At 34.1% G+C, this 121,896-nt stretch overlaps 1 protein-coding gene across 5 annotated transcripts; it reads right to left on the bottom strand.

The window, feature by feature from the left end:
• Window positions 1–246: 246 nt before the first annotated feature.
• Window positions 247–76,025, bottom strand: LOC143244477 (ETS homologous factor-like). 5 transcript variants are annotated; one of them, XR_013025106.1, is made up of 11 exons: window positions 75,716–76,025; window positions 25,697–25,753; window positions 24,363–24,432; window positions 20,966–21,131; window positions 17,645–17,911; window positions 16,881–17,021; window positions 15,537–15,638; window positions 10,985–11,065; window positions 10,452–10,647; window positions 6,218–6,564; window positions 247–3,335 (listed from the first exon to the last, which is right to left on the bottom strand). XR_013025106.1 is itself a non-coding variant. In XM_076489214.1 (10 exons), the coding sequence occupies exons 1-10, from the start codon at window positions 75,808–75,810 to the stop codon at window positions 3,233–3,235; spliced, it is 1,278 nt and encodes a 425-aa protein (XP_076345329.1). In that variant the 5' UTR covers window positions 75,811–76,022; the 3' UTR covers window positions 247–3,232. The 5 variants fall into 5 exon arrangements, 4 of the variants coding, with proteins under 4 accessions (XP_076345329.1, XP_076345353.1, XP_076345339.1 ...); XM_076489214.1 differs by lacking the exon at window positions 6,218–6,564 and having other exon boundaries at window positions 75,716–76,022; XM_076489238.1 differs by lacking the exons at window positions 6,218–6,564; window positions 15,537–15,638 and having other exon boundaries at window positions 75,716–76,024.
• Between the last annotated feature and the right edge of the window lie 45,871 nt (window positions 76,026–121,896).

Below are 121,896 nucleotides of genomic sequence, written 5' to 3'. Positions count from 1 at the left end.
CGAACTTAATAAACCTGACTTTTAATTTTGTTAGCATGTTTCTTAATGGATAGTTTTTTTTTCTTATCTGAAGGTGTTACCAATTCTAGAAGGTTTGTATTTCAAAAATAGAAGAAAGCCAACGAACCTTATGACGTATTTTGATTTGATCGATTATTTCTTCACATACAATTTAGTACACATATTAATACCCTTTCTGTTAAAAAAAATTACCATTCCAAAATTTGTGTGTGTCGATGATATGATAAAAAAAAAACATTTATTTATTGGCATGTTTTGGGTTTCGTATACTCTGATAACTAGTGCGTAAATATACCAAAATGGACAGTTCATCATCTGCTCCTATTTTCATAACAAATCGAATTACCGAATTGATTTGTTGAGACGATCTTTGAAAGTTTACACATCTGTTCAAGATCCAGGATGTTCACGAGATGTTGAGGTTACTTTCTATTATTCAAAATTATTCAAACATAACTGCATCACTACTGGATAAAAGAAAATTCCCTTCCTGTCAACATTCGTCTTGAAGATCCATTAAAGCTATGATGGTTTAAGTCCGAACTGACATCCTTTGACAGATTTCAACAACAAATTCATTCTGTTATCTTCTTGCAATTTCTTATCACTTTACTAATCTCATCTAAAGGAATCTCGTCACCTACATATCGTACGTGTCCAATGTCACAAAAGAAAAGTAGATTTTCTTAAAATATTAACCAATGTTGTTTTCACGTAAAGGAAAACCCACTTCGAAACACCAACTGAAGTTTTTAAAGATTTCCAGCTTCTGTGCGCTGTGTTCTGTGACAAGTGTGTTTACTGTTCACACGTTTACTGTGTTCTGTGATAAGTGTGTTTACTGTTCACACGTTTACTGTTTTCTGTGATAAGTGTGTTTACTGTTCACACGTTTACTGTGTTCTGTGATAAGTGTGTTTATTGTTCACACGTTTACTGTGTTCTGTGATAAGTGTGATTACTGTTCACACGTTTACTGTTTTCTGTGATAAGTGTGTTTACTGTTCACACGTTTACTGTTTTCTGTGATAAGTGTGTTTACTGTTCACACGTTTACTGTTTTCTGTGATAAGTGTGTTTACTGTTCACACGTTTACTGTCTTCTGTGATAAGTGTGTTTATTGTTCACACGTTTACTGTGTTCTGTGATAAGTGTGATTACTGTTCACACGTTTACTGTTTTCTGTGATAAGTGTGTTTACTGTTCACATGTTTACTGTCTTCTGTGATAAGTGTGTTTACTGTTCACACGTTTACTGTTTTCTGTGATAAGTGTGTTTACTGTTCACACGTTTACTGTCTTCTGTGATAAGTGTGTTTACTGTTCACACGTTTACTGTGTTCTGTGATAAGTGTGATTACTGTTCACACGTTTACTGTTTTCTGTGATAAGTGTGTTTACTGTTCACACGTTTACTGTTTTCTGTGATAAGTGTGTTTACTGTTCACACGTTTACTGTTTTCTGTGATAAGTGTGTTTACTGTTCACATGTTTACTGTCTTCTGTGATAAGTGTGTTTACTGTTCACACGTTTACTGTCTTCTGTGATAAGTGTGTTTACTGTTCACACGTTTACTGTGTTCTGTGATAAGTGTGTTTACTGTTCACACGTTTACTGTCTTCTGTGATAAGTGTGTTTACTGTTCACACGTTTACTGTCTTCTGTGATAAGTGTGTTTACTGTTCACACGTTTACTGTGTTCTGTGATAAGTGTGTTTACTGTTCACACGTTTACTGTGTTCTGTGATAAGTGTGTTTACTGTTCACACGTTTACTGTGTTCTGTGATAAGTGTGTTTACTGTTCACACGTTTACTGTGTTCTGTGATAAGTGTGTTTACTGTTCACACGTTTACTGTGTTCTGTGATAAGTGTGTTTACTGTTCACACGTTTACTGTCTTCTGTGATAAGTGTGTTTACTGTTCACACGTTTACTGTGTTCTGTGATAAGTGTGTTTACTGTTCACACGTTTACTGTCTTCTGTGATAAGTGTGTTTACTGTTCACACGTTTACTGTCTTCTGTGATAAGTGTGTTTACTGTTCACACGTTTACTGTGTTCTGTGATAAGTGTGTTTACTGTTCACACGTTTACTGTGTTCTGTGATAAGTGTGTTTACTGTTCACACGTTTACTGTCTTCTGTGATAAGTGTGTTTACTGTTCACACGTTTACTGTGTTCTGTGATAAGTGTGTTTACTGTTCACACGTTTACTGTCTTCTGTGATAAGTGTGTTTACTGTTCACACGTTTACTGTGTTCTGTGATAAGTGTGTTTACTGTTCACACGTTTACTGTGTTCTGTGATAAGTGTGTTTACTGTTCACACGTTTACTCCAATCGTCGTAGCAATACTCTTGAATATTTCAGAATGTCAGGTTAAAGTGTTGAAAACTATAGTTCTTTCTCTTAAACCGTTTTGTGGCCACATGTGGACTGGGTGACCGAGAATGTTTTTTTTTATAATCAGAATACAGGATTAGTACTTAAATATGAAAATTAAAAAAACAGTTTTATTTCAATAATATTCTCTTGATAATGTTGACTGTATTCATTAAGGAATATAAACGTCAGTCTCTGTCAACAACTAACAATACTTATATATTTTTTTTATTGAAACAATTGTTTCAATATAGAATATGAAACACCAAAATAACATAAGTACAATTTGTTCTAACAACTCCCGAAACCGAATATACAGTACATTTTATAAAAGTAATATATCTAAATAATATTTTTTTATCAAAAACAATTCAAGATCTTTTCTAAATATATACATAACAATATATCTGTACAAGGAATACACCCTATCTCCTATAATAGCTTCCAACATAATATAGAAATATTTCACTTCACGTTCCTGATTTGTGTTTCTCATAATCATTAATGTCATCGATTTCTGTCAACGTTTTCTATCGATGCAAAGCTTTTCACAACAAGTCATGTTTAGTGTTAAGCTTACAATAATTTCTGAGTGATAGACCGAGCTTGTTTTGACAGATTTTTTAGAAGCGTTTAAACGAAAAGCGTTACTCCAATTTCTGAACACATCTTCCAAAATATCATTCGATGTTGAGTCAAAATACTTCACTTATCGATTAGATTGCAGTCGACGTTAGAAAACGGTTCGCTATGAATAAATAAGCGACATTTACCTTATGAAAAGAACGTTTTCCATGATTCAAGTACATCGGATAATTTGTACTTTACTAGTGCTGGATCTGCGGTCTCCAGCCGGTAGCGTTAGGTCCAAATTTGTACACCAGACGGCGCCCAAACACAGGAAGCAGAACTTGACTCTTGTAGTAGTACCTGTTGCGTAAACAATTTAAATTAATATTTAATATTAATATTTAACTAATTACCATATTAGAATTACTAAACAAAGTTCAGGTTATAAACTGGTTGAAATAAGTATTTTGAACATATTGCTGTCTGGAACGTATCTGATACCCTCACCACACTTCTTTCTTAGCATCACACAATGTTAAAACAACATCCTATACTATCTTCAAAACAGTTCTCTCGTCAGTAATGGCGTGCGCTTCGTAATCTGAGGGTCGCGGGTTCGCGCCCGAGAAGCGCCAAACATGCTCGCCCTCCCAGACGTGGGGGCGTTATAATGTGACGGTCAATCCCACTATTCGTTGGTAAAAGAGTAGCCCAAGAGTTGGCGGTGGGTGGTGATGACTAGCTGCCTTCCCTCTAGTCTTACACTACTAAATTAGGGACGGCTAGCACAGATAGCCCTCGAGTAGCTTTGTGCGAAATTCAAAAACAAAAAAAAATCAAATTAATCAAGTGTGTGAACATTTGCTGGTGTTATAATCGACTGAAACCCACGTGGACGGTTTGAATCAAACACGAGCAAGTAACGCGAGTAAGACAGCAGTGAATAAAAACAGAATTATAACTACATATGTTTTTAAAGTTTTGATCAATGAACATCTTTCCCTGGACCTCGCCAGTAGTTATTAAAACATAATGAAAATATATCTTAATTTCGTACTTGTTGCCGAAACACAAATAAAGTTATTTATTACATAAACAATTGAATCTTTTAGACTTACTCACGTTTCTTTATGTGTACACTCTACTTTTAATAAAATATTTACAATATCTTTAGATTTCAGTTTCGTAACGTTGCATCTTTTAATACAAAAGGTGGCATAACCTTTCGCGTGGGTTGTGCGTTTTTTTATAGCAAAGCCACATCGGGCTGTCTGCTGAGCCCACCGAGGGGAATCGAACCCCTGAGTTTAACGTTGTAAATTCGAAGACCTATCGCTGTACTAGCGGGGGGCAAACGTAATAAGGACGGATGGTGTGGTTTTTACAGCAAAGCCACATGGGATTATCTGCTGAGTCCACCAAAGGGAATCAAACCCCCTGATTTTAGCGTTGTAACGTAGGTTTACCGATGACCAATGTACCAGTAGGGAACAACCTTTTGCATCTAATAATATATATATATTTGTATACAATAGTAAATTATTTCTTTCGAATCATCGACAGCTGCACAGCTTGTGTTTAGTCATTCATTATAACAACTGCTTTCATGAGATTATAATAAAAACAAAACAAAACATGTTCTAGACAATATTTACATACATTAGTTATACTTTTACATGTCAGTGCACCGTTTGTAAACACCACCAAAAGTCCATGGTATATTTTTTTACTCATCACTATAATTCGTGGCATTAATTTCGTATAAAGTAATTTTTTTTTGCTATTATGAACATGCTTGTAAAATTATTTACAATCATTATTGTTCAGAGCAACTAATGCTTAATCTTAAAGTTGTTTGAAAATCCAATTTTCAAATATTTAAACAAAACTGAAACTTAAACTACATTAAACAGAGGACTGATGTTACGGAAGCTGTTTTAGAACACCATTTGAAGTTTTCTGAATTCAGTGACAGTTTGAAATCAGGTTTGTATCTGAACGACAGCATATAAACACTCCCTTATCTCAGAATAGATTAATAATATATCTTGTAAAGTGTTGTTTTTCGAAAACAAAGAATAACCACTTCCATGAGGTATAAATAAGGATCCAATATTGGCATGATACAATGAGTTCTTCCGTTCGTATGTCAAAAAAATCACGAAGATAAGCGATTGTACATTTCAGATCTTGTGTCCTGGTTTACAAACAAATGGTTCAATGAGAGTTGTTATACTTTATGTGAGGCTGTTTATTTGTTTAGAACAAAGATACACAATCGACTAATTGTACTGTACCTATCACGGGTATAGAAACCCGGTTTTCAGCGTTACAAGCTTTCAGACTTACCGCTGCTTCATTGATATGTTTCTGTAGGCCACAAGGTCTATTAATGTTTGTTATGTACTGTGGGTTGTTCCATCTTAGGTTTTATGAACATTTGGGAAACATAAAAGCACAAGTGATCAAATTAGCAAATTATAACTTAAGACTTCTTGTACTGACGATCCCAGACATCAAGCCATTAACGACTTTTTCATACAGAAAATTCTTTTAAAATGTCTACGTTTATCTAATGCACTTCGTCGTATCCAGGGCACACTTATAAGCTGAAAGAACAGAATGGATATATATATATATATATTTATATAGCACCACATATTACTTGTTAAAGATATTTACTTAAAATAGCATAACGTAATCCTTCTGCTTGAATGTTAGGCAAACCAAACCATAGCAGGAAACACGTATCGATTTAACGAGGCAATTAAATCATATAAAAAATTAACATTAAGGGAAAATAGCATTCTAAATTCAACATAGCTGTCACTGTAGTACTAAAAAAACAACGAAAGTGGATATTAGATAAATAACAATTCAATATTCTTGACAACCTAATCACTTTATGAGATTATATGTATATCGAGTGTTTTATTTCTTCATTTACTAACATTGTTGAAGTGAGGCAACAATGATCGGTATTCCATGTACTGGTTTCAACACAAGTATTGCCATGTTTTTGTTTGTTTGGTTTTTCACCGCAAGCACAATATACTTTCCACAATTTATTAGAAATTCTAGCATTGTGAACTTTCCTTGTAGTATGCTTGGCTCCTGACCTAAAACTTATGTCTCAAGACAAAGCTTGAAAGCATATTGTTTGATTAAATAAATAAGGAAACATCTAATAAAAATGTTTCTTAAGAAAGGAAATGTAATTTTACCTATAACTAGCTCCTTACATTTAATCTCTGTATAAATTGCTCTATAGTGACAAGGGCCAGAAGTCAAGGTTTCAGAATTGACATGGCAAATGGGCCACCTTTTGAGAAACAGATCTTTAGAGCTTACACAGATCAGGTAGATAAAACACGGTTCATTAACCAATCTATGTATGATAGTTATCCCAAGGCGATCATGTCTCATTGATTAATTTGATAGTTTATTAGCACCACCACCATAAGTGCCACCAGATCATGCACAAAGACCATCAACACCCTGAAGATCGAGGTCCAAACTGGTAAAAAAGTCTCTTAGGAAGACCTATTTCTTTGGAACTGGAACCAGAATATCAAGATTGCAGAAGATCCTAAGTGTAATACAGAAAGAGTAAGAGTTAATGACATTTGTTTAAAGAAAAAGAATACAAAGGTTAGCTTTCAAAGGCATAATAACAAACATTACTAAAGTTTTCTCAGTTATAAGTATTACCAGATATAAATCTATTGTTACCTTTTTCGATAAACATCCTATTAATAAGTAGCTCAAAAAGAGATAGATCTCGCAAATTAAAGAAAGATCATACAGTTTTGTATTCATCCTGCTAATAAATCAATATGTGACTACTAAAAAATAATGCATTTTATTAAATAAACAAACACGAAACAAAGGTTACAACAGAATCACCGTTAGTACATAGTAAATTTACCCTTTGCAGTATTTAACGAGGATTCACCGTTACTCATTGTATTTATAAGATATTAACTGTTAACCGAGAGGGAAGGGGGTCATCCCACACCTGGAGTAGAATTTGGATGAAGGTACCCCTGGAGATTATTGTTTATTGTGAAAGCTTTCACAGGTGTTATAATTTATCCCGTTTGTTATGATAATTCATTAGAAAATTAAAAATTAGTGTTAGACAATTTTTAGCTATGATATTGTATATATATATATATACATCGATAACAATGCATTGAATACACTGTAAAATAATTATAAAACTTCAATAACCGTGACATTATATAATACATTATATACAAATAACCATATGAGCACAAAACTACGTTACACATGAAAGTGCATCAGTGAAAATGCTATTTTTTTGGTGAAGACTCAACACAATCAACAAAAACATGACTGAGGACTTCTTCGAAAGATGAGATAGGTTTGGAAGGAGCCACAAGGATTTTCTGGTTAGATTTTCTGACCAGTTGACAGATGTTGCAAGTTTTATAAAACTGAGAAGCATCTTGACTAATTTTTGGCCAAACATATGTCTCATAATCTTGTCACATGTCTTGTTGACTCCTAAATGACCTCCCATGAGAAGTTCATGAGCAACTTTCAATATTTCAGAACGATATGCTTTGGGAACAACTATTTGGTAAACTACAACACAATCCTATGAATCTGGTACATTTGGTGGTCACAATTTTCTCGTAAAGAAACCATTCTTGAAAAAATAATCATGTGGAACTTTCTCTAGTCCATCTTTACAGAACGGGTATTTAAATAGTGAAGAGATCTGAAGGTTCTTCTCTTGCACAGCGATCAGTTTACTTCTAGCAAATGGAACTGTACCAGGTGAACCAAATCCCTCATGTCCACAATTGTCACTCACTGAAGAATTGTCTTTTTCAAAATGTTGGATATATTTATCAATTTGATTTTCATTAAACGGTGATATCTTTATATATCGACTGAGTTGTCATTTTGCTTTGATCATTTAGAGTTGAGTCTAATTTCCATTTCTTTCAGTCTAATTTCTTTCTTGGCTCCGATACGAACGTGTTCAGCATCGAAAGGTTTACCTTCTCTTTCAGCTTCCATACAGACTTGCAGTTGCTTTTTCTCGGCTTCGATACAAGTTCTTTTTGTCTTCTTTTTTTCGGCTTCGATACGGAATTGCTCTTTCTCAGCTTTGATATAGGATTGTTTAAGCTTGATTTGTTTGAGTTTTAACTGGACTTAAACTTATCTTTATCACTCAACTCTGATTGACTGGTGCTTCCTCAGACAACAAATCATCATCCACTATTGTTTCAAAAATACGTTTCAGTTCATTTTTCTCACTGATTTCTTAGTCTATAATTCTAAAACTTTATCAATTTCAAGCAATTCACCTCTGTTATACCTTTTTAATTGTTTAAGGGAGGGTGATATAAAAATGTTTGGTAATCAGACACGATCAAATCTTGTTGTCACTAATAAATATAAGTTGAATTGTGCTTGCAATTTTAATTTGGGTTGATTTTTTTTTTCTGATTGAGATCTCAGATACGAGCGTCAAATTTATTATATTACGTATTATACTTTATCCCGGACGAGTCTCTAGTTTATGACGTTACGTATTACAATTTCAAATTGCCAGAAATTTTAATATTAAATTTGAAGTTAATCGAATGTTGATATATATCAAATTTATGATATTTGCCAACAAGGCGGATACACAAAATTTTCTTTCTTAACACAAATATATTTTCATATGCAAACAATAATATAATTTTTAATAACAGCTATTATAAATAATGATTTACATACAAAAGTTTTAAAGCTTACAAACAATACTGAGTCTTCTATCTCTTCCGGAACCGAATATTTTATCAATGGCACAAGATGAGCGAATTAATTCCATGTTAATACACAGGTTACAACCTCAACTGACGGGAAGCTAGCTAACTTCTTTAGACATGGGCCCTGCATGGCCAAATGGTTAGGTCGCTTGATTGGTAATCTGAGGGTCACGGGTTAGAATACCCGTCACACCAAACATGCTCACCCTTCAGGGCCTCGTAGAAATACTAACGTCCAAAGTTAGTTCACTAAAGTTAAACGGGTTGTAATGTTTGAAATCAATAAACGTTCGTTGTCAGATATCTGTATTTTTCCTATTACTAAGCGCTTATCACAGTTATAGTTTCCGAGAATTTTAGTACACTAACTGTATAAAACCAAAAATACATTTTGTTTTGTGTTTCTAAATTTCGCGCAAAGCTATACGAGGGCTATCTGCGCTAGCTATCTCTCATTTATCAGTGTAAGACTAGAGGAAAGGCAGCTAGTCATCACCACCCTCTGCCAACTCTTGGACTAGTCTTTTACCAACGAATAGTGGGATTAACCGTCATATTATAACACCCATACGACTGAATATGCGAGTGTGTTTGGTGTGACGGGGATTTGAACCTGCGATTCTCAGATTGCGAGTCGAACGCCCTAACCACCTGGCTATGCGGGTCCAACAATATATAAAACTGTACCTCGCGTAGCGTTAATTACCTTTTACAACCTTTAAGGCGAGGTCCTCGAAAGTTCAGTTGGCAACAATATTTGAAAACGCTCTAGTGCTTTACATATACTGTTGATTCTTATATTCGAGAATCTTCTACAAATTAAGGTAATATGCGGGACTTTTACAATACACATCTAACAATATAAGGTATATGTATTTTCGAATACATATTAAAGTAAAACAAACAAAAGTATTAAAATAAATATATAATAGTAAATCCGATACATAGAAATAAATCAAAAATTGACCACATGTCTTCAACATTGCTCATATTCAGGAATTGGTTTGGCCACTGAGGGATGGTAATGCCCTGACCTTCGAGCCATTATTTCATGCCAGATAAATAGCCATTCTTTAAGTTGATTTATTTATTTATTGGAATTAACACAAAATTACATAATGGGTTATCTGTGCTCTGTCCACCATGTGGAGGCCAGGCATGGCCAGGTGGTTAAGGCGCTCTGCTCGTAATCTGAAGATCACAAGTTCGAATTCCTGTCACACCAAACATGCTCTCCCTTTCAACCGTAGAGGCGTTATAATGTTACGGTCAATCCCACTATTCATTGGTAAAAGAGTAACCCAAGAGTTGTTGGTGGGTGCTGATGACTAGCTGCAGTCTCTCTAATCTTACACTGCTAAATTAGTGACAACTATCGTAGATAGCCCTAGTGTAGCTTTGCGCGAAATTCAAAACAAACAAACGAACCAATCCACCACGGGCATCGAAACCCAGTTTGTAGCGGTGTGAGGAAATAGGTTCATTCCTCGTGTTTTCCCACAGTCACCTCGAATTATTTACATTTCTATACAGTTTGTATTTGCAGTTTTAAAAAATCGTAAGGCTTTGTGTAGTTTGATTTATCAGAGAAAAACTACATATTAACATCGTCAGTTGAGTCACAAGTCATTTTAAACAACACTAAACTATCTATTAAACACTACAATAAAACCATTCCTACCTCATAGCTCTGCTCAGTTTTTCGTAAGTCATGCTGGTATTCTGTTTGCGTTCACCCCACAATTTGGCGACTTTGTCTGATTGTACAAACTTGAAAATTCCTTCTTCCTGCCGCTCCCATCGTATGTAACTAGGATTATACGCTGGATTCAGTAACAAATCCCGAATAAACTCCCAAAGTTTTCCGTGTCCTTTTCCTTGAACGAAGAATATACTCAAGTTTAAATATATACATATTAAAAGGATTCATATATTCTTAGAAATTACTAGAATTTTTTCATCGTCAGTGAGTGAGGAGTCACAGTACATGTTAATAAATATAACTTGTTTCTCCTTAGGTAATTAATTATATAGGTAAAAATATTTCTAAAGTAAAATTAGGTGAGACTTTATTTAGTAATCATGGTGTGAAGGATTGTTCTAAGGTAAGTGTAAAATGGTAAGTAAACTTGAAAAACGAAAACTGAAGGTTTAAAAGCACGGGGTAATGAAATAGCTATCGATAAAAAATACGAAATATATTGTTTTTCTTACCTTGCCTATTCCTGGACTTAGCATCTTTCTTTGGTGGCCTGCCTCTTTTACCTGATCCAACCTTTTTTGTTACCAACGAAACTAAAGGAAAAATTTATATATATATATTATCGAAACTTTGGTTGTTCGTTTGGTTAATGGTTTTTGTAACATCTGCTAACGTTCAACAATATACAATTTCCTGTATCACTTTGTTTACATTGATCACAGATATTATACAGACATCAACCAAAATAATAAACCTATATATAACTGTGTAATTCATAACACGATGCTTAACTCGTAGTAATAAAAATAGCTCATGTGCTTCATTTAATAAAATGTTTCAGTTTCGGTTAATTGAAAACAAATATATGTTAATTACAAATTTATTATTACTTATTCAACAAAAAACTATATGTTTCATTGAGCAAACGTTACATATCTGTAATGTCCTGAGGAGGAAGACGTTTCTATCTCTATGATCAAGTATATTTGAATACTCTCTCGAACATGAAACTCCAATGATGCAAAACACATAAAGGTCACCTATAAAGTTTTTTATTCTTACGGCAGCGGTGACGTTAGAGAAACAAATATAATGATCGTATTAAAACCTCTGGAGAACATAAGTATTCCACAAGGCTTCAACAAGCAATGAATGAAAAGTAAAACAAATAAGTATAATGTAGGGATGGTATTGCCAAAAAACACAGAAATAATTCAGGTATGAATACCTAAAACTATACAAAATCGTTATATAATTAGTGAATACCTAAAACTATACAAAAATCGTTATATAATTAGTGAATACCTAAAACTATACAAAAATCGTTATATAATTAGTGAATACCTAAAACTATACAAAAGTCGTTATATAATTAGTGAATACCTAAAACTATACAAAAGTCGTTATATAATTAGTGAATACCTAAAACTATACAAAAATCGTTATATAATTAGTGAATACCTAAAACTATACAAAAGTCGTTATATAATTAGTGAATACCTAAAACTATACAAAAATCGTTATATAATTAGTGAATACCTAAAACTATACAAAATCGTTATATAATTAGTGAATACCTAAAACTATACAAAAATCGTTATATAATTAGTGAATACCTAAAACTATACAAAAGTCGTTATATAATTAGTGAATACCTAAAACTATACAAAAGTCGTTATATAATTAGTGAATACCTAAAACCATACAAAAGTCGTTATATAATTAGTGAATACCTAAAACTATACAAAATCGTTATATAATTAGTGAATACCTAAAACTATACAAAAATCGTTATATAATTAGTGAATACCTAAAACTATACAAAAATCGTTATATAATTAGTGAATACCTAAAACTATACAAAAATCGTTATATAATTAGTGAATACCTAAAACTATACAAAAATCGTTATATAATTAGTGAATACCTAAAACTATACAAAAGTCGTTATATAATTAGTGAATACCTAAAACTATACAAAAGTCGTTATATAATTAGTGAATACCTAAAACTATACAAAAATCGTTATATAATTAGTGAATACCTAAAACTATACAAAAATCGTTATATAATTAGTGAATACCTAAAACTATACAAAAATCGTTATATAATTAGTGAATACCTAAAACTATACAAAAATCGTTATATAATTAGTGAATACCTAAAACTATACAAAAATCGTTATATAATTAGTGAATACCTAAAACTATACAAAAATCGTTATATAATTAGTGAATACCTAAAACTATACAAAAATCGTTATATAATTAGTGAATACCTAAAACTATACAAAAGTCGTTATATAATTAGTGAATACCTAAAACTATACAAAAATCGTTATATAATTAGTGAATACCTAAAACTATACAAAAATCGTTATATAATTAGTGAATACCTAAAACTATACAAAAATCGTTATATAATTAGTGAATACCTAAAACTATACAAAAATCGTTATATAATTAGTGAATACCTAAAACTATACAAAAATCGTTATATAGTTAGTGAATACCTAAAACTATACAAAAATCGTTATATAATTAGTGAATACCTAAAACTATACAAAAATCGTTATATAATTAGTGAATACCTAAAACTATACAAAAATATAATTAGTGAATACCTAAAACTATACAAAAGTCGTTATATAATCAGTGAATACCTAAAACTATACAAAAATCGTTATATAATTAGTGAATACCTAAAACTATACAAAAATCGTTATATAGTTAGTGAATACCTAAAACTATACAAAAATCGTTATATAATTAGTGAATACCTAAAACTATACAAAAATCGTTATATAATTAGCAAAATCTTTCAACGAAAAACTTTCATCTACAACTTTATGTTGAAATCATTTCATGTGCGTGAATTCATGTTTGGATAAAAGCACTTTAAGTGATTAATGCTGTGAAGTCTAATAATAACTAATTATCATAAACTTGTAACATTGTTTGTCTCCCTTTCTTTTCGTAAGACAAACAGTTTCTCTAAAGGCTGAAGCTGTAACCCAGCTTGATAAGTTGTCTTGTTGGATATCATGTATTGATGTCAGCGAAACGTAACACTGCTTCTGTACTCTCCAAGTTAAAATACAACATTTTGGTATATAAGTCATTGCAAGAACTCCAAGTATTAGTGAGCTAACCCTACTGGCACTAGAATAACCAGCAGTACCTTTGGCCATTACGCCATCCACCAGTTCTCTACCTTAGCGACCTCTTTTGGCTAAACTGAAGGTCTTAATAGCCTTTGAACAAAACGTAAGTTAAGTGTTTGTAAAAATATTTTAGATTGTCATAAGAGAGATTTGAGACAATGATAAGTAATACATAATATACAACGGTTATTTTTTTTTCCCGACCCATCTTAAATACTAAACACTACCGTGTTTGGTGATAATGTGTCTCAGACGAACACACCTACCAAACTGAATTTAATAGAGACAGAGAATCATTAACAATGAGTAAAACAAATTACCTGTTTTCATGCATCTTATTATATTCCATTATTAAAGTTAATTTCATTAGCAATTTGATTAAAATATAAAATACGTAATGTCTTCATTTCTATTTTTTTTCATTTATCTATAGTAGTTTAATAACTGTGAGAATGTTTCTACATAGTGAATATAGCGTACAGGTTTATAACTGATATGAATTCCCCGAGCTGTCGGAATTTTATTGAGATATTTGGTTTACGGCAAAATACATTGGTAACTGTAAGGGTACCCAACTGATAAATCAGAGTATTCTAATAATTGTTAGTTTTAATTTATGGCATTTCATATCCACAGTTATAAATGGTGTAAGAAAGTAGCTGTGTTGTTTACTAGGTGACGTTTCGATGTGATCGATGCATTTAGATAGATTTCATCAAACGTTATTGATAATATTAAGTTCACACTAACCCTCAGTCCGGGACACATTTTAACTCGGAAAAAAAATCAAACAATTCTTAATATCACAAACATTCGAAATTTTTCCTCTCCACCCCCAAACAATACAGTCACGATATTTACGGCAAAAAACAAAAAGCCGATCGTCTCAAACACCATACAAATGTCATCCATGACAAACTCAAACGAGAGCCCTGCAGTATTCTCCGAGAGGGGAACAAAATACACTTCAACCATAGTCCCCACCGTGCTTTGTTATTGTTAAGACTTCAACATAGAGCCTGAAATGTCGTCTATATTAAAAACACAATAGACGAATAAAGTATTATGAATTTGAAACCGAAATATAAACTGTGTAAAATTTTGAAATATGGATACATTAATATTTATGAAAGCTAAATATATACAAAAACGGTGTATTTTTTAATAACTTGTTCTCATAAATGTATAAACTTTTAAGGAATATTACATTTATTTTGACATAAGGATATTATATTGTTCGTCTATAGTGGTATTTTTATTCATTTACGTTTTAGCAAGAACAGACGCGACACACAAAAGCCGTTGCACGTCGAGACAGTCAGTTCTGGTCAGTAAGTTGTATTAATAATAATAAATTATAGTTCTTATACGTTTTCCGTCAGTAAACGAATGTGAACCTTGTGGAACTCTGCAAAAGAAATAAGCACAACATAACCATAGAAAACACCAACATATTAAATTGGAACACAAATACAAACAAACGGAAAATAAAGAAGCCTTACTTATACAAGAACTCAAACCAAATCTAAACCAATACAAAGAACACCTTTATACCTATATTAATTAATAACCTAACATCTAACTGCAACACCCCCTACAATCTCATACCCGTTTACACTCTCGTCCCTAAGACATGCACCCGGCAACAGTCAGTTGCAAACTCTGTTTATTAACCTGATGATGACGTAAGAATTTCGAAACGTTGTATTGTACTTCATTGTAATCAAAGTTTTAATACCCATACCAGCCGTTTTTAGGATACACGTTGTGGAACTAATGTAAAAACGATAGGTCTTTAGTCCAGTTTTGCACACTACTACCTTTTGATTTGCTACATCATTTTCAGTTTTGTTTTGTTTTTATTGTTCTGACTCGCGCTAATCTAAATCACTAGAACCTACCTGGTTTATGGACGGAGTTAATGGACGGTATAAAGTGAACAGAACTACCCTGATTCTCACTCAAACCACTAGTGGCGCTACTAGTACTCTCGGGATCGGAATCTATTGTAATCGATAAAAAAAAAACACAATTTCAAGCATTATACTAAAGACAATCCTCTGACTCACAATATACAGGGTAAAAAGCTATTATTTTTTATATTCAAAGGAGTTATTATAGCGTTTAGAAACGCTCACAAATGTTCAATGTAAACCACTTTCTCTATTGAATAAAATAAATTGTAGAATTTGCAGCAAGTAGGAAAAACCAGTCTGAAAACTTTCCTCATCAGCTTGGAAAGAGGTGTATGACGGATATTGTCTACAAGACCTGAGGTGATAATCTCTACTGAACCACATGTGTACCTTACATTATTCCCATTCTCTACTATTAATTACTAAAATGGTTCAGTAATTTATGGACAGCCTGTATATCTGTTATTCAAGGTATAGTGAACGTAAAACTAAATAACTGTAATCATCACACTTTGTTTCTCCTTAGCTGTTATTCAAGGTATAGTGAACGTAAAACTATATAACTGTAATCATCACACTTTGTTTCTCCTTAGCTGTTATTCAAGGTATAGTGAACGTAAAACTAAATAACTGTAATCATCACACTTTGTTTCTCCTTATCTGTTATTCAAGGTATAGTGAACGTAAAACTAAATAACTGTAATCATCACACTTTGTTTCTCCTTAGCTGTTATTCAAGGTATAGTGAACGTAAAACTAAATAACTGTAATCATCACACTTTGTTTCTCCTTAGCTGTTATTCAAGGTATAGTGAACGTAAAACTAAATAACTGTAATCATCACACTTTGTTTCTCCTTATCTGTTATTCAAGGTATAGTGAACGTAAAACTAAATAACTGTAATCATCACACTTTGTTTCTCCTTAGCTGTTATTCAAGGTATAGTGAACGTAAAACTAAATAACTGTAATCATCACACTTTGTTTCTCCTTAGCTGTTATTCAAGGTATAGTGAACGTAAAACTAAATAACTGTAATCATCACACTTTGTTTCTCCTTAGCTGTTATTCAAGGTATAGTGAACGTAAAACTAAATAACTGTAATTATCACACTTTGTTTCTCCTCAGCAGTACAGTTTGAAGAATCTAATTGTTATCAGTTGGTAACTGTAAACAGAATTCAAATATAGAATGTATATAAATATCATTTTAATTTCATATTATATGTGTATATATATAGTACTTTTAATGCTCTACTGGACAAATAAGAATCCTACTGTGCTATAAATACTTAGGTGTTATAAAAGTGCTAAATTAAGTATACGTACCTGTGCCTGAATATGGACTTCTACCTGGAACGTTGTTGTTCAAAATGTGTTGCCAATATCCCGACCTTTGGCCTGTCCAGGAAGGCACCTGATGCTGAGTTTGGTCAAATGACTCCAGGGACATTGTATTATCTTGCCATTCTAAAATAGCATGAACAGTAAAATACATTTTAATACAAAACTTTTGTTTTTTTTTAATTTTAAATATTACTGCTATATTCCATAATTCACTTTTAGTTATATATATATTCAGTGTAAAAATAAAATTATAGGTCAGTTATCGCCATGCAGAACAACACATTTTATATATTACAATATTAGTAATTTTCTGAAAGTTTAAATGTCATTATGACATTTTTATATAAGTAATTATATACAATGTTACAAAGACATTAACATATTCATCACACTTTAAGCGGATCGTTACAATAACAGAACATCTAAATATCACTAAAGAGCACAGTTATGCACATTGCTTAAAGTTAATTACGTATATCATGCGATCTAACGACAAGTTTAGAAAGTAACAAACAGGCTTAGGTAGATTTAAGGTTGAGAGCCCCTTGAAAACAAATGTTAATTTTAAGTCGTGGAATTGTCTGCGTTGTAAGAACTATTTATTTAGACAGTAACTGCGATAATTCTTATTCTGATTAAATTTGTTGTACAGGCTTTAATTGTTTACCGCTTATCTTCCGTTTTAATATTTCATTTCAAATATTTTTAAATGTTTTAAGTGGATCGCTGTTAAGCAGTACACTTACCAACATGGTGGTAATGAATGTATAACTGTAAGTACTCGTATATCCTTTCGCCATATTGAGAATCTAACTGCAGGAAATCGTAATTACTCATTTTTGTTATGTCCTTCCCACAAAGGGTGGAAAAAGCCGGTATGTTTACTGCTATAGCTTCCACTTTGTTTTCGGCAGCCCACCAATGAACCCATTCGATGACGTCAGATTGATTCCAGTCATTCACGGGTTTATTTTTGAAAGACGTCTCTGCCATGATGTCCTCCAGAACTAGATCTGATGAAAGTTAAAATCTTTCAGACCAGAAGTGAAAAGTAAAAGAGATTAATACGCAGGATAACTAAAACTTTGTGAATTTCATTAAATACGTCAGGAACGATTATTTACTTAGACAGCGAACTTAATTAGTAAAAAATAATATTTATAACATATTTATCGAGAAAAACCTATTTCATATAGATATACTACTAGTGAATCTTTTCAATGTTTAAGCGAGTGCAAATCTTCATCTAATACTTTCAACGTGTGTTAAGCCTACTTTGATGTGTTGATGTACCATAACATCTTGTTGTTTGATTTGTACGGAAGCATTTTCTTGACCTAAATTATGTTGTCATGTTGTAAGATTTTTTCAGAGGCACGAACGTTTGAGTAAACATTGTAATTATTATTTATTTATCGTAATAATCAATGTTGAAATCATTATTAAAATTTCGATGATTAATATTGTTTTTGAAACTGCTCTTACACAAAGTTTTAATGTTTTAAGGTTTTTTTCAGAAGAAAAAGTAATCGTTATAACTGTCACTACGAAAATTATTTATTTGGCTACATCAAGAAAGTGAATGTTATAAAGATTAGAAAAGGACGTTCCATGAGAACAGCCATTTTGATAAAGAAAAATCAGTTGTGATGGCCGTTTGTAGCTAATAGAAAGTGTAGCGTTTGACTTTCCTTGTACATAGATCATATCATACTAGAGTTTTTTAACTAACTAATTTGTGAACATAAGCATTCTCGAGTTGAAGATCTATTGATTATCTCCAAGTGATAAGACATATAATGCGCACTAAAGTGTCTCTGACAGCAAACAATTTACTACAAGTTGTAGTGTGAAATTACTTTTGTGTTTAGTATATTGAACATAAAGATAAAAATTACTATTTCATGTTTCTTTATGTCGATATCAATAAAAAATAAAAATTTGTTTGTCTATCCGTTGTCTAAGTACTTCTGGGCGCCAAGTCAGTTTCAACCAAACAATGTGGCATAACAGTTTGGAACAAGGGGTATGTTAAATGTATTCATTTCACAACCATTCAACTTTCCATCATTGTTGTTTTTGATTACTTATTATATTTGACGTAAATGAATGTTGACTACGTTCGTAGATAGGTCACGTCCTTACACACAAAACAAATTTGTTAAATTTTCTACAACACATCAAACACAAAGTGTAAGGGGGGAAGGCCATATAAACGTCTTATATCTTTCTTTATGTATTTTAGCTTCATCTATAATTTTAGTGCAGTGTTTTACCGATATATTTTCTGTAATGATACCATTGTTCTATTACATTATTGATCATAAATTAAACACTGTAAACCGACGAAACAACTGAGAGAAGTCTGATGTTCAAAATATGAAATCTGAGGTGAGCCTAATTTTCGAAATATGGTAAGAACAAAAAATCTGACGATCAGATTCAATTATAAAATTATTAATATCTCATGCATATTTCATAGCATGCACATTAAATATATATATATATATACATATACATACGGGTCAACTAAACAATGATTTCTGGTCACTACATGTGACCACAGTGGTCAGTAAAATTTCTTGAAAAGGAAACACGAACTCTAAAGTCACATTGAAAATAACTATAAAATTCTAGTTTCGTGCTTTCAACAATTACTATGATCTTTCTTCGTAACGAAAGCAGCTCTGTCTCTAGAGGGCACTAGAGTTTTATTTTTTTTGTTCTCAGGACGTTTCACCAGATTTTTTTCACACTTTAATAGTGTCTTTCACTCTCACGAGGAACTTTCTTGTTGTTATTCACAACTATAAAATATTGTCATTAGGTTCAAGTTTCGACAGAAATATGTTTCACAAATAGTTAGGTAAGCTACCTTAAAATTCCTGTTTGAAATCTACTTAAAGTTAATCTCTGTTTACTACGGGTATCGAAACCCGATTTCTAGCGTTTTAAGCCCGCAAAAATGCCTCTGTATCACTGGAAGCCGTTTTTTTTTAAAGCCAAAACCTGTACAGTTAAGATGTTATCCATGAGATACGGCATGACAGCTTATTGAATGTGACTTTTAACCTTTGAGTTTTCTAACGTTTTATCAACATTAAACAAAAATAAAAGCCATCAATGTTCCATTTTTCAACTAGCAAACTTTATACCTTACCTTATTAGCCTAAAAGAAACGGCTTTAGCAGCAGTTGCAGTATCGTCATAGATATAAAATTAGAGAATAACTAATTTAATAACTAACTTTTACTATATCCACACCTCTGTTAAAGACTTATGGATATTTCCCATGTACTGAGGACTAGTGGGTATCATACATTCACATACCGAAACCTGATAAGCAAGTGCGATACGTATACCAAAAGCCAGTAAATATTATACATGTATATGAGATAGTATGTATTATTGCGTGTTTGTTTTTGAATTTTCGGCACAAATCTACACAAGACCTATCTGCGCTACCCGCCCCTAATTTAAAAGTAGAATACTAGAGAGAAGGTAACGTGTCATCACCAACTAATAATGGGATTAACCGTCACTTTATATCGTCCCCAAGGCTGAAATGACTAGCGTGTTTGATGTGACAAGGAAGCGAACCTACGATCTTGATATTCGGGGTCGAGTACACTAACCGCCTGCTCATGCCAGGCCCGGTACATATTACATATATATGTTGTTGGTTAGAATGTATTATACTTTCATTGACGGTATGTAAATATTATACATGTACTGATTTCGTAGCTCGTCAAACAACACAAAAAGATCTAATGAATAAGGGGTCACATTTGATTCTTTTTCAGTTTGATTGTTTAATATAATTACTTTGCTTAATGGGAATGGTTTATTTAAAATTGACACTAACGGTAATAAAATTCAATCTGAGATAAAAAGGGATAGCTGGTATTGTAGAACAAAAATATGGCCAAGTAATCGAAATATTCCATGTATAAAAAAATATTTTTACATTTCATCTCTTGTCCTTAAAACGTATTACCTCAAACAAACAACAGAAAAATAAATAATCAGACCTTAGTGAAAAGAAACCAAAACGTGTTGTTTCTTACCGTCCAGTAGGGTTAGCTGGTTTTCAGTGGATGGTGAAACGCCATGGTTGAAACTCTGCGTGATTCCTTCACCAAAATCCGAGGCACTGTGTAAAATTTCGTCAATCACATATTGCCTGGCCATGTCTATATCACCAAGTTCATTATACTGGTCGTTAGGTAGGTACTGTAGCCAAAACGAGAATTTAATTAATCTGTGTAATATCATTATTTCAGAAACAGTTATGTTTGTTAATGATTTAGAACACACACGTAAGCAAAAAGTCATTAAGTTAAATTAACAACTTCAATGAATCGATGAAAAATAATTCATTCGTTAGCTTATTAATATTTATTAAATGTTCGATATAATAAAAGCAACAAGAAATGTGACCAAAAGCGCCTGACTAGAGTATTAAAATTAGAAAAATAAAATAGAGTATTATTATTAGAGTATTTTTCATCTATAATTATGTATGTCTTAGAATACACACCTACAGGTAAATGTACTTATCTTCTATACCATGTTAACAGGGAGTATGCTACAGGTAAATGTACTTATCTTCTATACCATGTTAACAGGGAGTATGCTGACCTCTGGAGTCAAAGCTTGGACTCTTCTTTCAATGGAAACGTATCACTGTTACTTTTCAGAAGTGCCAATGATCATTCTCCTTAAACCTTAGTTAACGTTCCTAACTCCACTTAGTTGTTCAGCCATAGACAAATTCTAGACATTACTGGTCTCAAACCTACTACAGGCGTGTGGTATTCCTGGGTATTAAGCAAGTAAACGTCCACGATTATATATAATAATTGTGATAATCCATAATAAGGAAAACGAACATTCACGGCTTCCTTAAGGTATCAGTTGATGAAGTACAAAATAAATGAAGTGATCCTATAGTGTGATAAAATCACGCCACAGACATAGCCATATACAAAACATCAACCATTTTGCTGTAAAATCTAAAATCGTTTATTTGATAGGCACAGTGAGTCACGAGATACACTATACATAGTTTTCCACTACTCTCCACTCCAACTTTAAGCTTACAGCAATATTCACGACTGTTTGTATGTTTTATTAAGATTTTTATGTCAGGTGAACTAGTTAAATTCACAAAACCTTTCACAGCTTGGAGTGATATTAGAATGAGTAACTTGCGACAGTTATGCTGATAATATCATAAGAACATTAATACGTCTTTCATTTCTTTGGCATGTTACTCATGAGGTATTTAGATTTTAGTGTGGTGGCTGAAATTTCTCGAGTATTTATTTTACCAGTATTTATGCTATAACTACATATGTGTGAATATATAAGAACTAGTAAAGCCAAAGAAACGTTTTCTTCAGAGCTATCTGATCAATGACTGACTGACTCTAAACGCCATTTACAACCATATTTATATATGTGTTATAGATATATATCTATATAGATATGTATATATCACTCGTTCGGTTACACCATCACTCCCAGTTTACTCTTGAAGAAGAAAGGTTTATCTTTTGACAGCTCTGGATTATAAGGTATTTATTTCATGGCTCTGATATTTTTTCTAAATATATTTTGCTAACACATGTAACCTTATATCAAGCATGATTTCTTAGCCATTACACAATAATTGTCGATACAACTCATTCATTCTATGTGATGGCTCTTGTTTTGACGTTTTCCACCGCAGAAGACTTTTGTACAGTACAAAGAGGCCTATACTGTCACCTCTTCTTTCTATAATCTGTAAAGTCCATCCATCCTTCATATACTGACAACGAGTTTCAAAAATCAGTTTGATCAGCTGAAAGGCGTAAAAGTACATATGAGACGTGAGTGAATGAGTTTTCATCGTATTTACTTCTTATACGTGAAATACTAGATGCTAGGTTTTGATAGTTCTTGACAGTATTGGTATCAATACATACCTTGATGGGATTTTATTCTGGTATAGTGGTGTCAACCATCCATGTTTCTAGTCTCCCAGATGTTTAAATTATTATAAACTACTTAGAAAAAAATCATGAGATGCTTGGTGCAATTTTCGAAATGTTGCATCATCCTAAGTCACTTAGACATATGTAAACACTGAAATAGGCATATGCTTTGTTCAATGTGATGAAATACTTCCATTTCAGATGATATGGTTTTAGGTAGTTAGTCCTAAGTTCGGCTTTAGGATGTTTGGAACATGGTTGGGGACGTCGTTTTTAAAGACCTAAATCGATGTGAACATTGTTGCTCCGAAAGAGATTCCACTTTATCAACAATGAACCGATGTGTCCTTACGTTATATCCAGTGGCAAGTTACTGAACTTTCTTCGCTACTTTCAGTGCCTGCGGGTGCCATTTGGGGTATTCATTTCGTAAAAAAAAATCATTTTTTGCAAGTGTGCTTCCATAAGTGGATATAATAATATACCTTCACGCTGAAAGTCTTGTGGCGTAATGACAACAGTTCAAACCAATAGCTATTGTTTCTGAGTTCTCTAAATAAGGTATATTTATATATACAGATACATTAACAGTATTGATTTAGTATATAGAATGCCATTACTTTTTACTTTCATCTAATTTTATTATTATACCTATTAGAAAAATTACCTATCGTTGTTAACGTAATATACATGTTTGGAACTGAACTTCGTTCGTTCGGAATCAAGCACAAAGCAACACAATAGGCTAACTATGTTCTGCCTACCAAGGGTATCGAAACCCGGTTGCTAGTGGTGTGAGTCCGCAGACATTACGCTGTGCCACTGTTGAACAGGCGCTAAACTGAAATTTCTTAGCTAAACGAACTTCACGAGATATTATTGCCATTAAGAATGCAAACTCATGAAAGAATCTGTTTTGACTTTTATTAGTACAAACTTACTGAGAGTATATTTACTATACTATATTAATACTATACAGTATTAACTATACTGATTGTCAGGTTGGTTTTTAATTTCACTGAAAGTACATATCGTGTTCTGATCTTAAGGTAATATTAATTACCAGTCATCGCAGACGGGTTCAGATTTACGAAACATCTATATTACAACTGATTTGCAACGAGTGCAGTACGTTGATCCTGTGTGTACACGTAAGATATAGTTTTTGTAAAGACAAGAAAATTAATTTACTAAAACTTATAATGATGTGTCATTGTCAATAACGGTTTTCTTACCAAAGTTACTTGTTGTAAGCTCTAAACTAGAAATTACTACACTTGCACTAATATTTAGTCAACGTAAGAACTGCAATATTTACATAAATATTATAAAAAAAACTAATTTTACATTGATTTTGCAAAGAAAACTTACGTGTGAGAATTATTTTCTTATTTTTATCTTTTTTTTTTTTTTTTAGATATAAAAGCTAATGAATAGACTTTTGTTTCAAATAACGATTTCTCAACTGAGACACTAAACACACCTGGAAAGAATATAATGGAGTTTCCGTATCTTGTTGGTTAATCATTTTCGACGGAAGAGGTCGTTCACTGCTGTAAATTGAAAAAAAAAAAAAAAAATTAACATATAATTTTAAAAGCGCATCATTTTCACATAAACTCTATCCTGTAATCTACTTAAGAGACACAATATTTTTTCTTTCAAGATAGAAACTAATACAGAGTCTGAAAATGAAACGATTTGTTTGCTTATTTTGATTTTTGCGCAAAACTACACGAAAACTATCTGCGCGAGCCATTCTTAATTTAGCAGTGCAAGACCAGAGGGAAGGCAGCTAGTCATCATCACCTCTTGATTACCAACGAGTAGTAAAAGTGACCTTACATTATAACTCCCCCCCTGACCGAAAGGGTGACATATCTGATTTGGAATGGGGGGGGGATTTCTAATCCGCGAGTCTTAGGTTCCAAGTCAAGCATCTTAACCATCTGATCATGATGGACTTTTGTATATTTCAAGTTAAGCACAAAGCAACACGATGAACTATGTTTGTTCTGTCCAGATTCTATTCTTGTAAGTACGCAGCCCTGGATTAACCATTAAGCAAAATAAACACGTGCTTCGGGCACCAAGGAAAGGGGACACTATAGAGTTTCCCCGCAAACTATAATGCCCTTAACTCTTTAACTAACACACTCAACTTTAGTAGATTATTTTGTACTTGTCCTTATCTGCCATGTTTGACTTTACTCTGCTTTGTGAAAACAAACAAACAACGTTTATTTGGCTCGGTGAGTTACTAAAGTTTCGGGAAACTACTAAACCATGTATCTGAAATAAGCTTACTGTAAAGTAAGATATAATCGTATGTTATGACGTTTGACCTTGAAAATGAAATATTACATTTAAATGTTGTGGCTGTTTATAAAAAATTACAGACAGTGGAACTGTTTTGTTTTATCTTTTACTGCTTTATTCACTCACATCTACAGACAAATAAGAATGTAATACCACAGAAACATAAGTCAAAGAAATGGTGACAGATGTGTACAGAGACGTGGCTAGTTTTATAGTTTTTTTCGGTTTCTGTTTTCGTACGTTATATTTGGGTTATTTTCTCGTTTGTTTTAGTTTTATTTGCGTTAGTATTACATTATTCTTGTGTGTTTTGTCATATTTTTATAAGTGTGTTTCTCACTGAATTTTTTTTTTAGTCGTAGTGTTTTTTTTTGCTTCAAACAACTTGCTGTAAAAAACCTCCTTTGTATTTATCCTTATTCATATATAGCCACAAAATTTTGTTAAATATGCCATTTTTAGACCCAAAAATGGAGATCACAATTATATTCTCCTTACTTCTTCCTTGATCCTATCCTGACGTCATAAGGCCCCGACCTGTCCCGGCCCGGCCATCTATTGATATTTTATGAGTTGAACGAACAATCCGAGAAAGAAACATAGAGACAACGACGACAAAGTTTTAGGAGTAATTCAACTATTTTGGGACTATAAGTTCAAACTAATATGTGTTCTATTACATTTATAAAAAGCTGGGAAAATAATTGACTGATCGGAGCAGTCTAAAGGCGATAATTCGATCATTTAGGTGAAATTGCGTAAGACTTCAATATATACCACAACATATTTTTAACGTTGTTATGTATACACTATACTACTAGTATTATACAGTACTGTGGCACCGTGGTCATACAAAGATACTGTAAAGAACTGATAAATCAACAAAATCAATTAAGAATTGTATGAAAACGTGAATGAATTAAAACCAGTTCATGTAAGCACGGTTAGTACTGAGTACTAGGCTTAACGTTAGTGGCCTCAGCTGCAATGTATTAGCATTAGGCCTAACGTTAGTGTTGTTATCTGAGAACTAAGTGACAATGACGTTAAGCCTAAATACTGTAACTAGTTAGTGTAAGTATACTGGAAACGCTACTGTAGCCTGGAATAATAAAGTGGACTATTCCCAATTCAAGGCCGTCGTTTTGAACATGCCTTCGCATCCAAGCATGCAGATAAAGTTTCAGACATATGCCTATTTTATTATTATATGGTTTGTTGGCTCATCTAATGCCCCCAGGTCAAAACTGAACTCAAAGTTGAGCTAGCAACTCATTCTTCATATATTTTATTAGGATTAAGATACTCTAGCCTAGGTCTAACTCAGTATTTAGTAGTTCAACTAGGTCTAACTCAGTATTTAGTAGTTCAATGTGCATTACAGTTTACAATTGATTATATGTTATGTATATGTACCAGTACATAATGATCACTGTGTGTATAGACTACTACAGTATGTGTTGTTGATCACAACTTGTTTTGGAATACTTTATGGCTCACAATGGATTTGCACATTACCATTAAAATTGCTTCTTGCATACAGCTACCATAGCAACAACCTCAATGAAACTTTTGCATTGACTAAAAACTAATTATTCTAAAATGGATTGAAGCCAGTCTCGAATGGTTTTCAACCAATTAGAATCCAGAAAATCAATAAAGGTATTTATGAATTCATGCTTATGTGCTGATGGACCTAGGTCCTAGGATAACAATCTTTGTCTAAATGTAGACCTAGAGTTTAGTATGTTTGACTGTCTTACTAACGTTTTTCTTTATGAATTTCAATGTTTTTCTAATCATTATAACTATATATGATCCATATTATTTTGTGTGTTTTTTAATATTTGTTTCTGTATTTTTCAGGTTGCAAGATGAAACGTGTTCAATTAAGTGGTGCATAAAAGAGGAAAACTGGCGAAATAGAACCAACAAAAGGCTTTGGATTTAGTGGCCAAGACTGGAAAGCTGACTCAATTTTTTCACTCAACTTACACAACATGATCTTCGAAATCAAAACCCATCTCCGCCATCAGAAGTCACTTGTACTGAATCTAACTCTGACAAGATTGAAGTTGAACCAAGCTCCACACCTACAAGTACCACTTTGTCCACTTCAAGGTCAAAACATCATGATGACGTTGAAGTGTCACAGGTTGGCTCAACTGACACAAGTCTCACAACTTATCTTACTTTGTCTGTAAATTCTCCTGATATCTCTAGTGTTAATGTTGATGCAAGTTGCTCTACAAGACAGTCTGAAGTTGAAATAATTGCTGAAAATGAAAATCCACTGGACTATGGTAAAATGCTTCAGTCTACAAAAGATAAAGAAACCAAAGCGAATGATCCAGGATTGTGGCTCAATTTCTCTGCTGATGATGTGGCTTATTGGATTGCTTGTGGACCCACTGGCTGTCAATACCACAATGGGCTATTTAGCAAATATTGCCGGACTTTCAATAGTGGCAAACCAACGAGATACTGTTCGCAAAAACTTTTATTTGGGATAAAAGCCAATGGTGAGCAATACAAGAGAGAGTGGTTATTGTATTCACCATCAACTGCTTTGTTTGTAAACTTTTTGCTCCTGAAATGTCCTCGTGTTTTGTTGAAAGAGAAGGGTTCAATGGCTGGTAAAATACTATTGTAATTGATCATCATGAAAGAAGCCGACTACTCACCGACACTCTATACTAACGTACTTAACTCACAGACAAGGTTTAGACTTGCGACAAGAGTTGTAAAAACAAATTAAAGAAAAGCACAATTATTGGAATATGTCTTGGAGCGTGTAATAGCTGTTATTAGTACATTAGTTGAACATGGCCTGGCTTTTGGAGGAACAGATGAAAAATTTGGTTCACTGTTAAAGCTGCTTGAGTTCAAAAGTCAGTTTGATCCATTTTTAGTAAGACACATTTCGAAATATGGAAATTCTGAAGAAAATATTTCTTATTTGTCCAAAACCACCTGTGAAGAACTCATTGAACTAATGGCTCAGAAGGTCCACACGTTCATTGTTGATGAAGTAAATTCTTTTGGTTATTTTAGCTTGTCAGTTGACTTTACGCCAGGTCTATCACATATAGATCAGTTACGTGTTGTACTTCGATACTTAAAAGATGGGCAGCCTTTTGAACGCTTTTAACCTTTCTGGAACTGCAAAGCCATACCGGTGAGGAAATGACAAACCAGGTATTGCAGTACCTACGTGAAGTTTGCAAACTTAATTTTTCAAAATGTGGGGGTCAGTCTTACGACAATGCTGCTAACATTTCTGGGCGTATTAAGGGGGTGTAGCAAAAGATTTTAGAATAAAATAAGTTTGCCCTATATGTGTCCTGTGTAGACCATTCACTAAATCTCGTAGACCGAAGTGCTGTTGAATGCAGTCAAGTGGCAGTTTATTTTTCTCTACAATGCATTTGCTCTATACAGTTTTTTCAGCCTCAACCAGCCGGTGGAAAATTTTTAAAGCTTGTCTTGGAAATGAAAGTGTGTTAAAATCCCTCTCTGATACCAGATGGGAAGCACATGCTGTGGCAACAACAGCAATTTTGAAGTCTTTCTTTAACATTTTGGAAGCTTTAGAATGTCTAGTTGAAGACCAGTCAGAAAAGGGAGACACTAGAAGGAAGCAAACAATGTTGCAAATAAAATACAAGAGCTAGGAGTTGTTTTTATGTTGATCATGTGGAATGAGATTTTGCAAAAGTTTCATAAAGCAAGTCAGGTTCTGCAGAATGAGGATGTGAACATAAAAACACGTGCAGATCTGTATGGGTCATTAGCTGATCAACTACGCACTTTAAGGGATGACTTTGAAAATTTTGAAGCAATTGGAAAGGAAATTTTACCACATATTGATTACAATGCAGCTCAAACTCTCAAACATGTCAGAAAGAAGTACTCAATGACTGAGATGCACGAGAAGTAGATCTGAATACCAAAGATAAATTTCGTATCACCACCTTCTACACAGTTGTTGACAAACTAGAAACCCAGATGAGAAGAAGAGGAGAGGTGTACAAAGAAATAACAAACATATTTTTTTCCCTAAGTGATGTGTCAAATGATGTCACTTCATCTGTTGAAACTGAAAGGTACTCTCAGTGTTCCCAAAAAATAACTGGTGTTTACCCAGAGGACTTGGACGCTAATCTCTCTGCCGAGCTTCAGTAGTTTCACTCATATGTGCACTATAAGTTCAGTGCAACAAAAACTGTAAAAATTAGATTCAGCTATGCTGAACTTTATAAAATAATCTCAGAAGACAAAATTGAGTTTACAAACCTTAACATTGAATTGCGTATATTTTTAACATTAAATTGCACAGCTGAGCGTTCGTTTTCTCAGCTCAAGCATATTAAAAATCCCAACAGAACAACTATGCAACAAGACAGACTGGATGTCTTGTCTCTGCTAAGTAGAGAAGCAGATTTGTTACGCCAAATTAGTTTTGAGGACATCATCATAGACTTTGCAATTAAAAAATATAGAAGGAAACGTTTTAAAAATTTAAATAAATATTAAGGTACAAGTAAAAAAATTTGTTTACAGAGTTTTAAGTTCAAAGTGAGAAATTGTTAACATCAAAGTGAGAATTGTTTACTCAGAGTGAAAACAAATATACAGTAAAACTAATCATTTTTAATTATCATTAATCAAACAAATGTTTGTTTGATTTTGAATTTCGCACAAAGCTACTTGAGGGCTATCTGTGCTAGCCGTTCCTAATTTAGCAGTGTAAGACTAGAGGGAAAGCAGCTAGTCATCACCACCCACCGCCAACTCTTGGGCTACTCTTTTACTAACGAATAGTGGGATTGGCCGTCACATTATAAAAGCCCCCACGGCTTAAAGGGCGAGCATGTTTGGCGCGACGGGGATGCGAACCCGCGACCCTCAGATTACGAGTTGCACGCCTTAACACACTTGGCCATGTCGGGCCTCAAACAAGTGATTTCTATCATCATTTCTAAATAAAAGGCCTCAATCACTGTTTGATTTTGATCCATGCCCAATCTGTTAAATAAATAAAATAAAAAAGTTTTTATTTAATATAATAGTGGGGTTCTGGCCTGGAAGAAAACTGAAGAAGGGTTATACATTTTCAACCTTATATTTCACTTTCAGCACTTATTGGGTCTTTATGTGTTGTCAGTTAAGCATTGGAGGGGTTGAGAGAGGCACCATTGTAATGCTGTACTTAGGAATCAGTTGCCCTTAATCTGGCCCTGCCTCTGTGCCACTGTGAGGCAAAATAGAACGACTGCTAAAGGTTCAGTGAAATTGATAAACAGTGAGAGCAAATTATATGTGAAGATTGAGTTCTTATAACCCGATTTTGACAATGTTTTGTTATGTTATAATTGATAAAAAGCGATTATTCGTGAAATATCACTCATCCTGTTATTTTCCTGATATTAAAACAGCAGTGTATCACCTAGAGGTTTAGCGATAAGTCTGTAAACTTAGATACAGCTAAGATTCAAGCTATTATACTCGTTGTGAACTCAGAGAGCTCATTGTATTGCATTGTGCTTAACAACAAACAAACAATAGTAAAACTTGGTTAAACTTTTTCTCGAAACAAAGACAAAATCAGTAATTTTTAACCATTATATATAAATATATATATATGTATATTTCCCTTCTTCTTCAAAATGTCAGTTTTACTTAAACTTGTGCGATTTAAGGTATTTGCTTTACAACGAAACAATCATATTTATGTGAAAAAAAAACAACAGATTTTGTTCATTATATGTATATTTTTTGGTGGCAGGTCCACGGAAAATTAGTCGGTTTTAAATCAAAGTGTTGTTAGTTACTTCATAGAAAAATCATATAACTTTGATCACATTTGTTAAACAAATTTTAAGCTGCTAGTTTATGATGTTGTTCTACTTTCAGAGCTACATAATTGGCTCTCTGAACTTTGTTCATCTTGAGGAATCAAATCCCGGAATTTAGCGTTGCAACATCTAGCTCACCAGGAAACAAATAGCTTATCCTAAATATAACTCATACTGAGTGCCATCATCAACGCTTATGCCATACCTATAATTTTTCCAGTATTCAAACCGGCTTATAACACCCGACTTTAACCACATTCTTGGAGAGTGTTTCGTATTACGCTGGCAAATATAAGTTACAAGTAATGTACAAACCTCTGGCAAAATGCCATGCATAACTACCAAACACACATCGTGAACTTTACACAGATGCTTTCGGGTTTCAGTTTATTTTGCTTTTACATAGCAACGCTAGGGTTAGATTCATTAGCTGCGTCCCTAATTTTGAACTGGTTGACTATAGGCAAGGCAGCTAATCAACAGCATCCATCGTCAACTTTTGGGTTAGCAAATAGTGGGATTTGACCGCTACTTTTAATGAGAAAAACTAAGGTATAAAAAAATTCCAGGCACGATTTTGTTTTGTTAAAACAGGACACGAAACATGAGGCAGTAAATAAACTATAAGTCTTAGCAGTAAATCATAGCTTCTCTCCTCCAGGTAACCTTTAATTAGATGGGTTTGTTTGTTTGTTTGTTTGTTTCGCACAAAGCTACTCGAGGGCTAACTGTGCTAGCCGTCCCTAATTTAGCAGTGTAAGACTAGAGGGAAGGCAGCTAGTCATCACCACCCACCGCCAACTCTTGGGCTACTCTTTAACCAACGAATAGTGGGATTGACCGTCACATTATAACGCCCCCACGGCTGGGAGGGCGAGCATGTTTGCGCGCGATGCGCGACGCGTCGCACCCGCGACCCTCGGATTACGAGTCGCACGCCTTACACAGTTCAACATTTGGTTGATATTAAACATGACGATATACATGCAGGTAGAACTTGTTTTGACCACATTCATGATAAAACTAAAATCTTAACGAAGTTTGAGAAATGCTTTATAGAGCAAAAGTGTGTTCTTAATTGATATAAATGAAAGCTGTTATACATTACAGCTTCACATCGATTAGATTATGGTTTTAACATGACTCGATCTTTAATTCATAACTTCTCAAATTCAAACACCATTTATTTCATATTCTCAAGTGTACTTTTTATAGTTTGTATTGTGTTTGTGACTTTTAGAGCCATAATATATTAACTAATGCAGGTCGTTAATATTAATAACATTATAAATTCATAATATTATAATGCCATCTAGCTCTGAAACTAAACTCTAGTACTTTAAATTTATTGACATATTTTCGTGACACTGAAAACTCTATACAAAGTTTACCTTAAGCTCTTTTTTTATATATAAAATTTTTCCGATGAAGATAATGTTGAGAAAACAGCAATAATAAAACATCGTTGTTTCTAGAGTTTGTTTGTTTTACCTCAAAGTTACAGAATGGGATGCCAACATGTTGTCCGCAACGGGTAATCAAACACCAGATTTTAGCGTTGCAAGTTTGTGGACTTACCGCTAACTTGTCGAAAGACTTTTTATAAAGGCAGTATCACGTGAATGTCTGTAGATAAGTTTCAAAACAATGGCTTTTTACAAGCTAATTCAACGTTTACACAGTATATTGATTCGTTCAGAAAAATTTTTCTCAGGTGGATTAGAGCAATATTATAAAGCTTGCAACTACTAAAGCAGGTTTGATCGATTTAGTTGGAGTTTCGCTGAAAGCTACACGAGGGTTATCTGCGCTGGTCGTGTTTGGTGGAGAAGACAACTAGTAAACACCACCCACTGCAAACTCTTTGACCACTTTTATTAACGAATAGTGAGATTGAGAGTCACATTATAAAGCCCCCACAGCTGAAGGAGTGACCACATTCACCGCAACGTGTTTTGGAATACGCTAATCCATTACTCTAATCACCAAACCATACTAAGCCAGTTTGATCGGTAAATATAAGAACACGTATAGTACCGTATAAGTGTACGACTTTAAAAAAATATATATTTTTTAATCTACCACAATCACCTTCGTATACACGGTTTCACTCGCAACATGTTTCTTTGTTTAAAATTAAGCACAAAGCTACACAATGGATTACCTGTCCTCTGCCCCTCAAAGGTATCGAAACCCGGTTTTAGGGGTGTAAGTTTGCAGACATACCGCTGAGCCACGGGTGTACTATCGTAAAATGTATACCATCTTATCTTTCATTGTAAAAAACGTAAAAAAATGTGATAAAAATAAACGAGCTGCATAAATGCTTAGGAAATTTCTCTTTTCGGGTAATAATTTTAATAAGATTCAGAACATATACCAATTATAAAGGATTTATTGTCTCGGTAATGAGAGTAACACCTGAAATTGACGAAGTGCTCAGGCAGTTTTGTGTTATGACACTTTATGTTTTTAACATTCTTTGTGTACCAAGACAAATGGGGCATAAAAATATTTGACGCAAATTTATTTTGCCATCCTGCAGTCTTGGAGATGAATTCCTAGTTGTAGCAACAAAAACAGTTGTTTGTTATTTCACAAAACAAGTTAGAAAGAATAAAATACAACTTCTTATCGCCTAAATGATTATATCTTTAATAAGTGAAGTCGTAAATTATTATGCTTTGGTATAGTTGCCGAAATAGGCCTGAGTTTGAACCAGTTTTCTTTTATTGGCCTTCAGATTACAAATAACAGGCTTTCATAAAAGAAAAAAACAAAGAAGCGAGTTACAAATGAAACAAGCAGTCACCGTTCATGAAGAAAAGCTGTAAACCACATTTCATATTTTATTTAATGCAATTTACTTGAGTATTTTTTTTTCATAAGTTGGTTAATTCCTGTTTTAAGCTTAGTATATTTATGTTTGTGCTTAACTCGGAAACGTTTCGTCTGAAACAGGTTTGTAAAATTACGGTTTATGGTAAATAAAATATTTCATAGAAAACGAGTTCATGACATCGTTTCATCCTCAAACGCAAAACCATAAAAGCATAATTTTGAAACACGTTCAGTGAAGTAACGTGAAGTTTATAAAACAAGATGGTTTGGAATGAAAACGATAGATCTTTTTTGTTTTTGTTCTACGCGATGAAATTTGATATAAATAATTTTTTTTGTTTCGAATATATGGGCAAAATGGCTACCCATGCATAGCCAGTCCCTAATTTTGAACAAATAAACTTGAGACAAGTTAACCAGTCAAAAGCATTAATCCCAAACTCTTGGGCTATTTTAATCAAATAATGGGATCTGGTTGTCGCTCTTATAACGCTCCTACGGCTCTAGATTTTGGAACGCAATTTTCGGCTACCATCATTTTTACTTGTAAGTTACTCCAGATCTGAAAATAATATAGAGTGTAGACATGGTGAAATAATGAGATCAACAGAAAAAAATCAAACTCACAGAGAACTATGCAGTGTTCTAATAAAGTGCCAGTACGAGACACTTACTTACCCGAATCTGGTCTTACTCGTTGAAAAGGAATTTCATAATTTAGCCTAAAAGTTTGTTCCACACATATTGTCCCTTTGCCAGTTCACTCAGCGATAAGTCCGTGTATTTATAACATTATAAATTGTATTTCGATACCCGCGGTAGCAGAGAACAGATAACCCATTATGTAACTTATTTCTTTGTTGTTAAGCATCCATATACGTAATGGGCTATCGACGTTGGGCCCACCACAGGTATAGAAATCCAGTATTTAGTATTATATGCCTTCAGGCGCACCCACTGGAAGTGGAGAGTCAGATAAAGGTAATAGTGTTCTCTTTTTAATATATCTGGTTACAGTTCAAGGGTTGAAAAATCTTTGAATGATAATACTAGATTCATTAAATCACAAAATTACCCTAAAAAACAGAGGAACTGGGGAAGGACGTTATGTAGCTTTGCATTTTAAAACCAAGCAAACAGTCTACAAAAATTTATGCTGTTCTACTTAAATGTCAAAATAATTTTCATATCTGTTTATTATGAGATATTTGAGCTACACGATATGATTGTAAATGGATCGATCAACGTACACACTTTTCTACGCAGATTAAAAGCACTCCTATCCAGCATTGAAATTATAAAATACAATTAATACACTTACTTACAGTTCGAAAGATATTTTTGGGGTTTTCCGGTAGATCTGAAGAGAATGAGATATGATGTTACCTATCAAAATATTTAAATATACCTATCATATACATTGATGCCTGATGAAGGTTGCCGTAAAAGGGTTGAAAGTTCGCAAATCAATGTTCGTGTACAATTCTACATGTTAATTTACTGCATTATCAGTCTAAAACAACAATGATGATTTGTTTCATGTTAAGTAGTAAGAACGTTTGTTAACCTCTTATGGAAAGGTTAATGTATCATATGAACTTATATCTATTAACGTGTTTCCCTTTAGTAAGAGTAATAGGGTCAAGAGAATATACTGAACACTTCCTGGTATAATTAAAAGTCAGGGTCAACAAGTATACTGAACACTTCCTGGTGTAATTAAAAGTCACAGTCATCACAATATTCTAAACACTTCTTGGTATAATTAAAAGTCGGGATCAATACAATATACTAAACACTTCTTGGTATAATTAAAAGTCGGGATCAATACAATATACTAAACACTTCTTGGCATAATTGAAAGTCAGGATCAACACAATATACTAAACACTTCTTGGTATAATTGAAAGTCAGGATCAACACAATATACAAAATACTTCTTGCTGTAATTAAAAGTTAGGATCAACACAATATACTAAACACTCCTGGTATAATTGAAAATCAGGGTCAACACAATATACTAAACACTTCTTGGTATAATTGAAAGTCAGGATCAACACAAAATACTAAACACTTCTTGGTATAATTGAAAGTCAGGATCAACACAATATACTAAATACTTCCTGCTGTAATTAAAAGTCAGAATCAACACAATATACTAAACACTTCTTGGTATAATTGAAAGTCAGGATCAACACAATATACTAATACTTCCTGCTGTAATTAAAAGTCAGGATCAACACAATATACTAAACACTTCCTGCTGTAATTAAAAGTCACAGTCAACACAATATACTAAACACTTCTTGGTATAATTGAAAGTCAGGATCAACACAATATACTAAAACTTCTTGCTGTAATTAAAAGTCAGGATCAACACAATATACTAAACACTTCTTGGCATAATTGAAAGTCAGGATCAACACAATATACTAAACACTTCTTAGTATAATTGAAAGTCAGGATCAACACAATATACTAAATACTTCTTGCTGTAATTAAAAGTTAGGATCAACACAATATACTAAACACTCATTGGTATAATTGAAAATCAGGGTCAACACAATATACTAAACACTTCTTGGTATAATTGAAAGTCAGGATCAACACAATATACTAAACACTTCTTGGTATAATTGAAACTCAGGATCAATACAATATACTAAACACTTCCTGCTGTAATTAAAAGTCACAGTCAACACAATATACTAAACACTTCTTGGCATAATTGAAAGTCAGGATCAACACAATATACTAAACACTTCTTGATATAATTGAAAGTCAGGATCAACACAATATACTAAACACTTCTTGGTATAATTGAAAGTCAGGATCAACACAATATACTAAACACTTCTTGGCATAATTGAAAGTCAGGATCAACACAATATACTAATACTTCCTGCTGTAATTAAAAGTCACAGTCAACACAATATACTAAACACTTCTTGGTATAATTGAAAGTCAGGATCAACACAATATACTAATACTTCCTGCTGTAATTAAAAGTCAGGATCAACACAATATACTAAACACTTCTTGGTATAATTGAAAGTCAGGATCAACACAATATACTAAATACTTCCTGCTGTAATTAAAAGTCAGAATCAACACAATATACTAAACAGTTCTTGGTATAATTGAAAGTCAGGATCAACACAATATACTAAACACTTCTTGGTATAATTGAAACTCAGGATCAATACAATATACTAAACACTTCTTGGCATAATTGAAAGTCAGGATCAACACAATATACTAAACACTTCTTGGCATAATTGAAAGTCAGGATCAACACAATATACTAAACACTTCTTGACATAATTAAAAGTCACAGTCAACACAATATATTAAACACTTCCTGGTGTAATTAAACGTCAGGGTCAACACAATATACTAAACATTTCTTGATATAATTAAAAGTCACAGTCAACACAATATACTAAACACTTCTTGGTATAATTGAAAGTCAGGATCAACACAATATACTAATACTTCCTGCTGTAATTAAAAGTCAGGATCAACACAATATACTAAATACTTCCTACTGTAATACACAGGTTTCAAAACAAAAATACTGAACTTCAACGTTTAAAAAAATGCATAATGATTTATCGTACAAAGTTAAAAGTAAAATATACAATTAAAAACTCAGTATGTTTGGGTATAATACCCGTTTGTACTGTGCCCTCTACAGGATAGTTTTAAAACTTCACTTCTGTTGCATTCGGGCCTAGGTTTATAAGTTTTAATTGTACATTTCACTTCCAGCTTTAAACAGTAAATATTTTATGCACTTTTAAACATTGAAGTTCTTACTTGTTTCACGACTCAATATTAGTGAAACAAAGATACAAATATTTCGTTACCCCATCTTTTTTACGATTCGGGTTTAGTGCAACTATGATCTGAACAAAGGACATTTCTTAGTAATGTACGAAGTTTTCCAATACTCATTACGGGCAGACACAGATAATAAAGTTTAATATGCAAGATATCCGGAAATTATATATATATGAAGTATTATAAAGCTCAGCTAACTACTTTGTTAATATAATTTTCATCTGCCTTCCATGTAGTACATATTTGATCACGAACACATTCGTAAGGGTCTTACCCTATATTCATACTTTGGCTATGCCTTTCCTTTAGAAAATCCCATGTACTAACTTAATAAGGCAAAGGAAATTGTAAATAACTTAATTAAAGTCGCATCATAGATCTGGTAGAAACGTATTTAAGATTAAAGCACATTTAACTTAAAATACATTAATCAAAAACATTCGTGGCAGTTTATTAGATGCAAAACAATCTAGTATAAAGAATACAGAAGTACTAATACACCACCACCTGTAGTTTATAAAACAGCTCTAGCGGAGGTAGAATATGAGCTAACAAAACATCTCTTCCATGGCTTTCAAACCGGTATGGCCAGGTGCTGAGGGTCGTGGGTTCGAATCCTCGTCACACATAACATGCTCATCCTTTCAGCCGTTGGGGCGTTATAATGAGACGGTCAATCCTACTATTCGTTGGTAGAAGAGTAGCCCAAGAGGTGACGGTAGATGATGACTAGCTGCCATCTCTCTAGTCTTACACTGCTAAATAAGGGACAGTTTGTGTACATAGACCTCGTGTAGCTTTGCGCGAAATTCAAAACAAACTGATTGGGAATTTTGATCACCAAGCTCATAAGACGTGTTTTGTACTTTCTTTCATTCTGAGATTCGGATTTATTACAAATAAAAAAACGCATAATGTTTTTGGAAAAGCAGTGATTATCTTGACCACAACAATATATGGTTCCGTTATTTTTTCTATGACTCAAAATTATTACTAAAAAATAGAGAAATTGTTCATTGTTTGTTCGGTGAAAGTTCTGCAATACTCTATCTGCGCTCTATTCATTGTAATGGAATCGAATTCTAGGTTCTAGTATTGTAAACTCTTATATATGTACTGACCCATCGGGGAACTATTACAAGAAAAACATTTAATTCTACTCTAACAGCATCTAAATTACAATAACCTATACCTAACGATGATACAATCAATATGTTGTACATTTATAATAAAGTTTTCTTCATTATCTAGCCAGAACTTTAACAAACTTACAATAAATTAAAATATCTGCTCCACAAGAATATATTATCCATTTGATCTTTTTCTTTCTTCCACGACATGGTTCTAATTTGTTTGTTTGCGGTTAAACATAAAGCTACACAATGAGATATCTGTGCTCTGCCTACGATGGGCAATGAAACCCGAGTTCTAGCATGGAAGTCCATGGACGTACCGTTGTACCAATGGAGAAAGGGCACAGTTATATCACCTGGTCCATAAGGATATGTTATAGAATAATAGCGAATCTGTAAACATTATATTATGCCAATCATAAATATATTTTGAGATTAACATAACAAAAATTAATTTATAATTAATATATCAGAAGCATTGGGGTAATTTTTATTAAAGATGGTTTTTCACAAAACATTTTCAACAAAACGGTGTTTATCAGGTTAAGTTAACTATTTTTCTGAAACACCAACTGTTGGTTTTAATTAAAACCACCTAACTGAGAGATTTGTTTCCATTAAACACCACCCGTGATTTTAATCTCTATATTGGTAGAAAAATAATGTTTAAAATTTCTTAATTATTATTTAACTTAGAGTAAAAATAACAAAACTATTCCTTTACATGTTTAAGTACACGTGCTAAAGCGAAAGATGACATGTAACGGGGTGGATATAAGGTTCTGACAACCGGTGTATGTCTGGCGTATTAACTTGGAACATGACACACTTATATCAGCCTGTTTCCCTGTATTCTTTACATTTTCAAAGCTTCTTTGTGTTGCTACAGATTTCAATAGCATACTGAAAGATTATATATACCTTTGAGTAGCTTTTCCTTTCGTGACGTGCGTACCTTCACTTATATTGTATATGCGTTGTGACAGATGTTTATCTTTTAGTCCATGTGGCGACGCAACTCTCGCAGTAGATATGTAAATCAATGTATTTCATGACGATTAGCGCGTTTAATTCGCTTACTTACACAACAAGGTATTCTATATATACATATATCTGTGTGTGTGTGTCATAAATGTACATATTGTTATGCTTTTCAATCCTATTATTTAAAGTTGTGAAACACAACGAAGAGAAAGTTACGCAGAATTACTAATTTATCGCGCCATATGTAGATTTCGAAACTTTCAAGGTGGCTTCGAACATATGAAACAGTCAGGGACGAAATAAATGAATTGAAATATCTGAACTAAATACACCATATTTCTTTTAAAAACACGGTCCTGCGAAGCGAGATATTAATTAAACTCAATTATCTAGATATGCTAACAAGCCTAATTTCCAGGTAGCGGCTTAACAATTATGTTTTATTTTGAAATAAACTTTAACGACCAGCATTTCGTATTGTTTCATACGGTTGCGCCGACTAGTGACATACGTAAGTCATTAACGCGAAAATAAGTTCTTCAGTATAGTTTCGAAATAGGTAATTGGTTTCGAATAGCGACTCCTAGTGGAGTGTCCACCAGTTAGTCTTATTTATAATATATTTATGTATTGCAAATCTTTTAATTGTAGCATTGAAATGATAATTTATCAAAGTTTTATCTGAGCGCAACTGCTAATTTATTTCTTGTGTAATTTTGGTCTTCTCACGTGCGGTAAATCTTCGCTAATATAAACACGTGCAATATCAGTCACTTTAAATGCAACAACCATTTTAATAGCATACGTCATCGATTGAGATTGTGAGGTTTCATGTCAGTGGGAGCTGGCACGTAATTAGTAACTTATCACTATTAATTCATACGTCATTAATAACTATACAAGTTACATAATAAAAGTGATATATCATATCATTATCTTTACATGTTATTAAAACTTGCACTTGGATTTTGCTTTTATGTTTAATAGTAAAGTTTTTTTAAATAAATTAAGTGTAAGCGGTATGTTAGGACGAGAGTAAGACCTTTGAAGGATAATACAGGAAGGCTCATACCTGATGATTATGAGATGGATGGATGGACCCTCAGATTATGAGTAGAACGCTCTAACCACCTGGTGATGCTGAGTCTTTTGGTTTATAAATGGGCCCTTCTTTTAGGGCACTGCGACTTGACATGATTCTAGCATGCATCACTCTGATGATCACTAGTTATAGTTTACACGTTAGGTAAAAAGTTATTCTTTGAAACATTGTTGTAAATCAGCACCCGCTACGTAGTGCATATATGTTAAGTGGCGAGTAATTTTCACTTTGTTTTCTCATCTGATCGACCCTATGGGCTCATAGAGTCGCAGATCACAGAAACGTTTAACCTTTGCAAATGCTGTTTGTTATATTTGTTATAAGAAACAGCCGTTCGAATTCGGATCGTGAATATATGAATTATTAATTAAAGTCCCCGTTATAAAAATCTGACTATGTGAAAAGCATCATGACTAAGAAAAATTTGAATTTTCAATGTTCGTACAAATAACCTTTCACTGTAGCAGTAAGTTAGAATTACGTTATCATTATTTGACTCCAATGTATGTATTGTTAAGATTCTAACATTCGTCATTTGGCTGCAATAACATTATTGTTAAGGTTCTAACATACGTTATTTGGCTGCAGTCAAAGTATTGTTAGGGTTTTAATATAAGACGAGCTAACCTTTATTTCATTTATCTCCATTATTTTCAATTCGTCTGAAAATTCCAAATTTGAAAAGTACACAACTCTTTCAGAGTTCAATTTTCATCTTCTTTAATTATGAGTGTAGGAACACTTCTGTGTATTTCAATGGTATATTTCGCACGCACAGTTAAAATAACATCACAAAGAATAGAAAATACAAGTTATTCCATTTGATTGTAATTTTTCCACTCTAATTAACTCTAATTTTTGGTACTCTAATTAACTAAACAGTGCACGTTGTCTAAAAGAGATAAATCTCGTTCACAAAATTCATAGCAGGAGCAGTAATATTTATGTGTTGTTGTTATCTTCAGTTCTTAGTTAACACAAGAAAATTGATTTTTCGCTATTCAATACAACACATGTTTAGTAGAAAACCAATAAGAAAAATAACAAATTTAATAATCAAATTGTGCTGATCATGAGGTTCTTTCAGAGTATAAACTGAAAATTTGCTTATTATGTTAAAAATAACGCGTCCTATTTCCTTAATATCTCGTTTTATAAAATCACCATGAAAGCTCTAAAAAAATAATAAACTTACAAGAGCTCTAGAATATGATTTGAGATGAAAGCACGTGCTCTCTCTCTTACAAACACCTTCATTAATTTATGATATGCATAAGTAGAGCCAATAACGTGAATGATGGACTAGGAAACTGTACAAGTAGAACAATAAATCTATTTCAAGCCTTCCTTTACATTTGCTCAACAAAAACTGCCAAGTCAACATTGTAATGTTCAAAAAGATTCATGCGTTGTAAGTAAACAACCCATCATTTTGTCACCAAACTGACAATGTTCACACAAAGTTGACTTTTATTCAAGTTGTAAAAACAGGTTCTATTCTGTTACCTAACTCTTATCTTCGCAGGAAAAAAAATATATATAAACCTAACCATCAATAACGTGTATAAGGGTAAAAACTTCCCTAACACGTAAGATACAAGTGCGTTAGGTTGTTTGAACAAAACAAACAAATAGCTTGAGCTGTCTTCAGAAGTAACCCAACAGGATGGTCATAGATGGTGAATCACTCAGAAATAGATTACAGAAGTAAACTTCACACCTTTCAGCGTATGTGATAGTTTTTTATTTCATATCCACCTGCAATGACTGAAGTTTCTTTTTACAAAAAACGAACCATTCACGTTCAGCTACGTTCTGTATGTACATCAATTTCTCAAACTTTCTTTCCTTTTGGATCATCTCACGAACCACAGACAATCACGCTAATTTCCAAACCCAGATAGGTCTGTCTGCAGAAGCCGATTCTATACTGTATAAAAGCAACGTTAACAAAACTGGACCATGTAAGGAAATGAGCATGTTAATCTAATATAGTCGAAACATTGTGTGTTTTTTTTCATTACTTTAATATAAAATATGAAAACTCAACCTTTGTCTCCGAGTATCCTGTTTTGGATGCGATTAGAAACCCCTTGGAAAATGGAGACCACAGTTTGAAAACCACGGTCATAATGTTACAGTTGTGACTGTACATACTACCTCTACGCGATTTTCACTTCAACAACTTATGCAAACATTCCAATGCTTACTACATAAAAACAAAAAAAAAACTTTTTTATTTGTTTCATGAATATTAAGCATAATGCGCAGTGGGCTATCTATGCGGTGCCCACTATGAATATCGAAACCCGGTTTTAGCCCCCCCCATACTTATCGCTAAGTATTAGGAAGCCACAACAACAATAATAAAATAACTTTAAAACCATGTAAGAAACGAAGCATTACAATAACAAATATATAGTCCTTATTGCAGTTACTTCTGCTTGTTGTTTTTTAGTTACTTTTACTCTAGTTTTCAAGTACAGTAATCTTATTCCATAATTATATCCTTATGCGGCAAATTTCAACATGGTGTAGACGTAAGCGGGAGAGAACCTTTGAAAACCATTAAAAAGAAAATAAATCCACGCCACAAAATTGGAGGTCTGTTTCATTTAATTACCAACGTATTCCACTAGACAGCTTTCAGCCTTCGCATAATGTTAGCTCAACCTTGAATTATTACATTCGATTTATCTTTTTTATATTATTATTAATTTTTTAACAGATAACGTGAGTCAGAGATATGTTACTGGCGTAAAAGTCTGACTTATAAAAAAGGTTTTGAACTACTGTCCTTATGTAAAGAATCAACTATAAAGCTAAATTTCCACAAATAATCCCTCTCATGATATTTCAGAAGTATATCCAAGGACCTATAATGACTGGGGTTGGTACAGTGCAGATAGCTCATTGTGTAGCTTTGAGGTTATTAACACACAAACAGTAAACTTAGAGTAAATATGACGTTTCCATTACAATTCGAATAAAAAAATTAAAGTGTACACTTAGAAACTAGAACATTTCAAAAATAAGTCTCGTGAAACGCCATGACAACCGTTAAGACCTCAGAGTTGTGAGAAACACTCCAGGTAGATAATAGTCAGGCTTGGGTTGTTTTAATTTCACGCAAACTTCATGAGGGCTAACTGAGCTAGTCATCCTTAATTTAGCAGTTATAGACCAGAAGGAAGGCAGCTAGTCAACACAACCTACCGCCAAGACTTAGGCTACTCGTTTTACCAAACAACAGTGGAACTGGTCGTAATTTTATTATTGGTATGGTGTGAAACAACATTTCTTAACACCCACTCCTGTCAGTCCGTGAGATTTCACAAAATAAACACATACAAAAAAGAGAGAATGTTAAGTGAGGTAACAAACCGGTTCTTTGGTATATATATATATATATCTGTGTGTATGTGAATAGTTAGTAACACTGGAGCTAAGTTTGTTTATTTTCTAGTGAAGCCACATTAGGCTATCTGCTGTGTTCACAGCGGATATGAGCACTGCAAGTCCATAGACTTACTGTTTGTAAAGTATAGCTTCATGAGTTTAAAATATTCCTTTCCTGACATTGTAACTAAATACGTTTTTGTTTCAATGTCTGCAGTTTGTCCCCTCGAGTATCGAAACCTGGTTTTAAGCGGTTTAAGTCCGCAGACATATCACTGTCTCACCGCATGGCGTAACGAAATGCAATAATATATTTTTTAATAATTGTAGTGTGTATGTTTATTTATCTAACATAATATTGTTATTCCTTTAAAATGGTACACATGAAGCTAGTTTTTAAATAGTGTATTTAGTTAGAGGCTCAAACGGGACATTTGTCATAGTCACAAATACTTAAGGTAGGCTGCGTTAATAAAATTTGTGGGTGGTTATTAATTGAACTCAACATCTGGTATTTAACAATTGTTTGTTTTGAATTTCGCGCAAAGCTACTCGAAGGCTATCTGCGCTAACCGTCCATAATTTAGCAGTGTAAGACTAGAGGGAAGGCAGCTTGTCAACACCACCCACCGCCAACGAATAGTGGGATTGACCATCACATTATAACGCCCCTACGGCTGAAAGGGCGAGCATGTTTGGTGCGACTGGTTTTCCAAACCCGCGACCCTCGGATTACGAGTCGAACGCCTTAACACACTTAGCCATGCCGGGCCGCTATTTAACAAAGGATCTGTCTATCACAAGTATCAGGTAGTAAGGTACTTTTTTAACAATTATGTCTGCATGTTTTGCTACATCAAAGCCACATCAGGCTATCTTATTTTAGCGTTGTACATCCAAAGACTTACCGCTGTTCCCTCTGGGGCCTTTTAACAATTAAAACTGCCCAACAACAACAAAGAGTCCAATAGTTTTCACGTTGAACACTACTTAATAATGGGATACCTAATATATTAATTCTACTGTGTATGTTAATTAAATATGTTCATTGTATTAAACTACGTATAGCTGGTGCTTAACTCTTATGAGAATGTTTTTACAATGTCTGATGGACGAAATGATAGTCCATGTCAGGCTAATGTCCAATTAGCCAATAACTATGAAAATGTTTTACAATCTTGCTGAATGGAAAGGCAGTTCATTGCAGGCTAATGTCCAAGTACTAATTGACTACAGGAATGTTTACACAGTCTAATTTGTTTAATAAAGTTGCATGAGTTTGCGATTTTTAATATAGACCAAAAAACAAAAAGTCTGTATTTCTTTACAGATCCTCATTAATCTATAACAGCAAAATATGCGTTTAAATATTATCTGTAATAATGAAGCAGTGTGATTACTGTGCACCTGTGAAACATAAAACAATAAATTAAAATGTTACTAAGGCAACAAAATTTAAAACTACGTGATAAAACAATATTCGCTTGCGTATCTATGCATGTTCTACCTGATAAATATAAATATGACGCTAACACGTAGACATATAAATATTTAATATAAGAGTTAAAATAATATTCATAAAAAAATAAAACTCATATAATGTTTTCTGTCCGCGGGTGGGATCGAGCCCCGAATGTTTGCATTGCAACTCCGTTAACTTACTGCCGACTTATTCAGGATACATAAATAATGCACACTGTAAATCATCTCCTCTTAATAAAACTGGTTAAAGGCTTGTTTACAGAAGAAACATGTAACTCTTCTTATTTACAGAAGAATATGGAAACTCTTGGTTTTGGAATAACATATATTTTTTATGATTTGCGCAAAAATAAACAAATACGTGCAGAATAACATACTTTTCATTTAAAAATTAACGTGTAGCTCTTGTCGTTTACGAAGTAATCTTGAACTTATTGTTTCTGGGGTAATATGTAACTTTCTTTTTACAAAGTGATATATAATTTTTGTCCTTTGCAGAGTAATAAGTAATTCTTCTTGTCTATGGATGAGTAATTCTTGTCGTTTACGCAGATATACACAACTTTTGTTTTTACGGTGTAATTTTCCCAAAAGAGGGCCGAAGATCTCCTGTAAGGGGGTCGTGTATCTAAACCATTTGCATACTATACAAAAATGTTTTGTCTGTCATTCAGTCAGTAGACACTAAAATGGCATCACATAAAGCGCACTAAACGTTGCAATTTGTACTATCGTGACGTTAATAGAACGTGCGCATGCCATGAATCACGAGAAGAATTATGCATTCTGTAGGCTGTAACACAGCATGACATACGATTTTTGAACGAAATAAATAAAAATATTTGTTACTCTTAATGTTATTTTTATTTGCTCTTGAAACAGAACATTTTCGGGGACCCTGAGGAGTTGTACTTCTAGTGTAGTTATAACGTCTCGAGCATAGGCAAGTCAAAGCAACTTTTGTACATCTAGTAAATAAATGTTTCTCTTCGCGAAATAAGAAACTCTTGTTCTTTATACAATATTATGTAACTCTTATTGTTTACATGTTATTAGACAAATCATGTTGTTTATGTTAATATTTAAGTTTGTTTTCAGTAGTTTATTTAGTTCCTTGAGATTTCTAAACTGAATGTTTCATTACTAACTTTTTCCACATTCTACCATCTCGTACGATATTAAAGCTTCATTGCATTCACTTCCTATCATAACTCTCAGAGGACTTGATATCAAGAGATTTAGTGTGGCTGAACCGTTAGATGAGGTTTAACTGACTGAACCATCGGATGAAGTTTTACTTTCTGAATCGTTAGATGAGGTTTAACTGACTGAACCATCGGATAAAGTTTTACTTTCTGAATCGTTAGATGAGGTTTAACTGACTGAACCATTGGATGAAGTTTTACTTTCTGAACCGTTAGATGAGGTTTAACTGACTGAACCATCGGATGAAGTTTTACTTTCTGAATCGTTAGATGAGGTTTAACTGACTGAACCATCGGATAAAGTTTTACTTTCTGAATCGTTAGATGAATGTTAAGGCAACGAAATAAGAGCCCTTTAATTTTAAAAAATGCTTAATTTATTAGCTTTATTTCAAACCAAAGTGCTTTACTTTAGCACTGAAACTAGCATCAAAATATTTGTGAGGTTATAATAAAAGTTAAGAGCTATGAAACCTTACTAATATAAAGGTGTCATTAACATCTCGATTGATATCAGTATAAAGCAACAAACCGACTATAGAATAACAGAATAATGAGGTAACATTCAATAGAATCGTCATCTTCCAGCCAGGAGTATAAAACATTCAAGTTTGGTTTTCCAAAGTAGAAGATGAACTTCATTTCTGATACACATACTGTTCGTTTGTATAAAGTTCCTGAAATCAATATCACGATAAGAGAATGAATACTATTTAAGTCATCAGAATATATTAAATTTTAGATATATATCATGTGTTTACTTTTAAATGCGGTTAAAGAACTCACCCTGCATGTTTGTATGTCACGTTTGTACAGTGAATTTATTTTATTTAAAAATAAAAAATCACAATTACAGTTTATTGGGATTTGTTGTGGCTCTTGATGCATGGTAAATTAACACGTTGTTTTTAATAAATATACTTCTAAAAGGCGCTGGAAGCCAAAAATTTTACTCATCAGCGGACGAAAGATTAGTGATTTTATTAACGGCTAAGACTGAACCCTCACGTATTAACCGACCTACGTACTAGTCAACGACTTCATATTGTTCGCCACGTGCTGATAAACGTTACAACATTGCGCAATTTGCATGCTGCAAGCTAATTCTGATTAAATATGCAAAACAATTTGTGCAACATGAGATACATGCATCTCACATAGTGACTCTTACATGAGATACAAATAGTGTCTTGAAGCCCCGTGCATGAACTCATTCATATTTAGCTGACTTCCAGGTACTAGTATTCGACCTATTTCTATTAATAACAGCACATGAATTGAAACCTGACGCTCTCATTTGAGTTTTCACCTTACAAAATTAGACGAGCATTCAGCGGGATAAATGTGTACTTTTTGCTTTGTTTAATTTAGTATATAGATATTGAAGTATGTATTATACAAGCCAAACATGGTCACCTGGAGATCTCAGGCTCTAAAACCTTTATTATGTCTTAATCATATAAAACATACATTGAAAGAAGACTATTTTAAGAAAGCAATCTAAAAATTAGGATGAAACGACCACAGCTAGAATACTGTAGAGTTGGAAGGCATTGTGTGTATACATCTATTAATATAAAAAAGGAAATTATATTATAAATCAACATGTGGTACCACGCAACAAAGATTGAAAATAAATCCTAAGACTTAGCAGAACTATCAGCTCTGTATCTTAAAATGTATCTCACGAGTGAAAAGAGCATTTCATATCTTAGCTGATAAACAGGAAATTACTACAAATTATACGTGATCTGAAGTGTATTACGTTGCATTTACAAACAATAACTTATCTAAACTGTCCCTTATCGTTTTCAATACAAGTTGAAAACAATAACATGCCTAAACTAACCCTTAAGATTTGCTATATTAGTTGAAAACAATAACATGCCTAAACTAAACCTTAAGATTTACTATATTAGTTAAAAACAATAACATGCCTGAACTATCTAACCCTTAAGATTTACTATATTAGTTAAAAACAATAACACGCCTAAACTAACCCTTAAGATTTACTATATTAGTTAAAACAATAACATGTTTAATCTACCCCTTAAGATTTACTATACCAGTTGAATAAAATAACATGCCTAAACTAACCCTTAAGATTTACTATATTAGTTGAAAACAGTAACATGCCTAAACTAACCCTTAAGATTTACTATATTAGTTGAAAACAGTAACATGCCTAAACTAACCCTTAAGATTTACTATATTAGTTGAAAACAGTAACATGCCTAAACTAACCCTTAAGATTTACTATACTAGTTAAAACAATAACATGTCTAATCTACCCTTTAAGATTTACTATACTAGTTGAATAAAATAACATGCCTAAACTCACCCTTAAGATTTACTATATTAGTTGAAAACAGTAACATGCCTAAACTAACCCTTAAGATTTACTATATTAGTTAAAACAATAACATGTTTAATCTACCCCTTAAGATTTACTATACTAGTTGAATAAAATAACATGCCTAAGCTAACCCTTAAGTTTTACTATATTAGTTGAAAACAGTGACATGCCTAAACTAACCCTTAAGATTTACTATATTAGTTGAAAACAGTAATATGCCTAAATTGTTCATTAAATCTTAACATACAATGATGAGTAAATTGGAAAGGACAGCAACAACCTCTTGCAAAAAATGTAAGTGTAAAGGATAACGTATCGAAATGTTCTCGTCTTTCGTCTTCAAGTCCTGAGATTTTCTCATAATGAATACTCTGTCTAAACCATGTATCAAATAAATTAACATATCAGTTGGAAAGAGTAACATTTTTACACTGTCCCTTAAAGTATAGATACCAGTTGGAAATAATAACATGTCTGAACTATCCTTAAAATTGTAATGGGTAACACCTCTGAAGTAATAACAACTTAATACTGACTAATATTTTTCTGTAATAAATCTTTATGTTTTCTTATAATAAAGTTTAAACGAAGCACATGGAAACCTAAGCCTATTATCACCCCGAGGTACCGTACGTGAGGTTTCGTTAGGCGCAAAGCTACGCAATAGGCTCTCTGTGTATCGAAACCCAGTTTCTAGCGTAGTAAGTCCGTAGATATACAGCTGTGCCACTTGAGTGGTAGGGGTGGGGAGGGCTAACATATGAGTCCAATTATCAAAAATCTCGGGCCCAGCATGGCCATGTGGGTTAAGGCGTTCTACTCGTAATCCGAGGGTCGCGGGTTCGCATCCCCGTCGCGCCAAACATTCTCGCCCATTCAACCGTGGGGGCGTTATAATGTTACGGTCAATCCCACTATTCGTTAGCGGTGGGTGGTGATGACTAGCTTCCTTCCCTCTCGTTTTACACTGCCAAATTAGGGACGGCTAGCACAGATAGCCCTCGAGTAGCTTTGTGCGAAATTTAAAAACTAACAAACAAAACAAAAAATCTACACAGTAATATATATTCTTCAAAAAAAGAAACGCAAAAGGCAAAATTTGAGACAAATTGTTAACAAGTTTATTCCGGGTAGTTCTGTATGACATGTGTGAAACTTTGCACATTCACTGCTGAACATCCAAAGTCTGCAAAGGCGAAGTCCACGCTCACTAGTTGAAGTTTAACATCATTCAACGTCAATAACGAGTATGCTCCCCGTGAGCATCAATAACTGCTTGGCATCTCCTGCTCATGGAAGCGATAAGATGACGAATCACATCATGTGGAATGGCTGTCCACTCAGCCTGCAAAGCTGCTGCAAGTTGAGGTAGAGTCTGCGGTTGAGGTTGTCGCCGTCGCAGACTTCGGTCCAACTCGTCCCAAAGATGTTAGATGGGGTTTAAATCTGGTGATCTGGAGGGCCAGGGAAGAACGTTGATGTTGTGGTGTCTCAAGAAGACAGTGGTGAGTTGGACTGTGTGAGGACGGGCGTTGTCATGTTGAAAAACGTCGTTGACGTTCACCATGATGGGTTGCACATGGGGCCTAAGAATCTCGTCGACGGTTGCGTACGGTCTGATCGGAAATCCTACGCAGCCCTGGTATGGTTGAGGCAGTAGACGTCGCAGTGGTGGTCCTATCCCGAAGGTGACGTAACCGGATGTTGCAATCTTGTGCGGGCGTGGTCACACGAGGTCTGCCAGATTGTGGACGGTCACGAGTTGATCCATGTTGTTGGTGACGATTCCATAGCCTTGTGATGGTGCTTGGGTGGACATTCACAGCTCTGGCAACATCTGATCGAGATTCGTCTGCTTCCAAGCGACCAATGGCGTTGTTACATTGTACTTCGTCAGTCTTGGCGTAACTGTATTGCGTGTCGATGGCTTAACACTGAACTATGGAAAACGAGAACCCGTCACTTTTATAGGGATTTTGCACATGTTGCACTTGCAGAACATGCAGAACTCAAACAAATTTATTGGACACGCATGCGTTTTGGCGAAAAATCCGTTGTTTTCCTCCGTTTTCAAAGTGCACAACTTTTATTGTCATTTTGGTCTGACAATCAGTGCCTTAACACGTGTAACATCACATACTCTGAGCTTGTAACGTTATTACATATATTTCTCTTTAAAATAAAAAAAATATCCCTTTTGCGTTTCATTTTTTGAAGAGTATATGTTTATTAATAACAAAATCAATTTTTTTTGCGTATATTTTAAAAATGGTTTAAAAAGTATAGATATAAATAAAATGTAAACGCAGCGGAAAGAATTACAGCCATTGATTTGTTTGTTTGTTTGGGAATTTCGCACAAAGCTACTCGAGGGCTATCTGTGCTAGCCGTCCCTAATTTAGCAGTGTAAGACTAGAGAGAAGGCAGCTAGTCATCACCACCCACCGCCAACTCTTGGGCTACTCTTTTACCAACGAATAGTGGGATTGACCGTCACATTATACACCCCACGGCTGGGAGGGCGAGCATGTTTAGCGCGACGGGGGCGCGAACCCGCGACCCTCGGATTACGAGTCGCACGCTTTACGCGCTTGGCCATGCCAGGCCAACACAGACATTGAACTGATATTAATGTATTATCAACATAAGTTACGCACTTTCTAAGGCAGGTCAACAGACTTCACAACACATTACCCGAACTGATTTTATTTTCTTATCTTCACATTGAGAACGGTGGTCTGTTGAATTGTACTGTTTTTGTAACAAGTTATATTTGGAATCAGAGGAAAGTCTGCAAAACATAGATCAATGACTCTCTAATTTAGAAATAAGTTTTAAGTTGCTACTAGTAAACTCAGACGCCCAACATCGGTTCTAATAATGATGTTATAGATGGTTAAGTCGTTACTAGTAAACACATTCACCTAACAGCGGTTCTAATAACGATGTTATAGATGGTTAAGTCGTTACTAGTAAACACAGACACCTAACAGCGGTTCTAATAATGATGTTATAGATGGTTAAGTCGTTACTAATAAATACAGTAAAGATGTTAAAACACTTTAGTTATGGGAGTCATTGTAAAAGCATTAAAAATATTTCGGTCATTTGAAACCTGATATAAATTATATTACCATAACGTTTAAATGTAATGTATCACCAGTTTCTTCAAAACCACCGTATTTACAAAAATTACACAAAATCATCTTCGTAGACTAATGAATTAATATGTGTTTTGGTGGGTTGAAACTAATTACAATGTTCATATACTCGTGTACATCCGACGTCCTTCATTGCGCAGTCATCAAAAATTCTATATAAATGTACATATATTTCTTTCATTGTAGACTCACCAAAAAATCTACCTACATGTGTATATTCTTTTGTTTTCATTACAAAGGAAACAATGGACTAGTGTTCAGCTGTATCGAAGACTAAAAACTTACTCAGTTTAATGTATTTCTGATACATTATATAATTGTTTCATTCGTTGTAAATTACACTTATTGATGAAAGTCCATTGTTTCAGAGACAGAAACACTCACCCAACTAAAGCAAGAATAATTAATATTATTTTATATTAATTTCATGGTACAGGAAAATTAAGGTAAAGAAATGCGATGTAGGAGATGCTGTACTTTATAACATGATAACAAAACACGATGTAGGAGTTGCTGTACTTTATAACATGATAACAAAACACGATGTAGGAGCTGATGGACTTTATAACATGATAACAAAACACGATGTAGGAGATGCTGTACTTTATAACATGATAACAAAACATGATGTAGGAGTTGCTGCACTTTATAACATGAGAACAAAACACGATGTAGGAGCTGCTGTACTTTATAACATGATAACAAAACACGATGTAGGAGTTGCTGTACTTTATAACATGATAATAAAACACGATGTAGGAGCTGCTGTACTTTATAACATGATAACAAAACATGATGTAGGAGTTGCTGCACTTTATAACATGATAACAAAACACGATGTAGGAGCTGCTGTACTTTATAACATGATAACAAAACACGATGTAGGAGTTGCTGTACTTTATAACATGATAATAAAACACGATGTAGGAGTTGCTGTACTTTATAACATGATAACAAAACACGATGTAGGAGATGCTGCACTTTATAACATGATAACAAAACACGATGTAGGAGATGCTGCACTTTATAACATGATAACAAAACACGATGTAAGAGATGCTGCACTTTATAACATGATAACAAAACACGATGTAGGAGATGCTGTACTTTATAACATGATAACAAAACACGATGTAGGAGTTGCTGCACTTTATAACATGATAACAAAACACGATGTAGGAGATGCTGTACTTTATAACATGATAACAAAACACGATGTAGGCGATGCTGTACTTTATAACATGATAACAAAACACGATGTAGGCGATGCTGTATTTTATAACATGATAACAAAACACGATGTAGAAGTTGCTGTACTTTATAACATGATAACAAAACACGATGTAGGCGATGCTGTATTTTATAACATGATAACAAAACACGATGTAGGAGCTGCTGTACTTTATAACATGATAACAAAACACGATGTAGGCGATGCTGTACTTTATAACATGATAACAAAACACGATGTAGGAGTTGCTGCACTTTATAACATGATAACAAAACACGATGTAGAAGATGCTGTACTTTATAACATGATAACAAAACACGATGTAGGCGATGCTGTACTTTATAACATGATAACAAAACACGATGTAGGCGATGCTGTACTTTATAACATGATAACAAAACACGATGTAGGAGTTGCTGCACTTTATAACATGATAACAAAACACGATGTAGGAGATGCTGTACTTTATAACATGATAACAAAACACGATGTAGGCGATGCTGTATTTTATAACATGATAACAAAACACGATGTAGGAGCTGCTGTACTTTATAACATGATAACAAAACATGATGTAGGAGATGCTGTACCTTATAACATGATAACAAAACATGATGTAGGAGATGCTGTACCTTATAACATGATAACAAAACACGATGTAGGAGATGCTATACTGTATAACATGATAACAAAACACAACATATTTAACATATAGTTGATGGAAATGCTATGTTGTATTCGCTATAAGAAAAAGCCTGCACACTGTACAATAGTACACATAATACTAATTTTACTCATAGTAACTACGTGTATTGTAATTTTAATGGAAATATGTAAATAACCATGTTCAAGTTTATCTTGGTTAAAGCTTCTGAATGTCAAACTATGTCAGACAAGTGATGTTTTACGTTCACAAGAGATTCAAACTATACACCAAACTGCAGTTTAAATGGCGTGGAAAGCTCTGTAAGAGATGTCCATGTTTATGTGGTGCGTTTGTTATTTATTATTTCGTATTAAACATCTTTTACAGCTCAGAGGACTGAGAAACAGTATCTTGTTGAGACCATATAATCTTTTCGTCTAATCAGTTGACAGAGCGTTGTTTCCTGGTCTTCGGCCAGGCTTAGAAACACAAGACGCTACGCACGAAGACACTATTTCCACACGCAACGTGCGACCTTCGTGCAGTGTTCCAAAACGTAGCGCGATTCGTCACGCGAACCAAGCGTTATTTCGCAACGAACGACCTGTTGGAATGGCATCGTGTGGTATTATTATGGATGTACATCAAACATATAGCTAGCTGTTCATGAGTCGAAAAAGTTAACATATAAATGTTTTAAAATATGTTTAAAGTTTAGAAGACTGTAGACAATTTTAATAATGGTTCTTACAGTTTCCACTACAAGCATAAGGTTTGCATCACGTCATATCGATCCCTTTTAAGGAACAAAAAGTCATCAAACTTACGTGTACAAATACCTTTTTAACTTAACCTGTAAGTGACGATATGTTTACTGAAACCAAACCCCCTCTTCTGTGACGCGGGTTGACATCAGTCTATTATTATAAGATTGTAAAATACTTTATATGATTTTGTTTAGAATAAATGTCAACATCTAGTGGTTACTTCGTGCAACTAAAACAAATTATAAATTAAACATATTTGTGTTCACCTTTTTGGACCTAACGTTATGGATTTTTTTGTGTGTATTTCAGTTTATATCAAACTTTTCACGACTAATATTAAATAAAACCTTCTGAAGAGAGTATTTAATAACCTAATTCTATTTACTTAATAATATAAATTCTGAGAAAATATTAGATAACTGACTATACTTCTATTTATCAGTAAAGTATGACTGTTTGTAATCCTGTATTAGACTACTGACTATACTTCTATTTATCAGTAAAGTATGACTGTTTGTAATCCTGTATTAGACTACTGACTATACTTCTATTTATCAGTAAAGTATGACTGTTTGTAATCCTGTATTAGACTACTGACTATACTTCTATTTATCAGAAAAGTATGACTGTTTGTAATCCTGTATTAGACTACTGACTATACTTCTATTTATCAGTAAAGTATGACTGTTTGTAATCCTGTATTAGACTACTGACTATACTTTTAGTTATCAGTGAGGTATGACTGTTTGCAATTCTGTATTACACTACTGACTATACGTCTAGTTATCAGTAGAGTATGAACGTTTGCAATTCCATAAATCTTATATGAATAAAATAATACTACAAAAGTAATACAATTTAAAATACTAGCTTATAACAGTTTGCAGTTAGTGGAACTCACATGTTAAATGTTATTGACATTGAAAAGATTCTCGAGAAAGACAATAAACCCTAATTATATGTATATATTTTTTTTTACAGTTGAAATGCTGAATTTACTTAACTTGACAAGCCGAAAACGTGATAACTATAAGTGGGTCATTATTAAGAGATCCGTAGTGTGAATAATTTGGAAGGTATGAAACGTTCTGTAGTTGAACTATATTCAAGTTGATAATGTGTTCAAAAAGTTACAGTAATACAGCCGTAGACAGTAACAATGTTAAATAGCATGTTACTAGAACGTGAAAGACACTGAGTGTCAAAACTCTATACTACGGCGAACTTTTAACATTATAATATATATATATGTGTATCCCAGGTTTCTAATTTTAATGAAATTACTACGATATTTCAAAACGATAACAATATTGGTTAAATATAATACTAGTATATATACTAGTGTGTTGGTTAGGTTTCAAATAACTTAATTGTTCTTCAAGACGTTGATTTAATTCCATTTTTAAAAACGTGTAGAACCTATTACATAGTTTCCTACAATAATACCTATTACAACATTTTTAGAAACGTGTAGAACCCGTTACAATAGTTTCCTACAATAATACCTATTACAACATTTTAGGAACGTGTAGAACCTATTACAATAGTTTCAGAGTTGCTTGATTTATTCTTCTTGCATATGAAGTGTGAAAACATCAGCTATAATGTTTTTCGGGGTTTAACATTTGAGAAAACGATATATATATATAGAAAGGTAAAATAGTTTACAACCTCATTGTACCACAGTTCATGTTGTCAACACGTAAAATATATAATATTTAATATTATTCGTTTCGTTACTACTGAACTTCACAAACTTGGTTTGCCTGAAATTACGCCCCCAGTAATCCAGAGGTAAGCTTAACGATGCATATTTTGTAATTTGTGGATTAGATTCTTGATAAATAATTCGCCAAATTGAGTTAATGAACTCAAAAGTCAACCTATCTTCAGTGATGTTGTGCCATCTCTGAGTGCCTAACATATTCATTTTTCACGTTCTGTTGTCAACAAAATGCATTGACTCCTCTTATCTATTAGTTCCGATATTCCTCTGTGTGAGGTTAAGGTTGAGTGAATGGTTAAAAAATAAACACTAATTGTAAGGTATTTATTGGGATTTTGCCAAGTTCAGTGTCTTTATATTATTCTCTTTCCTCTAAAGTGTGAGTTCAAAACTATGAATGATAATAATTCTCGTGTGAATATGAGCGAAAATTCGAAGCTAACAAACAAAATGCCCAAAAGGTTCAAGCACAGGATATACTTCTTAACAGGACAAATATTTTGGTGCCAGTTTCATTTGTGTTGAATTTTTCGCAGAGCTACAATAGAGTTATCTGCTTTAGCAGTTTCTACTTCAGTAGTGGAAACTTACAGGGACTAGCTAAGTCATGAATAAATAGTAGGATTGATCTTCACTTTATAACGCTCCCACGGCTAAAAGAGAGATCCTGTTTGGGGGTATGTGGATTCGAACTCGCTAGACTCAAATTTCATGTCAAGTGCCCTAACCACTTGGCCATGCCAGCGCTTTCTGGTACACACCTGTTTATTATAACTAATGTACATGTTAATAGTTTATAAGTATCTTGAAAAATATTTGAGATATTAGAGTTAGTTTGCATATTTCGTTAAATACACAGAACAAGTTGTCTTTATGGTACAACTATTGATATTTAATTTTAACAGGGAGGGTATTATGGTATTTAAATTTGTTTTCTTCTTTGTTTATTTTATGAATTTCGCGCAAAGCTACACGAGGGCTATCTGCGTTAGCTATCCCTAATTTAGCAGTGTAAGACTGGAAGGATGGCAGCTAGTCATAACCACCCACTACCAACACTTGGACTACTCTTTCAGTAACGAATAGCAGGATTGACTGTCACATTATAACGCCCTCACGGCTGAAAGGGCAAGCATGATTAGTGTAACGGAATTTGACCCCACGACCCTCGGATTATGCTTCGAGCGTCATAACCACCTGGTCATGCTGGGCCTCTAACAGAGTATGATGTCCCATCAAACAAACTGACATTCTAACATATATATATATGTATAGGTTTGTGGCTGTCATATAAAGTCTGTATTTTGTTTATTATATACAAATATATCATCACAAAAATTTACACGTAATTTAAGGAAACTATAACTCCTTTCTTTTTTAGCTATGTAGGAGAGTCCCTGGCATTAAGGATAGTTTAATCATTTATAAAGGTAAAATGAAAAGATATAAACTAATATTACTATTTTATATAATGAATAATCTTTCATTCTAGCTTCACCCGCGTTTTTTAATTCTTTTTTTTTCTCTCTGCAAAACTTTTATAATTATTTAAGATTTGTGTTATGGAACATCTCACAAACTATATGCACTTCTAGAAAGTTATGAGAATTTTGTTAACAAAAATCTAAAATAAACGTAAAGAAATGTGGTAACTGCCGGATATAAAATAGGGTTTCAGAGTTTTATTTCTCTTTTTTTTATAATTCTGGGCCTATTATAGGAGCAATCAGGTTTAAACATACTGACCATGATAAAGCACATTGTGTATTATTGTGGATTCGACCCTTTCGTCTTAAAACAGTTATGGAGCTATCCAAGAATAGTCTCCTTGTAAGTATAGTTCATTAAGTTCCGAATATACGTCAATTTATTAACGTTCAACGACTTCTAAAGCGAACACTTGAAAGTCGTTACAAGATACGAAACAGGTATCTCGAGCTATGCTATCTTTATAAACCAATCCGTATTTGTTTTAGCTCTTCCCTCTTGTCGTTGATGACAGGTTAAGTTATGAAACCGAATAGTTTTTGGAATATATACAGGTATCATGAAACCAATCGTTTTGTTGTGCCTTTAAGAGTATAAAATATACACAAAAATCATGAAACCAATCGTTTAATTGTGTCTTTAACACTATAGGATATATACAAGTATCATGAAATGAATAATTTGTTGTGTTTTTAACTCTATCATATTTGATTGCAAGTATTGTGAAACCAATCGTTTTATTGTGTTTTCAACACTACCATCTTTGAACACAAGTATCATGAAACCAATCCTTTTGTTGTGTCTTTAACACTACCATCTTTGAATACAAGAATCATGAAACCAATCCTTTTGTTGTGTCTTTAACACTACCATCTTTAAATACAAGTATCATGAAACCAATCATTTTGGTGTCTTTGACATTATCATCTTTAAATACAAGTATCATGAAACCAATCATTTTGTTGTCTTTGACATTATCATCTTTAAATACAAGTATCATGAAACCAATCATTTTGGTATCTTTGACATTATCATCTTTAAATACAAGTATCATGAAACCAATACTTTTGTTGTGTCTTTAACACTACCATCTTTAAATACAAGTATCATGAAACCAATCATTTTGTTGTCTCTGACATTACCATCTTTGAATATAAGTATCATGAAACTAATCATTTTGTTGTGTCTTTAGCGCTATCGTCTTTGAGCTTTATTCCTGTGAAACTAACTTAATTTCAAACTAATGTAAGAACAAAATCCAACTTTGTTACTTATTTATGGCAATTATAGGATTTAAGGCATAATTTGTTTCAATTAAACTATATATTTTGAAAATATTTCGTTATTATAACTGTGTTTATGCGTGAAAAGTTATGAACCTCTCTGAAGACATTAAAATGAATGTCAGATATGCGTTTTTATTAGAATTTAGTTGAAACCCAGCGCACGAGTCTGACTAGCATGATCAGAAGTCTAATAAGAACATTTAATCAAGCTAAGTCATATTCTACTACAGGTGTGGGCTTCAGTCCTTCATAGAAAGATATGGAGTTTAGTTGACACATAATAACCTAAATGCAAATTTAGAAGCACACTGTGGCATCTAAGCTGTGGTTACTTTTTCTGTAGTTATGTAAAAGAATCTACAGCATTCAGAATGCGGTTTAAACTTTTATAAAAGTTAAATACTTATCAAAAATTGAGACATTATTTGCAGTCGCCATCTGTTGTCGATAACAAGAAGTCAAGAAGTTGCCAAATTTCTTGAAACTGAGAAATCCTTTTTGACCTATATATTTTGGTAACATTTGGTCAGAATAGATGCAGTTGTTTCAAAATTCAATATACAGAAAACTTTAAAACTGGAAAATGCTAATATTTAGCTTTACGATAAACTACAAAACTACTCACTCTGAATAGAATAACGATTTTTGATAGTAAAATTTGACTTATTAATTAATTAGTTATTCAAGGAATCAAAGTCAATTAATAGATCTAAACCCTCGCCTTATTAAGCCTCCAGTAAGATCAACATAATCATTATTCACAATAAACCTAAGAATTGTTCATGTACGTCTACACGAGACTTAGTGAGACTTGATGTTTCCTAAATACGTCTGTTTTAGTTCAGAGTCGATGGAAGTGGTTTAACTAAATCTTAGACAAATTAATACTCAGTTGACTGTATAAAACTTAAAGTCCCCTTGGATGTGTAGTCGTTTTCAACGAATTCTTCTTGGAGTAATTCAGTTAAGATATGACGATCTCGAACTAACATATTCCAAATCTGACTCAATAACATGATGAAATTCATTTGGTAATATGTATTCGTTCTAAACTTAATTAGTTAATCTAAATCGTATAGTAAAATCAATTCAGGGATTCAAATGGCATTCAAATCACATGATAAGACTTCCTCAAAATTTCACATCGTTTCAGATCGTATGGTAAAACGTATTCACGATTTCAAAACACGAGGTATTTTTTAAATACTTCAGAATACCATGCTTCATGATTAAAAAACGAAACATTACGTACACATAAGGTAAAGTGCAGGCTGAAAGGTTTGATTTTCATAATTAAAAAATAAGATAGTTTCCAATAAGTAATAGTCAGTTTTAAAAAAAATAATTATATAATTTCAATTTTAGATCAGTTTTTAGACTCTAAATGCTAAAATAGTCCTATTTCAGAGGGTAATAATTTACTTCTAAAATTTACGAAGGTACACGTGATGCAAACTGAAAGGATCCTAGATGGTCTCTATCACCTAGAATGGTGCATGTGGAAATAAATGGTCTCTAACATCCAGAGTGGTGCACCTGGTAATAAGTGGTCTTTAACATCCAGAATGATGCACGTGATAATAAATAGTTTCTAGCGTCTAGAGTGGACCACATGGTAATAGATGGTTTCTAGCATCTAGAATGATGAAAGTGGTAATAGATTGCCTCCAGAATTTAAAGTGATGCATTTGGTAATATTTGACGTGGTAATAGATGTTTTTAACATCTAGAGTGGAGCATGTGGTAATAGAAGATTTCTAGCATCTAGAGTGGAACACGTGATAATAAATGGTTTCTAGAATATAGATGATTTTTACTATCTACAATACCGCACATGATAATAGATGGTTCCTACCATATAAATTGGTGCACGTTTTAGTACAATAGTCAAATTCTAGTATAAATAGAGTGTTGAAAATTAGTAAAATAATAATTTCTGCAACATATAGAAATGTGTTTGTTCATATCATAACAGTAGGTTCCCGTTTGTAGAGTAACAGTTGATTTCTAGCATATAAACCTGTGGACGTTCATATTACCCTATAATCAGTTCACGTTGTTAGAGTAATAGTTGATTTCTAGCATATAAACCTGTGGACGTTCATATTACCCTATAATCAGTTCACGTTGTTAGAGTAATAGTTGATTTCTAGCATATAAACCTCTGGACGTTCATATTACCCTATAATCAGTTCACGTTGTTAGAGTAACAGTTGATTTCTAGCATATAAACCTCTGGACCTTCATATTACCCTATAATCAGTTCACGTTGTTAGAGTAATAGTTGATTTCTAGCATATAAACCTCTGGACGTTCATATTACCCTATAATCAGTTCACGTTGTTAGAGTAATAGTTGATTTCTAGCATATAAACCTCTGGACGTTCATATTACCCTATAATCAGTTCACGTTGTTAGAGTAACAGTTGATTTCTAGCATATAAACCTCTGGACGTTCATATTACCCTATAATCAGTTCACGTTGTTAGAGTAATAGTTGATTTCTAGCATATAAACCTGTGGACGTTCATATTACCCTATAATCAGTTCACGTTGTTAGAGTAATAGTTGATTTCTAGCATATAAACCTGTGGACGTTCATATTACCCTATAATCAGTTCACGTTGTTAGAGTAATAGTTGATTTCTAGCATATAAACCTCTGGACGTTCATATTACCCTATAATCAGTTCACGTTGTTAGAGTAACAGTTGATTTCTAGCATATAAACCTCTGGACCTTCATATTACCCTATAATCAGTTCACGTTGTTAGAGTAATAGTTGATTTCTAGCATATAAACCTCTGGACGTTCATATTACCCTATAATCAGTTCACGTTGTTAGAGTAATAGTTGATTTCTAGCATATAAACCTCTGGACGTTCATATTACCCTATAATCAGTTCACGTTGTTAGAGTAACAGTTGATTTCTAGCATATAAACCTCTGGACGTTCATATTACCCTATAATCAGTTCACGTTGTTAGAGTAATAGTTGATTTCTAGCATATAAACCTGTGGACGTTCATATTACCCTATAATCAGTTCACGTTGTTAGAGTAATAGTTGATTTCTAGCATATAAACCTGTGGACGTTCATATTACCCTATAATCAGTTCACGTTGTTAGAGTAATAGTTGATCACTGAGTCTTGATGACCAAAATACGTAAATCTTTATAAGATGGAAAACCTAACGAAGAAAAGCTTTTACTTAATAAACTGATACAAACTATTCATTCCTGTATTGATTCATGTGGTTTCCAAATCCTATTAAAGTGACGATAACTAAATGTATTTTACAATTTAAAGTGGAACATTTCGTTACAGTAAGGATTTATAGAACTAAGCTATACAATATGAAGTAAAACTATGTTTAGGGTAACAGGTAACTTAACTAGGGTTAACAATTTGAAATTAAAATACGTTTAAGGGAACAAGTTACTTAAGTAGGTTTTACAATTTGAAGTGAAACTACGTTTAGTAACACTTAACTAGTTTACAAATTCAAGTAAAACTTCGTTTATGGTCACAAGTAACTTTACTGGGGTCTACAATTTCCTCTACTGATAATAATGACTTTCAATACGATTAATGTAACACGATTAACCGTTTAAATTGAAACACAAGTTTACACTAGTATTCAAATATTTACAAAAATCGGCACGAAAAACACACTTCGGAACAGAACATATATAACCCCACCATAAGTGTGTACACAAGAAATGCATTCGAGTTTACACGTACTAACATGGACACAGATGTGTCACAAAGAAGAAAGCTAGTGCCTTTGACAATCATGATAATGTGTCACATTCAACTCGTCTCATGTATTGTTTAAATTATATAGCTTTGCCATAAACAGTTTGATTTCATTCTATTGTATTTTAAAACTCGAAAAAAACATATTAATTATTAAAGTAAGGTATAAATTTGTTGAAATGAAATTTTGTGGCGAGATTGAAAAGTAGCGTTTTTATTTTCCAAAAAAATTTTTTTTTGGAGGGATCTTCAACTCTTTCAAACAAAATGATTAGTTTGACCATGGAAAGGTGACATAACTAAACTATAAGACCTTGGAACGCGATTGCAATGGCTAATTCCTACTTGAAACATTGAAAGAAAAAAACGTTAACGTAGTTCTGGACCACCTGTTCGTGCTTCGTACTCTCGGTGTATGACCTTGGCTGGCAACTATAAAACTTCATGTAGTCACAATGCTGAGAGATTATATACGATAACCACTAGTAGCAGGTCTAGTCTATAATAAAAGAGACTCGGAAAGAAAGAAAGAACTACATTCCGTCTTGCAGTTTTTACGATGGCCACGATCGGTACTACATGTAAAGATCTCAGAAACACTACGTTCTAAATTGGCATTCATACAGCTTTAATATTACCGCTCGCTCAGCGGCACAGCGGTGCGTCTTCGGACTTTAAAACACGAGAAACCGGGTTTCGATATCCAAGGTAGGCAAAGCACAGTAGTCCATTGTTTAGTTTTGTGCTTAATCACAAAGCAAAGCAATATTACGCTTCCAGTCATCAGGTGTGACTTCTAAAAATAATAATCTCCTAATCAGCATGTGTACATTTTAAACAATATACTCCAAATCAGCACAGATAAATTTTAAACAATAAACTCCAAATCAGCACTTGTAAAATTTAAACAATAAACTCCAAATCAACACGTGTAAATCTTAAACAATAAACTCCAAATCAACACGTGTAAATCTTAAACAATAAACTCCAAATAAACACGTGTAAATCTTAAAAAATAAACTCCAAATCAGCATGTGTAAATCTTAAACAATAAACTCCAAATCAACACGTGTAAATCTTAAACAATAAACTCCAAATCAACACGTGTAAATCTTAAACAATAAACTCCAAATCAACACATGTAAATTTTAAACAATAAACTCCAAACCAGCATGTATAAATATTAAACCTTAAGCTCCAGGTTAATTTGAATAAGTCCAAAATGTGAGAATTGGAACTGTCGTTTACACATTTTGAATAAATCCTCAGCATTGTGTATAACTTGTAAACATTATACCATGATACGCCACACATAATTTCAAATCTAAATCTAAAAGTTATTACTCCTTACTTACTAATAACTGGACCGGTTCTGTACTCGTGAAGAGTATTTCGAATCTCATCCTATTTCCGTTTTTCTCTTTTCCGTCTCCATCTTTTGAAGTGCTCTTGATCAGATTAATTTTAAAAGATAACCATAAGATTTGTTTGTTTATTTGTGTATGAATTTCGCGCAAAGCTACACGTGGGCTATCTGCGCTAGCCATCCCTAATTTAGCAGTGTAAGACTAGAGAAAAGGCACTCACTGCCAACTCTTGGATTATTCCTTCACCAAGGAATAGTGGGATTTACCATCACATTATAATGCTCCCACGGCTGAAAGGGCGAGCGTATTTGATGCGACTTGGATTCGATTTGTTTGTTTGTTTTGGAATTTCGCACAAAGCTACTCGAGGGCTATCTGTGCTAGCCGTCCCTAATTTAGCAGTGTAAGACTAGAGGGAAGGCAGCTAGTCATCACCACCCACCGCCAACTCTTGGGCTACTCTTTTATCAACAAATAGTGGGATTGACCGTCACATTATACACCCCCACGACTGGGAGGGCGAGCATGTTTAGCGCTACGCGGGCGCGAACCCGCGACCCTCAGATTACGAGTCGCACGCCTTACGCGCTTGGCCATGCCAGGCCCTTGGATTCGAACCAGCGACCCTCGGATTACGAGTCGAACGCCTTAAACCACCTAGCCATGCTGGGCCTGATAAGATATGTAGCAGAAATACTGGTTTGCCAAAATCGTACTTTGTACTCACGATGCAATTAAGTTTTAATAATGTACAATTGGGTAAATAAAAGTTCCATAACAAGTCGTGATATTAGTTACAAACGACATAGATATATAGCAAAAAACGTACATATATGAGGTTATGAGCAATCTAATTTAAGAATAACTGTTTTTAAAAGCTAGACGTCTCTGATTTGTTTTGAATTTTGCACAAAGCTACTCGGGGCTATCTGTGCTAGCCGTCCCTAGTTTAGCAGTGTAAGACTAGAGGGAAGGCAGTTAGTCATCGCCACCCACTGCCAACTCTTGGATTACCCTTTACCAACGAATAGTAGGATTTACCATTACATTATAATGCTCCCACGGCTGAAAGAGCGAGCATATTTCGTGTGACGGGAATTCGAACCTGGAACCTCAGATTGCGAGTCGAGTGCCCTAACAACCCGGCCATGCCGTGTCCATGACGTTAGTAATTCACATATATATAAAATGGAGATATGTATAGTGTCAGATGGTATGGTTGTGGTTACTACGTTTGACTCGTAACCTATTAAACGCGAGTTCGAATCCCGTTACAGAACGAGTTCGCCAATTTCTGCCTTAAATGCATCATAATTTGACAGTAAGAGAGTAGTCCAAAGCTTGTCGGTGGGTAGTTTTGACTAACTGCCTTTTCTCTTATATATATATATCACTTCTTAACTGGAAATGACAATCGCAAATATCCCTCGAGCATCTTTACCCAAAATTCAACAAACAAACTGTTTGATATATCAAACTGCTGAGAGAAACAGGTCGGAGTTAAACAGACATTTTGATCCAATGTCGTTTAAAAGGATCTTCTAATCAAGGAAGTCGATACACTAAAAGTCAACCAATATCATTGTTTACAGCATTCCTTAAAGCCCATCATCACCGAATACCTTTCTAATAATTTGATAATTCTAGTCTTTTTACACGTTTTGTGAGTAATGAAACACGAACTAAACAAGTGTTTAATGCTTTCTCGTGATAATTAATTTCGTTATATTTGTTTCTTTATTAGCTGACAGTTCTAAGACTTTCTGAAATAACATGATTAAAGATGGTTGCGTACTTATCTGAGATAAACACAAAATTACTTTTAACAAACGTAGTAAAAAAATAACATCACCCTCTTTAACACCCGAATTAAGATGATTTAAGGCTTAATAGAAAAAAATCATCTATTATCTGATGGAGAATTGTCAACTACGTTACTGGGATTAGTGAGGTTAAAAGTATATTTTTAATTCATTTATAATGTGTAACGTTACTATCAGTGTCAGATTCAACATGATCATTGTCGGTGTCAGATTCAACATAATCATTGTCGGTGTCAAAGTAAATTAAGTAAAACATGAATTTGTGATAAGATATTTACTTAACAAACTTAAAAATATAGCTATTCATTCGTAAGTTTTTAACCTGAAAAGGTGATGACGTAATCACCCGTACTTTATTATATCTAATAAAACTGACGTATTTTTATTACGGGCCTGGCACGGATGATGATTAGGGTGCCCAACTCGCAATTTAATGGTCGCAGCGTCCAATTTTTTTTTGCCTAACGTGCTCGCTTCTTTGAGCTGTGTGTGTGTGTGTGTGTGTGTAGCGGGTATAAAGTTTGTTTATTTGTTTTGAATTTCGCACAAAACTACTCGAGAGCTATCTGCGCTTGCCGTCCCTAATTTAGCAGTGTAAGACTAGAGGGAAGGCAGCTAGTCATCACCACCCACCGCCAACTCTTGGGCTACTCTTTTATCAACGAATAGTGGGATTAACCGTCACATTATAACACCCCTACTGCTAAAAGCGCGAACATGTTTGGCGCGACGGGGATGCGAACCCGCGACCTTTAGATTACGAGTCGCACGCCTTAACACGTTTGGCCATGCTGAGCCCGGGTATAAAGTGCCGGTCAATTTAAATGTAAGTTAGTGAAAAAGTAGCCAAAAGATTAGCGGTGGGTGTTGTTGACTAGCTGTCTTCACTTGAGGTTTACAGTATTGAAGTAGGCCCAGCTATTCGGAGAGGACATAGGCGCCACCAGATAAATTTGCCCCAAGATCACCAATGACGGACGCATTAGAGCCCAAAGTGCTCCAATGGTATTACGATCTCAAAACTAAAAACAAACTTGGAATGGTCCTTCTCATTCTTTTCACAGCTAAATAAATTCAGTCCTAAAACCCAAACCATACCACAACTAGCAAAAACAAGGCTTCCACCTTTATTTCGTGATTTCACGAATATTTCGCAATTTATAGATTAAAAAGGCAATAATTGAGATGAAAGAAAATAGTAGTTATTATGTTTAGAGTGTATGAGACAAAAGTCAATCAGGTCAACGTATAAAAACTAAAGAGAAGTAGTTTTTAAAGTAATATCAACGAATCAGTTTTATAAATAAAAATCTGTTTACAAATAATAACGACGAGGAGATTATAATAATATGATTAATCTCATTAAGGTTGCATACATAATTAATAATTTTTAGTAAAATTATATAAGTTTAGTTACAGAAAGTTATAGATATAACCTCGAAATATACATATATTGTTTTTACAAGAACAAGAAATATAAATGAAAATACAATAGAAATCCTTAACCGTGGTAAGAAAGAAATGATCCTAATAAGTATGGTATACATAATGCAACCTACATTTAGTAATAATGTACTGGTTGAGTACAACTAGCCTGACATAAACTTCGTAACTTACGTTGTATATTAACACGGTCCAACTCCCTAGTTAAAGCTTTGCTCAGTTACCGTTCAAGTAGTATTTGTTTTCATATTTTAGTCCTAAGAGCCCCTTGAAACTAAGTGATGCTCGACGTTAAACTAGTCTTGAAATGGGTTTTGTTACCCGACATGAACTGATGTTATTTTTCTTAACATCCTACGACACCTTTATGCTTATGATTGTCCTTTTAAGTTTATTCGAAAACGTTTACTTCCACCTAACAGCAAGTAATGTTTTGCCCATGCGCTGTTTGGTAAACATGGTTGGCGAGAGATCGTATTCTAAAATATTTTTACTACTGGGCATCTTGTTTTGAATATCACGTTATGACGTTGCAGGACACTTACGTGTTCCTTCTTTAGGTCGATGAGGCAGGTTACAGACATCTTTCTGAAATGGTAGGGTGTCTGGTTAAGGACGCTTTAATTTTTTCATTAGATAAGGGCCCTGCTTTCTGATTGGCTCATTTTGTTCATTACTCTAATATACAAATTACTTAGTTTTGCTTCTTTGCCCCTACTGAGTGTTCATGTTCTCTGATATGGAGTGCCTCTTTTATTTCACTTATTTTCACTCACTTTCTCTATAGATTACTTTGATATTTTTTCCACTTCATGCAGTTTATTGTTTCGCTCGCGTATTCTGCAATGGTGATTATGTATGTTTCCATTAATCTGATAGCCACTTTGTACTCTCTCAAACGTTGCTCTAAGTGTCTGTTTTCCTCTGTCTCTTCACACGTTAATGTTACTTCGTAGATTACGTTTGGGGTTTTAGTTGAATTGTTGGGTGTTTGACATTGGTTATTATTGTGTTGACATCTAAAACCAAACCTAATTCGTACATCTTAAACTCACTCATCCTTCACGTATTGCTATTATTTTTACCAGAACTCAATGAAATAATGTCGTGTTGTTTTTAACAATCTGTTGTATTCAGGCTAAATTTAAAGTAATTTTGCACGTAATTCTAACTAATTATAAAACTGGTCTGTGAGTGGTTTGGGAGTTCAAATTAGAGGCCATGGATTGAAAAGCTTAGAAGCTCAGCCTCCTAACTGGTTGGTCTTTTACCGTTCAATCATTTTAAACTAGAGCTGACTATTCATGGACTTTAAGGTATCTGAGCTAACAATTTAAGAGTTGTGTCGCATGTTTTGTGCAGCTCGTTCTAAAAATGTCAAACTTAAAACTAGGTATTTGTGTTAGTGTCGTTTTCCTCTAAGTAATCCTCAATGTAGTATCTTTATACCTGTGTATGTTCTTAATAAACTACCATTTTGTTTATCACAACTAGTTAAATAATTAAATTTTATCTAATTGTTTGGAACTAAGTACAAAGCTACTCAGTGTACTAACTGTGCTCTGCCAACCACGGGTATCGAAACCCTGTTTCTAGTGTTGTAAGTCCGAAGGAATGTCGCTGTGCCTCTAGAGGGTTTTACCTCATTGATCTACAAACCACAGTGACCAATAAAATTGCGTCTCATTTCTTTACAAAAGAACATTAAAATGTACATTCTTTCTGAAATATTTAGTTCTGTACTATCTATGAGGCTTTGGAAAGATATACATTTAAGAGATTCGATATTTTGATAAGTCACAAATACTGTACATATATTTAAGATGTCTGACGTTTAGATAAAGTTTAAATATTGTACCTACATTTACGGTGTATGATGTTTGGATAAGTTTAGTAGCACACATACGTTTGTAATATCAGAAGTTTACATAAGTAATGTGAATACATTTAACAGAAGTGACGTTCAGATAGGTCTCAAGTGACGTTATATTAACGCTATGCTCTAGTTGTAACCTGATTGTAATTATTCTCATAATTTTGTAAAACATTAATAACAAAAAAATTGTAAAATATATGCGTTTTAAATGAAGTCACTTTATTCTTATAAAATTTAAAGCAGTTTATTACCTGTTCTTTAACGTCAATTTCAAACCTCAGCGGAGTTCAGTTATCATTGACTCTTGCTGCGATTTTAAACAAATTAGATAAGACAAGAGAAAGGAAAGTTTTCGTTCCATTTACAATCTTATTTATCTAAAATCATAGAAATAGCTTTTTTTTTTCTTTTTTTAATCTATATTTGTAAATAAGGATTTTCTGAAGAAAAAACAACAACAGTGCTTATAATTTCATTCAAAACTGTTGTACTGTAAAATTAACCTGTGGATTGTTTATATTTTAATATCATTTTAAATTTAGGATTTCTTAAAAAATAAAATCATTCTTAGAAACAAATAGTGCAGAAGAAATTCGCTTCAAAACAACGATCATGAATAAAAAAAAACAAGGTTTTAACGTATTCAGATGAATGCTAATTTAAGCACGTTGCCAGACGGTTTGTTCATGTACTGGCTGAGAGAACAAGATACGAGGGTATGAAATACAGAGATTAATGTACAGTGAGATAGCTTGGAAGTACAGGTATGTAAACACTGCAACATAACATTTCTAAACTTTGGCGTTTCAGCTTATTCTAAACAATAATTGTTCTGATTGGAAACTGACTCACCCATCAAAATAATCTGATTTTTTTAAATGATATTTCTGTGAGAACAGGAACAACCCACCGGCTTCTCCAGTAGCAGATCGTTCAGTAATAACCCTCAACAAATGAATATAAATTATTTGATTGATGTGTATTCTCTAAACCCGACTGACGCATTCTAGAGACTTTGCTCGTGAAACTAGTCGCCAATAGAACTAACTGTTGCTTACAATTTATTTAAAAATGATTAAATAAATGTCTTACATTTTCTACATGTTTCTGTCACTATGACGAAGCTAAAGGAGTTAGAAGGCTGTGACATTTACATTTTCTCGCATTGTCTTTCCTAAAGAAGAGATGTGTATGTTAATTTTAATAATTCGTAGACTGTTGTTGTAAACAATAACAAATAAGTGTACTAAATATAGTGACAAAATAACGATTACTGTATTATTCACTTCCGACTTTATGGAAAAGATAAAAATATAGATTAAATTTGTTTATTATATGCACAAAGCTGAATATTGAGTCACAAATACTCTGCTTATCGTGGATATCGAACCCCGAATTTTACCATTGTAATTCGTGAGACTTATCCCAGGGCGACCGAAGAAGGTTATATATCTATTGTAAATGTATTCTACTACTGCAAGCCTGACCACTAGTATTAAGTAATGAAACTGTGAAACTAAGCAAAAAATAAGTGAAAGTTAAAACATTAACGGATAGGTTAACAAATGTAGACAGAAAATGAAGGACAGAAGATATATATATATATGTAAAATACATGCTAACAACCAGCTGACGCTAAGATAAGAAGTGAATTTTGAATGGTTTGTTTGTCTTTGAATTTCGCTCAAAGCTGCTCGAGAGCTATCTCGAAGTGTAAGACTAGAGATAGGCAGCTACGACTCGCCACCCGCCGTCAACTCTCGAGTTACCTTTTTACAAAAGAATAGTTGGATTGACAGTAACATTATAACGCCACCACATCTGAAAGAGCAAGTATTTTTCGTGTAACGAGAATTCCTCACATTAAGTCGAGTGCTTTAACTAGCTGACAAAGCTTGACGCAGAATTATTAGTACATAAAAGTTTAAATAATAAAATGTATATGTGTGTTTTATGTTAATTATTATGAAAACATCGTTTTAAAGCTTCTAAGAAAGAAAAAAATTAAGCCATCATGTAACTACAATATTTGACTTATACTAAACGATATTTATCATACTTTGTTCTTGTTATTTTTTACCCAAAACAAGACCAAAACAACCAAATACATTCTGCTGTATCATAATTAACTGAAGGTACCTGTTAAAATTTGTTTGTAGTTAAACACAAACTATACAATGGGTTATATTTGATCTACCCATCAAAGTATCGAAACACGGTTTCTAGCAATGTACGTCCACAGACATTCCGTTAAGGAAGTAAACCCTGTATAAATAAAGTGCTAGATAATTTTCACCTTCATTATTATTATTGTTATTTTGTTATTAAATCCTTTATGATCTTGCTTTGGGGAAGACAGTCGACTCATTTAACTAATTAATTCCTCGTGTCTTCAAGTTCAAAGCCATAACTCTATATAACAAAAATTGAAAAGGACCTTATTTTAGGGTTTTTCTTCATCCATCTTCTCGGAAAAAAATCCTAAAACAAAGTAGCCTATGTACATTGTTTGAAAGTTTCCAGTAATTATACAAAAAATTACAGTAATCGAGCCAGATAATCGTGGAACATGAACACACGTAACGGATTATTTGTACACTAAGATTAATATATATCAAAACTCATAAACTCATATTCATGTAATTATATTGTTAGATTTTTCCTGCATGCCTTGCTGCATATAACTTGCTATAGAAAGGATATTAAACGTTTGGTTTTATTTACAGGCAAGTACTCTGAGTTCACCAGTAGGGTGATCAGTAGAAAGTGTCTGCGGTGATTACATTTTCGCATCTTCCTTAAGTTGGATCGAAATTGATACCTTTCGCGGCTCTGATGAACTTACGAGTTAACCCACTGAAAGGTTAATCCTATGGTTAATGATACTGAAACATTTTAAACAAATAAATATACCACGTGCTTATTAAAACACAACATTACTCTCTCGAATTTTGACTTGTAATTGTAAAAGCTATTCATATAATGATTACCCTCAAACACAGATGTAATAGCATTGAGTTTAAACACAGATGTAATAACAGTGAGTTTAAACACAGTGAGTTTAAACACAGATCTAATACATTGAGTTTCTTTTTGAGCAAATTACGAAACCTTAAAAATACTATCTACAAAAATGCATATGTATACACACGATTTGATCTGTAGTGTTAGTTTAGCATATGGATTTAGGAGAAACCTAATTCTTTTATCTGGTCGACCCTCATAAGACACTATTAGATTAACGGCCGAAATTAATGCTATCAACTAATTAAACAGTTTATTCTAACCTTTATATAAGGACCAATGTAAGAACACTGTGTGTGACTGATGAGCTACGTTCATTAACGGGTTTTTATTTTTGATCCTTTGTACGGAAGTTAATATTAATTATGAAAATATAATTAATTGATAGACGAAAATTGTATAATTTGTGTATATAAAAACTAAATTAAAACGGATTCACAAAATATTTTTTGTAATATTTCGCGCCTATATGGTAAAATAGAAAACCAACGAAACGCTGTCAGAAACAAACTATATGTATTAAACTCGCAAAAATTGAAAAAAAAACCTCTCGATTTTATGAAAGTCCCCCGCTAGCACAACGGTAAGTCTACATATTTACAACGCTAAAATCAGGGTTTCGATTCCCTTTGGTTGACTCAACAGATAACCCGATGTCGCTTTGCTATAAGAAAAACACATACACATATATTTCATGAAAATATTAATAAACACGATCAGCTTAAACTGTAGAATTGGAACACGATGGATTTTTAATATTATCTTTGAGAAGCTTGTGTAATATGCTATGTAAATACAAGTAGTTTCAAGTTCAAGAGAAGTAAGTTTTGAGAACTTAGTACAATGGACACAAATCTGCCATTTTTGCTCACAGACACGTATAGTAAGTAATACAACGCCGTCTCTTGAAGTTAATGCGAAGCCGTCATTGCTACATCACGTATTACAGGGACAAAAAGGCTGACCTTACATCCACTACACAGTAATTTTAACATTTTCACAGAAATATGTTATTACACTACCTCGGATCATATGATTGCATCAAACTATAAAACACAAAACGTGTTTTCAAACGTACAGTTACGTTTGTTTATAGCAGTTATAATTAATATCAAAGAACGTTTCTTAAGTTGAACCGCTATTATACGCTTCGTATTCTACTTTAAGAATCCGAATTTATTTCTGTAGGGACAAGTTTTGAACGTACCGTTAACATTTTCATTGTTTCTTCCGCGTCATAGCAAAATTCGCAACACCGTACACTTCCAGCAACGAATAGAGTCCGGCTTCTTCAGTTTATCAATGATCGACACACGGAGACACTTCAACCTCTCTTGTCGTGTCATGAATGAAATGTTAAAATACTTCGAATTTTTCGACATCAAAACAATCGTTCTGACTCTTACGTTTTGAATTACATACTTCAGTCATTTGAAATGGTACATTTTTAACGTACACTTTACTTACGCAATAAATTTGGTCGAAATCAGTTAAGTTCGTTTAAAATGTATAAATATGAAACAGACACATATTCAAAGAGTGATGATAACCCTAACTTTTGAACTGAAAGCATGCCAGAAATTGAAGTTACGTCACGCATCAACAATCTAATGAAGATTTTGTAGCTTACGAAACACTAGTTTTCAGTTGCAAGTATATTAAGGATGTATAGACTAACACACACAGATATGGTATCAACATACTTTTTATCTTTCACGTGTCGAATAAGTATTTGCATTGTTTATATGAAGAGACCCTCATCTTTGGTTATCCACGTTATTTTCAATGACAGCAGTAATTAATAATGCTAAGAGTCTACTATAAGAAAGATTCTCGAAGTTCCTCCAGTTTAAGTTAGCATGAAATATTAATGATGTTAAACAAATATTTATTTTTGGGTTCTTTAAACAATCCTACCTTACTTTTAACTTTCTCATTTTCATGTTGAAGGGTATTAATGTTTTTAGTTTTCATATTGATTGATATTAATGTTTGTTTGGTTTTCATGTTGATTGATATTAATGTTTGTTTGGTTTTCATGTTGATTGATATTAATGTTTTTTTGGCTTTCATGTTGAATGATATTAATGTTCTTTTTGGTTTTCATGTTGATTTATATTTATGTTCTTTTCGGTTTTCATGTTGATTTATATTAATGCTGTTTCTGACTTTCATGTTGATTTATATTGATGTTCTTTCTGATTTTCATGTTGATTGATATTAATGTTGTTTTTGACTTTCATGTTGATTTATATTAATGTTGTTTCTGACTTTCATGTTGATTTATATTGATGTATTTCTGATTTTCATGTTGATTGATATTAATGTTGTTTCTGACTTTCATGTTGATTGATATTAACGTTCTCAGAAGTTTGGTCTTAGACAGGCAACAATTATTGGTTTTTTTTGTGTATTATCAAAAGTATAGGCTACTTAAAAGTAGAGAATATATATATAAAATTAATAACCAGCTCACTGAACAGAAGGTGTGCTGTTATAAAGTTTACATATAACACATTGACAAAGCAACCATTGTTTGATATTTTCTAAATTAAAAACGAAAATTGCTTAATACTTAATTAAATATTAAAATCAACCGTTTCGTTTGTTGTTGTTTTCTTATCTATTAAGAAAGATGTTATCGCAATAGCCACTTCACGTTGGGAAAGAAGTACACAAGCAACAGAAACAGCCGTACTGACATTCATGTTACTTACCTGTACATGGTTGTTTCTAATGGTGTTGGCGAATGTGACTCAAATTCTTCTAGCTTTTGTGAAAACAGAAGAACGAATGGATCTTCACCCTTCATTGTGTGACTGGAATATCTTATTTCGATCTCGTGGAGATGTGGTGAAGCAAATCTTTTCTTTCTAGCAACAAGAAAGAAAGAAAAATAAAACAACTTACTAAAATTACATTCACTTGTTTGTGGTTGGATGTGCTCTAATCAAGAACTCTCGCACCTCAGCACGTGCTGTCTAATATGCAAACTAAACCAGAATGATGCACGAGCTACCTGTACGTTCAGTGTACGCGTGGAAAGAAGTTCTAAGAAGCGTAACCACTGAAACGTGTTACATAGGAAAAAACCATGATATCATTTTCTCAGAATCTGATTGGGCTTCGTCTGAGCCAGCCGCACACAACACCAGCCAATAAAAATAAATATATCGCTGTTTTAAGAACATGCTTAATCAATCCAAAATCATTGTTTAACTTTTAATAACCGTGTGGGTGTGTTTAAATACATACATACATATGAACACAAGCAGGTACATAACCCAAGAGAAGTCATAAGTACTTGTGTCTTATGCCTCGAATCTTGTGAGTAGTAAATATATTGGTTTGAAAGCATCTAAGCATCCTCTGGTTAGAAATATTTCGGTTTCATTTCGAAAAGGCCCGGCATGGTCGGGTGGGTTAAGGCGTTCGACTTGTAATTTGAGGGACGCGGGTTCGAATTCCAGTCGCACCAAACATGCTTCCCCTTTTAGCTGTGGGGGCGTTATAATGGTATGGTCAATCCTGCTATTCGTTGATAATAGAGTAGCTCAAGAGTTGGCGGTGGGTGATGATGACTAGCTGCTTTTCCTCTAGTCTTACATTGCTAAATTAGGGACGGCTAGCGCAGTTAACCCTCGAGTAGCTTTGCGCGAAATTCAAAAACAAACAAACATAACGAAAAATCACTTATTTGTTCTCGTTGTTTTCAAGACTTGTGTTTCGGAAGGATTTGGTCAATAAGAAAACTAGTTTAACGCACTTTCTATAACAATAAGTTAAAAGGACATATTTTCCAGTTTTGGTTTTGTCTCTTGATTTCAACCTTAAGAGGCTGAACAATTTTGGTTTTTAAACTTCACGTTGTGCTTTGTTAATCAGGCGTTTAGCGCTGCTTTTCGCGTTTTCGTTTGTTTGTTTTGCAGGTGTGCCAAAATGTTTTGTTTTTAAATGTATTTTTCAATTTGTTTATACTGTTGAAAATAACAATAATAAGAAACCTGGTGGCGTATATTTATATTTTTAACTGTAATCTTACGTATCATCATTTATGAATAAAAAAACCCATTTTACCTTCATTCTCTTATCTCAGAAGGATAAAATAACATGTTTCATGATCTTTTCAATTTGTACGACTTCAATAACTTAACTGGTTAGGGTGCTAGAATCGTAATATTAGGGTCGTGGGTTTGAATACGCGTCACACGAAACATGTTCCCTCTTTCAGCCGTCGAGGCATTATAATATGACGGTCATTATTCCACTATTCGTTGGTAAAAGAGCAACCCAAGAGTTGGCAATGAATAGTGATGAATAGCTGCCTTCTCTCTAGTCTTATACTTCTGAATTAGGGACGTCTAGCGCAGATAGCCCTCGTGTAGCTTTGAACGAAATTACAAACAAACAAACCGAATTCTGACGTTCACGTAATGGGAGTGATTTAATAACTAGAGCCCTCTTGAAAGTTTAAGAAACGAATTTAGCCATATAAATAGCGAATTAGGTTAGATTGAATTATTCGTTAACTTGTCAATTTGTTGTCTGGTTCTATTTATTATTAAATTATCCAGTTGTTTGTCAGATGTCTGTTGCTTCAACTTTGTGAATAGTGAGCTTGTGTTTCAAAGACATAGGACAATAATAGAAGTGTCGTACTCACTCACTGGTAATTATTCCAAACCATGATAGTTAAGTGGTTGTCTATGTGAACCAACGAGTTCGTGGTTAAACTTAGCAATTCGTCCTCACTCATCAGTAACTTACATATTCTATTAAAATACGACCTGGAATACCCGTCCACTGAACGAAAATTGTTTGAATTAATTAGCAATGATAAGTCATTTTAAGACATGAAAACTGCTTCTCTGTTTTGTAATTGTAAAAAAAAATGCCTATAAAACTACAAAACACAAAATTTAAAACCGAAAATTTGCGTGTTTCTCCGCGTTGACGCAGCAGATTTTCATGTCAAACGTGAAGATCCATCACTAGGGGTTTATTTGTTTGTTCTGAATTTCGCGTAAAGCCACACTAAAGCTATTTGCGCTAGCCGTTCCTAATTTTGTTTGTATGTTTGTTTTTAAATTTCTCGCAAAGCTACACGAGAGCTATTTGCGCTCGCCGTCCCTAATCTAGCAATGAAAGACGATAGGAAACGCAACTAGTCTTTACACCCACCGCCAACTCTTGGGCTACTCTTTTGCCAACAAATAGTGGGATTAACCGTATCATTATAACGCCCGCATGGCTGAAAGGCCGAGCAAGCTTGTTGCGACTAAAATTAAAACCCGCGACCCTCAGATTACGAGTCGAGCGCCTTAGCCACCTGGCCATGCCGGGCCTCCTAATTTAAGACTAAAGGGTGTGTTTGTGTGTTTCTTATAGCAAAGCCACTTCGGGCTATCTGCCGTGTCCACCGAGGGAAATCGAACTTCTGATTTTAATGCTGTAAATCCCAACACTTACTGCTGTACTATCGGGGGACAAGATTAAAGGAAAGACAACTAGTCATCACGATCCACCGCCAACTTTTGAGCTATTCTTTCACAAACGAATAATGAGATTGATCGTCACATTATTTTGCCCCCACAGCAAAATTGGTGGGACAAGGATTCGAACCCGAGACCCTCTTATTACGAGCTAGGCACCCTAACCACCTGGCCATGCTGGGCCAATCCATCAATAGGAAACGAAGTAATGGTAACATATTCAAAATCACCGAAATTAAAATTGTCAAGTGCAAAACTGAACTTTTTAATGTACTTCTGCATAAACCTAATGAACGCCCTTATATATTTGGTGAAGAGCCAGTCAGACCTTGCGAAGGAGGCACATAGAAATACAATAGACAGTAATATTACAAAAGTCAAAATAAATTCCTATTTCTCTTTTTCCCCTTGAAATGAGTGATTTCATATTTTTTTAGGTATTTTTATTTACACTGTCTTCGCCACCCACTTGTCTATTATCAATGTAGAATTATACGAGCTGTATATTTTTTTAATGTCAGTGACCTACGTAGAAATGATTTAAAAACAATTAATGTGTCACACAAATCTAGATTATGATTAGCAACATCCTGTTAAAAACACGCAATAACAACAAGGGAATTTTCGCATAGATAAAACGCTGAGACTACGTAAAATATTTCTAATATAGAATATAAAAATTTATTTTTCGAGTCATCCGTTCATCAGCTTACTTCTTTTTTTTTGTTAATAAACCTCTTCCAGTGGGTCAATGGTTAGCTAAAGGACTTACATCGGTTAAATGAAAGGTTCGATTCCACGTGGTGAACAGAGAACAGATTAAGTAGTTCTGCATTAAAACAAATAAGCTTTCGATCATCTCGTTTAAGTTTGTATTAGAAGAATTTTGGGTTTGGTTTGAATTTCGAGCACCTAATTTAGCAGTGAAAAACTAGAGGGAAGGCAACTAGTTATCATTACCCGCCGCCAACTCTTGGGCTACTATTTTATCAACAAATAGTAAGATTGACTGTTACTTTATAATGCCTAGGAGAGCTGCAAAGGTAATAATATCTGGTGGGAGACGGACTCACACCCGCTATCCTCAAATCGCTAGTCAGACGCCCTAACCACCAGGCCATGCCGACCCCATATTAGACGAAAATTATCAAAGCAAAACTGAATCCAGTACGTGTTTTAATGAAATTACTTTTAGTATACCAGTTGGTTAGTTATTGAAGCTTGTCTCCTATTTGATGTGTTTATAACCCTAAGAACATCAATTGATCAAAGGTATAGAAGTTTTATTTATTTTTTTATTCTTTCACATTCGATAATAAAGCCTTGTTTGTTTGTATTCTTATCTGTATATTCATTTTCCGCATTAATAGAATGTTTTAACACCAACTTCCAAGATACTACATTTATATATACATCTAAGTATCAGTGATAGACAGATCACGTGGTATACAAGGTAAATCCGTGAGCCATAGACATGATCAAAAATATAACTATGAATAAAAGTACAAATCTCTGCGTTTCAAAAGTCACTTGAAATACGTGACCATTTAACGGATTTGTTGTTATGACGTATATGTATATATATATATATATATTACAGGTTCTTGAAGTTGTTTGCCAACATTTGTTTGTTTGTCTTAGAACCAAACTGGGCCCGGCATAGCTAACTGTGTTGAGGCGTTCGACTCATAATCCGAGGGTCGCGGGTTCGAATCCCGGTCGCACCAAACATGCTCGACCTCTCAGCCGTGAGGGTGTTATAATGTTACGGTCAATCCCACTTTTCGTTGGTAAAAGAGTAGCTCAAGAGTTGGTAGTGATGACTGGCTGCCTTCTCTCTAGTCTTACACTGCTAAATTAGGGACGGCTAGCACAGTTAGCCCTCGAGTAGCTTTGTACAAAATTACAAAAAAAAAAAAAAACAGAACCAAACTGGTTTATCTGCTGTGTCCAGCAAGGAGAATTGAGCCTCACATTTTAACGTTGTAATTTCATTCCATAAACTTACCGCTGTCTCACTGGAGGACTGTAGCTGACATTCAGTTCAAACATTGTTTATCCAAAAGGCATACAAGTTAATTCAGCTTTACTGGTACTTAGGGCGCAAACTTTGAAGAGAGAACGACCAGAAATATGTAATGAGTCTCGTTTCTTTAGTTTTTATTGTTTTTCTGTGTGTGTTTATCTTATACTAACTTAATATCAAAACACGTAGGACGTCAAATGAAACAGTCGAACCTACTTGCATTATTTCAACAATGTAGCCATGACAGGTAGTGTAATCGTGTGGAAACCTTCTTCCTGTCAGGATGTGGGTTTTTTAATTCTTAGAATTATGAATAATGTTTGCATCGTATACTTGAATACCGTAGCTAATCAAATACATCTCATTTTGCTGCGTTACCATGGTAACAAACAAGAGCTTCTCAAAGACGACAAAGCAACAATTTCGTGTTGTTTGACATTGGTTTGAAGAATCATCCGTTGTCTTCTTGACCAAAACAATAATCAGATCGTCAACTGAGCGTTTCTGTGGCAATGACTAATTCCATAAATTCTCTTTGACTAACATATGAACTGGTATTAATTTAACCAAGTTTCTTTGTGAACGAAACTCCATAAATTCTCTTTGACTAACATATGAACTGGTATTAATTTAACCAAGTTTCTTTGTGAACGAAACTCCAGAAATTCTTTTGGGCCAGTACAAAAAAAATCAGAGATAGATCCAAATAGATATTTTTGAGGCAATGACTCTAGTAATTATTCATAGTAAAATAGGATCTCAATCAAAATGAGCGTTTTTTGTGACAATAATACCAGTAATTTTATTCGCTAGCAAAAAATGACTAGATCTCGATCCACTTAAAAAATCTTAGAAATTAGCTGAATGTCATCGCCCAACATCATAAACTGTTGTCACTATGTCTTTAAAACATATACAATCTAATTCCGCTCCACAATTAGGCTTCGAACAAAACAGGCACTTTCCAGTGTCTTGTGTTGTCTAGCAACACAAAGTTTAGGTTTTTATCACTCACGAAAATGATCCAACTAGATATTAAAGGATGTATCTCATGACCTGGTCAAACAATCCGTAAACTTTCCTTAAACTATTTGTAGTAATTTTTGGCATTTGTATGAGACCATGAATAATTTATTGAATGGAATATACATCTGTAAAAACTGACTTCAAAAATTAATTCATTGTGAACACATATGAGCAAGTGGAAAAGTGCGACATTCTTTTGCTCATGTACAGATAGAGAAACGTGAAATGAACACAAATTAGTTTTATTTTATTTTAATATTACGTATAATCAGACACGATTGTTTAGTTTTAATTTATTCTAACGGCACACGATGGTAAACAATAAAACATTATTCAACTTTAGCGTAACCTAAAGATACACGGCAGTAAAACAAAAATCAAATATGATTGGCTGATTTCCGTTTATTCTAGAGATGAGTGACAGCAGAGAATCAAATATGGTTGGTTAGTCTGAATTTGTTCAATTGGTGTTTATGTGACAAAAAACGATTTAATTAGCGTCTGGTGAATTCAAACATCTGGTGGTAATTTTAAACATAGATCTCCATTTTTAACTAACGCTTAGTTTACATATATTTCAGTTAATAGTTGCAATTACACAAATTAAGTTTGACATCATAGACTTGAGAACAGTCACTTTGACTTAACGTTATAAAAAGGTCGAAATTATAAAGCCAAAAATATGTAGTTTGGCCCGACATGGCGAGATGGGTTAAGGCATTCGACTCGTAATCCGAGGGTCGCGGGTTCGAATCCCCGTCGCACCAAACATGCTCGCCCTTTCAGCCGTGTGGGCGTTATAATTGCATGGTCAATCCCACTATTCGTTGGTAAAAGAATAGCCCAAGGGTTGACGGTGAGTGGTGATGACTAGCTGCCTTTCATCTAGTCTTACACTGCTAAATTAGGGATAGCTAGCGCAGATAGCTCTCGAGTAGCTTTGTGCGAAATTTAAAAACAAACAAACAAACAATGTAGTTTTAATCAAAGTGTCCTCAATTTTCGTTTGTGGAAACTATATCACAGTAAAAACTCGATTTAGAGATTTCATTATTCACTGCTGAAAAATAAACTTGTGTAAGGTAACTACAGAAAAGTTTCTAATTACATTTATTCATTGAAAATATGTTATATGTGCCGCTGTGTGAACCTAAGATGCTTTGTGCCTTTCATAGCTAATTGTTGTTGTTCTCAGTTTTTCTCACCTAAATAACGGTTATTTTGTTTTTCTTCAGTTGCACAACATATGTTTTCCCCCATCATTCAAAATTTCTGCAAGGTTTCTTATAAACTTACAATTAACAAAGCTGCTTTTGAAGAATTGGATGGTAACAGATGCATCACTCAGGGGTTAATTTTTCGGAGGGCAAAATTCAAGCGTTATATCCCCTGCTCAGTTTACTAGCAGTTTGGAATGACATGCGTGCTTATCCTATAATAGAATTTTCTGTAGATAATCTACTAATTCGTATGTCATAGAAAACAGGGTAAGTATTGTGCTATTCAAGTTGTCACACCTATTTGAACCTTACACGAGTTAATGAATCCACTAAAATGCTTTACACGTATCGACGTGTATGCAGTGTTTGAAATTACAGTACTGTTAACTGAACTGTTCCATTTTACCTTCATTTTTTCATACGAAATTGCTTAAACAAACAATTGTTTTTATTCCAGGATTGTTCAGAAACAAAACAGAGAATGCATTGTGATATTAACATAACAATATATTGATGTATATGTAAATACAGAGTGGATATAAAGCCAGTGGAACTATTTGGAATTGTCTCTACTGCAAACTGTTCAATACAAGAACGAACTCCATTACGCAACTGCATCTTATTGTGCTCTGGAACAAATGAATCTCTAACAACTATTACGTCCGGTTTTTCTCTATCTATGTAGAACTTTTCTACAACAACAAATTTCCTCGCTTGTTACTTAGTCTGAATTTCCTTCAAATAATTTTAACTTGATGATAGGCCGATAGGGATCCTGATAAGTAATAAAATTTCATTGGGTATGCACGTTCCCTACGCTTGGAATTTCTCGCGCACGAAAATACAGCTAACAAAAAGGGGGAACATTTTCATATATCAAATTATTCTAATCCTGCCTGAAAGAATTTCGAGAGCCGTTTTTCTTGAGGATTTTCTCTTTTTTAATTTGAAAGACTAAAGAACAAAATATGATGTCATGATTTACTTTCGATGAAGCTGTAAACAAGCATTCGAACATGTTTAGTCACCACAGACAAAGAAGGTTGACAAAGTTATGTTAAAACGTGTTTAGTCACCAAAGACAAAGATGGTTGAGTAAGTTATGTTAAAACGTGTTTAGTCACCAAAGACAAAGAAGGTTGACTAAGTTGTGTTAAAACATGTTTAGTCACCAAAGACAAAGAAGGTTGAGTAAGTTATGTAAAACGTGTTTAGTCACCAAAGACAAAGATGGTTCACTAAGTTGTGTTAAAACATGTTTAGTCACCAAAGACAAAGAAGGTTGAGTAACTTATGTTAAAACATGTTTTGTTACCAAAGACAAAAGAAGGTTGACTAAGTTCTGTTAAAACATGTTTAGTCACCAAAGACAAAGAAGGTTGAGTAACTTATGTTAAAACATGTTTTGTTACCAAAGACAAAAGAAGGTTGAGTAAGTTGTGTTAAAACATGTTTAGTTATCAAAGACAAAAAAGTTGACTAATTGTGTTAAAAAATGTATAGTCACCAAAGACAAAGATGGTTGAGTAAGTTGTGTTAAAAGGATTTTGAATGAGAAAATTAGCAAGAGAAGTGACTACCAAAACTGATATAAATTCTTGTTAGAAAGGAACGTATCAGAAATAGAACTTGACATTATTTGACATTCGTAAATATGTTACTTTTAGGAGAAATTGATTACTTCTCGAAAGAATATATACCAAGCTTTTCTTTGTAAAATATCTACATGCTCAAATCATAAAGATGTGTTCAGATCACAGGTTTAGAGTTTACATCATGGAAATATTTTTGTATTTGATGAGATAAAAAAGAAAGAAATACGGATCAATTTAGATCCACAAGGCCGTCTAAAAAGAAACCCATAATAAGTACCACACCAGCGTTGGAAAATGAACAGTGTATTTTAAAAGATGAGAGTCCACGAACAAAAATGTCGGTTTTAAAAGTCCTCCACTTATTCAAATACAATTTTTGTCTTAAAATCACTCTAACAATGCATGGATCACCAAGATAAGTTTTCCAGTCGTATCTCAGTTGTATTCCTCAAGCTAAAACATGAAACGAATGGTCTTGCTATGCTATTTGAAAGTACACCTATAAAGTCGTATTTACACTTCTTTGCGATTAGACTGTTGACACAAACGCTGAAAAAAACTTTCGATCTTGTAACACTAGATGGATTATGGAAAGCTTGTAGGCAGAAGTGATGTGATTGAATGTGACATGTTTACAATAGGGCCTTTTGGAATGTAAACTAAGCTGAAAGGCTATTAATAAGAGCATGATTGCTATACAGAGCAGGACTGGACGGGGTAACATGGACTGTAATAATGCTATAAGGCTTCAAAATCGTTTTAAATATATAGACCAACAGTTTGCAAAATAACACTATGTAACACAAATTTTGTTCTTGAATAGTATGTGTTATTTCTTAATTGCTTATGTTGTATAAGTACAAAAAATGGTCATTGTTCCCTTCAATCTTTGCTTTTGTGACCTGGATAATGAAATTTAGAAATTAACCTATTTTCTATGTAAAAAGGACAAATTTGCACATTTTCATTTAAATAAGGTTTGAATAAAACAACCCATGATTTACATGTATTTATACTAAAGTTATACAAAAAATTTTAGAAGTGAGTAGTTTTCGAGACATGCGACTTTAATGTAAATCGCTTTCACGTATCAGCCCCCAAATATAGTCTCTCATAATGTTTTCGTTATACGTTCCTTGGCAGCGGCGTTCAAAGTCCAGTACATCTTGGTGGAAGTACTCGCCTTGCTCCTCTGAGTATGCTCCCATGTTCTTCTTAAATTTATCAAGATGAGCGTAAAGGAAATGGACTTTCAGGGCCATTTTGCAGTCCATTTTGCCGTCGCTCTTCACCAGAGCCTCAACCAGTTCCACATTATTTTCGGCCATGTGATTTCCCAAGAAGCCCCGTACCACTGCAACAAAGCTGCCCCAGGCTCTTCCTACTCAGCTTTTTGGGGAATTCTGTGCACTCCAAGATCTTTTTTATTTGTGATCCAACGGAGACACCACCTTTGACCTATGTCTCAGACAACTTAGGGAAGAAGCCTCGAAGGTACTTGAAGGCTGCAGACTTCTTATCAAGAGCTGTGACAGATTGTTTCATAAGACCCAATTTTATGTGCAATAGTGGAATTAACATCTTCTGGAGGTCCACTAGTGGCTCACACTTGACATTGTGCCTCTCCACAGAGAACTCGGTCCGTTGTGACCAGTCCTTCCTGTTGTAGTGTACTGCGGTGTTCCTGCTGTTCCAAAGGCAAAGATAACACGGAAACTTGGTAAATCCTCCTTAGATAGATCTCTGTGTTAATTTAGGCAGCTAGAACTAAACTGAAGTGGTGAATGGTGAGCCCCTGTATATATATTACTATGGAAAGCTCTAGAAAATTCTCGTAAGTTCTATAACATTCTAGTAAGTTCTTGTAAATTCTATAACATTCTAGAAAGTTCTTGAAATTCTTTACCTATGATTAACTTATAGTTTTCCCAGTGACTCAGTGTGTTTCTATGGTTTTATTATTTCACTGACCAGGTTCTAGTGTACTTTATGGTTTTATTACTTGTTAAATATAGTGTTCTTGTAACATCACATGTACTTTACCTATGATTAACTTATAGTTTTCCCAGTGACTCAGTGTGTTTCTATGGTTTTATTATTTCACTGACCTGGTTCTAGTGTACTTTATGGTTTTATTACTTGTTAAATATAGTGTTCTTGTTACATCACATGTACTTTACCTATGATTAACTTATAGTTTTTCCAGTGACTCAGTGTGTTTCTATGGTTTTATTATTTCACTGACCTGGTTCTAGTGTACTTTATGGTTTTATTACTTGTTAAATATAGTGTTCTTGTAACATCACATGTACTTTACCTATGATTAACTTATAGTTTTCCCAGTGACCCAGTGTGTTTCTATGGTATTGTTATTTCACTGACCTGGTTCTAGTGTACTTTATGGTTTTATTACTTGTTAAATATAGTGTTCTTGTAACATCACATGTACTTTACCTATGATGAACTTATAGTTTTCCCAGTGACTCAGTGTGTTTCTATGGTTTTATTATTTCACTGACCTGGTTCTAGTGTACTTTATGGTTTTATTAATTGTTAAATGTAGTGTTCTTGTAACATCACATGTACTTTACCTATGATTAACTTATAGTTTTCCCAGTGACTCAGTGTGTTTCTATGGTTTTATTATTTCACTGACCTGGGTAAGTTCGAGAAAATTCTCTACCAGCTACTTAGCACTGAATCTACCTGGAATGTTCTGGAAAATTGGTAAATTTGAAAATTTCATTACCCAAATCACAAAAGCAATGTTTGAAAAGAAAAATAGGTCTTTTTCTATTTTCTTTAGGCATAAGAAATTGGGAAATAACACCTTCTGCCCACAAACAAGAAAAGTAAAAATTTTGTTGCATAGTGTAATTTGAAATAGTTATGGATTTTAGGTTCAAAACTATCACACTTTATGTAGTTCTTCTATGTAATCTATGTTCAATTGTTAATGTCACACTCATATTTACAAAGTGAATTGCACTGTATTTGTGCAATATTTATTTGTAACGACTCTTACGTGCTTTGTCAAAATGATATCCATATATCCCAAATGTTCGTGAAGACTAATGCTTGATAAAACTACCTGACGATGTTTCTACATGTGCAGTTGCATTCTGATGGAGGACTACAAATGAAGTGACTAGTCCCTCAAAACAACAACACAAATATAAATATATTTACATGAAACAGAATAATGTGTAAACATTTTCATGTAAAAGTAATGCGTTTGTTGAATTTTATTGTTTTTGTAATATTAAATAAAAAGATTTGCCAAACATTTCATTTTGAGGTGGGGGCACATGGCTTTGGCTTATTTTGAATTTCGATCAAAATTACAGAAGGGCTATCTGCGTTAGCCTTCCCTAAGTTAGCAATGATAGAATAGAGGAGAGGCAGCTAGCCGTCACCACTCAGCGCCTATTTTTAGGCTATTCTTTTACTAACGAACAGTGGGATTGAGCGTATAATTATAACACCCCCACGGCTGAACGGGCGAGAACTTTTGAGAGAGTATCTTCGGCAATAGAAATTCAAAACCGTTACCATCAGAACTCAGGTTCAGCGCCTTCTCTATCAGGCTAGATGCCAAGAAAAAAAAACACTTCATGTTATGTGCTAGATGAAGTACTTTATATGTAAGAAAGACGTCTCACGTTATGCATTTAAATTTTATTTGTTTCTTTTTTTAATTAGCTAATTCAATTAGTATTTTCTTATATATATTTTCACATAGAACTTGGTGAAACAGTTTTGTTTTCAACGTAAAGCAGTGGTTTAAAATATTACTTTATTTCGAACATTAGAGAAAACCAGTGATGAGTTTTCGTTATGCCATAAGCTGTCAAGACTCTCCACGAGTTTAACTATAACTACTGCTTCTAATTTTCGCGCAAAGGTACATTATTTAACTTTCTTCATTGCAGGCTCACTTTACAACGAGAAGTCCACAAAAGCGTTTCATGATTAAATAAGATCAAAATTAAGAGTAACATATAATTTTATTTATTATTTTTGAAGTTCGTATATCGAACTGTCTTATAACCAGCAGAGTACGTAATTCTTCTCGTGATTCATGGCATGCGCACGTTTTACGGACATCACAACAGTACAATTTCAACGTTAAGGGTCCCTCATGTGACATCATTTTAGTCTACTAACTGACTGACATACGACACATTACTACATAGTAGGGCGAATGGAGTATGTATATGTGTGTTTTCTTATATCAAAGCCACGTTGGACTATCTGCTGTGTCCAGTGAGGGGAATCGAACCCTTAATTTTAGTATTGTAAAATACGTAGACTTAACGCTGTTCCAGCGGGGGACTGGCGCTAGTGGATAAAACAGGTGACCCCTCTAGAAGGCCTTTGGATCCCTTTCGGAAAAATAAAAACAATACGTTTTTATGTATCATTTCTGCATTGTCGTGAAAATTCACATTGATTTTAATATAAGCAATGTACAGTTTCTGTACAGCACGGTGTATTCTTGCAATATAAGTAAACTGGTAAAAATAATCAAGATAATTATATTTATCATCTAACTACAAAGTTTAAATTACAATTATCACATAGTAAGTGACTGTTGTCTATCTTTACATTAATGTCTTTATAAAACTATTCCTTTTAGAAACCTTTAACTGTTCAATGATCATCAAAATATTAACTCCCGTCTGTCTCAGGCCCGGCATGGCCAGGTGGGCTAAGACGTTCGACTCGTAATCTGAGGGTTGCGAGTTCCAATCCCGTTTGCACTAAACATGCTCGTCCTTTCAGTCCTCGAGGCGTTACAATGTTACAGTCAATCCCACTATTCGTTGGTAAAATAGTAGCCCAAGAGTTGGCGGTGGGTAGTGATGACTAGCTGCCTTCCCTTTAGTCTTACACTAGCCCTCGAGTAGTTGTGCGCAAAATTAAAAAAAACAACAAAAACCCTTCTGTCTCACGACACTACGTGTTTATCATTATGATTTTTGAAACAACTGGTGGAATTATGATCAATATATACTCTTCAAAAAAAGAAACGCAAAAGGCAAAATTTGAGACATATTGTTAACAAGTTTATTCCGGGTAGTTCTGTATGACATGTGTGAAACTTTGCACATTCACTGCTGAACATCCAAAGTCTGCAAAGACGAAGTCCACGCTTACTAGGTGAAGTTTAACGTCACTCAACGTCAATAACGAGTATGCCCCCCGTGAGCATCAATAACTGCTTGGCATCTCCTGCCCATGGAAGCGATGAGATGACGAATCACATCCTGTGGAATGGCTGTCCACTCAGCCTGCAAAGCTGCTGCAAGCTAACGTAGAGTCTGCGGTTGAGGTTGTCGCCGTCGCAGACGTCGGTCCAACTCCTCTCAAAGATGTTCGATGTGGTTTAAATCTGGTGATCTGGAGGGCCAGGGAAGAACGTTGATGTTGTGGTGTCTCAAGAAGACAGTGGTGAGTTGGACTGTGTGAGGACGGGCGTTGTCATGTTGATAAACGTCGTTGACGTTCACCATGATGGGTTGCACATGGGGCCTAAGAATCTCGTCGACGGTTGCGTACGGTCTGATCGCAAATCCTACGCAGCCCTGGTATGGTTGAGGAAGTAGACGTCGCAGTGGTGGTCCTATCCTGAAGGTGACGTAACCGGATGTTGCAATCTTGTGCGGGCGTGGTCACACGAGATCTGCCAGATCGTGGACGGTCACAAGTTGATCCATGTTGTTGGTGACGTTTCCATAGCCTTGTGATGGTGCTTTGGTAAACATTCACAGCTCTGGCAACATCTGATCGAGATTCGCCTGCTTCCAAACGACCAATGGCGTTGTTGCCTTGTGCTTTAGTCAGTCTTGGCGTAACTGTATTGCGTGCCGGTGGCTTAACACTGAGCTATGGAAACCAAAACCCGTCACTTTTATAGGGATTTTGCACATGTTGCACTTGCAGAACGTGCAGATCTCTCAAACAAATTTATTGGACACGAATGCGTTTTGGCGAAAAATCCGATGTTTTCCTCCGTTTTCAAAGTGCACAACTTTTATTGTCATTTTGGTCTGACAATCAGTGCCTTAACATGTGTAACATCACATACTCTGAGCTTGTAACGTTATTACATATATTTCTCTTTAAAATATCAAAATTATCCCTTTTGCATTTCTTGTTTTGAAGAGTATATATATATTCTTCTCATATGTGTATTGTTGTAATATGGTTTATCCTTTTGTTACACCTATTCATAGAATATAACGTTTATACATTTTGGTTTTTAATATTCGTAAAGGAAAAGTTTTAATTTAATACACACTTGAGCTCACCATAAGGATGTTAAGCTCTTCTCATAACTATGTTATCCGTTTATATTAGAATTTTCACACAAAACTATACAGGAGGCATTTGCGAGGCATGACTTTCCATAATTTTGAGCTAGTTAACTAAAAACAAAACAAAAAACGAAACACTTCTATTAAACAGTATCCACTGTTAGCTCTTAGGCCATTTTTGTTTTACCCATGGCCTAAAAGTTCAGCATGACCATCAGGTTAGAGCGATCGTCGTCGCAATCTCAAAGTCATGGGTTCGAATCCTTGTTCCACCAAACACGCCCTTTCAGCCGTAAGGGACTTATTATATGACAACCAATCTCATTATTCGTTGGTGAAAGAGTATTCCGAGAGTTGGCGGTGGGTGGTGATGACTAGTTGTCTTCCATGTAGACTCACTGCTAAATCAAAAATGGCTAGTGGAGACTTTGTGCAAACTTCAAAACAGAAAAAAAAAAAAAACCCAAAGTAAAGAGTTAGTCTTACAACGTCAATGGTACCCAACAGGCTACTCCCGACCCATACCTACGATGGCCTATCTGTGCAGTGTTCGCTGCCATTATATAACTCCAAATTCTAGTGTTGTAGTATCTGAAGTTTACCACTGAACTACTGGAGAAATCCGTACTAGTAATTAGCGTTCTGAAAGCTATCTAAGCAGACAACCTTAGCACTAACTTGAAAGTAAAATTAAAACTAATTGAATATAAATAAAATAAATACTGCAAGACAACGTTGCTGTGATATTCCAAAACTCTAACATTTATGAAACAACCATAGTAAAGGTGTGTGGTGCACCGAGTAACCTGTTTAATCCAAAAAGGTGGGTCGCAAAATTGGTTCAAACGTGAAGCTTCAACTTCCCTGAAATCTGTTTGTTGTTAATTTCGCGCAAAGCTACACAAGGCATATCTGTACTAGCCGTCACTAATTTAGTATTGTGAGCCTAGAGGGAAGTCAGCTAGCTCCCTGTAATCATTGTGTGCGGTAAAACATGAAGCAGACCTTAAAATAACGTCAGAAAATACCTTTTACTCTATGAAGTGCTTGAACTAAAACGAACAAATATTATATCAACTAAAATTAAAAACTATATTAGTACTGCTGAGCATAATTCACGCGGCTACAGCAGAGACCCCTTGCTGTGATAAAGGGTAGATACAATACAAATTATTTGATTTTGATGTTACAAAAATGAAGGATAAAGTTCTTATAGAATCGGTAGTTTGGTTGTTGCTCACAGACAAATTAGATACATTCTAATTTTTTGTTATTGTTAAGGTTCCTGTCTCTACAAGAAGTCAGTAGTGACTTATTAAAAATATAATTACAAAAAACAAATTAAAATTTAGTGTTGCGTAACAAAACACAAATAGCAACAACAAGAAAACTGGTATCTTATAACTGTTTTGTTCTTTTCTTCCTCTGTCTCTCCCCAAAGAGTCTAAGATTGGTTTGTTTGGAAATTTCGCACAAAGCTACTCGAGGGCTATCTGTGCTAGCCGTCCCTAATTTAGCAGTGTAAGACTAGAGGGAAGGCAGCTAGTCATCACCACCCACCGCCAACTCTTGGGCTACTCTTTTACCAACGAAAAGTGGGATTGACCGTCACATTATACACCCCCACGGCTGGGAGGGCGAGCATGTTTAGCGCGACGCGGGCGTGAACCCGCGACCCTCGGATTACGAGTCGCACGCCTTACGCGCTAGGCCATGCCGGGCCAAGGGTCTAAGATTCTGAAGGCTTATAATGCTAAAAGCATGGATTTGGTACTCTTGGTGGGCACAACATAAATAGCCCATTATATAGCTTTGTACTTAACTGCCAAACTATCCTTCAGCCCTAGTTAATATCTAAAAATAATTTTCAGAATTAGCCTTTTTTTTTTTTTGCAAACCGAAGAGATTTTCCAAGTCATGAGGATATGTGTCCATACGTGCTTACGAACATTAAGATTTAAAATTATAGCAGTTTGGTTTGTTGTTAATTTTATGCAAAGTTACAGGTAGACCATCTGCCCTATCCGTCCCTAATTTAGCAGTGTATGCTCGCCCTTTCAGCCGTGAGGGCATTATAATGTGACGGTTAATACCACTATTTAGTGGTAAAAGAGTAGCTAAAGAGTGGGCGGTGGGTGGTGATGACTAGCTGCCTTCCCTCTAGACGTACAATGCTAAATTAGGGATCTCTAGCTTTGCGCGAAATTCAAAAACAAACAAGACTAGAGGGAAGGTAGCTAGTAAATGCCACCCACCACCAACTTTTGCAAATTTCTTTTACCAAAGAAAACTGGGCTTGACCGTCATATTATAATAATCATGGAGATACATGTCCATGTGCATATACACATAGGTTTAAACTGATAGTGGAACATGTCTGTATGTGTACACACATAGGTTGGAAGTTAAAGTAAAACATTTCCAAAGATATAAACAGCTAGGTTTAAAATTATTGTGAGACATACCTAAACCTGTATATATCAATATTTAAAATAATATCTATACCTTCACACATACATAAGTTTTAAAATTATAGTAAAACATATCCATTTGTACAAACAATAATTCTTAAAAATATAGTGAAACATGTCCATATGTATAAACGTTGAGGTTTTAAGGTATGTTGAAACGTAATCAGTGATGTCGAGAAAACCCACTTGTAGAAAACAAATATATGTAAAAACAGTTCGTTTGAGTTGAGATTTTTTTTCTTTGCATAAGCAACCCAGTATCACCAGTTCTAGCTAATATTTTTATGACACAAGTTGAAACACAAGCAATTAACACAGCATTACATCCACCACTATATTAGTACAGATATGTAGACGACACGGTTGCGGAATTCACATCTACAGAACACACACTTATTTTTTTTCAATCACATTAACTCTATACATCCCAACATTAACTACACGTGTAAACAGGAAGAAAGCAATAAAATATCATTTCTTAACCTCAAAATTACAAGAACCGACACACAATTTAAAACAGAAATTCACCGACATATCACCCATACTGGACTATACGTTCCTTGGTACTCAGCACATGAAACAAAACAAAAACTCAACATACTAAGAAACCAAATAAACACAGCCATAAAACTATGCTCACCAGATAAATTTAACGATAAATTAGACAAAATAAAACAATACTTCATCAACATCAATAAGTTTCCTCCACAAACCGTAGAAAACATTATACGCACACACCTAAACAGAAAGCAAAATCAACCAACAAAAGTAAATATATCTCACGATTTAAAAAATCACGAAACCATATACTGCTGCATACCATATATTTCCGACATCAGCAGACAAATAACCAACATTTGGCAAAAGCTAGTAACAAAATATTACATTCCAGTTAATACCAAAATTTATTCAAAAACCAGGCACAAAACTGAGGTCTATACTATGTAAAAATTACACTGACAAACACCACATTAACATTATTTATAAAATACAATATGATAACTGCCACGACTTCTATATTGGAGAAACAAGTAGAAAAATGGAAACCAGATTCAAAGAACATAAAAAGTCACCTTCACACGTTTTCGAACACTGCAAGTCAAATAAACACAACATAATCATAGAAAACACTCAAATACTAAATAAAGAAACAAACATAAACAAAAGCAAAATTAAAGAAGTCTTACTTATAAAACAACTCAAGCCCAAAATAAACCAATACAAAGGAACATCTTTATACCTATATTGAAAATAATATAATAAATAATAAGAATAAAATAAATAATATAAAATTATATATTCAAACATCTAAGCACGCCCTCTACATTCCGACACTCAGTTACACAACCCCTTTCAAACATGTGGTCAGCTTCTGGCCAGTTAAGACTTTCTTTCTTTGTGAATCTGACGATGACCGAAGAAGGTCGAAACGTTGTTCGTTACTCTACGTAAAAAAAAAAAAAACTTCTCAACCCAAACGAGCCGTTTTACATATATTATGTCAAAACGTATTCGCTAACATACACATTGAGTTTCAAAATTGTAATGAAAGATGTTTTCTTACAATAACATCAAGCAAATTTGTATCCCACATATCAAAGTACATTATTTTTAACGTAGGTTTATGGTCTAACGTTAATTAATAAAAGTATGATCTAAAACCACTTTACTATATAGATCTGAATTTAAATTTAAATTTGCGTAAAAAAACTTCTCTATAAGAAAAAAGGACCTAAAATTTGAATGTCGTAAAATAATACACTTGCAAATTTGAACTTATCATAAACAATATGTAGAACAATTTTTGTTCCTTGATATTATGTTATTTCTTTATTGCTTATGTTGTAAAAGTACAGAAAATGGCCACTATTCCCTTCAAACTTTACTTTTTTGACCTGGATAATGAAATTTAGAAATTAACTTATTTTCTATATAAAAACGGGCAAATTTGCACATTTTCATTTATATAAGGTCTGAATAAAACAACATATGAATCAAGATTTACATGTATTTATACTAGTTATACAAAAATGTTTAGAAGTGAGTAGTTTTTCAAGATTTGCGACTGTAATGTAAATCATTTTCACGTGTCAGCCCCCAAATATAGTCTTCCAACATGTTTTCGATATATGCTTCCAGGTCACAAAAGCAAAGTTTGAAGAGAATTTTTTTTTTCCATTTACTTTAGGCATAAGCAATTTGGAAATAATACTTTCTGCCCAGGAACAAGAAAAGTAATTTTTTTTTTACATAGTGTAATTAAAACAGAGTTATACCAGCTATTAATGACGATTTTGTGGAGAATCTAAATATTTTAAATGATTCATGTGCTTTATAGTCAACCATTATCGTCCGTCGATATTGAAGTTTAATTATAGGCAAACTTGAATACACAGATACAGACAATTATCGTGAAATTGCACACTATACAACAAATGTATATTGAGATTTTATGACATTAATCTTTCAACTTCACGAATAATAGAGGTGTTTTGCAATTTGAAATTAATAAGGGATATTAGCCCTGAGACATGAGTACGTTAAAACTCGACAAACATGATTCTGACGTACGTTGTCCTGGCAGCGTCAGGTGATTAAGACACTCGACTCGTAATCCTAGAATCGCGGGTTCGAAGCCCCATCGCACCAAACATGCTCGCCCTTTCAGCCATGGGACGTTATAATGGACGTCAATCCCACTAGTAGTTGGTAAAAGAGTAGCCCAAGAGTTGGTGGTGGGTGGTGGTGACCAGTTGCCTTCCTTCTAGTGATACACTGCAAAGTTAGGGACGGCTAGGGCAGATAGCCCTTGTGTTGTTATAGGCGAAATTCAAACCAAACCTGGCGCACGTCAAGATAAATTATGTATGGCATTGTGAGGTCTTTAAGAAACAGGAGCTGAGACATTATCCATAAAGATTAATAATAACAATAAATGTGTATCATCTTACTCTCGTCCATGATTTGTCTGTGATTTTTTCTTTCCACTATCAGTTATCTCGAGCAGTTTAAACTGTTTTCAATAAAGATGCCGCTTTTTTCATTGTTGACACAACTCCATTTTGGATAAGGCCATAGTGGCGAATAATTCTTTTATAAAATTTACAGTTGGAAGACGAAAACACTAAACATCCTTTTTACATTATGAACATGCGTTGCAGCGGTGTAAAAAATGTTTATATAAACACTCTCCAAATTTTACTAGCCTTAATGGTTAAGGCGCTCGATTTGCAGTACTCGGGCTTTGGGATCGAAACCTAGCACCGAACATGATTGTCCGTTTAGTTGTGTGATCACTATCACATGGTAATTAATTCTATTATTTGTCTAAAACAAAAATAGTAGCTTTAGAATTAGCTGCAAGTGATCCTGGATAGTTTTCTTCCCTCTGATTGGCAGTTCAAATTCTAGGGACAGCAGAATATAACCGCAGTGGGTTTGCTGTAAACAAAACAAATGAACATATGGATACAATGAACGATTTTAGAAGCTATTGAACATTGAGAGTAATCTCAGTATTTACGTTTTCAGTAATTATAACACCTGTACGTTAATCATTAACACGTGTAAAAGATAATAGATCAAAGTTATGTAAACAGGCATAAGATTAATTTTAATTAAAGTCAATTTCAACAACATGCTAAAAATGAAAGAAGGCATTATCTGCATCTCTTGTTCCTTAAGGATTACCAATCATGTCAGGACCTTTCTAAAGAACAGCTTTATTCACGCGTCTCAATTTGTTGTGCTGCTTTCCATAAACTGGCTAATGTCTTAGGTCTCTGACTTCAAAGTATATATTAATTAAAAAACTGAAAGAACAAAAGCTTATTGGGTCTGCATCCTGAGACCTGGTTGCAATTGGTCAAATCAGATCATTGCAACTGTACGTATATAAGTTTCAAATTTTTAATTATCATCCTGTTAACAGTAACAGGATTCATTGCAGCAACTATTTGATTCGACCTCTTTTTTATCTTTCATAAAAAATAGTCCTAAGTTAGTAGAAAAAAATGAAGTATTATGAATTTGTTCGTTGCACTGTTTTGGTCCATTTGTTGTCCATAAAACCACGTAGTGTGACTTTTTCCGCTTCCAGGTAGAACAATGGAGACTTTTTTAAACCAAAGTACACAAAAAGTTAAGTAATATTTTTCTGTATAAACGAAAAACTTAGTGTTTAAAAGATAATTTACCAAATACCTTACAAAGTTTTGGAAACGTTTTACAAACCAATCGCTTTAATTTTAATTTTCTTTTATATGCAAGATGTACACAACCTCTTATTTAACTAAAGTTTCTTGTGATATGGAAGATCGCTGAGGATGGTTTTTTTAAATTTACTTAATCTGTAAAAACCTCCTCTATTTTACTTTTACCAAAAATCAACAGGCATTCTATGAATTCAAACCACTATTACTTGTCAAATACCAAGAAAAACATAGTGACCCCATTTTGTCAAAAACAACAACGGAATATTGAATAAATGTATTGATCTAATTTCTGCGTTAGTTTACAAAGCGACAACTATATGTAATTATAAAAGTCACACACACACACATTCGTACACTACGCACATGTAGAGATTAAACATATATAAAGCTTTAAAAAAACAAGGGAAGTTTTGTATATTTAGATCGGTTTTGTTCGAGAGAACTTTAGTTCAGAAGCTGGAGAATATCCTGGATAAAACGAAACGGGTAATTTAAGTTTTCATGCATGTGTGGCTTTATCTATTTCTTTTAAATGGGCAGTAATAAATAGTTTTTCTAAGGTCTTTATTGTCTTTTTATATTGTTTCAGTTTTATTCATCGCATCTTTCAGTAAAATGTATTTGTTTCCTTGTAGAAATAAATAGATACATCAAACCTTTTTTCTAATTATTGAAGTGATGTTAACTGTGAAAATCTGTTTCGGAGATTGATTTCAAGAACGGATCATCAAGATTCGATAACATTTACATCTGGTGACCAACTAAGGTGACCAGACTCTAACTATCTCGTGATCTTCAAACTGATCGTTCACAATCTCTACAATTTAGCTCATTGTATTACAAAATCAGATCAGTTCCGGGAATAAAGTGACCATTACTGAGTTTAACCGTCTGTAAAACGGTCTCAGTAATTACATGCGATGTCACAGATGTCGTATATATTTAATTACTTAAGGTTCTTTTATTTTACTTACACATAAGTACAGGTGATGAAAGTGATTGGAAAATATGTTTCGATCAAGTAACGTTTAATCTCATTAACTGAAGGTGCAATTTATATGTTCTCCATCACCTATGTTCTGTTTTGTGTGCCATCACCATCATCACCCACCGCCAAATTTTAAGCTACTTTTTTACCAACGCATAGTGGGATTGATCGTCACATTATAGCGTCTCCACGGCTTATATTTGCTTCAAATAAGACGCTCAGGTTAAGAGTTGAATGCTTTAACTGCCTGATCATGCCAAACATGAACGTGTTTAGTCGAACACTGTCTTTAGTCCAAATTATTAAATACTTCATAAAATATTACATTTATCATCCAATGCCAATATATATGTAATTATAACATTATACTTTTTTTACCATCAATACAGAATAACACGTTACGAATACTGAATTGTTCTTGCTACTTACACTGTTTCAATGAGCGACATGAATAAATGTTTTTGGTTTGGTTTGAATTTCACACAAAGCTACCTGAAGGCTATCCGCGCTAGCCGTCCCTAATTTAGCAGTGTAACACTAGACGGAAGGCAGCTAGTCATCATCACCCGCCGCCAACTCTTGGGCTATTGTTTTACCAACGAATAGTGGGATCGACCATCACATTATAACGCCCCCACGCCTGAAAGAGCGAGCATGTTTGGTGTGACGGGGATTCGAACCCGTGACCCATGGATTACGAGTCGAGTGTCTTAACCACCTGGCGTTATTTTTATACATTTATATGTAATATTAACAGAGTCAAAAAGTATTTGTCTCTGTATGTGTTTCAAAAACATTTGGACCCGTCACGGCTATGTGGGTTAAGGCGTTCGACTCATAATCTGAGAGTCGCGGGTTCGAATCTCCGTCACACTATCATGCTCGACCTTTCAGCCGTGGGGACGATATAATTTGACGGTCAATCCAACTATTCGTTGGTAACAGAGTAGCCTACGAGTTGGCGTTAGGTGGTAATGACTAGCTGCCTTCCCTCTAGTCTTACACTACTAAATTAGGAACAGCTAGCGCAAATAGCCCTCGTGTAGCTTTGCGCGAAATTTAAAACAAACTAACCATAAAGTAAATGGATTGTTTCCCCTGACTTTAAATTTAATTCATATTTAAAAATGTCAACCTGGACTCTACCTTTTCATGCGTATATAGGTTAAACAACCAGGTCATAAACTCCTAGGTTTCAAATACAACCATCCCCTATTTTTGAACTAATATTCGCAAGACAGTCTGTAGTATCCGCTACCGAAAGGGGGACATATCTATTTTTTTCGTCCGGATGACGAAATGACTATAATTTTGATAAACCTATTTGCTTCATCAGCTTTCCAAATCTAAACCGTTAGATCTACAGTCCAGCATTGATAACCACTAGTGTAAACTTGTTATCAAAACTGTGATCCGGTTCATTACATTACACGTCCTTCTTACGTTGGCTCAGGGTAGAGCCTGACAACTTATAAATGATAAATACCAGAGTTCAATCCAGACAGTCCGTTGTGCACTTTTACATTTAGAACACATGAACAAACTAACTAAAATTAGCAAAGGGTGTGTTTTGGCGCTAACTGTTACCTTTATTCTTCACACAAACTCTTCTTCTTAACTTCAAATTTTACTAAATTAGACTTCTGTTTTGTCTTGTTCCAATTTTCAAAGAGTAAGATTTATCTTATGAGTGGTTGGAGGTCGTTAGTTGTTCTTCTGGCACAAAACTACAAAATGAGCTATTTACGCCCTGCCCATCTCAGGGGGTTGTACCCTGTATTTCCTAAAACTTATTGCTGATCGACAATGGGTTCAGTGTTTAAGAAACATAGAACTGTGTGAATTGATGATGGTTCTGCATCACCGATTGTATCATAAGAGGTAACTTTCATCTTCTTTCATCAAAGGAGAGCTTTTTCGCTAATAAAAAGTATAAGAGCCATAGTGAGGTTACTGGTCTATAAGATGCTTCTATGCTTCACCGGCTAAAGAAAGTATAATATGTACAGTTTATCATTATAATTCAAAATGGAACTCTCATTGGAACGTACATTTTCCCTCGTGTTACGCTTATTGAATTCAATATGAGACTTTGAAACGGAACTACGCTGTTTACATTTGACATATTTCTTAATACATTTATGTTATTCAGCATCGATATACGATACCACAAAAACCATTATGCATTGATGACCATAAAAGTACTTTGTACCCCTTAAAACTAGTTCAACTTCCTGGAACTCCAATATTTTTCATAGTAAAGGAAGATACCAACGTGTAAACACGTATTGGCAACCTAGATGAAGGATTTTTTTCCCGTATTTACCCAACGTCTGTCTAGTTAACTTCTCTCTCAGTTCTGTAACTATTAGGATCAAACCTGGCAGATGGACACGGGTTGGCACGGGAAGGAGGGAGAATTTTTATCTACATGGTATAGCCACATTACCAAGATGGCTAAAATGCCCTCGGAAGGTTACTCAAATGTAATAGGTGTCTGAGAGTAGGTTTTCAGGATTGCATTGGATTTTATGTTCCTAGCCTCTCTATATTTGTTCATATCTATACATACAAGATAATGCAGATAGCCCTTGTATAGCTTTGCGCAAAATTCAAAACAAATCAACAGAAATTCACCAGCTAGTTGAGCATAAACTTGACGCCCACGCTTAGGTACCATGAGCTGTGATCTAACAGAATAATGTCGGAAGGAACCTCCATGTAGGTAACTGTAGAAGTACTTGGGGCATTGGAAGTGCTTTATCGATACATTAGGGTTTCAAGGTTTTGTATTGTAGATTTGTTTTACCTCTCGGCAGAGATTAGATATTTTATGTTACTATTTATAATTAGTGGAGTGAAAGAAAATTGAATGTTACGAGAACAAAGTGGCCCGGCATGGCCATGTGGTTAGAGTACTCGAACCACAATATGAGAGTCACGGGACATTGCTTTTACAGCACCAAATATACTCGTCCTTTCAACCATTGAGGCATTATAATGGTACGCTCGATTCCACTATTCATTGGTAAAAGAGTAGCCTAAGAGTTGGCGGTGGGTGGTGGTGACTAGCTGTCTTTCCTCTAATGTTTCACTGCTAAATTAGGGACGACTGGTGCAACTAACTCTCGAGTAGTTTTGCGCAAAACTAAACAAACAAAGGGGAACAAAATGCTTTTTTCTTCTAACGAATAAAATTTAACTAAACTTTATATCGAGTAACTTGTTGTGGCCTGAAATATTTGTTGTGGTGCGAATAAGCCAATACACGTTATTAGCATAACCTCTTTAAAAATCACTTTCAAATTAAATTTGATCTAACTTGACGAAGCAGGAGAGTTTAAAACTTCGGCAGTTTTATTCAGATAATTATCACTTATGTTATTGTCTCCTCCACTTTATTATAAAGACTAAGCCAATATTTTAATACCTTTTTACGACTTTTTAAAGCATTAATCAGCGTTAGAATTATTAGATCTAATTATTTCTAATCGTATTAAATTAATATATGAAAATATCTTACTGCTTCTTGTATTTATTACTTTGTGTAGACTTTTTATATTGCAGTTGCTAGTCGAGGACTTCAATACAAGAGCCAAATATATAGTAAGAGTAAAGCTTGAGGTTATTCGGAACAGCGAATTACATTATTTAAGGAGTGGCTTCATTAAGTGAATTTCAATTATAGAGCATTTTATTGATTGTAATTCATGTCACATTATGTTCTAATAAGACTAAAAATGTTTTATAGAACCTTTTCACTGGTTCCTTACTACAGTTTACCAATAAAAAGAAAACATAAGATAATCTTATGTTAGCTACTAATAGTACTAGACCACAATAGTAGGAACTAACACTCTTTAATAGTAATTTCTAGTTGCAATTACCACAGAAAACATTATTGGGAGCTGGAGCTGTTTATGCTTACAAACAACTGACAAATTGTTAGGATTCATTAAACAAATATTGCAGAAAAACTAACTGAAGAAAGGTTTGTTTCGTTACGAATTTCGCACGAAACTACATGAGAGCTATCTAAGCTAGCTGCCCTTAATTTAGCAGTGAAAGTTTTCGTTTGTTTGGAATTAAGCACAAAGCTACACAAGGGGCTATCTGTGCTCTACTCACTACTGGTATCAAAATACGGTTCTCAGCGGTGTGAGACCGCAGACATGCCACTGTGCCTGCTAGCAGTGAAAAACTGAAGATTTGTTTTGAATTTTGCGCAAAGCTAAACGAGGGATAGTGCAGCTAGCCCTCCCTAATTTAGTGGTGTAAGACTAGAATAAAGGCATCTGGTTATCATCACCCACCGCCAATTTATGGGGTACTCTTTCACCGACGAATAGTGGAATTTAACGTCACATAATAACTCCACACGTTTGAAAGGACGAACATATTTGGTCAGATGGGGGATTCGAGCCCGCACCTCTTAGATTGCGAGCGAAGTGCCCTAACAACTTGGCTGGAAAGGTTTGTGGTAAAAGTGATGATAGTATAAAGATGTAACCGGTATATATTATGTATGGTATATACAGATCTATTTTTCACGTAACTTAATACGAAGAATGACATGTATGATAAAAGAAACACTGAGAAGTAGTCTACGCATGTCTGTGAGCCGGCCCGGCATGGCCAAACGTGTTAAGACGTTCGACTCGTAATTCGAGGGTCACGGGTTTGAATCCCGGTCGCACCAAACATGCTTGCCCTTTCAGCCGTGGGGGCGTTATAATGTTACCTGTCAATCCCCGTATTCGTTGGTAAAAGAGTAGCAAGAGTTGGCGGTGGGTGGTAATTACTAGCTGCCTTCACTCTGGTCTTACACTGCTAAATTAGGGACGGCTAGCGCAAATAGCCCTCGAGTAGCTTTGCACGAAATTCAAAATAAAGAAACAAAAATGTATGTAAACTATGTTTCTTTTTCTTAATTTAGGCATTTGTATTGTTATTTTCACAAGTGTTTTCCTGGAAGTTTGGAAAATAATTTGAAAACTATAAAACGCAATATAGGCGACACTAAAAGATGTTACTGATTGACTGGTGAGTTTGTTAAAAGGGTGAATTCAATCTGTTGCTTCAACTTCGTTAATACCCAGTTTCTGTTTCAAGGAAGTACAAGATGTATGAGATTTACTGTATTTATGAGAAATTATTGTATTGGTGTCGACTCTAGTGTTGCGTCCACTTGTGTAAAATAAGTGTGCATCTTTACAGGAAGCTGGCTGTTCTTTTGGTGATGAAACTCAATCATCTAAGGTCCAGAAAATGAACTATGTTTACCGTCCTGAACTTATGAAGTTATTAGATCATATAGCGTAGAAACAAACAATTAATTATCCAACTGTTTACTCAGAGTATAAGAAGTAAACCTCGAGATTGAAGGTGTCCAATTAAAAATTAAAAGGACATATTGCTAGGAACTGTATAATAAAATTATTTTAAAGGACAGCATCTGTTCACAAAAGAAAGTAGAAAAGAGAAAACGTGATATTACAACATAGACTATAACGAAACAAAAGATTGGAACGAATAAAAGAAAACATTACTCTGAGGATGAACATACAGTTCAAACTCTGAAGAGGAAATATTACACTAGAGGTGAAGCTACTGTTCAAACAACTCCAAAGGAGAAAATGTTACCCTGAGGATAGACCTATAATCCAAACTCCGAAAAGGAAACATTATTCTGGAGGTGAACCTACTGTTCAAACAACTCTAAAAATGAAACGTTACCCTAAGGAAGAACCTATAGTAAAAAAAAAAAAAAAACACTCCAAGGAAGAACAAAAGGATATTGAGACATCGGAATTACCTGAACATGCAGTGAAGTCCTGTTGAGAATATTCTATCCACTTTATTCAGTCCCCAGGTGTCACAGCGGAATGTCTGCGGATTTACAACACTAGGAACCCTTGGTGGGCTGAGCACAGATATCCCCTTGTGTTGCTTTGTGCTTAATTACAAACAAACAAACCACCCATTTAAAATAAAGAGCTCGTTACTGAAAGGGAAGAGAGTCTGCGAGTCAACGAATTTATCAATGGAAAGCTTTGCAACATGTCGCTTGATATTTAGTTTGCGGCTACAAAATGTTCCACCTGACCTGCTAATGAAAGATGGAAAACTGCTAACAGGAATGAAACAAAGAGATGAACTGGTAAAAGGAATAATACAAGTTGACAGTACTTTGTTTCATGCATATAATTAAGGACTGTATAGCCTATATTTAAAAATATTAATACTGTTAAGTGTCAAAAGTTACTTTACCGTTAATCATTGAACTTCATAATATATAAAAGAGGATGCATTGTAAGCCTTTTTTTTTGTGTTCATAATGCATGGAATGGAAAGTGTTGTAAACTTTTTGTTCATAATGTATAAAAGAGGAAGCGTTGTAAACTTTTTTTGTTCATAATTTAAGGGAAAGTGTCGTCAGTTGCTTTTTTTCCATAATGATGAAAGTTACAGTGTTCTAAGTTTATTTAGATCATATGTATTGTTTATTGGCTGGAGTAAGTTTACGTTTCGTGGTCAGCACGTAGCTCGTGCTTGTTACATGTTACAGTGGTGGATCGATTAGTGACTAGCGAGTATATTTGCTTATTAGTCTGATTTATGTTCAGATGAATAAGTAGATAAATGAGAAATATTTTAATTTCACTAAATTAGCAAGAAAGTGAGTGTTGTTTGTTAAGTTAGACCCATCGTTAGGTGAAATTGTGTAAGCGTAGAACATTATTTACTTAACCAAATAAATCTCTTTTGTTACCAAAAAAGTGATCTGTATATATATATATATATATATATATGTATAATTAAATTTGGAAACCATAACGTATTTGTGATTTTATAAATTTTCCAAACCTTTTAAAACTTAAGCATTTATTTAATAAATTGTGCTCTAAGAGCTCCCAAAAATTCTACAACACATAATAAATAGTCTCAATTATACAACAATTAATAAAAATTGTCTTAATGATGCAATAAAAATTACAATTAATAATAAATAATCTTTATACAATAATAATTACAATTAATAATAAATAATTTTATACAATAATAATTACAATTAATAATAAATAGTCTTTATACAATAATAATTACAATTAATAATAAATACTTTTTATACAATAATAATTACAATTAATAATAAATAGTCTTTATACAATAATAATTAGAATTAATAATAAAAACTCTTAATTATAAGCAACAGGCAACTATGAAAAGCTTATGTAACTACTTTAACCTAGGTCATCAGCTAAGTACCTGCTACAATACTTGGTTTTGACCAGATTGGCTCTGCCTGACGGTGTTATCAGATACTGTTATAGAACTTGTTACATGTAAAGTTTCATGCATCATGCCTGTCGTGTTCATTCAGTATAGTTGCTATTATCTAAGAAATGTATTATTCAGTGTTCATCTAGGTAATAGTACAGACAAGTAAAATACATATTGATTTATTTGTATTTAATATGGTAAGTTAGAGAATCACGTACATACTTACGTCTTAGTTGGCTTGTGGAAAGTTCCAAATAGATGTCTACATAACAATAGTGCAGCCTATATAAATATATGACTGCAAGTTTATACGATCTAGTGCTACTTGTTTTAACCCGCCATCGGATTTTAAAATGACCCTGTTAAAGAAAGTCTGCCTGATTGCCAGATTTAAAGAGGGGGGAAGCCCATAGTGATTTAAAACAATATTTGTTATCTCTGACTTTCTTCCAATTCTATGTTAAATATTTTTAGATTGTCCTTACGCTTTCCAGAACTGATCACTTTGTTTTCTTTTGTTTTCATTATGAGCACCCTCCTTCTTTAAGTAACCATTTGTAAGGTCAAGAAAAATAAAGTTACGTGTATCATTTTTACTTTACGATCTACGATCATACCGTGATAAACAATTGACACGGCTTAATTTTTGGTTTAGTTTAATAATCTAAGTGTGAAAAGTTAAATGCTTAGGCTTATGTTGGAGTATAATGAACCAATGATCACACCATGAGAAATGTCTCTAACGTACGTTAGAGTTAGTTAGTAATAAAGCGATAACTTTGAAAGGTTTTGTTTGTTTGTTTTGAATTTTGCACAAAGCTACTCGAGGGCTATCTGTGCTAGCCGTCCCTAATTTAACAGTGTAAGACTAGAGTGAAGGCAGCTAGTCATCACTATCCACCGCCAACTCTTGGGCTACTCTTTTACCAACGAATAGTGGGATTGATCGTCACATTATAACCCCCACACGGCTGAAACGGCAAGCATGTTTGGTGCGAAGGGGATTCGAACCCGCGACCCTTAGACTACGAGTCGAACGCCTTAACCCACCTGGCCATGCCGGACCGTTTTGTGTGAAACCTACGTCTTTTAGTTTCAAAATTATGTGTTGTGGCTTTCTTTAATGTATCGAGTTATGCCATTTTGTTAAAAAAACTGTATATGATGGAGTAAAATGGATATAATTTTCGGATTCAGCGTATAGGAATTACCAGAATATATAAACATTTCAAGACAATAAAACGCAAAGGTTCGATCCCCTCGGTGGACTCAGCAGATAACGCGATGTGGTTTTTACTATAAGAAAACACACATAAACACATATAATAAAACCGTCGCAGGTATGTGTAATTAAACACGCATTGAAAATTAACAGTAACAGTTTATAAATTAGTTGGAATAATAAACATAAAACAGATATTTGTTACATGATAACATTTTAAATGTTTGTTTTGGCTATAAATATCATTTATCCGAGAATTTATGAATAAAACTCATAAAAATAACACCAGAAGACAAAATATAAGACGTAAAGTAACTCACTATGTAATGCGAGAATCATTAAAAAATCTTTATATTCAGTAATAGATCAGTAATTTATTACAATCAGATGAACATAAGTTGTTTCGGTTTTAACTGGAATAAAGTCTCCACTTTATTATGATACGCAAATGTTTAAAATTTTTAATTTATGGCATCATTATGTCACTTTATTGATGTAATAAATATATATAGCACATGTGCATTTGGTTACACGTAGACGTAAAATGATTCGTATTTCCTTTAGGAAACCGTCATAGTTTGTTTGTTTTAAATTTCGCGCAAAGCTACTCGAGGGCTATCTGCTCTAGCCGTCCCTAATTTAGCAGGAAGGCAACTAGTCATCACCACCCACCGCCAACTCTTGAACTACTCTTTTACCGTCACATCATAACGCCACATGGCTGAAAGAGCGAGCATGTTTGGTGTAACTGGGATACGAACCCGCGATCCTCGGATTATGAGTCGAACGCCTTAACACGCTTGGCCATGCCGGGCCCACCGTCATAGTAGCTAAAACTGGAATAATATAAAGTAAGTAAATATTTTTTATTTTTTACTTTCACACTTATTTTTCACAAGTGTGTGTGTTTTCTTATAGCAAAGCCACGTCGGGCTATCTGCTGAGCCCACCGAGGGGAATCGAACCCTGATTTTGCGTTGTAAATCAGAAGACATACCGCTGTACTAGCGGGGGCTATTTTTCATAAGAAAATGGTTATTTTAGTCAGCTGAAACTTGTATCCGAGATTATATGATGTATTATATAAATAAGAATAAGTAATGTTTAAATAATAAGTCATGTCACATGATAAAAAAGTTGGTCTTCACTGTTATTTCCCTTGTGCAAATCTACAGTTTCTACAGAAAGTGTTCGTACCCCTGCGTTGTGAGTACTTTTTCCTCACAAGTTAAAAAAGTATCATGATTAGGATAATGCAAGTAAGATATATTATAAATATTATACTAACACACATTTACCTAAATTTTTATGTAAATTGAACGACAAATAAACTGTTTATAAACAAATAACCAAACATAGGAGGGGCAAAAAGTGTTCGTGCGTCTACTTTAATGGTCAGTTGTGTCGCCTTTCAGGAGACTTACTTGGCGCAATCTCTCCTCATAGCCATCCATGATCGTTTGACAGTACTCGACTGGTATTTTCTTCCATTCTTCTTTACAGAAGACCTCCAACTCTTGCAAGTTTCTCGGATGACGCTGATGAGCCCTGGTCTTCAACGCATGCTAAACATTTTCAATTAGATTGAGGTCGGGTGACTGCGATGGCCACTCCAGAACGCTTATATGGTTCCTTTGCAATCAGGATTGCATATATTTCGATGTGTGCTTAGGGTCACTGTCGTGATGGAAGATCCAACGACGCCCAAGCCGCAAGTTCCAAGCACCATTATTGATATAAGTGCCTAATATATCAACGTACTCTTCTTTTTTCATGATTACGTTGACGCGGTGAAGGCTGCCTACACCAGAAGATCTGAAGGAACTCCGTAGTATGATCGAGCCACCTCTGTGTTTAACTATAGGGACGGTGTTCTTTGGAAGATTTCGTTCCCCCTTCGTTTGGAAAATATTGGGAACATCATTGTGGCCGAAAAGTTCGATTTTAGTCTCATCTGACTAAATAATACTCTTCCAATAGGTAAAGGGTTTATCTACATGCTTTTTTGCCTACCCCAATCGTGCTTCTAAATGAACAGGCTTTAAACATGGAGTTCTACGAGGACGGCATGCTTTGAACCCAGAAGAGCGTAACATGTTCGTAACTGTAGAGATGCTTACTTCAACCCCAGTTTCCCTTTACAGTTTCTGTATGTCATTACGTGTTAAACGAGGGTTCTTACTAACTTCTCTGAGAATCTTCCTCTTGGTTCTCACTGGAATGTTGGTGGGGCGTCCGGAACAAGGGAGGTTAGCAGTTGATCCTGTAAGCTTAAACTTGGCAATTATGCTTTGAACAGTAGATTTCTGCATATTAAGTTGTGTAGCAATACCGGAAAGAGACACGCGAGACTTGTATTTTACAATAATTTGGTTTTTTGAATCACTGGACAGTTGTTTCCTGTTCGCCATGATGACCAAGCAGATAATGACGGAGACGGCGCTAAAATGCCGGAAGTACATTTTTTGCTGGCTAAATTCCAATAATTATAAACCCAGTGTCTAGTTCTGGAATGGTATAATGTAGTTTATTCACCAAACTAAACAAAAGTTTCACGGGAATATCAGTTTTTTCACATGTACAGTTTAGTACGAACACTTTCTGCTCCTCCTATTTTTGGTTAATTGTTTATAAACAATTTATTTGTCGTTTAATTTACACAAAAATCTATGTAGATGTGTGTTAATATAATATTCATAATATATCATACTTCTATCAGCCTACTCGAGAAAATGTTTAAGTTATGAGCAAAACACCACTCGGGACGCAGGGGTACGAACACTTTCTGTCGTAACTGTAAGTGTATGGTAAAATTTTACCTCTGTTATAATCTAACACCTAAGGAAATTTCCTATGAAACTCGAGGCGTTGTATAATCTATAATAGCTCGCCAACCACAATATCCAGATCGCGGGTTCGAATTCTTTCACCGAACCATCTGGTTCTTTAAGCTGCGGGGTTATAATAATGTAACAGTCAATCACACTTTTCATTAGTATCAGTAAAAGGTATCCCAACAGTTGTAGGTGAATGGTGTTGATTGGATATCTTCCGTTTAGTTTATCACTTCTAAATTAGGAACGGCTAGTGCAGTCATTCTTGGGTTAGCTTTATACGAAATTCAGCAAGAACAAAGAAATAAACAATCACGTATATGACAAGTAATTCATGTACAGTTAACTGAAATTATACTAATGTTTAATGATGTACATTTATACTTTACACAAACTCACTAGTGCAAAGGTATTTCAGTCTTTAAAAGTCGATTACATTTGTTACTTTCCAAGAGTTCGCACAAAATCACGATTATGCATCTGATTATCATTCAGTATGTGGCGTCTTTATAACGTATAATATATGTAACTATGTAAACCTCGTCTATATCCCCCGCTAGTACAGCGGTATGTCTGCAGATTTACAACGCTAAAATCAAGGGTTCGATTCCCCTCGGTGGGCTCCACAGATAGCCCACCGTGGCTTTGCTATAATAAAACACACATAACCCTCGTCTAAATTCAGTCTATAGAGTCAACATGCAATATAACAACGTGTAGGGTGTGGGACTTTCCGCTATAGTACTTTGAATAACCCCTGTGGCTAAAGACAGGTTTAAAGATGTATCGGTACTTCGCGGGAATAACCAGTTTCTCAATCTTTCTTAACTTTCATATTTTACTCACGGTATTTCTTCACTTTAATACAGCTATAAAGAAAAGAAACAGTCATGTATAAGAGTTTTAATGCGTATTTTCTCTTTGTAATAAATTCAAAGTTAATATATAACAGCGACTGTTCTTACAACTTCAGTATATATACTCGTATATATAAATCAGGTTACATGCTTGTAGCAAAGCCAAAAAGAATTCCATGGATCTATTTTTCTCATTGATTATTACCAACTTTTATCTCACTCTGGATTTAGAGATTCCACTAGACATGTTTCTCTATGATTTTCTATTATTGTGTTTGTCTATCATTCTACTATGATGTTTGAGTAGAATTTATAATTGTTATGCATTTATATTTATATATATGTGTAGAGTAGCAGAGATTTGATTTTCTATTAGTTAATTTTAGAATTAGTTATTCGCGAAACCTGTTAGAAGTCTTTATACCTCAGAAACTAGTTTAGATAACGCGAGACTGAAGAAGGCTCACTAATGTACTTGTACTAGTTTCTTGAATGTCAAAACTTCTGATAGTTTGTTCTATTCACTGCGTTTGTCATTAACTGCTATCCACAATATCGTGTTGTTTTATTATTATTAATATCACATAGGTTTATCAAAGTCCTGTCACAAACTTTTTTTTTAATAACATGACATGTTATTTGAAATAATAATAAACTGTTTTGGTAACTATGGGTCAGACATAATTTAAAACAGACGATGTGTCATAAGATTGATTTAGCCATAGCATTAATTATATATAAAAACTTTAAACATTGATTTCCTGTTAGTCCAGATATTGACAATCCAGATTATCAAAAATGGATGATTTGTAATATTAATAAATCTTCAGAACCTAAACTTCAATTAGTACTGTTTATATTCGCGTTCAGAAACCGGAAAGTCACTTCATATAACAAAAACAATTCGGTATTCTATATATGACTCCATAGTAAGCTACACATGACTCCACAAGAGTCAAATAGGAGTCGATCAGAATAGGAGATGTGGTAATAGCTACTAACCAAAAAACAAAACACGTGTACTCACCTGTTGATACTATTTTTCTGAGAATTTTATAATAGATTTGTACGTATCAGTCGTAGATAGTGATTAAACCAATCAATGCTGCAATCATTTTAAACTTTACAATTCTCCATAACGAAGACGCGTAGAAATAAAAGAGGTATAGAAATTTAAAGTTTTTACACATGATGTAATGTATTATTTGTTAAATAATCTGTGTCTATATGTTTGTAGAAAGTGATAATTGTATATTTGACCAATATTACGTATTTTGTATTCTTTAAACTTTAAGAAAAATTTTATGTAAAGATAGCGAAATTCTACTTTCATTCTGTAATTTATATAATTATTAACTCCGTTCAGAATAATAAACGGATAAATTTATTTTGCACACAGTTGCTTTGTTTACCACCCTTACTGGTTGTCATCGTTACAATTACTGTTTACACTTATACTTATTTACAAGCAAACAACCTTTACATTTACTGTGTAGCTTTGTGTCTAATTGCAAACAAATAACCCTTACATTTATTGTGTAGCTTTGTGTTTAATTACAAACAACTAACCATTACATTTATTGTGTAGCTTTGCGCTAAATAACAAACAACTAACCCTTACATTTATTGTGTAGCTTTGTGTCTCATTAAAAACAACTAACCCTTACATTTACTGTGTAATTTTGTGCTTAACTACAAAAAACTAACCCTTACGTTTATTGTGTGGTTTTGCGCTTAATTACAAACAACTAACCCTTACATTTATTGTGTAGCTCTGCGCTTAATTACAAACAACTAACCCTTATGTTTATTGTGCAGCTCTCCGCTTAATTACAAACAACTAACCCTTACTTTTGTTGTGTAGCTTTGTGCTTAGTTACAAACAACCAGCCCTTACATTTCTTGATAGATAATGCATGTTATTAATAGGGTACTTCTTATTGAAAGTAACTAATTCGAGTATCCTCATTCCTCGATAATTTGAACAATTTAGCTCATTACGAATTCATTCGGATTAAAAAGTTTCGTTGTGTTTTTTTATATACAATATATACATATTCTGATTTAACCTCATGGCGTGAGAAATCAGTGAGATGAAAGGTTTACTATTATTATAAATTCTGTGGTTTGTAGTTATTGAACAAGTTTTTGACTTCTCTTCTATAATTAGCCTGAGGGCGAGTATTCTTCAGCTAACCTCATTATAGGCACGCTGCAATCCACAATGTCCGCAGGACAAAGGACTTTTTCATGGCGAATAACGCGATTCGTTTGGACTATCCAGCGTGTTCGCCCGAACTGAACCCCATTGAAAATGTTTGGGGTGGATGGCAAGGGAAGTCTATAGAAATGGACGTCAATTCCAAACGGTGTATGATCTTCGTGAAGCCATCTTCATCACTTGGAATAGCAAACGCTTATATCGACCATGCCAAAGCGAATGTTTGCAATTATTCGCAATGATGGCCGTGCAACTCACTACTGAGACCTCTTGTTGAGCATTTCCTACCCTGTGTAGGACTTCTTTTCTGTATGGTCTTAAACTGTTGACCAGCTAGTATTTAGGCTAATTTCATAGTGTTCACATTTTTCCTATTAAATGTTTTGTTGTTTTTTTTTCCTTTTCTTATTTTTGTCTTTCGAAGCTCTACTCAAATAAGTGGTTGAGTCTAACAACGCAAAATGCATGTTTTTTCTTTATGTTCATTGGCCTTAAGTTTTTGGCCAGCAGTTTAGGTATATGATAAGACATTATTAAAACAAAAACCAAAAAGGTGGTGTTATGAATATACATATAATCGTGAGATTTATTAACAGGGTCCAAAATAACATACTATTGTAAAAAACATGTATTTACACACTAAGTATATGACGTTCACCTCTACAGTGTTTTAGTAGTGTCTCAGTTATTACAATAAATGAATACAATTGCTCTTCTTATAATAAAGCACACCAGTTTGTTATACAATACAACTGGTTTATGTATATGGCTAATTCGATTTGGTGACACTACGTCACGTACAACGTGACGTGCTGTGTTAAAAGATAAAACCATGATATTTTGATAACAACGTAGGTTGCTTTGTTTATATAATTACATATGAGTCCACAAACCGCTGAATTAGGCACTTAATAAAGATGGAACACTTAGATACCAATCTTTGTTTATATATCATTTACGACAAACATCTCTATAATAGTGTAATAAATTTTTCATCTATGCTATCTGTAAATGTAAATTATGTACTTTGTTAAATATTCTTTGTTTATTTCAATAACTTAATTTTTATATTTATGGTGTTATTTTTATGATGTTTAATTACACGCTCTATGTTTGTTTCAAACTATTATTTTTTTATGAAATGGAAACGTTTCATCCTTGTAATATATTTGCTCAAAATATATCTTAATTTTAATTTATAACAATTATTAAAAATATCTACTTTAACGTTGCTGTCATATTACATACAAATATTGATATCCTACAAAGTCGGTTCGATATGGCCAGGCGGATATGGCGTTCGACTAGTATTCTGAGGGTCGCGGGTTCGAACCACCGTCATATCAAAACATGCTCGTTCTTTCAGCCGTGGGTATGTTATAATGTGACGGGCAATCCAACTCTTCGTTGGTAAAAGAATAGCCCTAGAATTGGTGGTGGGTGGTTATGACTAGATGCCTTCCCTCTAATCTTACACTGCAAAATTAGATATAGCTAACCCAGATAGCCCTCGTGTAGCTTCGTGCGAAATTCCAAACAAACTAAACCTACAAGGTATCCGAAATGATACATTAACTGCCATTAGTCAAATATGTTTATTATTAAGTACTATTGGCGAAAATATTTAGTTACTTATTATGTAATAGATATTCTCTGAAAATACAATCATTGGAGTATTAGTTTTCACGTTTTATGTTCTACCATTTACATTGTTTGTCAAAGATATACCATCTAGCGGTTAATTTAGTAAGCAGAAATTTATTCACAAATCATAACCGATAACATTAGCAAGTTTGTTCGCTATAAATATTCAATTCCACATCTTCATTTGCAGCATTCTTACAAAGTTATAATCGTTTCGTTTTGTGTTTACTTACTGATAAAATATTTTATAACAATTTACAGCTTTTACACTAAGACGTATTTGTATTCAGAACAAGTACAACGTTTCGATCACTGGTTCGAACATTCTCAAATATACAAGTATGGTTATACTTGAGAACACAAGAACGGCTATACTAGAGAATTATTGCACCACTGATCCAAATGTTCTGCCTGTTTTAAATACAAATCTTACTTACTGTAAAAGCTGTAACTTGTAATAAAATACTTAAACAAGAACTCGGTGAAAACTGTAGGACATAAATTATATAAAGCACGTAAGGAAATTATTTATTTTTGATACTAGGTTATAGAAGGAACCATCTTAACCAACATTTTATCACGTACATGGTAAGTGGTACTCGCCAGTTACGTAATTAACTAGAATGAGTTGCAATGTTTTCTACAATGTAAACTCCTCTTAAGCCATCAGGTAGTGCATCTTGCTAAGCTGTATATAAATATATTTATATATTATATAATAAATGCACTTATATACTACGTAATAAATATATTTATTAAATAGTATAAAAGAAGGAAACAAATTCGGTGTAAAAGCCCCAAAAATATTCACCTTATTCTACCAACATTGCTTTCAGACATATTTTTTAATTTCACGCAAAGCTACACTAGGGCTATCTGCGCTAGCCGTCCCTAATTTAGCAGTGTAAGACTAGAGGGAAGGCAGCTAGTCATCACCACCCACTGCCAACTCTTGGGCTACTCTTTTACCAATGAATAGTGGGATTGACCGTAACATTATAACGCCACACGGCTGAAAGAGCGAGCATGTTTGGTGCGACGTGGATTCGAACACGCGACCCTCAGATTACGAGTCGAACGCCTTAACCTACCTGGCCATGCAGGGCCGTGCTTTCAGACCTTTACCGATCGACATTTCCAAACTGAAAGGTCACAGAAATATGACTGTCCTTTCTCATTCAGAGAAACATCCTATAACTCGCCAAGTCTGTTAGTTATTCCTGCACGTGCAAACAAACTAATCGTTCTTAACCTCCAAGCAACCTGAAACCAGGCATGTCCTTGAAGTAATTGTGCCGAAGACTTGTGGTTCACGGTTCGTTACGAAGAAAAATAAGTTTCGACCATTGGGACCCTGAATGTGTTATAGGAGTGACAGTTAAATTTGATGTTTCGACTAGATTAGTCAAGAGTTGCCGGTGGGTGTTGTTGACTAGCGAACTCCTCTCTAATCTATTAGTTCCAAGTTAGGGACGGCTAGTAGATATGAATGAACGTACAAAACAAATCAGGATAAAACTTGAATTATAATCAATATTTTCTCTGATTTCCGACGTCGAATCATCTATTAACTATATACATAAGAAAATTATACATGTCTAGCAATCAGTTAACTGTTCTCATATTCAGTTAGCTATTAACTATATACATAGAAGGATTAAACATGGCATGTAATCTAATAACTGTTTCGATATCGAGTATGCTATTAAATGTGTCCAGTAAATTGCTAGTTATATTGTGATTATATTTAATAAAATACTAATTCCTAAACATCTTTAATGAACAATTAATTCCATAAGATAAAATATTAACGCTAGAGATATCTGATAAACTGTTAATTTTGAATAATTTTCGTAAACGTTTAAATTTCAAAATATCTGTTGAAGAGTGAACTGAACATTTTTTCTTAAGCTGTAGCTGTGTCTTTCATGGTTGTGTCCTGTAAACTGTAGATGTGTCTTTTCTGGTCGTGTCCTGTAAGCTGTAGCTGTGTCTTTCATGGTTGTGTCCTGTAAACTGTAGCTGTGTCTTTCATGGTCGTGTCCTGTAAACTGTAGCTGTGTCTTTCATGGTTGTCTCCTGTAAGCTGTAGCTGTGTCTTTCATGGTTGTCTCCTGTAAACTGTAGCTGTGTCTTTCATGGTCGTGTCCTGTAAACTGTAGCTGTGTCTTCCATGGTTGTGTCCTGTAAACTGTAGCTGTGTCTTTCATGGTTGTGTCCTGTAAACTGTAGCCGTGTCTTTTCTGGTCGTATCCTGTAAACTGTAGCTGTGTCTTTCATGGTTGTGTCCTGTAAACTGTAGCTATGTCTTTCATGGTTGTGTCCTGTAAACTGTATCTGTGTCTTTCATGGTTGTCTCCTGTAAACTGTAGCTGTGTCTTTCATGGTTGTGTCCTGTAAACTGTATCTGTGTCTTTCTTGGTCGTGTCCTGTAAACTGTAGCTGTGTCTTTCATAGTTGTGTCCTGTAAACTGTATCTGTGTCTTTCCTGGTCGTGTCCTGTAAACTGTAGCTGTGTCTTTCATGGTTGTGTCCTGTAAACTGTATCTGTGTCTTTCATGGTTGTCTCCTGTAAACTGTAGCTGTGTCTTTCATGGTTGTGTCCTGTAAACTGTATCTGTGTCTTTCCTGGTCGTGTCCTGTAAACTGTAGCTATGTCTTTCCTGGTTTTATCCTATAAACTGTCAATTGAAAAGAGCTCTAGTTAACTGTTAACTCTGTACGGGTCTAATAAAATATTAGTTGCGGAAATGTCCCGTAAGCTGCTGAATGTGTTCATGTCTGGAACACTGTTAACTGTGTTAAATTATAAACTATATATATGCCTGATAGTCTACTAAATGTGGACATGTTTGATAAGCTGTTGAGTTGTTTTTGATCTAGTAAATTTGAACTACGTCATATATGGCAAAATATTAACAATATACATACTTGATAAAATTTTGATTCCACGTATGTCGGTTGAACTGTTAAGTATTACAGTTTTAGGTAAACTGCTAGCTAAAAAAAAAAATAGCTACGTAAATATTTAACTGTTTAATGTCTGTAAAACTGTTAACTGCATGAATCTCTTGTTAATGTTTAGCTGTGTGATATTTATTAGATTATTTACAGTTTTCATGTGTAATAAATTGTTAACAACTGTAAAATGTGAACTGTGTATATGCCTGGTAAAGTTCTAATTGTGAAAATTCCTTGTTTACTGTTAGCCGTGAACATCTGTGGGAACCGATAGCCACGTATCTCTGGTAAATTATTAATATATTATAAGCTTTTAACTTCAAACTTGTTCAGTAAATTGTTAACTGTGATAAAATGTTCACTTTATACATATAGATTTACTTTTAACTCCATCTAATTAAAATATTACCTTTGTAATTTTTTTGGTAAACGTTTAATATTGTATGTGTCTGACAGTCAGTAATGTTTATACATATATATCATCATCATCATTTACCACTCGATTCCGTCAAGGAACATAGGGCCGCAATCACTGCGGTTTCACGAACAGGTATTTAAGTGAGTAGGTTATTAGCCCACTGCACCGAGCCGTCCCTAATTTAGTAGTGTAAGACTAGAGGGAAGGCAGCTAGTCATCACCACCCACCGCCAACTCTTGGGGTACTTTTGTACCAACAAATAGTGGGATTGACCGTCACATTATAACTCCCCCCCCCACGGCTGGGAGGACGAGCATGTTTGGCGCGACTCGGGCGCGAACCCGCGACTCTCAGATTACGAAGCGCACGCCTTGTATCGTGAACTATTAACTTTATGCTTGTTTCGTAAACTATTAATTGTGAACGTATCTGATAAACTGTTAACTGTGTACATGTAAACTGACAAATCTCTAAATGTTAAATTGTGAGGTAAATTATTGACCGTGTTAATTTTGAACATGTCTGTTAAATTGTTAACTTTTTGCATATCTGTTAAGGCTGTGTATGCCTACTAATGTGTTAAACTGAAGTGTATACGTATGGTAAGGTGTTAATTTTGAATACGGCTGGAGTGCAGAAATGAACTGAACAGTCTATCTCTGTTCATCACCTGCCTTTAACTGGCCCTATGTGGATTTAGAGTTAAGTTATTGTGCTAAGTAATACAACCTTCTATAGTTAAACTGTTTCAACGAGTAATGTGGAATCTAAGAAAACCTTAAGGAACGTCAAATAACTTGGTTTACAACTCCACACTAACTTTAGAATCCAGAGTTACTGTTGTTCCCAGCATTTTCTCACTAAAAAAACTTTCCAAAATACATAAATACTGAATGGTAAAAGAAACGTTGCAGTATTTTCCAACGTTGTTCAAAACGTCACATCAGTAACTCACAGGTTTTCAGTTGAAGGAAAGTTTGCAATATGCTCGAAATCTATTGTCGTAAACGAATAAAATAGGTTATACCTCCGGTGGGTTCTGATCCAAACATAAGCTGCATATTAAAATTCGGAGTAATTTTATCTATTCTAAAATAAATCCAAGAAAGTTTTATCATGATATAAGTTTAAAAGATGTTGGTTTCGTTACTTCTGTTTGGAATAATATAATTTTTTGGTTCAAAATATAGACTATACCGGAAACAGCTATGAGAAATGATTATGCGAACTATAAAAAAAATGAAATAATATTTTAAAAATATAAGTCTGCTTTGGCAAAATATTTATTTTTATTGATCTAATTATAGTACCTGACATTTAAGATGTTCAAATTAAATTATTCAGTGTTCGTTAAGTTTTCTCGACCAAACAGCTTCAATTAATATGCCATTAATTAAAATTGGTAAAAATATTGTTTTTTGAGCCATTTTCAAAAAACTATCCTTCGTCCTTTCAATGGTTTAAAACTGAACTTCCAAAGTACGTTGACGACAAACGAAATGTTTGAAAAAGACATAATGTTTAATCAGGTGTGTCCCAAATGACTAAAACAGGTTTCAAGTGTCATCGTCACATAAAAATACATCTGATCATACATCCATGCTTACGACTGCGGGAGTGTTGGTTCGTCAGAAAGAATACCTTTAAACGTTTTTGTCAATAAATGCAACAGGTGTTTAAAAGCCTTTACGATAATCATTTCGATAAACTGTACTTTATTCACTTATTTTTTTAAAGTAATTTAACTTAACTACAGGGCTGAGTACATTATAATGAAACGATTTAACATTTTGTAGATAGTGCACTATCAATGAAATTTCTCACTTTTGGGAAAGATATCCGACAACACTTTCGAGGGCAAAATATTCTAAAACACAGTTCACCAAAATATATTTGTATTGGAATATATAATTTCCAAGACAGGGCCTGATGGAACTGTGAGATTATAATCCACATAAAATATGTCGATTGTGGAATATAATCAGTAGCACAATATATATTTATGTTCCTAAGAACGAATCACTAAACACGAAAATTTAAACCAATTATTTCAACTATGATCACATTATCCGTTATATTATTTATGGATAATAGGCTGATTAAGAACAATATAAACGTATAAACTTTTCGCACGTAGTTTCCATTAATGGATAAAATAACACATTTAATTATGTTACAGTTTTACCATTATTTATAAACTTTTGTAGGATTCTTCGTTATCCAACTGCCGACAACACATTAATAGGATTTCGAAAACTTTAATCTTATCTTTACATTGCATTACAAATGCATGAGTACTGGAGCAGTACTCTCTAGATGGCAATAAGTTGGTGTCCACTGATATTTGTACCAACAGCAACCACGAGTGGTTAACCAGCTAGATGCAAATTTTTACGACAAATGAGATCGTATACTTTTCAGAAAGAGTGATTACTATATACAGTATTGGTGTGTGGAACATTTCTAGCTCACTTTCTCAAACTTAAAACTACTCCGGATAATACAAGTAGACGTGTTAATATGACGTATCAAACCTAACACTCAGAAGTACCCATTTATCAACGTAGCTAGATTGGGCGTTGGTTGTCACTGGTAATATCAACTTAAACCACAGCTTCTTGGACATATATGGTGAAAGGTCATACCTCTCTCAAAGGGTTTATGTATTATGCCATGCTGGATTCCCTGTCTAGCAGTAGTTTAATACAAATAATGTCAAGAATTTGCCATTGTCAACTCGTTGCACTTGGAAATGTATTACAAAAATAATAACAAGTTATTGGACCAATTGTGTCCCAGAAGTCGGATGCAAGTAATAGTGACGGAGTCAAGGTTGTTAATATAGACGCTCACTTGTTATTTTAATAGATTTCCAGCAGTAAAACATAACAACCCCTTTTAGAAAGTACCTTCGGTAATACAACATATATTGTTTCAGCAACAGTATCCGAAAATACCTCGAACATGAGACAATGCCGACCAAGTGCATCGTGTTAATAAGCTTATGAACTACGTGAACGTAAACGTGAAGGAGAAAATATTATATGATAGAAACGTGAATAATGGATACATGAAACATTAGCTGTTCTAAGTCACACACAATTCGCTGTAGGTAAACTTATCAACAGTGTCGAGTCTTGACGGTACAACAACTAAAAAAAGAAACACGCAAGCTTTAAATGCAGTTACGACATGGCATAAGTTTAGTTATTAGGATTTTGTGAAAGTGCCAATTGCAAAACATATTTCTCGCGACTTATATGGACAGACACTGTACATAAAGTGTGTGTAACATGCTGGCGATTAATTAATTTTTTTTGAGTATGAGGACTGTTTAACCAAGTTTTCATACAATGATAGAATGTCAATATTGAAACTTGTAGGTGGATGATTTCAAAGAACATATTTGCAGCTGTTGTAAAGGGCTATAGTAGGTTGCTTGGCGTAGCCAGGTGGTTAGAGCTTTTGATTCCCAATCTGATGGTCTCAGGCTCGACTCTCTGTCTCAACAAACATACTGTCCCTTTCAGCCATGGAGTGGTTATAATGATACCGTCAATCCAACTATTCGTTGATAAAGGAGTAGTTTGAGAGTTGGCGGTGGGTGGTGATGACTAGCTGCCATCCCTCTAGTCTTACACCGCTAAATTAGGGACGGCTAACGCAGGTAACCCTCATGTAGCTTTACGCAAAATTCAAAACAAACCAAAACTATATTAGGACTGTAAAGGTTTATCTGTTTGCAGTTAAGCATAACGCTACAAATGGATACCTCACTGATGTCGAGAAAACCCACTTGTAGTGAAATAAATATGCAAAATCGGCTCGTTTGGGTTGAGAAAATATTTTACATAGAAGAGCGAACAACGTTTCGACCTTCTTTGGTCATCGTCAGGTTCACAAAGAAAGAGGTAACTGACCGGAAGCTGACCACATGTTTTGAAGGGGTTGTGTAACTGAGTGTCGGAATGTAGAGGGCGGTGTTAAATGTTTGAATATATAATTTATTTACCTCTTTCTTTGTGAACCGACGATGACCAAAGAAGGTCGAAACGTTGTTCGCTCTTCTATGTAAATGTTTTCTCAACCCAAACGAGCCGATTT

This window comes from Tachypleus tridentatus, chromosome 1 (assembly GCF_004210375.1).
Source record: "Tachypleus tridentatus isolate NWPU-2018 chromosome 1, ASM421037v1, whole genome shotgun sequence".
In the NCBI taxonomy this organism is placed as follows: Eukaryota; Metazoa; Arthropoda; class Merostomata; order Xiphosura; family Limulidae; genus Tachypleus; species Tachypleus tridentatus.
The sequence above is the reverse complement of the archived record's forward strand: the minus strand, read 5'-3'. Positions and strand labels throughout refer to the sequence as shown.

Coding starts and splice junctions, on each gene's coding strand:
- LOC143244477 (XM_076489214.1), bottom strand. CDS start 75,810: ATGAAGGGTGAAGATCCATTCGTTCTTCTGTTTTCACAAAAGCTAGAA. Junction 10,648..10,984: donor TAAGTCCAGGAATAGGCAAG/GTAAGAAAAACA, acceptor TCTTCGTTCAAG/GAAAAGGACACGGAAAACTT. Junction 3,336..10,451: donor AAACTGAGCAGAGCTATGAG/GTAGGAATGGTT, acceptor TTTACGCAACAG/GTACTACTACAAGAGTCAAG.